The 144,179-nt window shown below is 42.0% G+C and overlaps 3 protein-coding genes across 5 annotated transcripts; 1 reads left to right on the top strand and 2 right to left on the bottom strand.

Moving 5' to 3' along the window:
* The first annotated feature begins 80,246 nt into the window (after positions 1-80,246).
* On the top strand, positions 80,247-84,125 carry CLDN14 (claudin 14). The gene is made up of 2 exons (XM_028725631.2): positions 80,247-81,061; positions 83,287-84,125. Exons 1-2 carry the CDS (start codon positions 80,358-80,360, stop codon positions 83,309-83,311), a joined length of 729 nt encoding a protein of 242 aa, XP_028581464.2. The 5' UTR covers positions 80,247-80,357; the 3' UTR covers positions 83,312-84,125.
* An 8,145-nt stretch (positions 84,126-92,270) lies between these two features.
* Positions 92,271-106,625, bottom strand: CHAF1B (chromatin assembly factor 1 subunit B). 2 transcript variants are annotated; one of them, XM_028727142.2, is made up of 14 exons: positions 106,506-106,625; positions 105,093-105,219; positions 103,817-103,949; positions 102,436-102,556; positions 101,763-101,866; positions 100,720-100,816; positions 100,267-100,351; positions 98,438-98,531; positions 96,891-96,960; positions 96,711-96,802; positions 95,792-95,948; positions 94,108-94,521; positions 93,565-93,659; positions 92,271-93,145 (listed from the first exon to the last, which is right to left on the bottom strand). In XM_028727142.2, exons 2-14 carry the CDS (start codon positions 105,216-105,218, stop codon positions 93,036-93,038), a joined length of 1,698 nt encoding a protein of 565 aa, XP_028582975.2. In that variant the 5' UTR covers position 105,219; positions 106,506-106,625; the 3' UTR covers positions 92,271-93,035. The 2 variants fall into 2 exon arrangements, with proteins under 2 accessions (XP_028582975.2, XP_028582976.2); XM_028727143.2 differs by lacking the exon at positions 106,506-106,625 and adding an exon at positions 105,535-105,601.
* Positions 106,626-109,806: 3,181 nt separating this feature from the next.
* Positions 109,807-143,648, bottom strand: MORC3 (MORC family CW-type zinc finger 3). Of its 2 annotated transcripts, XM_077927330.1 has the most exons (17): positions 143,362-143,648; positions 135,921-135,993; positions 134,848-134,980; positions 133,794-134,006; positions 130,154-130,303; positions 128,161-128,311; positions 127,423-127,554; positions 125,128-125,247; positions 123,595-123,692; positions 121,992-122,093; positions 121,777-121,899; positions 121,614-121,685; positions 121,022-121,064; positions 115,017-115,189; positions 114,029-114,872; positions 112,302-112,393; positions 109,807-110,755 (listed from the first exon to the last, which is right to left on the bottom strand). In XM_077927330.1, the coding sequence occupies exons 1-17, from the start codon at positions 143,401-143,403 to the stop codon at positions 110,605-110,607; spliced, it is 2,712 nt and encodes a 903-aa protein (XP_077783456.1). In that variant the 5' UTR covers positions 143,404-143,648; the 3' UTR covers positions 109,807-110,604. The 2 variants fall into 2 exon arrangements, with proteins under 2 accessions (XP_077783456.1, XP_028582973.2); XM_028727140.2 differs by lacking the exons at positions 130,154-130,303; positions 133,794-134,006 and having other exon boundaries at positions 143,362-143,645.
* Positions 143,649-144,179: the final 531 nt, after the last annotated feature.

The raw sequence follows: 144,179 nt of genomic DNA, 5'->3' as shown, positions 1-144,179 counted from the left end.
CGCCACTTGATAATAATTATTAGAGATCGGGGAGCCGGAGTAGACAAGCAGCTGCGCCGGAATCAGGGAACAAAACTCTGCTCATTTCTTCGCAATTTGTCAATTGCGGGCGGACTTGGAGATCCTTGCTCCGACGTCCCAAACGGAGGAGTTTATTCTTTCCTGCCTTACACAGTCGGACCCTGTATATTTCATCTGTAGCGCGAAATGCCCTGGAAACGTTTGCTTTCAAGGGATTTCCTTCCAAGTTAGGGAGGTGCACACGGCAGGGAAGGTCATCGTAGTGGTAAGTCCTGCTGACCTGAATTATTTGGAAGATGCAATAAGAGTTCTATTTGCTTTTAGGATGGAGGTGCGTTTGGTGAGGATCCTAACTAAAGATGTCGCCTGAGAAATAAATCCCATTGAGTTCAATGTGCTTGACTCTCTAGAAGTACAGTTTTCCTATTGCTCTTGGGTCCTTAACATAACTGCTTGGAGCGTGTTTGCTGCAATGGCTAAAGGGCCGGGAGCATAGGAGCCAACTCCTAGGGGCCGAGATCCCTTCGCTTCCTCCCCAATAAAATATTTGAGGGGGCTGCCACCCCCCAAAGTTGTTGGGATTCCTATTCAAATGCTGCGCGCGCCCACCGTCTTGAGATCGATTATGCGCGGCTTACCTGGTCCCCTCCCCCAATATTTTATTCAAGTTGGCACCCCTGGCTGAGAGTGATTTCAGCGGGTCCGAAGCTGCGATCTCTCACAGGTTTACTTAAAAGTCTAAGCAGCGCTGAATGCAAGGAAACTTGGGTAAATTTGTCCTAACGATGGTGCTCTCAGTTTTACAGTATGCGCTGGAATCCACGATGTTCACTTTCAAGCAGCTTTGAATGATCCTATGTGTTCTGATTTCAGTCCCCTTCATTTTAGTGGCACCTACTTCCAGGTTAGAGCAACCAGAACAACCCTTAAGAGCCTCTTGTCCCTCTGCGCACTTAACTTGGAGGCAGCCCCAATGGGCTTAAAGGTAAAGGTAAAGGTACCCCTGCCCGTACGGGCCAGTCTTGACAGACTCTGGGGTTGTGCGCCCATCTCACTCTATAGGCCGGGGGCCAGCGCTGTCCGGAGACACTTCCGGGTCACGTGGCCAGCATGACAAAGCTGCATCTGGCGAGCCAGAACCGCACACGGAAACGCCGTTTACCTTCCCGCTGGTAAGCGGTCCCTATTTATCTACTTGCACCCAGAGGTGCTTTCGAACTGCTAGGTTGGCAGGCGCTGGGACCGAGCAACGGGAGCGCACCCCGCCGCGGGGATTCGAACCGCCGACCTTTCGATCGGCAAGCCCTAGGCGCTGAGGCTTTAACCCACAGCGCCACCCGCGTCCCCTTCCCCCAATGGGCTTACTTCCGAGTAAACATACAATGGGTTGAAATGGCACCGTCCCTAAGCGATCCTCCTTGGGAACGTCCCATTGAACTCAGGGAGGCTGACTTCTGAGGAAACCGGAGCAGGAGCGGGCATTAAACGACCGTGGGGGTGCTTTGAAACTCGCCCCTTTATTTGTGGCTATTCCAGGCCAAAGGCAGCGAACTCCGCTGACTTGCATGAAGCCATCTCTCAGGAACATTTCGCTTTCTCTAAGAACTAGGCAGAGAATCGGGACCTTCGGTGGCGATTGCGATGTCCCCCACCCCAAGGGAGCCTGCTGGGAGGGTGACCTGAGATGGCAATTTTGCTTTGGAGCTGCTGCTTATTTATTATCTCCACCCCCCCCCCCGGGAAAACTGACTCCCGCCGCAGCGCGACAATATCAAGGGGCGGTGGAAGCGTGAGCCCCAGATGCCTGCCAGCTCTCCTGACCCGGGTAAGCTAAGATCTGACCTTCACATTAACACGTTAATAGAAGGGAAAAGCCGGCCCAATAGTTTTATGCGAAGAAACGCGGAGACTTTCAAAGTCCGGGGAGCCGGAGCCTGTTTACTTTTCCTCGACTCCTGGCTTTTCTTTCGCTTGGGAACCCATGTCTCCATGTAACAGAAACAATGTTTGGGCAAAGCCTGCACAAACAAGGAGAGGCCGGTTTACAAGGCTTAAGGAACCGGCTTTTGTGCTCCCTTTCCATTCTGAAAACGCTCTTTATACCACCCCCTTTTCTGCGCCCCTCTCCTCGCCCCCCCATCCGCCCCCCAGCTTCTCCCTTTTCCTGGGTCTTCCGCCACATCCCGACTTCAGGTCAGGATTCCTTCCCAGCTTTCTGCGATGAGAAAAGACAAGGATCTCCTTCAAGACACCAAAGCGATTACGGAAAGCGAAGCTAACCTAGAAAGCCAGGCAGCACTGATGGCAAAAGTGCCCTTTGGGGTTGCTGTGCACCTATAATATATACACACATCCCTCCCACCCCTTCAAATAATTCCGGGAAATGTAGTTTAAGGGAATTAGAGCATTTTGAGGGTGAGTTACGGTTTCCGGGATTCTTGGGTGCGTGCGTGTGGCGATGTGCTTTCAATGTATGGCTGCCTCAATCGACCACTTTTTGAGCCACTTTGATTTTAAAAATACAAGCTTGAAAAATGTGCGCATCTTCCCCTCCACTGAATTCAATAAGGGAATCAAGACCACGCTCCCATTTCTCCCGTTGGCTTGGAAGTCAGTCTAGCGGGCGAGGGAGACTGCGTGGGATCAGGCTGCCTTAGGGCTTAGCTGTGGCTGAATTGTGCCCTTTTGTAGTTATTCCGAGCCCACAATCCTGGATCGAAGCTGGGTTGTTTTTTTTTTAAAAAGCATTTCCCTCAGAATTAGTAGGAGATGGCACGCAGACTTTCTGGAAAGGAAAGGGGCCGCTGAGATCAACTAAACGCCGCTCGACTTAACTTTCCAATTATTGCGTCAGTATTTCCATCGCAGGACTTCGTGCGTTTCGGGTTGCGATGAGGAAGCAGGAAGGAAGAAAAAAACCCGGCCCAGATGGACAGCACCAGAAATTTCCCTGAGAGCATTTGTGCTAAACCAGCTGCTAGCGATGAGGCTGAAAGATTTGTTTTCAAACCCGAAGGTTGCAATGCTGTGGACAGCGTACGGCTTGGACCACCTTATCCTTTACAGATCATGAATGGTTTGGGGGAAGTTGGGATACCTTCACTGTGTTGGCATCAGATGTGTTTGTCAACAAATCATTCTGATTCCATTTTATTTTAAGGAAAGCTGACCAGAGCAAGTTATTTGTTGGCTGGAGAAGAAACCATGATGTGCTTATGCTCTGCAACCCTGTAGAAGCAGTTTTGTTCCAGGGAACCCAACAGTCCATCAATGGTGTGCAGATTCCACTGCTAACACTGGCAGATGGTGCCTGCCCTCTGCAGAAGCAGCTCATGAAACCATGTGGAGGCCACCTTGGTCACAGGTAGGCCATCTGCAACAGGACTCTCAAAATGCCACAGTTGCCTTGAGTGGGCCTTTGGCAGATTCAAGGCCAGGTCAAGGTGCTTCCCAGCCAGTAGCAGTGGAGAAAAAGGTGATGACGTGGTCCCAGCATTTTTTGTGCTGCATCACATTTGTGATATCAAAGGACACACATTACAGGATGGTGTGGACATTTCCGGCATGTTCTGCTGCCAGCATATAATGAGAACTAGCACAGGGATGCAAGAGAGGGCAGCATGCAACTTCCTATTTCCTTGCGAGAATTTTTGGACAATAACTGTTCTGTATTTGTTTTTATAAATGAAATTAACTTTTAAAAATAAAAAGTACCTTTTGGCAAACAAGATTAGCTACACATGAAAGTCATGCACAATGCATTCATTTGCACTAATTTGATTAAAAGCGCACATAAATCACAGAGCATAATGATAACAGCAGAAGGCTCCCAACTGACTGCCTACTTCCCTTCAGACCTAGGATGCCACAATTTATGCTTTCCAGCATTTAGAGAAAATCTTTTTATAAGCAAACTTTAAATGTAGTAGGAAGCAAAGGTTTTTTTGGAAAGTCTATTTCTTTGCCTCCAATCAAGCCTCAGAGGCACCAATGCATTTAGGAGAGCAAGAAGTCTATCCACAACTATATGCTAGTTTGTTTAATGTGGCCTCAGTGAGTGAAAGAGAAAAATAGAGGCTTGACTCTTTGCATGAGTCTCTGGGGAAATCCTTCACACATGTAACTAATTTGAAATCCATACTTCATAGGTAGATTACAGTTCAAATCTGGCAAGCTTTGCCCTCCCCGCCAACTCTTCCTTTGGCCAATATCAGGTCATGACTCCTGGGGCTGAGACAACAGGTGCGACCTCAATAATGCTCAGGAAATTGCCAATCAGTTTCAGGTAAGCAAACCATTCTTCCTTCCTACTGGGGCAACCTATCTCTGAACAGAATCGGGATGGAGTTGGAAGTGTAGCATTAATTGACTACTTCTTTTTATCTCACTTTTATTACACTGGGATAATAAGGAACTCCATAAAACTGTGTGATGCTTGACTAACCTTGCCTCACCTACGGTGGATATAACAGCCCAGTCATATACAGAGGCAGGCGTGTCTGCCTTCACCGATCTCTGTGGGCTTCAGCAGACCTGAATCTGCAGCACTTTCCAGCCAGGTGAAGAGAAATGTCAGAAGAAGGCAACGAGAGGGAGCAATGGCCATTTTGCATGCGACGGAAGTTGGAGCCAGAGCCGTCTTTTCCATAGGGCTTAGTGGTGCGTTGCGCCAGGGTGCCGGCCTCTCAGGGGCGCCCCAGTGAATGGGGGAGCTTTGCAGCTTTGCCGGCGGCCTCCCCTTTCCCTGAACGCCCTCCAGTTGTGCCCCACCAACCATATGGCTGGCGGGTGTGCAGCTTGCCTCCCAAGCCTCTGCGGGAGGAGAGCGATCCCTGCAAAGCCTTAGGATGGAAGCTGTGCCCCACCAACTATATGGCTGGTGGGCGTGCAACTTCCCTCCCAAGCCTCTGCGGGGATTGCTCTCCTGCAGTGGCATGGCGGAGAGTTGCCCCCCCCCAATGGCTGGCAGTGCGCAGTTTCATGCCTCCCCACTATCCGTGGTAATCTGGGGGCACTTGGCGGATATTTGCACCCCGGTGCCGCATCTGCTAAAGACGGCCCTGGTTGGAGTGCCATTTCAGAGCAATGCATTTTGTCTCAAAGACATCTAGCCATGTGACACTGACACAAAAGCTTACACTATGCAAAAGAATGAAAGATCATTACCCCCATGGGGGGCTGGGGGGCAGCTGCCCCCCTAAAACAAGTCAATATTTAAAAATACTCACGTCACAGAACCTGAAGCAATGTCGTCGGTGTTTTTATACATCTACTTTATCCCCAGGACCCTTCCTTCTCATACAGGCTCATGGGTGGTTAAAAAGTTCAACATATCTTGTCTCACGTAAGAAAAAAGCAATATAAGCAGATACAATTCACATATACATTTGACACATCAAAGATCTGCTGCACACGGACAGAAGGTTGATATTAAACCAAAGCACAGATTTGCAGTTGTGGGGTATTCCCCTAGTAGTGCCCTAAACATAAAGTTTCATTCCCACACTGCTAACAGTGCATCTGGCTTGTACTTGCTTTGGGGCTGTGACTGTGGATGTCAACCTGTTTAGTGTTGTCATTTAAAGATGTAATACAAGGCTTTAGAACTGCTTGCCAAGCGAGGCTTGACTAGCACTATCTTTTATGACATTCTGCTGGCCGACAAAGAGATTTTTATTTAAACAAGCCTTTCGCCCATAAACCGACACAGGTAATTTTGTGTGAGTTAGTTTGGTTTTAAATGATTATTTGTTTGATTGTATTGATGATTAGCTGCTTTGTTTCTTTTGTTTTGAATTATATTGTGGTTTTATTTTATTTGCATCCTTGCCAATAGGTGTAATGAGTGCTATTTGGTGGAAAGTGGGGATACAATGTAAGCAAATGATGATGATGATGGTGATGATATATGTCTATCGATATTAATGCTGTGTGTTAGTCACAGTATAGTCACTATACTATATACTCTTGAGAACAGTGCTTTGCAAGTCATGACAGCTGATCAGTGGTGTCTGTAAACCTGCTTTGGCCCAATCACATCTGATCTGCCATGCTGCCACTCACCTGATGCTATATATGACCTGAGTTGAAGGGCAGATGGCTTGGCCAGAGTGGTCTTTTGAGCAAAATGGGGAGGCTTCATTAGGCCCACAGTCTGGATATTTCCAACCCTGAGTGCGGTGAATCATGTTGGATACTTCTTTACAGCGATCTTTATTTTTCCTCTAAACTAAGTGACTTTTTGAATCTTCCTCTCCCCTAGCTTGCTTTGAGCAATAATGCAATTATATCCACAGGACTCCTACTAAAATACAGAAGACTAACTACCTGTACAGTGGCAGCCATACACAGTGGGTAATTTGATGGGGCCAAGGTCACACAAAGGGCCTTTCAGGGTCACAGTCTGTGGATTTACTGTTGTGTAGTTTTAAAGCTATATGCACATTACTAGCTTAAAACACAGCCAGGTCATTCTTTTGCTCAATTTGGATCAAAGATGGTTTGTGGGGGAATGCATCGAAACACAGTATTTCACAAGAAACAACAGGGCAGATGCAGGATAGATATGGATGGTGGCTAATGTTGTGCGTACACAACTTTCCAAATCGGCTGTGGGAATGCCCTGGACGATGAGTAATTGGGAGCATGTACACAGCCTTAGTTGCACTCAGCTATGTATGCCATTGTGGAATTCTTTGCTGTGTCGATAAAATTCAGCCTGCAAGATAATTTTCAAATGGCCAGTATAACTAGTTTGTAAAAGCCACCCTTTACTTGAGAAGCTGTAGGGAGCATAGATGAGAAATATTCTCCTGGCATGCTGCTTTGCCACATGAAGACTGGGTGCTCACTCACTCAAGACATGTAACATTTTTTTTATATTTGTTGGAGACTATTAAAGCCAGAGGCCAGAAAATGCTAGTTGTTAAATAAAGGGAACCTTTACCATGGACTAATCAGTTTATTTGCATTTCTATATGGAGTGTGATACCCATGTAGTCACGCCAGAACAGTTGTCAGCATTGATGAATTAATTCAAAAGTATGACTTAAAACACCCCAGCACCAGCTTATGTGCAAATAGCATACATATTCAGTGCTACACTCTCAGGCCAAAATCCATCAATTGATTCTAGTTTTATATTTCAGCGTTGAAATCAAACTCATACTATTTTGCTTGGGCCAAACTTGATTGTTTCGGTTAGGCCTGGTGCGTGATGAATATTCTGAAAGCATTACAAAATGGGACATTAATAATAATTATCATGAGCAAACATTAGCCCTGGCTTGTTCAGGATGCAATGCTACACACACACATTTTAGCGGGAGTAGATAGTTTAAAAGTTGAAAACCTTTCTTGGGAGAAGGGGAGGCAATATATTAATCACAGGGAGGAAATTTCTAGGCTGAAGAAATAGGAAAAACCTACTTTGAAAAAGCACACACTGGAGTATTTTTGTTCCATTTGTCTGAAAACCTTTGAACACTTTGAAAGTCAATGTAAGTATTCTTCTAAGTGCTGTTCAGTGACTTAAGCAAGCTTTTTTATTTTTGTTTCTTTTACTCTTACCTTGAATGCACACTGTGACTAATCTAGTGGGAATGAATAATAGATCTTTAAGGAATACAGAAGTTTTAATACAAACTTTTTCTTTCTCAATTTATGGCCGTCATGAGGCTTTATACAATGGTTGTCATAGGAACTCTGGAAGTCATTTAAATAAAGGCAAACTTCATGACTTCTTTATTCATGATTTAGAAATGATGGATTTAAACTGTTGTTGATACATGATCATAGCTTGATTTGCCATGTTTTCAAGAGCATTAATAAAGAATTAAATGCATGTCAGCCTTGGAACACCCTCTTAGAGGTTGCCCTAACATCCTGATTAAATGTTTTCAGTGTCTGTATCCAAAGCACGTTGTAAAACACCTTACAAAATCTGGGGTGTGTCACGTCTGATATTTTTATTTTGTGTCGCCTAGCTAATGCCCCCTGACGCTATCCTCTGCTGTATGTTTGTAATTTATTAGAAGTGGATCAGGGAAATTATGTATAGCCTTGGGTCAACGGGGGGTGGGTAGATGGGATGGGAGTGAGGTTGCCATCCCTATGATAGTAGGTAGAGGGTGATATGGAGGAGGGAGAAGGTATAGAGGGGAGGGAGAAGGGCTAGTTGTATCAAAGCCCTCTGCTTTGCCTGCTATATTTCAGAATCTGGGGCTGCCAGACAGCTGCCCTGTGACCTGTTTTTGTTGATAAATGCCAGAGGAACAGATTGGGATATTGTTAATGTACTCTTCACACTGTTGTGCTACAACCTCCCTAACCAAACTTGCAGGGGTAATTTTGGATGCTTTGTTGGACAGCCGTTTCCTGGTGGTGTTGCAGGACTTCAATATCCATGCTGAGGCTGCCTCAAACAGGCCAGCTTGGTGGTTCATGGTCTCTATGGGCAACCATGGGGCTGTTTCAGTATATCAGTGGTTCAACACACGTGGCAGGGCAGTCCCTAGACCTGGTCTTTGCAACAGGGTGGATTGGTAGTACTCCATTGACGTGTGTGTTTGGGGCTTGCTGCGAGTCCATTGGTGAGGTTTGGGCTGAATGTAGCTACTCCATTTGGGGGCGGAGGACTCGTTGAGATGGTCTGCCCTCAGAGACTGATAGACTCTGATGGATTCATGAATGCTCTGGGGAATTTGCTGGCTGACATGGTTGGTGCTCATATTGAGGGCCTTGTCTCATTGAGGAAAGGGGGAATGCTCAGAGCCATTGACACAACACCTCCTGAATGCCTTCACTGTTGCTGTGGAGTATATAGGTCACATTGGTATTCCAATGGCCTGTGTGTGATGAAACAGAGTGGGGAGATGGTGTAATTCTCAGTCTGAATGTGGTAGCGGTGGCAGAGAAAACTTATTTCACCACCACCACCACTGTGTCTGCAAGTAGCTGTCAAGCACAGCTTTTCCAAGTGGCCTGCTGTGATAACTTGGTGAGGCACTTCAGGGACAAAATCATTCAGCTTCAGAGTTGGCTGCTACAAGTTAGAGCAAGTCCAGTGTGGGGTTTCCGGTGTACTGTCTGTTCCATCTGTACTGGATTTGTCTCAGTTATTGGAGCCTGAGGCTTGTGGACAAGTTGCTTGAAGAAGTGCAGTTGACCACCAATCCCTTGACCCTTGCTTCTTATCTGACTGGGCTCAGGTCCAGTTGCCAGCATCTCCAGGTAGGGCTGGAAGAGACACTTTCCTGAAAGGGAAAGCTGACTGCCTGTCAGTGTCAACAATTGGGGCTGGATGGGCCAATAGTCTGAATCAGTATAAGGTACTTTCAGTCTTCCTATGGGATTGAAATGGAAACTTTTCTTTTCTTCTTTCCCAGTTTCTTGCATTTTCTTAAAATTGTACATTTTGTATGATTTATTAATAGGATATGTGATCCTATTAATAAATCATACAAAAATACAAATGGTACACATTCATTCGTAGTAGCCTGAGTACAAAGAATGTAAATAATCTCTCTCTCTCTCTCTCTCTCTCTCTCACACACACACACACACACACACACACACACACACACACGTACCCTGAGCCCTGTCTAGGCCATTTATGATTCAACAATTCAAAAAGAAAAAGAGAGAGAGAGACAGACAGACAGACAGAGAGAGAGAGAGAGAGAGAGAGAGAGAGAGAGAGAGAATTGTATGCAGTCATTTAATAAATTAAAAAAAACACACACAGCTTCCTAAGGGAGCACATTTTAGCTCTTGATCTAGAACAGTCTCACGTAAACAATGGTTCCATGGTGTTTACTGCATGCTATTATCTGTCTAAATACTGGGATTACTGTTTCCTTTTGTGTGGCAACTGGCTGGTGGTTCTCACTAATAGCCATTATTAGTAGCGGTGACACGTTAATTGAACTTTTCTGCTCCCATGTGTGTGGCACACTTCAAGGTCACACAGTGCACCGGAGTTTCATGTGTATTCAATTACTGTAGCATTATGAAAGAATGTAACCTGTCATACATTAAAAAATATCACTTGCTACTCTGCATGGGATAGATGGTAACCTAAACCAATCAGCTTCTCTGACATAGTTGGTCTCTTGGATGCTGTAAAAAATTAAGGGAGGAAGGAGGATAAAAAAGCCAAATATTCTTTCACAAAACAGGGATTGACAAGGCTGATCTTCCATAGATATTTTGTGTTCTCCTCCATTCCATGAGTAAAAATAGTAATCGCTTGCATCCACCGTAAGGCCTATACATTTAAACCAGCACCATACTGCTTTAAATAGTCATGGCTTCCCCAAAAGCATCCTGGGAAATGCAGCTCACAGAGCTACAATTCCTAGAGTTCTCTAGGAAGAGGAATTGATAATTAAAGTACTCTGATAATTTTATCTTTGTGAAGGGAATAGTGGCCTTGACAGTTTAAAGTGGTATGGTGCCTCTTTAAAATATAACAGTGCAGATGGGGCCATAATCATTAGGTAGAAGGGATTCCTGTTGAAATCAGTATGATTTCTAAGCAATGAGTTTATCATGCCAGGAACATGCCAGGCAGTGTTGGACAGCATGGCAAACGTTCTCAAATAGCATCCATAACTTCTATTATCCATCTACTTTCTATAGTAATAAGGTACCCCTGCCCGTACGGGCCAGTCTTGCCAGACTCTAGGGTTGTGCGCCCATCTCACTCTATAGGCCGGGGGCCAGCGCTGTCCGCAGACACTTCCGGGTCACGTGGCCAGCGTGACAAGCTGCATCTGGCGAGCCAGAGCCGCACACGGAACGCCGTTTACCTTCCCGCTAGTAAGCGGTCCCTATTTATCTACTTGCACCCGGGGGTGCTTTCGAACTGCTAGGTTGGCAGGCGCTGGGACCGAGCAACGGGAGCGCACCCCGCCGCGGGGATTCGAACCGCCGACCTTTCGATCGGCAAGTCCTAGGCACTGAGGCTTTAACCCACAGCGCCACCCGCGTCCCCTCTATAGTAATAGCTCAACCTAAAAAATGCCCCTACTGTAAAATGGGCTGCACTTGATAGTTCAATAAAAAGTTAGTACTGGGAGATCCAGCAGTTTATTGCTCTTTCCCCTGGGCTGCTTGACAGAGATGTTGTTTTTGGGAATGGAGTGTAATATCTGCTTCCTTCCGAGGTAGAAATGGCTGAGCAGAGTGTCCTATTCAAAATCAAGCCAGCCCTTAATCTCTTATGGAGTGCAGGGAGATATATTTTTCAGACTAGTGCTAGGAATGTCCCCATCTGAAACCCTGGAGAGCTGCTGGCAGTCAGTAGACAATGCTGAACTATGTAGTGTAAAGCTGATTCCTTTGTTCCTATATATAACAGTTTAGAATTAGCAACAGTGTGAGAATCAACATTCAATGCAAGTGAAATTCAAGTTGGGAACCATGCCTGTATTACCAGTATTTAAGAACTCCAACTGAACAAAGAATTTGCTCAGATGAGGTCCAAATATGTATAAATTGTCCATCATCACATACGAGGTTTAAGGCAGGGGCATATATCTGTTTTCCCCAGTATATTCTATAACATCTTAGGATGGGGATAAAATTGATTCAGTTCATATTTAAAGATGAACCTACCTAATTTGCACTTCCTGTAACAATATGCAATTCTGCAGCCATGTAATGTGTATAGAAATGCATAGTGTGCCTAAAAAGTATATATTATTGGGAATAACATAGAAAAATGTATTATATTGGGGAAATTTCTTTTTAAAATGTGTACAACAGGCAGAACTACATATAAATATGTGTATATTAGGAGAAATTTGCACAAAAATGCTGAATTCCCATGAATTCCCACTTTTAAAAAAAGTAAATTGATGTGGGAATGTGGAGAACTGAACTTCTGAAAAACGAGAAACTGAGAGAACCCAAAAATTACAGATTCACTCTTCCCTAGCCTTTAATAATTTAATAATGCACTGTGGACAATTAAACATGCCAAATTGGGTATCAAAGACGGCATTGAAGCCTAAATCAAATATTTGGAATCAAATGTAGCATTTTCATGGTTGCTTCTTAGGAATGTGAATGCCTTTTAAAAAAAAAGTCTATTGCTCCTTTTAATGTCATAAATATATACACAGCATCAGATCATGAATATAATTACATCATATAATGTTTGACAGAATCAGAGTTATTGCCTGCGTCTGAACTCAGTGTTGTCTCTATGTCTGATTTCCATAGTAAGTTCAAAATGTGTATCATGACCTTCTGAGATATATGCTAAATATATATACGATGCAGTTTATTTTTACATTCTGTACACAAAGACATACTGTTTTAATAGTCATTCAAAGCCGTCATTTGAAAGATCCATTATGTCTACGCTGTGAATAAGAATTAAGATTAATAATACAGAGAACGGAGTTAGACTTCAATGGGCTCTTTGACAAGACAGACTAAAGGCACTTTGACATTACAGTGTTTATTTCTCTTAGATGGTCAGTTATCACTAGATAGCGCGAATGATTATGGGGGCAATCCTATGGCAAGATTTGCCTGGGTGAGCACTTTAGGATGCAGCAGATCTCTGAATGAATGAACGAGCTTGGTTCAGCTGGGCTCAGCCTGTGTTAAGACCCCAACCCTGGCTTGGCTGAAGATATGTCAGTCAGGGCTCAGTCAGGTGAGCTGCAGCTCGCTAAGCTGAAGTCGGTATAAGTTCCCCAAAAGAGGTATTTTGGGAGTGTGGTTCGGAAGGACTGGGCAGAGGGGACAATCCTAACTCTGTTCAGCTCATTCACATGGCCTGGGGGAAAAGGCAGTGTAAGTTTTAAAGCAGGCACCCTCAAACTCGGCCCTCCAGATGTTTTGGGACTACAATTCCCATAATCCCTGACCCCTGGTCCTGTTAACTAGGGATGATGGGAGTTGTAGTCCCAAAACATCTGGAGGACTGTGTTTGGGGATGCCTGTTTTAAAGGCTTGTTTCCCTCTGATAGGCTTGGGCCTTGCTCCTGAATGGGGCTTGGATCTGGTACAACTTTACGCTGGCTTGCTTTATGATGGCTTCTTGTGTATAGGATTGTTCTCTAAATGTATACTTGATAGGAGCCGTACTTGGCAACACATGCTCCTTTGAGCTATACTGCAGCCCGATACTTTAAAGCACATGATAGCTGTTCAAAGGCAGTTCTTCAGATATGTTGCTGTTAGGGTTATAAGTCAGAAGTGAACCACAGACATTGTGGGAGCCACTCCAGATCTTTAGAAAACCATGGACCTTGAATGGCCCCAATGAACTTTATGGATTGTCTTCTTTCTTAACTCTACTCTCCTGTTGCTGTATCACTTTCGTTTCCCACCTGCACACCAGTTTATACAATTTTGTGCAACAGATCAGCCACATCTACAGTTCACAGACTCTATTCCTTAGTCTGCCCCTGCCTGTTCCCAGTATCATGACCTTGCCCTTTCTTGCTTATGCCACTGTGCCCGTATCTCTTCCTGTTTCCTCCTGTACACCTAGCTAACCTGTCTGAATTTGTTGCTGGCTGCATTGATGCCACGGTTTGGGAGAAGGCGGGATATACATTTTTAAAATAAAAGCTGTACGTATTCATATTCAAATACAACCAAGGTCACACTTAGAAGAACAGTTTAACTGGTTCCCTCTTCAGATGGATAGTGAACTGTCGACCAAAGGTGAAAAATGTAAAACAAAAGCAACACCCCACCCCGCAGAATAACCCCACATTCCATCAGTGATCTTTTTCACCATTTCCCTTTTTATATTTACTTTTGTTATTGGGGTAAATTGATATTCTGCAAGTGTAATGCAATTTACACCTTGAGATCCCTTGTCATTATTCAGCATTGTTTAGAAGGTGATTATTTTTGAACACTCCTCATCTGTTCTGGTCCAAAGATAACATAAAAATCAACCATTTTATTATTTTAGGGAGTAGCTGACATCAGGATCAATAAATCCTGACAGAAGCCATTTGCATTTTAATGAGTTACTCTCTATAACACTGTAAAGAAAATTTGACAAGTCATGGTCTCTGTGATTGCAGACATACTTTGCAACTACTGTAGACAAATATTTTAACCTGGGAAGCTGTCAATCACCCATCTCAAAAAAGGCTATGAAGCTCAGAAATTCATTGTCCCCCCAGCTATATGTTATCTGAGTATGTAAAAACATATAAAGATTCCATTCAAGATGCAAAGTTATAGATTTCATGTGTATTTTTCATTATGCTCAACTTACTAGGTTAGTAATATATGGCAAGGAGGTTTGTGATGGAAAGTCCTGTTTTATTGTATTGTCAGTTACATATGAATAAGAAGGACATCCCAAGATTTTTCCATTATCCTGGGATAGCACCCCCACCCCCTAAATTCAACCAATTTGCTTATATTCTCTAGGGCTGAAGCAAAGACTGAAATATCCTGAAAGGAGTGAAAAGCTCCTGTAAAAAAACATTCTTTCCATCTGAGAAAGATAAATTCTAAGCATGTTTACTGGGAAGCAGGATTGGCGGCACAGTGGGGTGATGCTGCAGAGTTACGCTGTTGACAGTGCTATCACTGGCACTTAGCAGGGATGGAAAGTAATCATGGCAAATGCTCCTGTAGCCCATTTAGTAGAGCTAGTATGGTGTAGTGGTATACAATGTTGGACTAGGACTGTGGAAAGATGGGTTCAACCTAGCCATGAAACTCATTTGATGACTTTGGGGCTAGTCACAGGGTTACCTTACAGGGTTGTTTTGAAGATAAAATACATAGGGGGAGGCCATATATACAGGGAGACTAAAAAGGTAATTAATAAATGCAGAAGTAAAAAATTAGAAGCCTTTCAAGCATGGAAGTGTTGGTTTTTTTACTATGAAAACCCTTGTATACAAATAGGCTGTCTTTGCATGTGGATTTCAGAACCATGAGAATGGTACCACTGGTTTTTGAATCAGGGCCATAAGGTTGAAATAGGTCACACAGTGTTTTGCTTTGTAATTGTACTGTGATATTCATGACCAAACATGTAGCATCTCGCATTATTTAGCTGATGCCTCTTATTGCAATTTTGGGCTGTTGGAAATTGTTAGAGATCTAGATGTTGACCTGAATAGAATCTGGATCTTGTTCAGAAGCTTTACAGCTTGGTGTCCTAATCTTAAACATCTGTCTGCAATGTCTCTCTAGAGCATAAAGTTACATTTCATGCTATAGAGCTTGCTCAACAGCTTGTATGATGACCCCATATTAATTAATTTCCTGAAAGTCATAAGGCAAGATTTAATTGAAATTCTCATCTAGGAAAAAATATGAAACTAATGTGTTGATTGCTATGCACAATGAGTACACATGTGTGTATTCTGTTGCATGTACAGGTGGTGATTTAAGTAAGGGTTTTGTGCTTTTCAGTAAATAGAAGTGCTTTAGAGGAAAATCACATTTTCTGTGTAGGAAAAGAGTAAATTGCAGTCCTTATTTATAATTTTTGGATATAGGGGTTATGTACCATTCTTAATACTAGCCTTCTGCATGCTGGGCAAACTTATACTGAATAACTATTAAGTTTCCACCCACCCTGCTAAACTGTTACAGTAATTTTAAAACTACATGGCGTGAGCAAACAGAAAGCATTTGATAAGGTAGAGTTGCTGTGGCTGCTAGATGGCCGCTGTAACTAATTTGAACTGCCTAGATTCTCTATCAATCAATTTGATTGTTATCCAAGCAATAATGGGTATGATTGGAAAGCCGAGAGATGAGCTGAGAGAATAACAACACAAGTGTCTTAGCTTTCTTCTGCTAGAACACAAAATTGTTAAAGGTCACCCCAATCTCTGTTGAGTGGTGCATGAGATTTCAGGGGTCTTGGCACTTAACCAGGGTTTGTGTTTCCTTTGGGAATGAGAAACAATTGACACTATAGTGTCTTTATGATATATGGCTTATTTACACATATATACAACCTGAGCCTACACATATATACAACCTGTGGAGGGGCTCACAGCAGCAGCAGCAGCCGCCGCCTAAAACATACCAGCTTATTCCACAGTAGAAGCATCAGCATCCTTTCTCTGCAGCCTCTCTTGTTCTGCAGGGCAACATCCCAGTTTAACTGTCACAGCACTCCACACCCCTTCCCTAAACCAAGCCCTCTTTATCCACAGAGGTAGGGAGGGCTCAATTCATTTGTATTCTAACACCTATATCCTTTGATGTTTTGAACTCGTAATGGGTAATACTCCCAGGCGGTCACCTCACAAGGAAGTTTGCCTGACTTCATTAACACTTGCTGAATTGGTTAGGATTACAGTGTCTAATACACAGCACAAGAAGTGTGCCTTCTTAACTAGCTTTCTTAGATTTGAACTCCTAGATAGTCTGACACATAGATTTAAAAACAAGTTTGATTAAACACTTCAAACTTTAATTAGATTCTGGCACTAGTCTGATCCAGAAATTAGGCTGTCTTGCATCTGCAGATTCATAACAATATCTTTGGAAGAGCAGGCAAGTGCTGGCTAAAAAGAAAGCAATGGAGAGAATTCAGTCTGTAGTCTACTTAACAAATCCACATGAAAGCATGAACATAGTCTAGAAAATACTCCATGTCTTTGTGTGTGTGGGGAACGGTTCAGTGGCTTCACTCCTCAAATTTCCACTTGGATATCAGTTTCCAGTTGGATATTTGAACCTTCAATTTCCTGTTAGACTTATCTTAGAATTGGTTAAAAAAATAAATATATATTTGCCCAGCCCATATGGCATCAGCTTTGTGCAGATTAGATAAGAGATAGGTATATGATATATTAAATGTCATGATGTTTATTTTGTGATTATTTTAAGAAAGCAATGAGTGTTGGTGTAGCTGAGACCGGATAGATGTGCCAGACTTATTCGCATATACATGATACTACTGGAAAACAAAATATATTTAGGAATGGATGATAATTATGCTACTTTGCATTTCACGATGTAAATGTGCTGTTGCTGTGTATTAAATCCCAGGACACTGACAGTGTATTAACACCCTTACATATAAACTGTTCCAAAGTCCCCATATACAGTGGTACCTCGGGTTACGAACTTAATTCGTTCCAGAGGTCCGTTCTTAACCTGAAACTGTTCTTAACCTGAGGTACGACTTTAGCTAATGGGGCCTCCCGTGGCCACCGCACGATTTCTGTTCTCATCCTGAGGTAAAGTTCTTAACCCAAGGTACTACTTCCGGGTTAGTGGAGTCTGTAACCTGAAGCGTCTATAACCTGAAGCGTCTGTAACCCGAGGTACCACTATATCTGTAACTAGCAGACCACTGTCATTATGAGTCCTCTTCTCTGTAATTAGATCTCTGTATATTAACCTTAAGGTATAGACGGTCTCTGGCCCGTTTTCACAAAAAATATCCCCATGCTGCCCAGGCCACTTCCTTACTGCTGGCCATCTTAACTGCAGATCCCAGTTTTTATAAATATACATTTTCTTGATCATTTCAAACCATCCAGAAACCACCACATCCTGTTTGTTTAAACCCAGATTGATATACCTGTAGCTTTCCAAGTTGGAAGGCAACACATGTTGGCTCAGCTTCAGGCAGGAATAACCCAGAGAAAGGTCAGCTTGCCATAGAAAGGCCTTTTATTCTGCTGGGCAGTTTAAAAATACAGCTTTTAGGGAAAGAGAGACTACAAAACATGCAAATCAGAATCCACACTCATTCTGAATTTCTCCACTTGCAGCAGGCGCCAGACATGACTGAGTGTTAACCTGTCTTTCATTCACCAAAGTGCAACAAATACTAATAATAATGTGAATGCTTCTTTTCTGATAATATAAAGTGTCTCTTCTCCATCTATAGAAGGGGTGAGGAACTGGATATAGCCAGTGGGCTAGAGCCTCATTTTCCCCATCCCACATGAACCAAGCTGCCCACCTGTCAATCAGCTGGCATTACAGTGATGTCAAGTGGCCCTGTTTTTTACCTACGTAAAACCAGCTGATTGTTGGGTTTAAACTCTGAAATTGTTGGTCTTAAACATCTTTTACACTGGTTCCTGACTACAGGTTGATTGCCACTGCCTTTCCAGATACTTAGGCTCAGGTACGCAAAAGAAGCAGGAGTATTTTAAATACAGTGGTACCTCGGGTTACATACGCTTCAGGTTACATGCGCTTCAGGTTACAGACTCCGCTAACCCAGAAATAGTGCTTCAGGTTAAGAACTTTGCTTCAGTATGAGAACAGAAATCATGCTCCGGCGGCGTGGCAGCAGCAGGAGGTCCCATTAGCTAAAGTGGTGCTTCAGATTAAGAACAGTTTCAGGTTAAGTACAGACCTCCGGAATGAATTAAGTACTTAACCCAAGGTACCACTGTACTCCTTTGTGCTTTAACACATGGACTGTCCGAAACCACTCCCCACCTTCCTAATGACACCCAGAAAATTTGGAAGGGCCGTGTAAATCCATTCAATGGATAGGATCCTAACAACGTGTCTGTAAACAGAAGGGCTCCTGCTATTCACAGATGGGATTGAGATCCAGTGTAGGACCTCTCTGGTGGATTGGGAATAGGCAATTTTTCCTGATTTCCCCTCCCCATTGCAGTTCCTTGTACTGGCTTTCATGTTGCTCCAGGTGGTCCCCCAGCCCATCAGAACAGATTTGGGCGGGAGGGATGTGTTGCAAAGGAAAGGGAAAGTCATTAGTTCCATTCTGCTGGTGGGAGCATCCAGTAAGTAGAACTCGGCTCTAGGTAAGCTTTTACTAGCAGAAACCTAGTTAGGATTCAAGCTAATACACCGTACCGAGTTGGCAGAGGGTCCAAGGGGACAGAGTTAACTGGGTGTAGGCCACAGCATCTGAATCTCTCAAACTAAATTCCAGAACATACTTAAGGAAGGCGAGGGGCAGGAGCAGGCCAGACCAAAACATCAGATCAGACATAAAAAGGAAATAAGGGGTGGGTATTTACAAATGTGGTGGGAGTGCCCTGTTACACAATCGTTTTGACAGAGTTTTTCCAAGAAATATCTGCTATAGTACTGCAAATATAACCTACAATCCTTAATTTTATTTTTTTAATTAGGGGAAGCCCAATTCGAAATTGCGCATCATTGGAGATACATCACACAATATTTTTTCAAAGCTGGGTGGGTCAAAGTTTGCGTGTTGGGTGGAGTGGAAAAGTTCATAAGCAACAACAGCAACAGATGCTTGAGGGGAGTCAAACTGAAAAGTGTGTTTGATGGGACATGGAACCCTCTCAGAACTTATGTGAGCCAGCAACAGAGTCTGATTCTTCCATCTGCCTCTCAGAAATCTATGTGGCTGGATGCTATTCCCATGCATTATTGCGTGTTTCAAACCATAGATGCTGAGACAAACATAAGAGGCTTATAAATTGCTATTAATTTTCACTGTGAATATGCAAAATTATTTCAGACTCTCTTGCTTTTGTTGTAATGCCAGGGTTTGTGGGTAGACACTCAGTCTGTGTTTTGATTTGGTGAGTGTACTATGTTTGCTTTAATATTTTGTTTGTGTCATTTCCCCCCCAAAATAAAAATCAATAAATACAGTCTTGCAAAATGAAAAAAAAAAAAAAGGAAATAAAAAGGAAATCACACTAGCTAAGTTACTGGGTCCCAGATTAGCTGTTAAAAGCTAAGAACAAGACACAATTCTTGTATAATCCATTTTTGGCATGTAGCATGAAATCCATTTTCGGCATGTAGTCTCAGCCTAGACAGCAAACAAGCCTTCATATGTCTCGCGGATCATCTGAGTTTTCTTTTTCTTTTTTAACTTTTTAAAGAAGCCATGGAACACTTCAATTTTGATTGGAACACTGGTGCTGGAGGGAGGAGTGTTTGCTAACTTTCTCCTGTCCCATTTCCCCCTTGTACCTGAAGCTAAATCTTAAGTGGATCCCTTAACAGTTGCTCTAATGTTAAAAGAAAAGAAAAAAAGTTGGGAAGAGCCATCAGAAATTGAAATGGGGTGGAAATCTGCACAGTTCACATATTCATCAGAGGTCAGGAATGGAAATCACACAAGCAATTATGACTGGCATTCACTATAGGTTTTTTAGCCTGCAGAATCTATGTAAATAATCACATTGTTTTTTATCTTTTGATGTAAATTAATTGTAGAACATTTGACATGGATGATTTCATTGAAATATGGTACCCCTTTATAAAATATTTGAATGCACACTCAGAAGACTGGCACCTACCAGCTACACACACAGACTTATGGCAAAACTTGACATACTAATTTTCTGTTCTATGGGGAGCAGGGTGGAACTGGGGGAAACTTAACGTTCTGTTCATATTTTGTTGAAAAGCAACCAATAAAAAAGAAATGAATCACGTAACTAATTACGTAAGTTTTGGCCATAGCAGATAGCACAATAAATAGTATAGGTTTTAGCAGAAGCTAAAGTGCAGCAGAATGGAAACAGAGCTGATTGTGATGAAACCAGAACAGGATGGAAACCACTGCCTTCCCTTACAACTCTATTCCTGGGTTGCATGGAGTTTCATGGAGTTTCTTAGTAGAAGCAAAGGCAGCGACCTCATGGAATAGGTGATTCTGAACAAAGCGTTTCAGCTATATATCAAATCAGACAAAGGACTTAGCACTGAATAATGTGGGAAAAGAACATGGAGACTTCTTAGCAGGGGCTCCATTGTAGGATGAAATGTGTGAACTCCCAGCAGAAAACAGTGACATGTGGACTCTATGGAAAACAGATGTGAATAAGAGCATAGCCCAGATTGATGTTGCTTTACTGTTTTTAAGCAGCGTAGCCGGCAATATGGGAACATGACAGCCAAGACAGAGTTTCTGTGTGGCAATGCAAAATAAAACCCATTTTTATATGTGACACATCATACTTCTGTATTTTACCACAATTGTTAAAACTGCAAGCTTTTCTGTGCTTCTGCATAAAATGTAATAGTGAAGAGTTGAGATTGACTTAAAAGAAGAATCTTAAATTAGGTATCTAGCATTTGAGACTAAGGATTTTATTTTTCACATTTTGTGTGTCAGGAGAAATTTTTCACTTTCAGCCATTTTCATTTAATTTTAAAGGACTCTGCAGTGCAAAGTAAAGTTTCTTGACCAGTATTTTAAGGCTTCCCCAGTCCTATCTTTATAAGGTGTTTAGTGTACAGAATGCTTAAAAACTCAGTTTCTGATCTCACAAGCAGCCCTGTGAGGTAGATTGTTTATTTGCCCATTTCACAGCCAAAGAGCTAAGGCTAAGTGAGAAGCAGTAGTATTTTTAATGCAGGCCTCTGCCATTCTAGCCTAATGGTGTAATCTAGAGATGAGAAACCTGTAGCTCTCCAGCTGTTGCTGGACTCCAGCTTCCATCAGCCCCAGGCAGGATGACTGATGCTCTGGAATGACGGGAGCTTTAATCCCTGGAGTGATTCTTTGAGCCCCTCTCTCACAATTTGTCTGTATGTGTGAAGCTTGTGAATGAAGGAAAGACATTTTAAATCAAAATAGATTCTCCATTCCTATTACAGACTGGGAAATGCCAAAAGCCTGTTTAGTGCGATGTGTCAAAGTCCCCTAAATATCCCCATGTGCTACACTTTTACCATATTTTATGTATTTATATATTTTAAACTTTATATTAACTCTCAAGAAGCAGCAGTAATTATTATAACAAATAATTAAATGCATACACATTATAAATACCTCCAATATACAGCTATTGATATTTTACCACATAGAGAAGCTATTACATGCACCAACATTTATGCCATATTTACTCTTCATATATTTGACTATAGGATTCCACTTATCTTTTTTTTTATTTAAAAAAACAGAACTCTTGTCTCTATAAACTACAGTAAGTTATATAATGTGTTGTTGCCGAAATGGCTTCTAAGCAGTTTACAGGTATATAAAGCTAGTTATGAAAATATGGCCATGCATAATTAAAATCTACAATAAAGCATTAAAATAAATATCCATAAATAAAATTTACAATAAACAAGGCCTTTAAAACTGCATAACAATTAAAGCAGTTTAAAAGGGCAGGTAAAACAATGAAAACAGGAGGTTTGGTCAGGAGATCAGGGGAATGCTTGTCTAAGCAGGTCTTAGATAGCACAGACAATATTCAGTATGAGGACATACCTGTTTAGCAGACAAGGCATTTATCCCTTTGATATGTGGGTGTATCAAACTATTTTCTCATTATTACCAATAGATGCACACCGACATTCTTGTATACACATGCTTAAAGAGCTTTAGCTTAACAATGTTGTTAGGAACGCTGGAACATTTTCTTTTCCCCCTAACTGCATTTTATTCCATCAGGTGCCCTTTTAAGTGGAGCAGAAGCTCAGAGAACACTCACAGCACATCAGAGCACACATAGGTAGATCTGCAGCCATTTATGCCAAGCAGTTTTCTTCTACTCACTGGAAACCTATGTTGGATTAGAGCTTAGCGCTAAAGACACTGGTTGTGCATAGCACAGGGCTTGACAAAGGCTTCTTTGAACAGTCCTATCAATCCATTGTGCAATGTATTTCACTCACACATTATGAAGTAAGGCTTCAGCAAATGTTCATTTCAGGAAGAAACCCTCTGAGAGGCATGGGAAGACTTTCTAATCTTTTAATACTGTGAAAATGAAGCCTGAAGCATAAGCCTCCAATAGCAAACACTGGTGCTTTCCAGTTATTCCCTTTAAAGTAGCCAACTATATTTAGACATAAATAATTTGTGTGTGTGCGCGCGTGCATGCAGACACCCAATTTAAGTATAAAGTGGGTGCAATCTAGAGAAAATCAGGCACACCTAAACCCCATTGAAAGCAATCAGGCATAGGCACTTAGCTGATTTCAATGGGACTTTGGCGTGAAAAGCAGTTTTGGCATAGATTTGCTATATCTGGCTATTAAATTGACTTCAGACGACTGAGCTGATCTCTAGCAACAAGAGTGCAATCAATGCTGAAGCTTCTTTCATTTGTGAGGCAACACTGGGTTTTTTTGCAAGTGCTGTTTCCACTCATATATTGTATGGAGTAAAGCTGCACATTGCCTTTGTTTGTGACAGCGGTGTACCATCATTTGGGGTAAAAGTGTTCTTGTTGAGAGGGTAAGATCCCCCCACCCCCCACTATTTCTGGAGATTCAGAGTACCAATTTATGATGGAAGTTCAGTCATTGAGAGGAAATAGAGGATAAAACTTCAATCCCACAGATTCGTTCCTACTCCAACCAGGAGGCATGATAGGAAGGTGAGGGAAGAGTTACCCTGAACACTTCCTGCCAAAACAGTGTACCCCGCAAGTATCCTGGAAAAAACAGAATATCCCGTTTTCTTGTGCAAGAGCATGGCAGCCATTTTGATCTCACAAGATTGCACGCCAAGATCTCACCCCTGAGCACAGTGGGGCTGTAATCCTGCGCAGAGCCCCAAAATGTGCGTTTTGGGGTGAGCATGGGCCAAGAAAATTGTGTGTTTGGGGCTTTATGATCTTGAAATGGTTGCATGACTCGCACAGAAGCATTGGTGGGAAGATGTGTGTCCCAGTTTTGGGACTCAAGAGGTTGGAGGGAATGAAATGGTATGATCAAGAACAATTCCAAAGTTTCCCCACCATCACACTTCCACTATGGTAGTTCCTTTCAGAAAGAGTTTAACTTAAGTCCAAAGCGATGGTAGTTTTGCTTAATATCAGGATAATTCAGAATGGTAATTTCCACCATGCTGAGCATGCAGTCATTTTGCTGAAACTTTCTGAAACACACTCATATATTTAATATCAAGCAAGAGAGATCAACAAGAGGCATAGTTTACATTCATAAGGACACTGTTACAGGTACACACAGGCTAGGTTTTCTTAGTAAATACTCTTTCTGGCTTCTGCAGAGATTTTGTTTGCCTTTCAAAACAGCCAAGCCTCAGGATTTATTCATGCAGCAATTAGTATGCTGATCATGGCCAGGATGCTTCAGTCTTTATTGGCTATATGTGCGGCTGAAAGTTTGTGTTTTATTAAACCCGAGACTCCTGCATTTTGCTGTTTAGTGTGTGTTACAAAATGAGGATCAGCTCTGAATGTAACCTAATCCACATGTTGGCCTGTTTGCTTCACTGACTTACAGAAATATCTCAGGTAGCAAGTATTTTTCTTACAACTCCCGTTATAAAGGGACACACAATGTTTGCATTATGTGTTCGTTTTCTATTGGGAATGGGAAACAAACTAAAATTATATAGTGGGTTCTACTTTTACCAGAAATGCCACTATATAGTCTTAAATGCTATTAAAGGCCATTTATATCACATTGTATTTCAGTGTGCAAAACTTTCCCCTTTCCCCCCACCCTTTTTGCAGTACAGCGAAACAGCAGCAAGCAGCTGGATTCCTCTGAGAAAGATGATGGGACAAACTATTAATATGGATAAAGTTTTTCTTAGGAATAAATATGTATGAAATTGTCCTTGGGTTCCTTGGTTGGAAAATGCAGCTGCTCAGCCGTGAACAAAGACACACAGCGTGTTGATTTCAAAAAAAATTATATCCCACACTTTCAGGGGCAATCAGTGTTTGTGGGATGGCATACAGAAAGAATAGAAATACAATATTACAACAACAACAACTACTACTACTACATCAAAAACCCAGAAAAACAAAAAGAAACCAATCGACATTTAAAACAACAACACACAGCACAGTGTGAATGATAAAAGATCATTACAGAAAACTTGCAACAGTTTAAGTGGGTTAAAAGGCTGGGGAAAATAAAATGAAACACAGAAACATAGGAAGCTGGTTTATATGGAGCCAGACCATTGGTCCATCTAATATAGCGTTGTCAACACTGACTGGCAGCAGCTCTCACAGGCTTCAGTCTATCCAAGCCCTACCTGCAGAAACTGGAGACTGAAAACTTTCTGCATGCAAGGCAGAAGCTCTACTGCTAAGCTAGTCCCCCCCCCCCCCCAAAGATTTGGTATATGGCATTTTCTTGTGTGTTTCTCAACTAATAAATAACAACAACAACAACAGCAACAACAAATTATTTTATTTATACCCTGCCCATCAACAACAACAACAACAACAACAAATTATTTTATTTATACCCTGCCCATCTGGCTGGGTTTCCCCAGCCACTCTGGATAGCACCCAACATAATATTAAAAACACGATAAAACATCAAACATAAAAAACTTCCCTAAACAGGATTGCCTTCAGATGTCTTCAAAAAGTCAGATAGTTGTTTATTTCCTTGACATCTGATGGGAGGGCATTCCACAGGGCAGGCACCACCACCGAGAAGGCCCTCTGCCTGGTTCCCTGTAACCTCACTTCTCACAGTGAGGGGACCACCAGAAGGCCCTCGACGCTGGACGTCAGTGTCCGGGCTGAACAATGGGGTTGGAGATGCTCCTTCAGGTATACTGGGCCGAGGCCATTTCAGGCTTTAAAGGTCAGCACCAACACTTTGAATTGTGCTTGGAAACGTACTGGGAGCCAATGTAAGTCTTTCAGGACTGGTGTTATATATTGTTGGAGCAGTGCCCTGGGAGGGGGTGTAGGGTGGCCATGAAGCTGCCTGATACCATTGGTGCATCTAGCTCAATATTGTCTGCACTGACTGGTAGTGGCTCCCCAGAGTTGTAGATAGGAGCCATCCTAGCTCTATCTGGAGATGTCAGCGACCAAACCTGGAATTTTCTGGATGTAAAGCAGATACTGTAAAGCTATGGCCCTTCTCCAGCTAAAGGAAGAAATGTGGAATTTCAGTTGCCAGGTAAAGTCATTGGATAATCCTCACTCAGGCTATTGGGTAGAGGATTCCATTCCTTACGATAATTTTTTACAGAATTCTGATGGGTTTCTGTTGGAACAGATGGAACTTCCTCAAACAAGGAAGTTCTTAGGTGTCTTGCGAGGATCAAACTCCTCCAGGTCCACCTATATCCACTGCTAGTCATTGTGGCAGAACAAAAAACAATGTAGTTCAAATCAGTGTACTCTGTAACGACATTTTTGCCATTCTTTCATGAAATCCAACCTGTCTTGGTAGCAACAGCTACTAACATTTTAAGAAGCAGTATTTTAAAACAAGACTCCTCTTTTTCCCCTCCCTGATGTGTTTTCTTCCACTAAAGTAAATTTAGTATGACCAACTTGGTAGGTGCTGCAATGCACACCATCTGTTCAAACATAGTCAGGAGGGGGAAACCTGCATTTAAAATAATAATTAAAAGACCCTGGCATTATTAAACAGTAAGACATGCTTGCCGAAGCAAGCAGGGCCATTGTTAGAGAGTTTCCTTTAAACAAATAAAGGGTTTTGTTGCAGTGTGCCTGAATAGCTGGAATCACATTTATTCTGTTATCCCACTAATGTACCTGTTTTTGTAATGCTTCTATAGAGGCCAAATCGGCAGCAAACTTTTGCATTTTGCTTTTGGTGGCATTTGTCTAAAAATAACAATTCTCCACCCTTCTTGGTTAGCTTAGACATTTTAAACTGCTGTCTTGATTTATCTCTCATCAACCTTTATATATCCTAATCTTTGGATGGGGGTGTGTTCTGGATTTCAAAGTGAGGACTGTTGAGTCAAAAAAGCAAAGCCACAGAATTCAATTCACTGTTTGCATTAAATAAGTTTTAAAGAGGCTTCTATATTTTTTATGTTTTTAGCTATTCTCTTCCTGTATTTTCTTTTTTTGGTAGTTGGGTTGCACTCTTCCCTTGATGGAGTGAACAACACACATTGTAGCACTTAGCAAAACTAAGGTCTGGTCTGCACAGAGGGTTCCTGTGAACAATTGGTTAAATGCCTTGGCACTCAGAGACTGGAAAGCAAGCAAAACCCATTTCAGTCAACCAAATCCATTCAAGAGGAATGTGGTAGGTCAGGATTGCACTAGTTAGATTCACTTCCAACCTTTACATATTGATTGGCTCTTTTGCACAGAGCAACATAAATAGAAGCTGTATGCATGGTCACCAGGGACACGGGTGGCGCTGTGGGTTAAACCACAGAACCTAGGACTTGCCGATCAGAAGGTTGGCAGTTCGAATCCCCGCAACGGGGTGAACTCCTGTTGCTCGGTCCCTGCTCCTGCCAACCTAGCAGTTCGAAAGCACACCAAAGTGCAAGTAGATAAATAGGTACCGCTCTGGCGGGAAGGTAAATGGTGTTTCCGTGTGCTGCTCCAGTTTCGCCAGAAGCGGCTTAGTCATGCTGGCCACATGACCCGGAAGCTGTACGCTGGCTCCCTCGGCCAATAAAGCGAGATGAGCGCCGCAACCCCAGAGCTGGTCACGACTGGACCTAATGGTCAGGGTTCCCTTTACCTTTATGCATGGTCACCAATCTTTCTAGACCTCTGGATACATTTGGATTTTTGAGTGAGTGCTGAACACCATGGGCACCACCCTCTCTGGTCACTTCCCTCCCCACCCCTCAGCCCCCAGGCAAGAGACAGAAAGAGAGAAAGTGCATCTGCACAGACTTCCCCAAGGGATTTGGGTAAAAGTGGGATCCAATAGAACGGACCTGAGCAGTGAAAAGCACACAGAGCTGCAAGAAGAAACAGGAAATAGCTGTATATACTTAATCAAGGGAGAAAATGTAACAGCTCTCATCACTTCATGACGAAGGGGACAGTGTGGGGAGGGGCTCAGAGAACTTGTGGATGGACACAGGAAGACCTCAAGGGTGCCACACACTAGTGATCCCCAATGTAGGCTCATGATGTGCAACCTGCTTCCTTGTTTCTGCAGATAGCACAGAGAAAATCAAGGTGTGCACTGCTTGTGTTATTTATTTTATTATTTGTACTTCAGCGAAAGGTCCCATGGTGGGTTACAAAAATATCACAATGAAAATAAATATAATGTACACTTGAAATCATAAAATAAAACCACCAATAGTGTAATAACAAGAATACAGGAGGAGGAGGGAAGACTTCCGTGACTCAGCCGAAGACCTGGATGTAAAGATGTGTTTTGACCAATGGTCCAAAAGCAAACAGTACAAGATGGTGCAAGATGCCCCACAAATGGAGGATAACTCCACCACCAGTGGACACCATAGGGAAGGCCCTCTCAAGTGCTGCTGCTCTTTGACCCACGCTACCCTCAAGATGGCTGAGCAGATTGCGCCCAGAGGGAGAGGTTAGCATAGCATAGCATAGCACTGTAGAGTTGGAAGGGACCCTGAGGAACATGTTAAGTGAACATGTGGTGACAACTGCATTGGTTAAGTGAACATGTGGTGACAACTGCATTGAGGAGTAGGAGGACCCACTCAGGGTATGTTACCCAACAGCTCTCCAGAATCCGGAGCCAGCCCTGGTAGAAGGATTGTGCAGAGGCTCAGGTGGATGTGTGGAAGGTGAGGGAGGAGGCACAGGGACAGTCCTTTATATGTTTAGGTACCCACAGATTTGTTCAATTGAGAAGGCCTAATGTCTCTGAAATTTACTACTAGCTGTCTGCAGAGCAGCAGTGGGAAGGCCAATCAAAGGGACAGGGTCTTAAATGGTAAGATCTCATTTCAGGAAAGCACTTTAGCACTCTGCTTAACTCTGAGCACTTCTGTAAGTGCCTTGCTGAAAGGGGAAGGAATTAAGGAGGTGGCAAGACGCTATGGTGAATGAAAGCCTGAAACATTTCATTTTTCAAAACATGATAATCAAAGCTTGAAATACATGAAGCAGTGCCAAATATGATATTATTGTTTGTGCAATTATGCTGAAAAATACGAGTTCATAGGGAAAGTATTTATGAACCCAAAACTCTTTCTTGATTTCAACATCAAAGCTAGTGGGGCCTAAGAAGAATTAAAGCAGGCAGGATTTTTTTACCATGATGAATTTGGCCCAGTCTTGGCTTCAGCAAACTGAAACCACCCACTATATGCTGCAATTCCAATGAAAACTAAGGCAAAATGATTTTGGAATTTGAAGGAAAAATATAAGAAGCAACCAGTAAGACCTAGAAGGAATGACAGGCTCTTCAGCTTGTTAAAATATATTTCCCCCCAATATTACTGAATTGCATTTCCACAGAAAAGTAACAAAGTGATAAACAAAAAGGTGACATATAATATAGAAAATAAACAATAAAATATCCACTTCAAGATTCTAAAATCCTAAGGATACCCACAACTTATAGATTAAACACAAGCTAAGCCTACAACATACATAGGGGTTAAATTCCAGGGACTGTATCTAAAGCCAAAATCATGTATAGTCAAAATACACTGGATTCAATGGCAGGTGGGATTGCTAAAGTCTTTCCCCCCAGACGCCTGCTGGCTTTCCGCACCTTTTTATTATTATTATTATTTGTTACACATGTAAAGCTGAATGCACACAAGTTAAATGCACGCAAGTTGCAGGTTTGCTGTATATGTGCTCCAGTATTTTGCAGGATGAATGCACTCTGGGAAATTTAGGTTTGTGAATGAAAGCACCCTGCCACCATAATACAGTAAATCCGCTTTTAAAAAGTGGTTAGGAAAGTGTGGAATGAACAAATGATCAATGAGAAGTCATATAAACACCCTTATTAAAGACCAAATATAGCTAACCTCTGCCTAAGTTTTGTGCATGAATGCACAATAAATAGGTTCTCTGGAGAAGCTTGTAGTTATGTCATACCTTGATGGATGTCCTTGGAGAGGGAATAACATAATGCCATCACCCCAGGAAAAGCTTTTCAGTGGTGAACTTTCCTCAGAAGTGGCACTTGCTCTTGTTCATCATCACTGTCATCACCACTGCCACCACCTGGCTTTAGTTAAAGATGAGTCAGCGTTAGAAACTGAGATACGGAAGCTAGGAGCTAAATGGCGCCTAGGTTATGGGCACAACAACAGAATGTCTGGGCGCACTTTTTTAGAACAAGAATGAAAATGAATGAACTGCTGCTAAAATCTTATGGTCATTTTCCACATGGTCTAGTCCTCATCTGAAGACTTAAAAAAACAAAGCTATGCTTCCCCTGCCCACCCCTCTAATATTCTTAAGAGGGTCCCTTCTGCAGTCTTTAGAGAGTGGTTGGAAGTGGGGAGGCAGAAAAAGGTCCTCTTTTCCTTCCACTCTGCAGGCAAGCCCTGGATTCTCCCTACAACCCATTCCTCCATATAAATATACCGTATCTTTTTGGCACCACAACACATATTAAAAGCCTATAGAACTAATGGTAGAGACATCCACCTTGAGTGTCCAGTTCACAAACCTAAGATTTAAGGGTCCTTCAATGATCCCACTCAAAATTTGCTTTGATTTGTGAGAGTCTGAGGTAGATAACACTTTAACATGCACTACTCAAGCCATCATAACTAACATGCTAGTATATTTCAAATTAGAGGGACGTGGGTGGCGCTGTGGTCTAAACTACAGAGCCAAGGACTTGCAAATAGGAAGGTCGGCGGTTCGAATCCCCGCGACAGGGTGAGCTCCCGTTGTTTGGTCCCAGATCCCGCCCACCTAGCAGTTCGAAAGCACGTCAAAGTGCAAGTAGATAAATAGGTACTGCTCTGGCAGGAAGGTAAACGGTGTTTCTGTACACAGCTCTGGTTCACCAGAAGCGGCTTAGTCATGCTGGCCACATGACCCAGAAGCTGTCTGTGGACAAATGCCGGCTCCCTCGGTCTATAGAGCGAGATGAGCACACAACTCCAGAGTTGTCTGCGACTGGACCTAACGGTCAGGGGTACCTTTACCTTTAGCTATATTTCAAATTAAAAGCACATCATACATTAAAAGTACATTAAACAAGGCAACTAAAACCTAAACAAGACACGCTGGGTTTAAAAGAAAAGAAAGTTTTCAGGTCCCCAATCCATGCACATTTCACTTGAGAGGAAGTCCCACTGAACTTGGTTGGGATTTACTTTAGAGTAACAGTGGCAATTTCAATCTGAAATCTTAGGTGCAGTATTGCACCCAGAGCTCAGAAACTGCTTGCGTTTATGAAATTTGCTGTCACAAAACGTGCCTAGAACAATGGGAGTTTCGAAGGCTGAGGCCAGTATATCTTTGTGTGGAACTCCACTGTGTGGGACAAAACTCAGTGGCCCCAGATTTTATCTTTGACATCGGCAGGTAGGGCTGGGAAATTTTCTGGCCTGAAATCCTGGAGAGCTGCTGACCATTGTTGTTGAGCTATCTGAACCAGTGACCTGACTCTGTAGTAGTAGTAGTAGTAATAATAATAATAATAATAATAATAATAATAATAATAATAATAATAATTTATTTGCTTGCTGCCCCCCCCCCCCCCGGCTATGCCTGTGCTGGAGAGTCACCTGTAACCAGTTGCACCATCCAACAGATTTTGGGGAAATGCTAGAAATGGGACCAGTTTTTCTAAAGTCAGTTGATTCAAGTGGACTTTGGATGAGTCCCACATGTAATAGCTCAAACGTATAGAGGAGGCTATGGGATGCGGGTGGTGCTGTGGGTTAAACCACAGAGCCTAGGACTTGCCGATCAGAAGGTCGGTGGTTCGAATCCCTGCAACGGGGTGAGCTCCCGTTCCTTAGCCCCTGCTCCTGCCAACCTAGCAGTTCGAAAGCATGTCAAAGTGCAAGTAGATTAATAGGTACCACTCCGGCGGGGAGGTAAAAATGGTGTTTCCGCACGCTGCTCTGGTTCACCAGAAGCGGCTTAGTCCTGCTGGCCACATGACCCGGAAGCTGTACGCCGGCTCCCTCGGCCGATAAAGCGAGATGAGTGCCGCAACCCCAGAGTCGGTCACGACTGGACCTAATGGTCAGGGGTCCCTTTACCTTTATAGAGGAGGCTATACGGCTTTTCATAAGAAGAAGAATTTGTAGGGGGTCATTTGAGAAGCAAGAAGAAAGGGAAAACACTTATTCACTTCCTTAGTCTCTAGTTTTTCTCTTTCCTACATTTAGTTTGTCCCCCGACCTGAAAGCCATGAACACAGAACTATGTGTATGTGTAAATAAATACCACGGAGAGAGAATGAATGGATGCACTATCTTACAAACTTTGTCTGTTGATTCCCATTAACGTTGTTGCTGCACATAGTCTGTTGGGAGTAGTGAAAAGATGCTAATAGTCACCAGCCATTTGATAAAGCAGTAAACAACTGTTATGCTCCAAAGCGCCAGACTTGCAATCCGGTGTGTGCTGAGGCCCTTCAATTCTTATGGGGCTTGTAAGCAGTCAGCTGTTTGCAGGATTGCAGCCAATGGAAGTTCAAATATTGAATGTATTGGCTCCAGCAGACTTATTCATGAATGATCAGGGCAGCAGGGTAGCTAGCCTGTGCTATTTTTGATTCTTGTTATCTAAGTTCAGTTTCTGTACCTATAGGCCAATCTGAAAGTTTCACGAGGAAGAAACGAAGATTTAAAACCAGGAGCGAGCCCCTGCAGGATATTGAATTGTATCTCACGAACCTTGAAGCTGCGCTCGTTTTATTGATTTATTTTCTCATTTCCAAATGAAATGTACTATCCTGCCTCTTCTCCAAGGAGGAAGAGAAAGAAAGGAAAGACTATAAAGAAGGAGAGAGCTACTAAGAAAAACACAAAAAGCAGCCACAGCTATTGCAGTAACTAGATAGGAGGATTAGATGCTACATTCTCAGACATTTGGCAGTGCAGTGGCTCTCATGGCAAGAAACTTTTAAATTTAAACCAAGAACCTTTTATTCAGAAAGCTAATTTCTTTTGTCTGCCATGCCTAGGAAGTTTTGCAGACCCGAATTTTCACAGGATTCCACTTTGGTCTTAAGAAGATTTCACCTACAAGTGGCTCTTCTTTTCTGCTAGATCCAAACAAGACCCTCCGTTTTCTATGAAGATTAATTTAGATTTTCTCTTGCAGAGGCATACATCCCTCCGCCGCATGATCCTTGTCCTTTTGAAAACTAGGTAAAGTCTGTAAAGAGGCAGCTGCGTCCCAACCTCTTTGAACAGTGTCTCTTATATATGAGGAGAATGGCTAATCTGTCCTGCAAACACTAGTGGAGACTTGTAATCAGCGGAGAAGGAGGCTGCGCTGGGAATGAATATATCAAGTTACCACAGGCTGCGGCCTTCAGAGATGGGTTTTGCTCTATACTGGTTGTCTTTTAAATTTGGACCATATCTAAAACCAGACCACTTTCTTATTACAAGTTGCTTTGTTGACTTGCATTAATTAGACTTTCCCCTTCAACAAAAAGACACAATAGTTGGTGAGTTATAATGGTTGTGGCAGTTTCCCCTCTCCTCCTTGCTGAGGGACACATATATGAAATGGCCATTTCCTGCCATTTCTGATAACACAGAGGCCTACTTTGAGCCAGGGTCAGGGAACAGGGAGTGCAGATTGGTAAGTATGCTACAAGAGCATGCGCACCAATATGTCTGGGGTGGTAAAGATAACATGAGATATATTTAAAATGTCAGATTTTTTTGAGTGGTCACTGTGCAACTCTCTTAATGTCAGTTGTAAATTCTGGGTTTTGTGATGTGACAGAAGCAAAAACTCAATTTATCTATTTGTTGAGGCTTTGAGTAATCTGGGATAAGATAGGGGGAATTACCACTACCAAGTTAACCCACCAAATACTGTATATGAAATGACTACTGTATTAGCTTTCATAACACAGAGGCCTGCTTTTGGGGACATTGTCCCCCTATAAGAAAAAACAATAGCATTAGCATTCCAATTCTCTGATCCTTTCAATTTTTATTTTTATTTTTAAAAAATTGAAGTCATCACACAAACGAAATACATTGCACAAATGGAATGGCCTCTGCTCACACAATGAAGCTTCTTCTTCCTCTCTTTTCCCCATGCACCCCCAACACAATCCTTCTGAGGGGGAAGGAAGCACCTGGGGGAGCAGAATCATATATTCACCTTGGGTTCTGAGCCTGCAACTTCCCTCACACATGTAGAGAATTTCCACGTTAACAAATGTTTGAACTGGCCAGTGGCCCTAATATTACACACTGAACCCAAAAATACACATACTTGGAAATAAGCTCCATTGAATCCATGGGCCAGGCTTCTTTATAAATGTGTATACAGTCATACCTTGGTTTTCGAAGAGCCTACTTCTCGAACATTTTGGCTCCCGAACGATCGAAACCCAGAAATGACTGTTCCGGTTTTCAAACGTTCTTTTGGAAGCCAAACGTCCGACGGGGCTTCTGCAGTTTCTGATTGGCTGCAGGAGCTTCCTGCAGCCAATCAGAAGCCACATGTTGGTTTTCGAACGCTTTGGAAGTTGAACAGACTTCCAAAACAGATTCCATTTGACTGTACTTGAAATATTGTTGTGCATCACTGTTGTCCCTGTGAGAACTGAGTGTTTGCTGTACACAGGGCAAAACCAGCAAAAGTCTGGTTATCTCTTGTGGAAACTTGACTGCCACTACCAAGCTCTCCAATAAGCTTCTAAAGAACACAGTTTGAAACCTGGTGAAGTACTATGGAGAAGAAAGTGGGCAATGAAATGTAGAGGAAGGCCATAGCTCAGTGATAGAGTGCATGCTTTGAATGCCTGAGTGTCCAGGTTCAATCACCACCATTTCTTGGTAGAGCTGGGAGGGATTCCTTTCTGAAACCTTGGAAAGTCACTGCCACTCACTGAAGACAATACTGACCCAGATGGACCAACATATGGCAGCTTAAGAACATAACAAGAAACCTTAGCCTGGAATGATCTTTGCAGATTTTCTTGGGAAACTGAAATGGAGAAAGTTTACAGCAAGGGGGGGGGGGGAGGTTGCAGTTGATTTCCTGTATTTCAAAAATGAGGGTAAACTAAATAAGTAAATGCATGCACACATGATTTGCCAATTAACTGAAGGTGGCTGAGTCTATCAAGGAAGGATTCAGTCAACTGAAAGGCTGGAGAAAAAGAACAGTACATATTGACTTTCTCTCTATTTTGTGAAGGAAGGAAACACATGGCAAAATTAATGAGCAAAAAATGTGTCTCTTCAAAATATTCCTGAGAGGCAAGGATAGTTTGCCAGCATTTTATGTGCAGAAACTCAGGGCATGATCACCAGTAAGTTCACCTGTGCAAGTCTCGTTAAAATGAAAAGATGTTCCTCAAGGGCATGGAGAACTTCCCAGCCAACTGTGGCCTTGGGGAACACTATATTTATTATTATTATTATTATTATTATTATTATTATTATTATTATTATTAATTGAATTTATATACCACCCTATATTATAGACACTAGGGACTTCAATCCTGCAAATTTTATGTATGTTCACTGAGTTCATACCCATTGACAGAAACATAATATAATTCATATTAATTCTGCCCCTCCCCCATTTATTTGTTCATCGGATTTGGTCCAAGGAGATCTATTTGCCCGGAGTTTCAGGAAATGTGTTAAACTAAGGTCTCCCGATGACTCACTTCAATCACAAGTCCACCTTTCAACGTAAGGGAGGTGAAGCAAACTTATTTTGAGGGTGGGGGGAAATGCTGAGTTTTGGTGGCCTTGAAAGACATGTCTGGCACAACACAACTTTCAAATATGAGATGAGGTGAATTAGTGGTCTAAAATACTTGTATGGGTTTAGGGTGGAGTATTCCAAAGGGCTCAGATTCCAGCTGAGTTGAATTAGTACTTTATCCTTTTAAGGAAAGAATCCAATAAAAATTGCTGATGGAAGCCAAGTTCCCATCTGCTCTACCTGGACATTATGGATCTCCTGAGAGCTTTTATAAAATGCTATGGAGTCTCTAATCAAAACAAGCCCCTCCCCAAAGCTGGGCTGCGTTCCAACAGTTCACCTAAATGTTGCCGTCCATTGTCAGAAAAGTTCCACTATGCATTATGAAGTTAAAACATGCTGCTCAAGAGGAAGATTGCACTGCAAGCATCATCTCATAACTCAGCAGTGCTTTGTATTATTTGACTGACATGTCAATTAAGTCATGTATATTTTTTTGGGGGGGGGGGTTGAAACTGGGGATGGTTCAGCATAATTTCTGAACTTGAGCAAAAGTAGAGCTGGACTGACCTACGCAAACCATTGCTGAATTGATATTCCTTGAATTGCATTCAATGGGGCATTGCAACTACCAACTTTTGTCTCTGACTTAGATATAAGAGTTGAACACCAGAACAGTGCACCTATGGATTCAAATTGAGGTTGAACCTTCCACACATGTTTATTCAAGAAATGTGTGCATATGCGAACCATTATGGGCTATTATCTTGTGTAGCACACAGGAAAGAGAGAAACATTAGCACAAAGGGTCTGGCGTGGCAACCAACACTGCTATTTGCCACCAAGTGTATACTTGTCAGGTATACATAGCAGGCAATCCTGGCTCTCTGAAGAGTATACTTGTGTCATATATGCGTGTTTGCCAACAGGAGTTTGTTACAGTGACATTGTATATGTACAATTTTAAATCTCTTGTGTGCACTTAAAGTGCAATGTGTGAATGGCACAAGGTTGTTCATAAAGTAGAACTTTGAGTGCTTACTTACTCCATTGAGCCACTCCTGTGCACCCATGAAGCAGTAGTTCATAAAGTACAAGTGTTGGTGGTACAAAATGGTTGCGCTAATGCTGTTTCTCTTTCTCCTTGTGCTCTGCTTCTTGGGAAAGGACTGTGGTATGGAGACTGGGGAAGTTGATGCTATGTCAAAACAACTGTGATTGAATCTATGGAACGGGTGGCACTGTGTTCTCAGGATGAGAATGGCTTGGGAGGCACACCTGCCCTGCTATGAGCAGGTAGGTTCCAAAGGATAGAGAGGGAGAGATGTGCCCTTTCTGCTCAATTGTTGCTTGCATGGTCTCTGGCATCTTTGGAAGGGTGGCTGTGCTTCAGTTTGGGGAAATTAGAATTAGGCAGCTTAGCCTTTAAATGCAGACCAAATTGAATTCATCCCCATCCCTAAGTTTATGTACAATTGCGTATAAATTACACATACAGTTAGAAATGACAAAACTATGTATTTCCCCCCTCCAAATTTTATGTACCGTATTTTGTGCTCTATAAGACTCACTTTTTCCCTCCTAAAAAGTAAGGGGAAATGTGTGTGCGTCTTATGGAGCGAATGCAGGCTGCGCAGCTATCCCAGAAGCCAGAACAGCAAGAGGGTTTGCTGCTTTCACTGTGCAGTGATCCCTCTTGCTGTTCTGGCTTCTGGGATTCAGAATATTTTTTTTCTTGTTTTCCTCCTCCAAAAACGAGGTGCGTCTTATGGTCTGGTGCGTCTTATTTAGTGAAAAATACGGTATGTTTGTATTAATTTGTGTATTTTACCTTGTATCCCGTGAAAACTAAAGAAAAGACTAAGCGTAGGTGGGCAAAGATTTTCCCTATCTAGGTTATTCCATTAATGGGTCCAATTTAGGCACTTAAATAGAAAGAAGGTTCAATACACGGTAAATGTCTTAGCCCCTAGTGGGTAGACCCTCATTTTGAAGTCAATAGGGCACCACTGAGAGGCAGGGATTTTTCAGCATAGAAGGGAAAGCGAGGAGCTGCTAATTTCCATAGTGCTGTGCTTAGCCATTCTTCGCTACCACACGTGGGTTTTAATATGGATATCTCAGTAAATAAAGCAAGGTCTGCAAGTCCTTTTTATATTTGGTTTGCCTTGCTGCAACATCTCAAATGTGAAAGTTCTAGAGAATGCTCTGTCAGGTTGCGGCTTACTTTGGCTAGATTTAGCTTTAAGAATGTAAATCCCCCTTTGCCCTTAATGTCACTCAGCCACGCTCTCTGCTCTGGAATTGCTAGAAGTATATGTAATGTAATTAAGCCAAGGATCATTTCATTTAAGGAGAAAATCTCATTTCTTCGAGACATAAAGCTCTAAGCAAATAGAAACCGCCATGATAGCATCACAAACCGTGTCTCCAAAGTGTCAGCAAAGTGTCTCCATGCTGAAATGAATAGTTCTGAAATACAGGCAGAGATAAGAGTGTTTAAGAATATCCATATAGATAGTATTTAAGAAACAATAGTGAACATGCATAGCTGATCAGTGGCAGTGCATGCAGTGGGGCTAAAGTTCTCATGCAGAGTAGCACGGGCCTCCTATGAGCCACATTGAACCTCTTGCCTCAGTTGGCAGACTGGGAGGGGTGGCAGACTGAGTCACCGACAACTGACCAGCCTGCCATGCCACACAAGTCACTGATGACCAGGCAATGAAATGCCACTGGTGGGCTCGCTTTTTCTTCGGACTGAAGTTCAGCTGCTTCTATGTTTCAAAAAAGAGATAAAACAAATGAGCAAAGGGGATTTTCTGCCTGGTCAGGGTTACTCCATGGTCACCAGCACTTGGCTGGGTCTGCAGATGGAACTCTGGACCAGGCAGGCTGAGGGCACCTCCATATCCCCACTATTTAGCGCAAGCCAGAGGTGTGGGAAGCCAGTTCTGATGCAACACTTTAAATGGGTATTCCTCTATGGGAATCATTCCCAAAGTCCTCCCATGTAGGAAAATCTTACAAGTGTAGAGGCCTTACAAGCTGAGGTAGGTGGTAGTGGTAGGCCTTGCCTCTGCCTCACATGGAGAAATGGCTTGGGCTGGCACACAGAATCCTGAAATCTTTCAAAGTTCATTTTTGAAATGGGTGTTCAAAGAAATTAAAATGTGATCATTACAGGCACACACACACCCCATTTACACATGTTCAATTCATGCGGGACTCTGCATATGCACAGCTCCAGAAACCCAGGGCTCCAGAAACCTGGAAGTGGGGGGAGAGACCTGATGAGCCTACGCAAAGGTCTCCTCGCAAGCTGGAGGCACAGTGGGGCTTTGCTGAGGCTCCTGGCTAACAGCTGACACACAGGAAAGTGCTTGCTGCTGCTGCACTTTCCCGCATGTCAGCTGTTAGCTGGGAAGCCCCGCTTCAGTTTTGGCTTGCATGAGCCAGAAGGGCAGCAGGTCTTCTTGACCTGCTCAGCTGATGCACGGGGAAAAAGCTTCTCCGCACACCAGCTGTGCAAGACCCGCCGCCTCTCTGACTTGCGTGAGCCGGAGGGAAAGCAGAGAGTCCTTGACTAGCTCAGTTGATGCACAGGGCCTTGTTGAGCTGACAGGCAACTCCCCATTTTATGCAATTCTACTGGTGAGGGGGGGTTGGGTTGGAAAGTAACCCTTGTGTAAATGAGGAGTTGCCCGTATCTGGACAAGAATAACAGTGAAAGAGCCATAGATCAGTGGTAGGACATCTGTTTTTCATGCAGAACGTCCCTGGCTCATCTACAGGTAAGGCTGGGAGAGATAACCTTGCCTGAAGTCCTGGAGAGCCTTTGCCACACAATGTGGACAAGGCAGCTTCCTATGTTCCTATTATGTATCAGCGCGACAAATTAAACACTTCTAAATCTAATTTCCCCTAAAAACTTTCTCTCCAGCAGCACCCGCAGCTGGGAATGTGTATGTGTTGGAAACTACATTAGGCAACATAAATTATTTCAGTAGGTCTACTCTTGAGTATGCCTAGCACTGGACATCACCTTTAGCTGGAGAATTTGTTTGGGAATTGCTCCCCTCCCCACACAGAAAAATTAATTACAGTTCTTGACAGGTCACAGCTGCAGATGTCTCTGAAACATCCGTGTGGGAAGCCAGTTCTGATGCAACACTTTAAATGGGTATTCCTCTATGGGAATCATTCCCAAAGTCCTCCCATGTAGGAAAATCTTACAACTGTAGAGGCCTTACAAGTGCACTTAGGTCATTTTTACATGTGAGGTTTAAATTGGCTCTTATTGGGAATGAAAAACCTGCACTGGCTGCCATTTACATTCTGTTTCCCCTCGGAGAACTGTCTTGTGTTAACAGAATTCACGTGAGACACGAAAAGTGTGAGAGAAGCTCAAAATTGCACTTCTTAGGGTCTCACAGGAAAATGGCCTCTGACTCCAAGGGCCTGTTCTGCAGCAAGGGCTCTCAGCCTCCTTATCTCCTGTAAACCCAACCAGTGCTGTGCCCAGATGCTGCCAATTTCTGCTGCTTATGTCAATGGCTTGGGGAAGAAGTTTCAACAGTTCCTGCTCAGTACAGTCTTACACCACCTTAGCACAGTCCTTTTGCAATAGCACCCATTAGGGAATATGGTATCTGCCCTAAGTTTTGAAGCTCCTGGCTAGAAAATATAGACCTGCCTTTCTTTTCCAGTGGGATCGCTGAAGAAACATAGAGTGGATCTACACACAGAAACAGCCCCCCCAAAAAATAAGTCAGAAATTAGATTGTTATAACAAAATTTAAAAACTCTCTATGGAAAAATGCATATTAAAAAATCCTGCTCACCTGGTCACAGTCTTCCCTGCTATGATGCGTACTACATTTATGTTTAGATGAAAGTAATGATTCATAAATTTGCAGTGTGGCCCTCAGGCTGAAGAGGCTTTCTACAGCTTTCCCCCAGAATATATATGTTTAGGATCAGGGTGATGGCCTTGTAATCTCTTCCTACCTTTGTCACTTTTTAATCTCTGCAGAAAATACCAGCATATTTCCTGTAATCCAAGCCTGAAACACTTGTGTTGTCATTGTCTGCTTTGCTCTTTCTAATGGTATTTCTGCATCTCTATCATCTATCTATCTATCATCTATCTATCATCTATCTATCATCTATCTATCTATCTATCTATCTATCTATCTATCTATCTATCTATCTATCTATCATCTATCATCTATATCTATCTATCATCTATCTATCTATCTATCTATCATCTATCTATCTATCTATCTATCTATCTATCTATCTATCTATCATCTATCTATCATCTATCTATCTATCTATCTATATCTATCTATCATCTATCTATCTATCTATCTATCTATCTATCTATCTATCTATCTATCTATCTATCTATCATCTATCTATCTATCTATCTATCTATCTATCTATCTATCTATCATCTATCTATCTATCATCTATCTATCTATCATCTATCTATCTATCTATCATCTATCTATCTATCTATCTATCTATCTATCTATCTATCTATCTATCTATCTATATCTATCATCCATCTCCAATGCTAAACACATTTATCTGCAAATCACATTGATTTCACAGGATATTACTTTACAGTAAACATGCTTAGGAATGTGTACCATAGCAATGCCCTTCCATTTAGTTCCCCAAATCTCCAGATCTTCCCTCTTCTCTCCAGCTACATTGATAACGGGGATTCTCTCCTGCTTTGAATTCTGCTTTGCCCACGTTTTTCCTCACAGAGTCCACACAAAAACATGATTACAGCAACCATTTTCATGCTTTGATGAAAGGGCTGAGTGTGTGTCGCTCCAGTACATATGGGTGGGTTGGTCTACCTGAAATGGATACAAAAGCAGCTGTTTCCCTGACTTTCTGAAGTCGATACCTTCCGACTTGATCTCCCTGCTTTGCATTCACTGCAAGCGCCAGATGGTCCCTGGGTCATGTGAACAAATTCCGGGTTAAACCCAGCTCAGGGTCTTATTCCATCAGATAGGATCTTTGTATAACAAGTCTTGCTTGGGGATCCTGGTCGTTCAGCTGGATGCTTTGAGTGCCATAGAGAGATGTGGAGAGGGAGAATGTGTGATCCTGCTTTGATGCATAAAAAGGGGAGGAAAAGATCTAACGCTAATACGTTTAGTCTAACGTTGCATCACTGGCAGCCTAACACGAGACTTATTCACTCAGAATTAAGGCTGCGATCCTAACTCCACTTACACTGGAATAAGTCTTATTGAATTAAATGGGATTTACTTCTGAGTTGACATGGTTAGGATGGCAGCCTAGTATCACCGCTTGCAGCAGGAATATTTACAATTGCAACCTCTCTTATTAGTTGGATTTCTCACGTCACAATCAGACCTTTCATTCCTGCTTCACATGAGTAGCACTTGGCTCCAAGTATGGGTGGCTCCTAGGCAAAATGCCATCTGATAAGCCACCTCCATGGGTAGGCCAGGTGAACTTAGCAGGCAGCAGGGGACAACAATTGCTCCCAGCAGCTGGATTTAGGACTGCCTGTGGGTAAAACCTCAGTGCCTTGGGCTTGCCGACCGCATGGTTGGCGGTTCGAATCCCAGTGGCGGGGTGAGCTCCCGTCTTTCGGTCCCAGCTCCTGCCCACCTAGCAGTTCGAAAGCACCCCTAAGTGCAAGTAGATAAATAGGTACTGCTTTACCGGGAAAGTAAACAGCGTTTCCGTGTGCTGCGCTGGTGCCGGCTCGCCAGAGCGGCTTCGTCACGCTGGCCACGTGACCCGGAAGTGTCTCCGGACAGCGCTGGCCCCCGGCCTCTTAAATGAGATGGGCACACAACCCTAGAGTCGGACACGACTGGCCCGTATGGGCAGGGGTACCTTTACCTTTACCTTTCTCCATATGAACCTACCCAGACCCTGAGATCACCTTCTGAGGCCTTCTTTGTGTGCCTCCTCCATGGGAGGTCCAGAGGGTGGCAACATAAGAATGGATCTTTTCTGCAGTCACTCCCCATTTGTGGAATTGGTTTGTCTTTGTTATTCTTTTTAGTATGTATTTTGTGTTTTCATATTTTATGTTGTGAACCACCCTGAGCTCTATGGGTACAGGGCAGTATACAAATTTAATATACAAACAAAATTTTAACATCTCAGAACACCTGAAGCAACGCTATGTCAGGAGCATTGTGGTGGTCATAGCCAGCCATCTAACACTGCTTAGAGCCCCAGACCAGAAAATAATTTAAAGGCAGGGGCTTGGGAAAACAAAGGTGGTGGACCCTGCTGGAATGTTGGGGCCCTGACAGGTACCTGAGAATGCCAGGTGCTGATGCCAAGAGCAACTGGCCATAATTTTTTTTATCAGAAATTTGTAATTGTTGGCATTTCGACGCCTGTCATCTATCATTCTAGAAATACTGGGAAAAAAATAATTCTAACATTTTAATTAATCCTAGAAGGAAAATTGGAAGAATGAATTCTTTTTTGTATATATCATTTACTCTTTTTCTAAAGCTTGCTTCTGTATGACTAAAAAAATATATATAAACCCAAAGACAAGTGTAGTGGCACACACAGTTCTGACATTTTCTGCTTCTAACGCTAAAGAATGGCAGCATTACTATTAAGTAGTATTCACCAAAATTCATACAAGGGAAACCAAAATGCTTGTTTACAAAGCTATTGTATTACCAACGTTACTATATGCTTGTGAAACATGGACCACTTATAAACGCCATCTTCAACTCCTTGAAAGATTCCATCAATGGTGTCTCCAAAATTTTTTACACATTACTTGGGAAGACAGGCGAACTAATATCAGTGTACCGGAAGAAGCAAAGATCACCAGTGTTGAAGCAATGATTCTTCAACATCAACTTTGTTGGACTGGTCATGTTGTGTGGATGCCTGATGATCATCTTCCAAAGCAACTACAGTGGTACCTCGGGTTACAGACACTTCAGGTTATAGACTCCGCTAACCCAGAAATAGTACCTCGGGTTAAGAACTTTGCTTCAGGATGAGAACAGAAATCGTGCTCTGGTGGCGCAGCGGCAGCAGGAGGCCCCATTAGCTAAAGTGGTACCTCAGGTTAAGAACAGTTTCAGGTTAAGAATGGACCTCTGGAACAAATTAAGTTCTTACCCCGAAGTACCACTGTACTCTATTCCGAACTTAAAAATGGAAAGTGTAATGCTGGTGGTCAACAAAAGAGGTTTAAAGACTGTCTCAAGGCAAATCTACAAAAATGTAGTATAAACACTGACAACTGGGAAACACTGGCCTTTGAAGACACTCAAACTCAGAACGCACGTGAGAAACATGGTAAGAGGAAGGCATGCTTGGCAAATCCACACCGTGATCAACTCCCACCTGGAAACCAATGTCCCCACTGTGGAAGGACGTGTGGATCCAGAATTGGCCTCCACAGTCACTTACGGACTCACTGTTAAAACCGTGTTTATGGAAGACAATCTTACTCGGCTATGAGTGATTGTCAAAGAAGAGGAAGAAGAAGATAATAGTGAAAGACAGTAGTAAACACGGGTCTGTAGAGATATCTAAAAACAGGCAATGATTGATTCATGTAAGCTATGCTTGTATAATATACAAAGCTGCATTTCTGTTGTGTTTTATTGAAGTGACTACAAAACTAAGGAAGTTTTTTTTAAAAAAAAACCAGACCTAAATCTGGGTGTAAATTTTCTATGATTCATGAACTTAGGTTAAATGATTCAAAATATGTGACTACATATAAATCACCAGACACTGATATTTTGAGGCACATTCCTCTGCATCCATTAATCTGGTCTAGGCAGCACTTGAAAATCTTTACATTGTCCCAGAAGGGAGTTTCTATACTGAGACTTTATGCCTTAGAGAATTTCAGTAAGAGGATGAAGCTGCTATATTTTCCAAAAAGCCCTCTCTTTTATCATACACCCTCTTCTATTGAAATGGAATAGATTTTATCTCTGTATCTTTGTGTGTCTAGTTTTCTCTATTATAGTAGAATGGCTATTCTAAATGTCCTTGTTTTTTTCTGAAGTAGAGTTATTGTAGTTGATGAAATCCAGGGCTACAATGGAAACAAACTATGCTCTGGAAAATGTAGTTCCTGCATCTTTAATATTCTCTATTTCCTTTTGTCCTAACCTTCACACTCCCAGGAGCTTAATAGCTCTTAGTCAGCTTGTTGGTTCCAGTATCCCCCTTCTTCCCGATGGCAGACATATGTCTTCCTACTTTCACTGCCGACATACGTAAGACCCTCTCATTTATAATCTGCTCAGAAAGGTTGCCGAGGCCAGGCCAAACATGAGTTCTCAAATTAAAGTGTTTTTTCTTTTTTTAAAAAGGTTATACAAAGCTTTTGCGTAAGCTCATCTAGATTTCAAAGATCTGGCTGCATGAAAGTGAGAATATAAAAACACTTTGTGCACGTTGCTGCATATCGTACACATTTGGAAAAGATCAAGTCAGGACTATCTAAATCATTCAATAAAACCGACAACATAAAATTGGCAATAAATGGTAATGGTCGAGGGCTTGTGCAGAAAGGCTGAAATCCCAGCTATGCTCTGAAAATAAAAGTTTGGTCACATTACTTTCTTTTCTGTGTGACTTTACTAGCCACTGGAGTGAAAGTGTCCTGTTTCACTGGAACTCCACAAAAGGAGCTTGGCACCAGTCTCAAAGGAGGAGTGATTTGCCATGCTTTAATTTTGTTTTATGATTTTGGGGGGTATACTGTATTAATCTCCCAAGTCACTAAGTCCATGGTTAAATAAAATAAGTTTTCTGGTGTAGATATAGCTCCTTTTAAAAAAATGGGATTAAGTTATTTAATAAGTTATTTAAACTCACTAAGTCATTAAAGGATCTTTGAGCCAAATACAGTTTACTAATTCAGTTAAGCATAATGTAAATAAAACATGAAGACTTGTGATACAAAATTATTTTCATAGTGTTATTAAAGAAGTGTCACTTTGATTCAACAGAACGGTGTGGAGAGAGGAGTCTCAACAATTATGTGTGTATCGTGGCACAATGCAGCCAATGTAACAAGGGTTTCAAAACCACATGCTTAAATCTCTCTCTTGAGATCAGTGGGACTTAACAACTGTTGAATTTTGGCAGGTTGGTGCCCAGCATGTAAAAGAGAGAGAGAGAGAGAGAGAGAGAGAGAGAGAGAGAGAGAGAGAATTTCTATATAGCAAATAAATACAATGAAGCATTATTAGCTGCCTGACTGCAACACTAATAGGACAGGTCAAGAAATCAAAAACTTTTTGGTCACCCATAAACACATTAACTTGGAGGTAAATCCCACTGAGTTCAATGGAACTTACTTCCTGGTAGAGAGGATTAACAATATTGCAAATACATTTTATAGAAAGCAGTGGGGGAATTCTGAGTAAACATGCTTGAAATCATTCAAAAGTCTCATTTTCATGCAGTTAGGACTGTGAAATCTAGATGAATTTACACAAATGCCTTGTATAATGGCTGCTTACCTGGAACTCTGGTGGTTTACGGCTTGGCACAGCCATGGCCTGATCGGGGAGCCATAGCTTTCGGTCAGGCCCACCAATTTCCTATATATTTAGGCCATTATCAGTCTCGCTACTCAGGTCAGCACTGGATTCCCCATCTACCCTCCCTGTTTCAGATGAGGCACTGGTTTGGCTCTTTAGCCTATTGGGTGTCAGGGGTTCAGGAAGGGGCAACTCTGTCTGGGAGTCCACAGGGGGCCAGATGAGCCATAGCACCCTTCCAAATGGTAGAATCACCCCGATTTGATATAAGTCATAGGGCAACCCTCAATCCTGGGACTATCCAGCCTTTTGATCAACCCAGCAGGTGGGCTGGCTGATGCTGGATACAAAACCAATGCCTTCTTACATCTGTGATCAATAAAAGTTGTGGCCTATTTTAACCCAATACTGATGTTCTGTGTTGTGTTCCTTTCCTTGACCTGCCTCCATGCATGGTGGCGCATTCCTTTCATCTGGGTCTGCAACTTTTTAACTTTAACTTAAGAAGTTATGTTTAGCTTAGAGCTACCATTCCAGGTTATAAGTACTCCACTGGCAAGCAACACCATCTTTACAGAATAAGAGAATTGGAAAGGGCCATGAACATCATCACATTCTATCACCTGCCACAGGTAAAAGCATCCTTTTTTCTTTTAAAGCCAGTTAGTGATAGAATGGACAGCATGGAAACGAATGCAGTGCTAGTGCTACCACAAAGTTATTCATATACCACAATGTTGTGCACTGCTGTGCGCTCCAGGTTGAGAGCAGCAATCAGTTTCTTTGCTAGGGCCCAACTCTGTAATGTGGAAACAAAAATTACCTTGGAACATGTGCAGAATGGAATTTTCTCCTCCTAATACTCTGCTTTCTCTTACAGATTGCAAAGATCATCCTAAGTGAGTGCACTCACACCTCATCATGGATTTTGTTCTTCTCCAACTCTGTGGCCCCTTTCTCAGTATTTTTCTTCCCCCCACCGAGGGCAATATGATGGAGATCAGGATTACAAAGAGAGTTGAAATGCTCACTCCTTAAGTGTGTGCAATTGTTCACAAGTTCTCTAGATATATTGCCTTCCCAAGCAGCCAATGGCCAGAACCAACAGCACAATATTATGGATAGCTACTCTATAGTAGGAAGAATTTCACTCAGTTTACATTTAAAGGAGAATCTACCTAGTTCACATGTTCTGAAACAGTCTGAGAACGGAAAGGCAGCCATCCTTCAAAATTTGTACTTTGAATTTTGCAGTGCAGTCCTACAAGTAATGCATCCAAAAATTGCACACACTGTATTAAAGTGTCCATAAAATTAGTGCAAATAACATACAAAAATGCATTATACTTGGAGAAATTGCTTTGCAAAAATGTTTTCATCTCTGTTATCTTTGTGTGTATTGCATAGGCAGGTGGAAAATATCTGAAGACAATGATACATGAAGAACAATTGAAGGGGCTGTGTGAGAGCTATGAGGAATGAGGAAGAGAACACGAAGAAGAACATGGCTTAGAAAGACACGTTCTGTCTTCTGTCATGTAGGATTACAGTGCAGTCCTATTCATGTACCTGCAGAAATAAGCATCACTGAGTTCAGTGAGGCTTACTCCTAAGTAAGTGCATATTTTAGGATTGCAGTCTGAATGTTTAATGCAGGGGTAGGAAGCTTGTGGACCTTCTGATGTTATTGGACTACAGCTCTCACCATACTGGCCCTTCACCATGTTGGCTGGGGCTGATGGGTGCTGGAGTCCAACAGCTTTTGGAGGACACCAGGTCCCCCAATTCTGTTGTGATGTGTGAGGTATTTCTCTGTGAGACAAGTCAGGGCCAGCTGTAAATTTCAGTTATTTCCTTGCTTAAAGGAAGGTAAACAGCTGCCTCACACATTATGGACTTCTCACATGGAAAATATTTCTGCTTAGGAAATAATGGAAAACCCACCTGTAGTTTATAATGTGTGCTCATACGACATGTGGTTTTCCTCACTGTGTGTATAGGCAACAAGAAACCTGTGTGTGTAGTATCATCACACATTACAATCTAATTTTGGGTTTCCCACAATTTCCTGCAAAACGTGTGTTGCATCTGGTCCATCTGTAATATTAATATATAAATTGTGTAGATTTTCAATGAAACGTATGGGAGTCAGAACCCTTTCTTTCTTCCAGTCCTAAAGGCAACTTCACAAAGCGCACAGTGGCAAAACAAAAAGAGGGTGGTATCAACTAAGTTTTGCTCAGGATAGAGTAAATCAAAATTAATGAACATGACTAAGGTAGTCCCATTGATTTCAGTGAGTCTTCTCAATAAAACTTAGTTGAATACCCCTCATAGACTAGTTAGGAGTAGCCTTCCTGACCCATATTATATGTGCATTTGCAAACAGGAAAGTGCTTCAACTGGCCGGCTATACCAAGTGAGAGTAACTGATGGGTCTCAAACCCTCATTGAGTTAGGAACTTCCCCAGCTTGTGAAGACAGAATCCAGTGGTTTGAGCAGATGAGATCAATAGTGGGTTCAACGGTCAATAAGGTGGTTTCTGCATGTGCTGTAGAGGGAAATGAGGAGCAGATGGGGCTCATCAACCTGGAAAGTTAGCCCATTTAGGAGAAGGAAAACTCTAATCCTAAACCTTCAGGTGTAAACCCTGAGGAAAAATCCATTATCGTGGCCTGTGACACATATTTGGTAGAAGAAAAGGCCCGGGATTAAACCCTACACAAATCTGAAGTGGAGTCTCTAAAATGGTTGGATTGTGTCTTGTATGCCTCCTTCTAGAAATTCCTGCAGCAACGCTGGTGCCAAATGTATTGCTCTGCTTTCCTTTGGACACATCAGTGAGACTGAGAGGGGGGTCTTGTCATTTGGGAAGCCCAGGACCCCCATACACATTGCCCAGGCTTCCATCCCAGAGAGGTCACTTTGGTGCTACTAATGCAGGAAAAACAACGCGGGAAGCAGCAGTTACGAGTTACCGGTCTTTGCATCAGGCACTGTGATTCTCCAGCAATTTGATTTCAGCCCTGGATGCTCACTCTATTGTCTCTTGAGACAGATGGATGCCAACAATTGTAAACAGGGAAAATCTAATAAACCAACAAACAAAAACATTGGCTCTAAATTCTGATTTTTTTATTCTCTTTCTCATAGGATAAGCTATTGGTTTCTGTCTCCCTCTTTTAATTATCAGTGTCCCACTCAGAGTAGCACAGGGCCCCAAATAAATGCATTTTAACAGTTCCTAGTAGACAGCAAAACAGGAACTAGAACACACATAAGTCATTTTATTGCAATCTTAAAACTGTAATCTTGCGGTCCTCCTTGGAATACCTTATTGCTAGGCAAAACCAAACTCACTGCTACTCTCCATTCTTTTTCATTATGTGGAAATGTATCTTTCTTTCTTTTTTAGTACATGCTTCAGAATTACCTTCTAGTTTTCTTCCATTTGGCACAGATCATAAAGTTGCTTATAGGGAGCCTCATGAGTCTGTGCCAACTCTGAAAAATATAATCAGTTGCAAATGTTTTGGGGTGGATGACTGATGAATGTAGTAACTTTATCACTTCTTCCATTTTTTACCATTAGCAAACTTTAGAAATTCCAAGGAAGGCTACGTTCTCTGTCTTAGAATATTTTTTTTGAAAATGATTAAACCAGCTGCTAGTTGTCTGTTCCAAGTGATATATACAGTAGTAGCATTGAACTTTTTTATGAATTGCCACAATCCAAGATGTTTGCAAAATGTCTATTGTTTCCTCAACCTGTCTTGCAAATACCTGTCTTTTACTCCATACCCAAATACCAATCTCCTCTGTTCCTTCCCACGGTCTCCCCCACACCATATTGTGGACAACATGCATCTGTGATGGCAATGAACATACATTTTTATTACACGTCTTTTACATCATCCCATACTGTTACTAATTATATATTGCAGTAACTAATGCAGGTCAACTAACATGCAAATATTTCCCTGAAGACTTGTTCATAATTATGTATAGGACAATTTTGTATTATTTCTTTCTCTACTGTTTGCATTATATCCTGCCCACAGCATTTAATAAAGCTGTGATTTTCCTTAACAGTTATATCATTTCTCCCAATTAGAATGTCATCTAATACGTGGCAATGCAGGCAATGTAAGTCACACACAGAAGGGTTGAAGGGGACAATTCGGAATGTGCAGTTTTGGGAGACATGAATTAATTAAACCAACATAGCTGATATATGCAGTGCATTGATGAAGCAAGAAGTTTGGTTTCTGAATTTAGAGCATGAGAACCTAAGAGCCTGCTGGATCAGGCCAAAGTTCCATCCAATCAGGCATTCCATTTTCACAGTGACCAACCAGACGCCCATGAGAAGCCCTAAAGTCCAATAGCAACATCTCATGATCCCCAGCAACAGGCATTCAAAGGGAAACTGCTGTAGTCTTTCATATACTTACAGGAATAAGTTCAACTGGGCTTATTTCTTAAAAAAAAACCTGCACAGGATCAGGCTGTGTGTCTAGTTTGGTTGTCATGTGTAATATATTTCTCAATAGAGCTCTGGGTGTTTTCTTTTTTTTTAGTAATCATAAGGAAGAAAGAAGCTATTAAAAGCAGTTTGAGTCATTTATGAGAGAACTAGCTGTTTATGCTGTTTAAAGAAAACTTACATTTCTTTTGATGGCATTGAGGCTGGGCTTTCCTCATCATTCATATTTCAACACCATATACATCTTTCTCGTTTTATGACACTTTAAGCTCATGTTGCCAAGTTAGCCGAGTCTGATTTGGACAGTTACCCAATACAGAAATTTAAGTAGCATGTATTGAAACATCGACTCTCCATTTCAACTGGCTCAGACGGCATATAAATACATTCTGGGCTCAATAAAGAATACAGGGAGGGCTTTTTGCCATCTAAGTGGATTGTGAACTTACATGTTTTCTATACATTATTACAATTTACTGTGCATTGGACCAATGGGGACCTACTGCTTGCTCGGCTTTGGGCTACTGTGCAGAGCTATGTGGTAGAAATATGTGGTATATCTATACTCCTGAAATGCAAATATTGCCTGCATATTCTCAGTACCCAGAGAATCACATAGTCCTGTCACAAGCATCTAGCTCATATCAGAGGGCGGGATCATTTGGATAATTGAGGGCTTGGGTTTGCCAAAGGACAAGCGTAAGTCATGGATTATGACATCCTTTGCCAAACTGGCACCCTCCAGGTGTCAGGGACAACAACTTCCATCAGCCTCAGCAGTACAGGCTGCAGAAGATGGGAGTTGTTCTCCAAAACATCTGGAGGGCACCAGGTTGGGAAAGGCTAGATTATGACATTCATTTCTTCAGCTGGGTATCAACATACCAAATAAGAGCAGCAATAATAAATCAGCAAGTAGACACCAAGTTATTTTGAACACTGTTCTGGGATCCCCTGGAGTGAAAATTGGTTTAAAAGTGAAATTCATCCATCCGTCAATCAATTGATTACAAAAATTAGAGCAAATAAAACATGTGCCTTCAGTGAACAATATTGTTTTTATCTGCCACCTAAAATGAAAAAGAGAGGAAATCTGCCTTCTTTCGCAACGACTATGGTGTAGTCCGTGCTGGATAGTATGACTTCATATCATTCCTAAAGTTGAATTCTAAGGCATTGCAGGAGTAATGCTTCTCCCACCCCGGTTGTGTTCAAGCTAAATGGGTGGGATTGGGGGGAAATCTTGTTGAAATGTTAAGCAACTGCCTAATGGGTGGGCTCCCGCTGATAACTAACGCTAATAAAACACAGTTTGAAAGTGTGGACATACATGAACATGCCAGGTGTCCCGTTAGACTCAGTAGCACCTCTAATATTACACGGATACCAAAGTACTTATGCAAGACCTGCCACCAGGCCACCGTCAGAGGACTTGACCAGAGATCTCTAAAGCAGAGGAGCCTTCCCAGCTTGACCTGTTGGGCTTAATGGACTCTTTTACATGGGGTTCAGAGCCAGGATTGTGGAATAAAAACCTCTTAATCTTACATGAATTACCTAACCCCCTCTTAAAAAACTACTCAGGACATTAGAGAATGAAAAGAAAGGTGTCTGTGCCATGTTATAAAAACTCCCTTAATAAGTAGGACCGTGTTGAATGTTTTTTGGATTTATTAAAACAATTTACGAAATAAAATATATTCCTGCCCACATGATTAATGTGACTTGCCAGCTCCTTCCTGCTCAAGTTATTTATATTCAATGCAAGGGAGGAGGGGGAAAGCATTTCTCTCCCTCCCCCCCCCTTTCCTTTCCCCTCTTCTTGCCAAAGCAGACCTTTTATGAATGCAATGAACAAGCAGAAAAGAGGGTTTGGTTTTTAGTTGGAAGATGCCTTGCTATCAAAACAAGCTGATGCATTCAGGCTGCAATGTTTTATTGCTCTCTTTATAGTTTCAGTAATTGTTCAGGTCCTGACTGGGATTTTAAGTCCTGTCCAGGCTATGACCTATACGTCTTGTCTCCACACACTGCCAGCTTGTTTCATAGCGCATCACCCGACAATTATATATTTGTTGTTGTTGTTTAGTCGTTTAGTCGTGTCCGACTCTTTGTGACCCCATGGACCAGAGCACACCAAGCGCTCCTGTCTTCCACTGTCTCCCGCAGTTTGGTCAGACTCATGTTTGTAGCTTCGAGAACACTGTCCAACCATCTCGTCCTCTGTCGTCCCCTCTTCCTTGTGCCCTCCATCTTTCCCAACATCAGGGTCTTTTCCAGGGAGTCTTCTCTTCTCATGAGGTGGCCAAAGTATTGGAGCCTCATCTTCACGATCTGTCCTTCCAGTGAGCACTATATATAGCTAGTTTCAAATATCTCCCATAATGGAACATTCAAAAGTGTGATCCTTCACCTGCAGTCTGGATGTGGTACAGTCCATTCTACCACTTGAGGAATCTGTCTGTCTGTCCACCCACCCACCCATGCATTTCTTTAACAAATAAAGTAAGAGTTTGTCCCCTAGTGGCAGCCAAAAAGCAGATAAACAAGAAGTGTTCTTACCAAGTAATTTATTTGCTATGCACAGAGAGAGACGAAGCAATGCAGTCTCCCTAAGATAATGGTGTTGCTCCAAGTATGCGTCTCTCCTATTCTATGTCATCCCTGTGTCGGCCGATCTGAGCTTTCTGCCTCTGAGCTTTCTGTTCTACTACTCTCAATGCCTGCCTAGTCCTGGGAGGAGTGTGTGCGCTCAGGAATGCTTTCCCAAGACACTGAGTCTGTCAGCTGTCTCTCCCCCCGTGCTTCTTCTTCCTGCTGTTCTTCTCCCAGTATTTCCCAGCTTTTCCCCTCTGCAGCCTCTGAACTATGGCCTTCTGCAAACCACTGTTCTAAATCTATACTGTCCACCTGTTCTCGGGAAGGTTCGGGAGGAGGGGGAAGCATCCCCACCAGTCCTCCTCAGTCCAGCCCCTGACAGAGTTGCACTAAGCACAAGAGTATGTGTTGAATAGATACTTAAAAATATTGCTCAGGTGAAGTTAATCAATAGTGAACCATTTCTATCTAGGTGAGCAAATCAAAGGAAAATATTTGAACTACTGCAAAGGGCATCTACCCATGGTCTTTCATAGACAACCCAAGAAGAACATCTTGAGGACTATAGTGGCATATAGAAGCTGAAACTCCTGGGTCTTATATATAGTAATAGATCACACCTATATTTTCATTTCTCTCTGCTTTTCTAGTATCTCTATTTCAACTGCTTAATGTGGACACCAGTAGCTGTTTTGGTTGCGGATGTTTTGCTGATCGCACCAGCAACTTTGCCCCATCAGCCCAAAACCTTTGGACCATATTCATTTCTTCTGGTCAAGAAGGAACTCAGTAGAAAGTTACTTCAAGAGCGGTAGTTTCAAATGGACTTCACTAATACATAGGAAATGTGAAATGTCATTATGAGGCTGGTGGGCCATCTGGTAAAAGCTCCTGTATGAGCAGTGCAGATGAACAACACTGAAATACTAAAGAAACATCATCTAAAGCCATTTAGGCCCTCTGGAGACCTATCATTCATACATGGTGGTAAGGTAATAATAAAGTCCAATTATTTGGGCAACAACCAAACAGGTCCCTTAAAATTATCTCATTTACAGTGAATCCAAAGTTAAGGTGTTGTTTTTTTTTATGTCCATCATTCATTCCAGGTAACAAAACAAAATAAACTAATCAATCTCTGAGGAACCAGCCATAAATCAAAAAGCCATGGTGAGAAGTTGGCAATTTTTCATGTATTCCAAAAGTAATATTTTAAAGCTGACATGCTGACAGGGTGGTCCAGGCCAAGACAGTTATTGCATTTGTGACGAACAACCAACTTTTTCTTTCCATATTGCAATTTACTCATCATTTCACTTGCAAGAATGTCCATAGTTGTTTCATTTCTGGTTGCCACCACTGGTTTTATTTCATAACTTATAGACGGAACAGCCTGGTTTTATTTAGTGAGTAACAGCTGAGTGGTTGTCAGCCTCATTAAAAGTGTACTGTTTCAATCGCTATTACAGGTGGAAGAGAGGCTGCCAACTCACTTACGCTGAGCCATTCCAGCCTTCACAATATCGAAAAGCCATGCCTCTTCTAAAGGGAGCATAATTACATAAGAAGAGCCTGCTGGATCAGGCTGGTGGCCCATCTAGTCCAGCATCCTATTCTCATAATGGCCTATCAGATATCTGTGGGAAATTCTCAAGCAAGATGCGAGCACAAGAGCACTCTTCCCTCCTGTGGTCTCCAGCAACTGGTATTTGGCATCATTACTGCCTTCAGCTATAGAGCCACAGCATAACCCTCATGACCAGGCATGGGCAAACTCGGCCCTCCAGATGTTTTGAGACTACAATTCCCATCATCCCTGACCACTGGGATGATGGTAATTGTAGTTAGCTAGGAATGATGGGAGTTGTAGTCCCAAAACATCTGGAGGGCCAAGTTTTCCTATGCCTGCTCAGGACTAAAAACCATTGATAGGCTTGTCCTCCACGAATTGGACATGCTCTCAATTGGCTCAAAAACACTTACATCTTGCACCAGGTCTTGGGCACCACTCAAGATCAAGTCCACAGTTGCTGCCCCTCTGGTCTGTTGTTCTAGGGAACAGTCATTTAGGTTATCTAGAAATTGTACCACTTTGTTGTGACTGGAACACATATGTAACCGGTCTATGTGAGGGTAGTTGAAGCCACCCATTACTACAACATTTTCTCTTTTGGGTGCTTCCCTAATTTCATTCTTCATCTAGATCTCCCTGAACATTTTGATCAGGAGCCCAATATCACCACCCACATTGATTCTGCAAGGGGGTCTGCCCTTTCAGGGATTTCTAGCCTCCTGGACTCCGTGCTGTCTGACCCAAGACAATTTCCTCCCTGAGGAAAAGGACAAGATGGTGTATTGTTATTATCCCCCGTACCCTATTCCATACGCAGCCACTGACTGGGCTGGCAGGTGAATCTTACTTCAACACTAGTGATGGGACTCCCATGTTGGGATGGACCACAACACTAGCTAATAAAGTATAAGTGCATGTCACTGCAGTTGGTCTTCTCATCTTCTGACATGGCTCTGCTCCAAATTCAACCCTATGAGATTTGGTAAGTCACTGCTAGGAGCAAGGCCTGTTCAGTAGTGGCTCCAGGGTTGTGAGGCTCTCTACCAGAGAGTGGCTGGGGAAACCCAGCCAGACAGGCAAGGTATAAACAAAATTATTATCATCATCACCTTCACCATCACCATCATCATCATCCTTACAGTCTTTATCCTGCTAAGTTTCTGAACATTTCCCCACTTTTAGTTCATCTTTGGAGATTCTCTACTTTCTTTTCTAGCTCCTATATGGATTTTGTGTTGTTTCTTGCTGTATCCCCCCATTTATTGTTATTTGGTTTATTTAGAATTAGATTATAAGCTTATACATATTTTTTCTAGTTCATGAACAGCTTTTCAAATTAATATAAAACAGGGCATTCAAATGTTTCGAAACAAACAAGCAACTATGATCCAAGCTTGAAAATAATTGATGGCATAAGCAGCATTTGGTTCAGAAAACAAGAGAACATTACATGCTGGAGAAAATCGTATTGTGAACCAGGTAATTATGGAATCTATTGGTATGAAGTTCTTACTTAAAAATTAATATTATGCAGTTCAGGAAATATGTTTTCTGATTTAAGCAGACTGGCATTGGAAAGCATATGTCCAGTCCTCACTAAATCAATGCTAAAGATAGAAATTCTGAGTTATAATTATCATGACAATGTGGGATGCTTCTGTCTGGCAAGAGATGTTTCTGCTCTCTGACTAAATTGATGTTTTCTACATATATGTTTCCAAAATGATGCCAGCAGGCTTTGACTCTAGCCTTGAAAACTGGAGGTAGCCATTACTGGATAAAGACTGCATGGCTATGAAGGTTACGCATTTGTACAAGAACGCACAAGGCACTTCAGTGCAAGAGAGCAGTATTGGGTGATCATTTAGATATGGAACATAACATGCAGCTCAGTATTACAGTTACACCCATTAAGATGTTGGTGGTGTTTGTTTTTTTACTGTAAATAAATGGAACTATTTCTGGCTGCCTCTTGCAGCAAATTAAGCAGAACCTTGTAGCCTAAGTCACAGACAAGGTGAGCTACAGTATTTGGATTTTAGCCCATCTGATGCCATGGATGTCAACCAAATCGGGTTAAGTCCATATACTTTAGCATAACTGAGTTGTGAAACTGGCTGTAAGTGTTCAAGCACATAAGGAGAGACTAGCTATGCTATTCCTAGGAGACCAGGGCTCCTCTGTTTCCCACCTCTTCCAGCCTTCACTATTGGTGGTCTTCTGAATATTCTACAGATGTTTCTCCTGTTCTCCTTGTCCTTGCATGTTTTCCCCCTTCTTCAAGTGCTTATTAAGAGCAGCTGTTTCCATGTGTGCACCTCCTGCCTCACTGCCCTCTAGTGAAACATGTTGTGTTGTGTTATAGTTTGATTCCCAGGGGAGGCGGGGGAGACACCACACATCCAACTCACATTTAACGTATTTTAAATCTGTTTTATCGCATGAATTAAGAATGTGTGAACAAGTTTAGAAATATGTTCAGGATGCGTGAATCAGATCCAATTCTATTCTTGGTTTCCTGATGCCCTGAACAGAATGTACATTCAATCATGGAATAATTTGATTATTTTCTGTACTTTGTCTGAAGTTTTGGTTACCCCGATAATCAACACCAGAAATTTCTAAAATGAGAAACAGGCATGCGCAAAACAGACACCCAGAAATATATTTTCAATTGATAGTTGTACCAAGCAGAAAAGGAATACACACACCAACACACACCTTTTCTTTTCTGTCTTTATAGCTATCTGGAACACAAAGATGTGTTACAGTTCAAACTAAACAGACTTCTATATAAAAGAAGAATATATAACACAATATTAAAATATACACAGTATATTGCCAGTTGCTGGCGCTCCACAGTGGGAGATCACTCATGTCCTGCTTTGGCCTTCCCATTGGCATTGTGAGAATAGACTGGTGGACAAGATGGAACAGGATGATTCTTCTTATGTACATAAAGGTAAAGGTAAAGGTACCCCTGCCCGTACCGGCCAGTCTTGACAGACTCTGGGGTTGTGCGCCCATCTCACTCAAGAGGCCGGGGGCCAGCGCTGTCCGGAGACACTTCCGGGTCACGTGGCCAGCGTGACATCGCTGCTCTGGCGAGCCAGAGCCGCACACGGAAACGCCGTTTACCTTCCCGCTAGTAAGCGGTCCCTATTTATCTACTTGCACCCGGGGGTGCTTTCGAACTGCTAGGTTGGCAGGCGCTGGGACCGAGCAGCGGGAGCACACCCCGCCGCGGGGATTCGAACCGCCGACCTTTCGATCGGCAAGCCCTAGGCGCTGAGGCTTTTACCCACAGCGCCACCCGCGTCCCTTCTTATGTACATAGCAATCGCCAAATGCCTGTTGGGGAAAAATGTTTTAGTTGCTTTCCTCAATATATATACTGAAGGCACTAGGCTGACCTCATTAAGGGGAGACTTCCATATTTGTAGTATCATAGGAAAAAGCTCAGGGTGCACCCATAGGCTCAAGGAAGAGACTCTGAAGCAAGCTTTTGCCTGGTGATATAAACAGGGAAAGGGAGAAAGTTTGTAGGGACTCAAAGACTTCTTAATAAATTTATTTTAACCAGGTCTTCAAACAAAGCAGCACTGAACTTTCAGATGGCCACAATTATGCACAGATTGACTCAGGGCTTTCTGTAGCAGGAGACATGCAAGATTACAAACACACAGCAAAATGGTAAAAAGGTAGATGACGAGTGGGGCAAATTGATGAACGTTATAGGAAATAATCCATCATGCCCATTTAATTCCTGATTGCCACCTTGTTTCCTGTTTTGCTGCTTGAATACAGCTGGGACAATTTGCAATGGAATGCTAATGGTCAAATACACATCCAGTTGGGGATGTGCTAAAGTTACTGTGTGGGCCTGGGCACACATTATTCTAATCATTTGGCCTGGGTGATTTCTCGCTCTCTTTATATTATGAGAGATGTCGACTATTGTTATCCATGATTGCATCTTCCTAACTCTAATAACTGTTTAGAGATAGATTTCCAAAGCATTGCAACCACCTAAATGTAAGCACAGGAGTCAACTTTTGTATAGCAACTAAGGGAATAATCTAAGCAGCACACAGACTGTCAAATGCATGAGGTCTTGTTTTGCTTGCTAGGATTGGTTTGCTTGAGAGAGCCACCACAAACTTCATACTTTTTGAATCTCTTCTATTTCTTGGGCAAATGCCACTCTTTTATTCTTCTTGCAACCTTGTGAAAAGATTCTCCTAGACACAGCTGATCAAGTGTGAAACATTATATTACTGTTTATGTGTAAATGGAGGATGTCCAAATTTCATTCTGACCTTCATTTTTGTCAAAAGCTAGCGTCAGCTTTCACAGTGGGGTAGCTATCAGTTTGCTGTCAAAATGACAGACTTTGACCAAAGGTCAGGCTTGACAGGTCTGTTGTGCTGGGCGGGTGGGGAGTGGATTTAGTAATTTTCACCATGTTAAACCCATATTTGTAAAGGTCAGAAGAAATGAAAATTTGCCCTGGCTCAGGGAAACAGCCGTTTGCATATGATGGATAGGCCTATTCAGGTCTGTGCTACAGTTTTATACATGTTGTAATTGACAGTACCAAAAGTGTGCTGGACATGGAGTTATCCTCACAAGTAAAAAATGTGATGCATATAAGCAATGGCCTCAGTCTTGTAATCAGATATTCGCAATTGAATATTTTTACAGATGTAGTGCCTTTCCACGACAGATCACAACACAAAGCAGATTCTTGGAGTGGAGATTGTTTCAAAGACTTTGGCTGCCCTGCCATTGGTACAGGGAAGGTATTTCCTACTGCACAGACGCATGTGAGGCCCTCCATTCACCGCAACCCAGTGCCAATATCAGCAAGTTTAGGGTTGAAGATTCAGTTGTGAATTTTAAAGCAGACCCACAGATAGTGAAAGTGGCTGAATTAATGAATTTCCCTATTGTTAACATGTAAACCAAATTCGGGTGAATTGCATCAGAACTCTGTTATAGGAATCCTTCAGACCTTAAAGTGTATTTTGGATATCTGTCAATCACAGAGAGACAGATTAGAAATTTATTCAGCAGTGGCTTTCATTGTAAGGCCAAGCCATGAACGAACATATTCCATATTCTGATCTAAAAGAAATTACTTTCCAAAGGAATTGTAAGAAAGTGAGAGCCCAGCTTAATATTTTCTTCTAATCATATATAAACTTTGATGTTTCTGAATCTAATTATTCTCAGTCTGAAATGATACAACAGGCTGGTTCAGGATCATCTCATAATTATCATTCTGTCTAATAATTAACTTGGGTGTCTGTGTGTCAACCAGTCTGAGAGCAAAATGATTTTGCCTGAAAATAAGGTAGCAGTTTCTATATACTTGGGAGATTCCTTAGGTAGACAAAGGTTTGTAAGTCTGGTGTATATGAGGACATAGGCTTAGCAGTGGTAAAGAGTATGGACCAGGTAGAATCAGTCCAGGAGGATTCCATTGAAAGGTCTGGTGGGCTTTTCAAACCTGAATTGCTCCTGAAATAGAAGGGAAATCTAGAAGTCACAAGCAGGAAGTGACTAAAGGCAGAAGCCTATATTAGGTTTTGATGCCATTTTCCTCCTTAGTTGCCACCTAGCAGCCAGGGTGCAGTTCTCCATGCTTGATTTTAAATACTTACATTTCTACCCTTCAGTTTTCCAAACTAGCTGGTGTTGGATTAACTTCCGCAAGGTTATGTAGCCTGTTTTATTCCATCTGTGTGTTCTGCTTCTCCTTTACCTGTTATTTGTGATGTGATTACAGCTGGGAATCAACCCAATAAATCCAATAGAGGTATGCAGCTTGTTTCTATATGAGCTCCCTTCTCCGAAATTAACACCCCTTTGTTCACTCGCTGTTTAGAGAGAATCCAGACATTGCCAAATAACTGAAGTCCAGTGTTTTCTGTCTTCTTTCGGGTTTTATTTTGTTGCAGTAAAATAAAGTATCCAGCGGAAATAGGTAAAACACACTCAGCAGTCTATACATTTAATTAAAAGTTTCCTATTTGCATATTATGGCTTCTGAGTAATCTCTTATAATGCATGGATGTCTACACAGAAGTAAATCCAAAATGCCTATGTAAATAGATAGAGGCTTGCAGCCTTAATTGTTCCTTTATTCGTTATTAAATAAAGTGTTCTGCCTTTTGTTCCAAAGGGGCCCTTAATTTCCCCCATGGCAATTTTTTCAGGAGACACATGAGTTACTCGTTTCCTCTCATTTTCATCTTAAATATTGAAATATTGCCATTTTGATAACATGAAAATGTAAAATAAGGTAAGGAAACCAGTGAGGTAAGGAAACCATTAAAACCCCACAGTGGGAACAGAAACCAACATTGGAAGCAATTAAGATAAACTTTTCATGGGGCATTTAAGACAGTGTTTCCCAAACGTTTTTGGGCAACGGCACACCTGTTTACCGGAAAAAAATCTCGCGGCACACCACCATTAAAGCCCCGCCCCCGTGACGTCATTCGGGGAGCCGGCGGCCCGGGCCTGAGCTGGAAGGAGAGGCGGTGCTTTTCGGCACAAGGCAATCGGCCTGGAATTGTTTCCCGCGCGCTGCGAAAGGGAACAGCTGCGGTCGCGCGAACCCTCCGGCGCTGGGAGGGGAAAGGGCGGAGTCGCAGAGCACCAGCTGGCCGAGCGGTTGCGCGCAGCGTTGCGCTTTTGGAGAGCGTGCGGCTGCTGCTAGGGGATCCGGGGACGTGAGCAGGCCTGGCCCGACCCGGGTTGAAGGAGGACAAGCCGGCAGCGCGCCAAGTGAGTTCGGTTGCGCACGACGGCCCCCGCTCCCCCCACCCCCGCCGGATCCTCGCCGCCGCCGCCTCTCGCCCGCCTCCCTCCCACGGCACACCACCCGATGTCTCACGGCACAGTAGTGTGCCGCGGAACACCGGTTGGGAAACACTGATTTAAGAGACTATTTGTTGCCAATCTCAGCCACAATCAGCAGGAAGCAAGAAAATACTGTAGGGAGGACTTGAAAACAGGAAAAAATAATTAAAGGCACATTAATGCTGGAAATTACTTTTGCTGAATGGAACATACCATACTTGTGGGGAAACATTATAGGAGAGTCTTGGCTTTGCAGGATAATATAGGCTGGGCTACAGTAAGTGCCGAATAGTACTTTCTTGTTAATTCTGCTTCCAGATAATTAGAGAAAAGCAATGCCTCAGCAGCACTAGAAGGTTTTAGCATACAACCACCAGCCACCATGCCATTGTTGATCCCAACCATAAATGATTGGTAGCCTTTCCAAGGCAAGATGTACTGCTAGTATAATACGCTGTGTTTACAGCTATGTAACAGGATGGTTATACTTTGTTTTGAATGATCTGCTACAGACCTTAATGGTATTTTTTCAGTAAAATGAGTGCTATTTTTCTAGAAAATGAGGTGCTGGAACTCCCCCTGAACACCTCCCTTGTTCTCTTAGAATGGCAATGGCGCCCACCTGAGAGGTGCCGGAACTGAGTTCTGGTGAGTTCCTGCTGAAAAAAAGCCCTGAGTAAAGCTTATTAACTATAAAGCAAACTGTTTGAGTTGTTTGTTTGAACTAAACTGTACCAAATATATCAGTTTACTGGAAGGATGGGGAACCTGGGGCACTGCAGACTCTAACTTCTGTCAGCCTCAGCTGTTAGGCCAAGAGCCAGAGATGATGGGAATTGTCATCCAGTGGCATTTGAAGGAGCAGAGGTTCCCCATCCCTGCTTTATGGTGTATGTGCGGAATTCAATAAGGTATTCAATAAAGTTTGCAATAAGGGATCAGAACCATAAGTAGTGCTATTTACAGTGACAGTGCCTCTGGACATATTAAGTTCTTATTTCCTCCCCACTTGCTGGTCTTAGCCTGGATTGTGAGGAAACCTCCCAAGCAGAGAGTGGGACTTCTAAGTAGATTTGAGTCCCACCACCTCTCATTTTAGAAATCAAGCGACTATTTCTAAACTTCTTCCCTTTTGCCTCTTTAGCAAGAGCAGCAATTTTTAGCTCTTTGCATCTCCAGAACACTTTCTGACAGGCAGTAGAATGAATCATAGCTATTCCATAGAGGGGAACACCATGGCTGCAGAATAGGCAAGTTCAAGAGGACAACTTTTTAATATAAGGGGCACTACACCCCACAGGTAATTGAGCTAATATCACAGTGGCATCTAGTGGGCATGAGAAGAATTGCTCAAACCTAAAAAAAAATTCAATATGATTTTTTAAATAAGATATCCAGAAATAATCTGATTTGCTGTCTCATTTCCCCACCAGCAAGAACCATGAAATCAACAAAAGGATGGAATTCCCCACACAGTACATAGCTAAACATGTATGTTTATTATTCTCAACCAAATGGAAGCCAAGTCAATGAGAGAATGTACTTTAAAAGCAGTTCATTGTGATTTATACCCACGGCATTAAATATAGATGTATATGGGATATGAAGTTCTTGTTGACTGCGTACATCCATGGAGATCATGTGTTCCACTACAAATGTAGATATTTTGATTTGTTCTTAAAAAAATAACAATCATAAATAAATTAAACAGATCTGAATATTAAGAGGGCACTGTTGACCTTCAATTTTTTGTTTGCCTTGTTCACAGCAGCAGACTTTGTTGATGATCTACAAAGTCAGCAGAAAATGCGATATGGTCCAGTTTTTAAGAAGAAAAGGAGACTTCTTTAAGCACAGATTCCCTAAAAGTATTTCAAATAAGTTGCTATGTGCCCTTTGCACCTGGAGAGGAGTTGTGAAGAATAAGAGTCCTAACCCAACAGGATGGGGTGTGTGAATATTAATTTAATCTATGCCTGTTAATATTGAATACTAACTTTCTCTGAGAGGAATTAGAAACTGCAATGAGAAAGATTGCATTCTTCAATGCTTTTTTTGATTTGAAAACCCTTCTCATGTGTTCATTGAGGTGAGTGACCAAAACACATCTTTTCTGACAGAGCCAAGAAAGATTCCTTGCCACAAGCCCGAGTTTCCTATCTTTGTGGATCCTTCATCCTGGCAACTAGGATATCATCATGCTGTCAACTGGATTTGCAGACAAAACTGACCACAGGATCACTGTAGTGTAAATGGAGTACAGTCTTATATAAAGGTAGGCCACTTCCCCTATTGTGAATGTGTTTTGCAGCATTTACTATCTCACAAGCATGTGATAAAATGCTGATAAAATTTCCCCATTGACCAAAGTATGTATGCTGGGAAAAGGTAACATCAATGGCTATTAGTCACATGGCACCTTCATGCTGAAAAGCAACATGCTACAGAGTACCTGCTATTGAAGAGCAATATTATGCAGTTCCCAGACACAACAATGGGAAGAGGCTGGACTAGATGGATTTTTGCTAAGTTCTTAATAACCCTCCAACCAAATCACCACTTTGAGGAAAGGTATCTGGATTGCTCACCCAGTCTATAAAATTATCATATTGAAATGTGCTTGCCAACCAGGAGGTCTGTAGTTTATTTGCATCTTGGTTGCTGACATGCTGTGATTCTGTCCAAGGCTCAGTGTTCACTATCAGTATTGGCATCTGGTTTCACTCAAGACAGGACCTTCTCTGTGGTAGCACCAAAACTGTGGAACTCTTTTCCTAGAGAAGTTTGTCTTGCTCCAGCCCTACTAGTTCTTAGGCTCAAAGACAAGGCTCAAAGACATTTTTAGGTATCCTTGCTGTTTTAAATCAGTAAGGAATTCCTGCTCTTAATTTTATTAATTCTGTTGCCTTCTGCTGCCTTTACTAATGTTGTGTTTTGATCTAATCCATGGGTAGGCAAACTAAGGCCTAGGGGCCGAATCCGGCCCAATCGCCTTCTAAATCCAGCCTGCGGACAGTCCAGGAATCAGCATGTTTTTACATGAGTAGAATGTGTCCTTTTATTTAAAATGCATCTCTGGGTTATTTGTGGGGCATAGGAATTCGTTCATTTCCCCTATCCCCCACCCCAAAAAATAGTCCGGCCCCCTGCTGTTGTGATTATGGGTTTGGTTTCTCTTGAACTATTGTTTGCTGATATGGAGATTTGTTTTTTCTTTGTCAAAAGGCAGGATACAAATATTTGATTAATTGTTTGATCGATAAGTTGTAATGATGCATGATAAGACAACAGATGGACTCAAGTTTCTAGCCCTATAGAGATTCAGTTCCACCACTCAATTAGACTCACATGAGGGAAGGAATGAGGGGATACCGCTTCCTCTGTCACATCTACTACAGCAAGCTTAACAACAACAACAACAACAACAACAACAACATTATTTATTTGTCACCCATCTGACTGGGTTTCCCCAGACCCTCTGGGTGGCTTCCACCAAAATATAAAAACCACAATAAAACATTAAACATTAAAAACTGCCCTATACAAGGCTGCCTTCAGATGTCTTTTAAAAATCATATAGATGTTTATCTGTTTGACATCTGTTGGGGGGTGTTCCACAGGGCAGGCACCACTACCGAGAAGGCCCTCTTTGCCTGGTTCCTGTAACCTCACTTTTTGCAATTAGGGAACTGCCAGAAGGCCCTTGGAGCCAGATCTCAGTGTCTGGACAAAGGCCATTTAGGGTTTTAAAGGTCAGCACCAGCACTTTGAATTGTGCTCGGAAATGTACTGGGAGCCATTGTAGATCCTTTAGGACCAGGGCAGAGCATAGAGAAAAAGGGGTGTGTGCATGTGGCAGGCTTACTAACGTAACAGGGATGTGCTGGAGGAGGCAGAGGGCAGCAATTCCTCCTCATTGCATAAGAAGAATGCTTGAACAGGGCTGCTGCTCACACAGCTATCCCTGACTTGTGTTTGATGATGTGTTCCACTCAGATTTTAAAAAAACCTTCTCCTTCCTCTTGAGGCATTTGCTCTGCCCCCCTCTCCCCACAAAGGTAGTTTCTGTTTCAGGCAAACCAAGGCAATGCAAGGACCTTTGTTTCCCTCTCTGTTTAAGTTTATGCTGCAATCCCTTTTTTATTTCTGTGGAAACAGAATAATGTAATGACAGAAGTTTGGGTAGCAGATTGCTTTTGTGGTGTGTGTGTGTGGGAATAAGCACTACATCTGTAATTGCGGCTGGATTCTTTTCAATCTTACTGTGCTCTGCCTCCCTTCCCTACTTCCACCCTTTCCGTTTCATTTGCTTCCCAAAATTCCACCACCCCCTCTGAATAATTTGGTATAAGCCAAAACAATATGTAGTGTAATAAAAAGAGTATGCGCTGAATGGCATGTTGTACAGATGGGCTTCATCAGGTTTCAGAGTTATTAACGTAATGAAAGGAGAGTAACGCTGCAAACATGAATTTACTTTTTAGAAACATTGCAATATGAATTTTACGAAGCAAATTTAAGTCAGTTCAAAATGTCAGATTTGTATTAGTTACATTTAAAATTAGTGAGGATGTGACATTTCATTTGTGCCAGCTGCGGGACTCTAGGATTTTGACAGAAGCCATATTACCCTGGTGGAATGTCAGATACATAACAGATACTTCAGTGTTTCATTCTGCCAGCAGAGCTGCTCCAGCCGTGAAGTTCCACCAGTGGAACAGCTAAAATGGGGTAGAGCATACTTGTGATGTATCCTATGGTCCTCCAGAACATGTTTGCCATTGCTGTTAGAGAACAGAACGTTCTTAACTTTCATATTTTCCCCATTGCCAACTCCAGTTGAGTAATATCCATGCCAAATTCTATTCATCTTTCCAGTTTGTCTAGAAGGTATCTTAAAGTGCCTTCTTCTCCTTAAAAAAACAACCACCAAAGGTGAGGTTTTATCCACTTTATATCAATATCTAAACAGAATTCCAGTTTATTCCTTAAAAGCCCATCCAGACCATCACAGCCCAAGCCACATGACAACATTATTAGTTTAATAGGCCTTTAGATTTGTTTTGTAAGATAAATTCATAAATTTCTTTTCTTTCAGTTATATTTGGAATACTCTTCTAGTTTCAGCTAATGGAGTTTTATTTGCTTTGCTTCTGATGAAATAGTCACGGGTCACAGTGTTTTCTATAACAGAAGTGTGAGATAAACAGCATGGTATGCATTCAAAACATCAATGCATTTTGCAATGTATATGAAATGTATACCATACAAGGAGGTGGGGTGGGTGTGTTTGAAAAATAAAAAATATATCTTGTGCTTTGAATTCAAGCTTCCAGATTCATATGCTGTTGAATGAAATCTAATGAAATCCGAAAGTGTCACAGAATGTACTGAGGTTTGCAATGGTAATGGAAAGCAAAATAAACATGATGTAGATTTTGGCATCTCCTATTCTTTGTGGTTTTCTCCTTAAAATCATGTCCTACTTTTTCTTCAGTATATGTGACACTCTTATACTAAATAGAATCAATGTGTAGTGCTCTGAACTGGTCAGTTTCAGTAGATGGATGTTTCAGATTGTGCTACTAACAAGCCCCTAACATGGAAGATAATTTTTGATTTTGTGGGAATGGGATGGCTTTCGTACTAAGAAGAAGGGTAGTGACCAGTTTTGGGGGAAACACAAAGGCATTCTCACGGACAATCTGATATACAACTTACAGAAAACTTGATCCTTTTATTGTACCTTGAATCCCAGGATTGAGCAGCTGTTGTGATCTTCACAGGATAGGATAGGCATGAGGATGCATAAAACAGAAAGGGTTAGGGATTAGATAATTTTAGGTCCCAAAAAGTATTTAACAATCCTTGGTAACTCCTGGGAAACACTGATTGATTCTTTTGCATGTTTCACATTCCCATTAAATGATTTCATACCCTTATTTCCCTTAATCGCATCCGTGGGTCTGAGAAGCTTTATGCTTTGTGAAACCTGTTGGCACACTGATAGGTTGTATTTCTCATGTGGCTGTATGCGAAAAGTTGATACAGTTGTTGTAACCCCTTGGAGCCAGCTAGTCTAGAGCTTCCAGCATCTGTACTTGGCTGTGCCAGGGTACCTCCAGAGGGCTAATAGCTGTGGCAATACAAGCTTTAGTCCCGTTTCATAAAAATGGGATATGTATGACATGGGGCTTTCCCTGCTAATTTAATGAGCAGCAGCAAGGTTCTTGGAAGATCCATTTACTGTGTAAAAATCATAATGCCAAACTGTAATACCAGGAGACAACCGGGGTAATGCACAAAGCACTCCTGCTGGGCATTCTCTGTTCTTTTCAATTGAGCTCGTACGGGGCTTCCACACAAGCAATGTTTAATAGAAGCTGCACAGGGCCAGTGAACGGTGGACTGCACCCAACATGGGGTTGAAGGCTACACACCTGTCAGCCAATGGCAGGATTAGAGGTCAATTCAGACATGCAACAGAAGGAAACAGAGGGAAATGGAGACAGAGGACACCAGGTCTTGGTGTCAACGGCTCAGTCTGCTGGGCAGAATATCTTACCTCCTCCCAATGTCTCTTTATTGCGGACCACACATCCCATCCTTTCATGTGATGCTGAGAGACATGCAGAACTTTTAAAAATTCAGAAGGGAAAAAGGAACTCTTATTTTCTGCCACTTTGGCAAAGTGAGGCAAAACAATCTTCCTTTTAGCTGACCTTCATATTCCATCTTACATGGGCATCAAGTTCCTCCTTTCAGGAACTGCCAATGCCATGGGCCTCTCCAGTCAGCCAACAGCAACTGGAAGGTGGAATATTTTCAATGACCGGGGCAGGGGAGAATTTGTTTTGATTGTTCACAAGACAGGAAACAAACAAAAAGGCCAGTCCAGCCAGTTCAGGGCAGGTGCTCCATGGAACAGTTTGGGAGGAAGAAGACAATGAAGACCACTACTTCCATTTCATACTTCACGAAGACAGGAGGAAATGGCCTAGAATCTTGGATTCCCTTTCCAAAAAAACAAAACAGCTTTGAGTAAGGTCCTGTGTAAGTGCAAACTGTTTGCAAAAATGAAATGTGCTCCTAGGATTGGCACTTTTCTTACCACTAACCTTTAATAATCCCCACCACATCACTGGAGCAAGAAAGAAAGGAAAACAGTGATGCAGAACGCAGGGTGTGTTGCTATTGGCTTGGTCTGCTGGGCTTGGTATATCAGTAGCTCCCCAAAAGGTCTCTCCTTTGCAGATATTTACAGAAGCATCCATAGCAGTCAACTGGACTGCACTTAAATGAATGAAAAATAAACGTATGAAACCATATTTTTCCCATTCTGTGGAACACAGTAAAAGTGTCTCCTGTTCCTTTCAGCACCTAAACTAGATACATTCATCAGCTCATGAAAAGGCATTGGCATATGGTTTGAGGAGACACGCATTCAAAGGAAATGGGCCTATGTTACCCAATACTTTCCAAATTAAATAAATACCCCTGTCACTGTATATATTTTTTGAAGGCCAAGGTGGAAGCAGTATGAATAATTTTTCTCATGTACTGCACTAAGCCCTTTGGAAGACCCCCTGCTTTCACCAGGGCCAGTTCTTTTTATAGCACCAAACACTTCCTTTTATTTAATACGGAATCCTTTAAAATGTTATTGGCTTCCCATAGCAACCGTCTCCATTTGTGTCTGCACAGGTGATTTAATAGAGTTAACAAATTTGCTTAGAGGGGAAGGATTGTGTGTCATTTAAGTTTAACAAATGATTACAGGATATGCAGGTTTAGCGCTTGATGGGTTTCTTCAGCTGCAGTTGTACTGAAGGGATGGGAAAATTCCTCAGCACTGAGGGCTGCTTTGTCAGAGTGGCTTGTTCTTCTATGCATACATCTATTAGCATAATTGGGAAGTGTGACCATTAACATACTGGGAATTGTTGTGACAAGGCCCCTCTCATTAGCTAACTCTTCACCAAGCTGCAGTCAAATTTTGGATCCTAAGCTTTTAGTAAACACTGGATTTCTGTCTTAAAGTTTCCTACAGAAACATAAGGACTAGAAATTTACCTTATAAAACAATGGAAGCAAAATGGTAGACCACATGACACCAAGTTCTCAGGTTCGACATCCCCAGGTTGGGATGGGAACAGACTTACCTGAAGTCCTGAAGAGATGTTGCCAATAAGTGCAGACATTACTGAACTACAGTGGGCCAAAGTCTGGGTCAGTATACATGGCAACTTTCTGTGTTGCAGGGCAAAACTGCTTCTTATCTGGTCTTGGTCCACTTCCTAGTTGCAGTGATAAGATGGACAATATGGTCCAAGGGAAGAATTTAGCACTGATAATAACAAACTGTCCGGTGATATATTAAAGCAGTGCTTTTTTTCTGGGGGGATGCAGGGGGACGCACACCCCTAAACATTTTGTGAATCTTTGTACTTTTGTCCATTTACTGTATTTTCCTACCCTGATTTGAACTATAAAATGGTGATTTTCTTGAGTCAGAATGAGAGTACTCCTAAACATTTTTAAAGGGGGGGAAAGCACTGTATTAAAGTCTGTATTGCACTGTAAGAATTAGTAGGGGATGAAAATTTACACCACAATAACTTATTAGTCACTGTGGTGTAAACCACTGAGCCTTGGGCTGCTGATCGGTAGGTCGGTGGTTCGAATCCCCGCGACGGGGTGAGCTCCCGTTGCTCAGTCCCAGCTCCTGCCAACCTAGCAGTTTGAAAGCACATCAAGTGCAAGTAGATAAATAGGTACCGCTCCTGCGGGAAGGTAAACGGCGTTTCCGTGTGCTGCTCTGGTTTCGCCAGAAGCGTCTTAGTCATGCTGGCCACATGACCCAGAAAAACTGTCTGAGGACAAACGTCGGGTCCCTTGGCCTGTAAGGTGAATGAGCGCCGCAATCCCAGAGTAGTTAGCGACTGGACTTAACTGTCAGGGGTCCTTTACCTTTACCTTTTTTTAAAGGTAGGATGAGACTCTGTTGTTTCATGACAGTACCAATGAAAATTAGAAGTTCCACTCTCACCAATGGCATCTATTAGAACTGCCTGCTTGAGTTAAGTGCATACCCACATGGGTAATACCTTAGCAGAGAAATGGGCCACTCAGGGGCAGGTAGAAAAAATAAATCCACTTGCAGGTCCTAACTTGACCTAGAGTGGCCTACTGAGGTTAACATTTAACAAGCATCCAGCCAACAGCAATTCTCCTTTACAAACATCCTAGCATGGTTTGTATTTTTCCTTGGCTGGGCAAATTCTCTCTCTCACACACACACACTTTCCTGTCAGGCTGTCTTTACAGTCACTGGTTATTTCTACTCCTATTCAGACCCAGGAGAATGAAACACAGACTGTGATTAGGTTTAATTAGACACCTGTTTAAATCCCATATGTACTAACGGTAGAATAAATCCAATTGCCTCTCAAGCTCAAATGTCTATGAAGGTACTCTGGGGTGGGGTATGGAGAACCTAGCCTAGGCCCCAATCCAGGAAAACAGTTAATATAACATACTATACTTTAAGCGTATGAGTAGTCCAAGTGATGTCATTGTGAAAGTGAAGTACATAGTTAAGTGCTTTCCTGGATCAGGGCCATAATACATAACAGCTAAGTCACTGGACTTTAGGGTAAGTATCCTGTGAAAACAAAAAGCCAGGACACCATTACTCCTGGCATTAAGAAACCTATTTGTGAGGGACTTTTTTCTTCTCCTCGTGCATGTATAATTCACTGATTTGACTGTCAGGCAAAACAAACCTCAGTATTAAATAAAAAGCATTAGCAAATGCTAAAGGTAACGTCATGGTTGTAGCAGCAAGCCCTCATAAAAGTCAGGAAATTTAGAAAGGTAAGGTTTCTCCCCCAAATGTTAGTTCTGCAGGGCTGAGAGGGCCCAAGCTCACCAGCTGCACTATTGAACTCAGGGCCAGCCTGCATGTTACTTTATCCTTGTGGGTTAAGGATAGAAACTCTCCATGTAATTAGGAGCACCCGTGTGGCTAAGTGCAAGAGACGTTACAGCCAGGGCACACAGAGTTTCCATGCAGAAGCAGATTCCCAAGGGGGATAATGTAATACGCAGACGAGCAGCTCTTAAATCCTAATCCTAACTGTTTTACTGGGAAGCAAATCCCACTGTATTCAGTGAGGGTTTACAAACAGGTAAGAGCACATAGGACTGAACCATTTTGGCTCAGTCCTCTGCATGTTTACCTGTGATGGAAGTCCAGCTGTGACCTACAGTCCTCCATCCCTGCTAGTAGGTGTAGAGAGGACTGAAGCCTTTGCGTCTAAACCACGGTTTTAGTTATTTAATGTAAGCGGTTCATAAGAAAGAATGGGGTAATTATGAGTGTAAACGCAAACAAAGCTTAATAAACTTAAAGCCTACAGAATCACAAAAGCAGCATAAAACAATTAGCAAGATTAAAATGTATCCAAAAAGCTTGAGAAAATAAAATAAAAAGGTCTTTGGTGCAAAATATATATGGTAGTATATCCTAACTGGAGGGCCAAATACCTTTTTCATATAAAGACCCTGACTCTTGACAATACCAGGGATGGTCAAACTGTAGATTATGACCCTGATATCGGGATGGTGATGATGATAATTTATTAACATTAAATAAACATGGGTGGGGGGAGTAAGAGAAATAACTTAGGGCATTTACACCACACTTAATACATTATATTAAAAGTATACCTACTTCTGTATAAATGCTTGATGTTCTTATACAACTGACAACATCTATTAATGCTCTGCTGATTCCCCCCCCCCCCATTTTAAACGGCTGTAAATAATTGCCATAAACATCTGCAAAGATTTCCACTGAAAACAGTGGCAGCATTAAGATAAAATCAACAGTGCAGTTATTGTTTGAGGGATGTAAAACTGAAGAATGGACAAAATGGTCTTAGTAAAATATGCAGGGAGAGAAGATAAATAAAATGAACCAAGGAAGGAGAGGGAGGGAAGTCGCTGGAAATTTAATGATATGTTAAATGTCTGTTTTGTTTCTAGAATTGAAAATTCAATAAAAAATTCCAAAAAACCAAACAAAAAACATCTGCATAGATTTCTCCTCCCTAGACATCTAAAATGCTATCACTGTAATTTGGCACAAAAAGATTGTATCCGGAAATGTTCCAAAGCCATTTTAAAAAAGGTGGCTTGTTACTGTTTTTCCAGTTCTTGCTATAATCATTATGACTACCTCTAAAATATTTCCTATTGTATTTCTCTTTTATTTATTTATTTACCACTTGATTGTAAGAAAAACCTTAAAGTGGTTTACAAAAAGAAGAAAACAAGAAAATTATTGGTGAAAACAACAAAAACAATGATTTAAAACATTCAAAATTTTAAAACCAACACATCAGCATATTTCCTTTATTACACATCTCCTAGAGACCTTTTAGAGAACAGCTTTTTTCTTTAATTGACAACAGATAACTGGTTATGTTTCATACAGTTCATATTTCAATTATCCTCAGGATTTTATATTCCCACCATAGGTATGGAGGATGCTTTTTACTAGCGCACAACAGAGGCCATTGCTATAGATACGCTGTCCCTCTTTACACAAATCAAATATAGAGCAGCATGCAATGAGAGAAAAAGCCCCTCAAAATATACACATGGTTGTCCTTAGTACCTAGTGGGAGATTCCTTCAGTTCTGAGAAATAAAAATGACTTCCCAACATTTTGTTGCCCAGGGAAAGAAATATTAGCATAGGCCATCAAAATCCTGTGATTCTGACACACACATGAGACTTTGAGGCTGATGCAGTCCCCACATCTGCAGAGATTCCAGAGGCAGCAGCAATTAAGCACATGCCATGTCTAAAGTCTGCAAGCTGTCTTGTTGGTTTTATTTGCAAATCAGGGAAATCCAAAAGTGGTCAAACTGATTTCAGTGGAACTATGCTGGAGTAAATGGTTGCAACACTGCTATCATTGATCCCTTTAGCTGCTTTTGAAAAACATATTCATCACTTGAATTCATCAATGATGTTAGAAATTATTTCAAAAACTTGATATCACAATAAGGGGCAGTGAAGAAATTGCAGTAGATCATCATTTTCACATTCAATTTTAAATGTTGCCTTGTTTGGTACACACACACACACACACACACACACACACAAGGCGGATATATACTTGAACCTGCCCTCTGAAAAGAGGTGAGTAATTGAATTTAAAACCACAAAACTCACATCAAATCAGTACATGATGTTTGTTAGTGTATCTGACATGTTTGGCTAGTGAATGTTCACTCAGTTTTTTATTTTATTTTTTTAGTTTGGGGGAAATAGAAACGTTTGTGGTGAAGAAACCCCTATAGCTTTCCTTTCTGCCAAACCAACTCCGCTTTAAAAGAAAGAAAAAGTTCTCTGCTCAAATTAAAAAGACAGAGCTGTTTCATAAAATGTTTAACGTACAGAGTGATGCTTCTGAGCCAGATGTATGTCTTTCTCGAATCGGCATGCTGTGGTTTTGCTTACCATGAAAAACTTAAAATAGGCAGTGTTTAGATAAGGCAGACGTCAGGAGCAGTGTTGTCTCACTATTGTAAAAACGTCGCTCCTTATAAACGAGCTGTATTGCTGCCTGATGGGATTTTTCCTGGCTGGCTTTTGAAAAACCTAAACTAGATTGAATCATCACAGCTGGCTCTAAAATATCAAGAATTAAATAAGTATTTTATGAGCATTATAAGAGCGTGAAAGTTTTAAGTAGTTAAATAATGGCAGCGCTTGGCAAGTGTTACGGGAAAGATGAATGAATTTGGGACGGGTGGTATTAACGTCTATTCTGTCTTTGCAGAGAAAGATAAATGCAAATGGCAAACAATATGGGACTGAAATGTAACAAAAAGCTGATTTCAATATAACTTATTTCCCTCCATGGAGGGAAGCAGAGACATAGCACAACTGAAAGCATTTGGCTGTTAGGCAGCCACAAGAACAGCACTGAATGAATTAAGGTGGCAATGAGAAACCTCTACAGCTTGCCACTGGTGGGTTATGTAAGCCCTGGGGGATAATGGGAGGCTGCAAGAATGCCAGTAAGAAAGTTCAGATAATATGACACAAGAGCTTAAAGGTGTTTCACTTCCATGACATTAAAACTGCCCTGCGCCTTGAATATGCATTTAACGATGCTCTTGCCATTAAGATGCACACATTATCGTATTAACAGTGCTATGAAACTTACATACAAAGTAGTTTACATGGACATATAGTTAAACTACAAGCTTGATTGCAGTGTAATAGTATTGCTGTTGATGTATGGAATGGCATTAAGCCCGTAAGTGTAGTTTTCTTCTTCTTTTTTAAGCTTCTTGTCTCTAGAATCTGTCACTAAAAATATAGCCGTCAGGTGCCTGGAAGTAGTAAAGGATTTGCCTGTCTTGATTCTATCATTCAGGCTCCAGTGTTCAATCAGGCTTACAGTCACCAGATTTTCTGAACAAGTATCAGACACACAGATTTGGGCAGCCCATGTTTGTCTCAAAGCCCAGTGGTTCTGGAGAGGCCACTTGGAGCTAGCCAGCTGCTCTTCCTCACCAAGGAGAAAGAAGAGGAAGCTAAGAGGATGGCCAAGCGGGCAATTTAAATAGTTTGGGTAGAAGAGGGAAATTCAGCTGAAATCCTCTTTCCCTTTTTACACTTAGCCACCCAGTCAGGGAGCAGGAATAACCAGTAGTGCCAGACAGGGCTGACAAGCATCCCAGTACAGAGATTGATGCCAGTAACTGGGTGTGTGTGTGTGTGTGTGTGTGTGGATAGAGTGGTGCCGAGGTTTCAGATTCAATCCCCATGATCTGCAGAATCCCTTTGAACTCTATGAAAATGGGCTTCTTCTTAGCTATGAATTGAAAGCCTGCCTGACGTTCATAATCTTTTAGGAACAACATGGCTACGATGGTTATTATGAATTATTTGGATCTTGAACTGAGTAAAATGCTGCTCAAAATGTTTATATTCGTATTCTAGTACTCTTGAAGAAAAATTCAACAAAACCAACCACCTCATCCAGAGTGTTATTCATCACTTCGCCGTGCCCAGCTTAAATGCTTTATTTAAAGTATGGAAACCTTCAAACATTCTGATGACTTTCAAAACAGCTTACTTAAAATATTTGTGTGACTGTGGAAAAGGAATGGAAGTAATCCCAGAATTCACTAAGCAGCCTTTCAGCCTTTCCATATCACAATACTGTATCTCTTATTATTATTAATAGTTTTCAGTGGAACATTAACAGTATAAAATTCTTAACATGAATTACCATAAGCACTTTGTTACCCCACTAGCATTTCAATATAAATGCATCACATAACCAACAAACAACCCCTGAATCAAATAACCACAGATCTTGGTACATTTAGCAAAAAACATTATTGCAAACATCAGCAGACCTTCTGTTAAATAGAAAGGACAGAGGGAAGAAAAACAAGGACAGTTAAGTTATTACGCAAGTAAGGCCCAGTCTGATGGATAGGATATTCTAAAACTGGCAGCAATGTTGCCTTAAATGTTGTCGTTTTATCTCTCTCTCTATAACATTTTTTCCATTAGGGAAATAATCTTGTTAGCTACATTTCAGAGTCAAGTGAGAATATGGATTTATGAGCTTGTCATACAATACAATTGGCAACTTGGTTGCCTGTATAGGACTAGAAGCCATTCAGTCCTATACAGGCAACCAAGTTGCCAATGAGATTTTCACAAGTTTTTTTTTAAACAAAATAGTCAAATGGTAGTGGGTAAAAATACATTTTAAAACAGGAAGAAATCCCATACGTGGGATGTTCTAACCAAGAAGGCCCTATCTTTGACTGCCACCCAGTTGTCACTTGGAAATGGACTGGAAGCCAGCTGAGTGAAATATGATACAATATCAGGACATTAATTTAAGATTTTGCATGCATTTTTACATCATTGAGTTATCTCATCTCTTCATAGATATAATAATGTGCCTGGAATGGTTTCTTGCTGACACTGGTTTGGTGAGTGTTTTCTTTTCTTTCTTTTTTTAAGGTCAAATCACCAAAAACTGAATTCCTGCTAGCCAACAGAATGGATATACAGATGAAGAAATGGTTTTAGATACCTTTGCGATGCAAGCTTTTAGACATTCCCCCCTGTGCATGCTATGCATTTTTGTTGTGATCAATCACTTAACAGATTATGACACTCTGAATTGTACATGAGATAATCAATTTTGTTATTACCTATGGAATGAAGAAATAAATTGTTTTCCCATCTATCAGTTTCTTATGGCATGTAGATTCGCTCACTGTTAACATGCCTTTATTGCCTTGTGTCTTTAGCCACAGATGCCGTTGGACAGCACTAATTCAGGCAGCCATGTTGGGAACAAGGTGGCTGGAATGAAATGGTACAGATGGCAATGCTTTTACAAGTCTTTGATGCTCTTTGAGATACATGTGTTAATTTACAGTTGTTAAGCAGAAGGTGAAAAGCCGTCCCCATAGCAGTTAAAGCCATTCTTAACGCCAGTAGCAGCTGGCAGGGACTGTAAGGAAGGGACTGTGGAAAACATGACGTCAAACAAGTGAGGCTAATTAACACCAGTTTCCCAAATTAGAAAGTCTGCAATAGCTAGAATTTAAAAATAACACCTTAATGATTTCTAAAAATAGCAGCTGACTTGCCATTGAGTATCATGACCTCCATTAAACTTGGAGCCTGTTTCCTGTGACTAATGGCGTAAATCGCATTTACCTTTTATATTCTATTCTCTTTGGGATTAGCACTGAAGCTTAAGGCCTGACCTTGAAAGGCCTTCTCATAAAGACCTAAGATGAGCTCTCAAATTGTACACAACGCATGGTGCATACAGGTATGCATACAGGTATGACAGGATGTTTAATTAACTGAGAGAAATCAAAACCAGGAGTGTACCAAGGATGGGTCTCTGTACATGAATAAAAGGTCCAGGAAAGAAATTGGAGCACCAATGAACTGAAATTAAAAGGCAAAGAGGATGATTTGGCCGATAAGACTCTGGATTAGGACACAAAAAGAAAACCTCGAGTCTTCTTTAGGCTTCTTGCACAAATTCAGGTAAGGAGGCTAATTTCCCAAAGGTTACTTTCCCCATCGATTAAACGGAGTTAATAATACTGATCTTATAGGGAAGATTCTCCTATATAATTTATATTTCTATTTGTTCATTTGTTTTATATTTCTCTGAGTCCACCAGGGTTTTTTTAATGGATACCCTAGACAAAGAGCATATAGATGGAGCTGGCACAAAGAATGAGAACCAATGGTAGATATAATATAAAATATATAAAGGCAGTAAATGTAATGCCCATAAGCCTTAGGTGCAACATTAGGTGCAGCTAAACCCTATTGATTTCAAAAGGACTTAAAAGTGCCCAACTGTGCTCTTGAATGCCTTTGTTGTGTAGACAGAGATGTTTGCAAATATTTCTATCATAGGACAGGGAAGCTCCTGAGCTGAATACAGTGGAACCAAAAGCAGAGTGCACCAAATTAGAATGTTCTTCTGGCAATTCTAAACACACACACACACACACACACACACACGTGCAAATATCAGTATAACATACATGCAGATGTTATTGTGCTGCAGTTAAAGAAAGTATGCTATACTGAAAGAAAAACCATCAACGAGCAATTTTAGTTCACATGTACAAGAGTCATCATATCTAGTGATGACTGTATTCTACCTTGACACTTCCATTTTATTCATGGAACATGACTATTAAGTGTCTTATTTAACATTTGTTGCGAGTGACCGAGAAAGCAAAATGTGTGATGCAAGATTATTCTACCTGATATCCTGCAGCACTATTCAATGATGCCATCCAATAGGACAGGCATAGGCAAACTTGGCCCTCCAGATGTTTTGGGACTACAACTCCCATCATCCCTAGCTAACAGGACGAGTGGTCAGGGATGATGGGAGTTGTAGACCCAAAACATGTGGAGGGCTGAGTTTGTCTATGCCTGCAATAGGATATTGGATTTGGCCATTGGAGATCTGGATTCTACCTGTCTTGTGCAGTGTAAGTTTATGGTGTATTAAGCCTTATGAATGAAATATAATTCTAAATTTAATTTGCAATGTACAGCAATCTATAATAGAGATTATGGATGGCATCAAACAAAGTAATTCTGTTAGTGCAAGAATTTTCATTCACTTAGCAGAACTTCCCTTTCTTCGCTTCTCTCCGCACCTTCCCAAAATTTGATCCAGAGGGTTGGGGTGGAAACTCAGAACAGATTTAGGGGGTGTACATAATTATATAACAAAATCTATAATAGAGAGTTTATTAAAAACTATCCTCCTTAAATGAACAGTCATGAAACAGGCCCAAACAAGCACCAAACTTTAAAGGCATCCAGAACAACATCAACAACATCAAAAAACCTAGACCTGTTTGACTGTAATTTGGTATACTTTATCCATTCTGGAGAGGCTGCTATGTCTGCACATTTCATCTACTCCTGTAAATAGGTGGGAACATTGATGTTTCTAAAAAAATGTCAATAGCAAATGGGGCAGGGAACATTGTCTTTTTTCTTGTGGACTTGGCCTCAGACCCCAGTCCAGCTCAGACAGCTGTTTTCTGAAGTGTTGAATCGGGGTCTGAACTGAATCATCTGGTTGGTGCACAGATCTATTATTTTGCTTCTTTTCCCCTTGGATCCTATTTGGATTTTGACTCAACAGTTACTTCATGTTTTAACTTTCAGAGTTTTTGATCACACTCTCTTTCTCTCACACAGCTTTTGCAGGCAGCTTGCAAATGAACCATTAGCAGAGATCACTGAAACTAAGATTTACACAGGTGGAAGGGCCTCTATTTCTTTCATGGTGTTTCAGCTTGAATTTATTATAGGATGTTTTCTATAACTGTGAAGGTACCACCTCTCAGAAGCTGCATGATACACATCTGGTTTCACATGCTGTCATCTAGATTAAAGCCATAACCGGAGTCTCCATGGGGGCTAATGAAAATTATTCCCCTTCAGGTTCCTTTATTAAAACAACACCATCTCAAGAAATAGTGGGAAGTGGGAAAGGGAACTGTAATCCACTGTGCTTTACCCTCTTCTAGAAGCCTTTTTTTTTTTTTTAATTCACTTTAGTTGCTTTTCAGTTTGAGCAAACACAGCATCATTGTTTTTGTAATCCTGCTATGACCTTTTGGAAATGTTTTTATCCTGCAAAGTAGCTTTTAGGCTCCTGCTTCATAAATCTTTTCTCCCTCTGTTCCATAGGAATTTGAGAGCGTTCTAATCTTGCTGTTGTTGTTGTTTAAAGGAAATAGGTCTTTTAGAAAGCCTGTTAAGAAGACAAAATGTTTCTTTTAAAGTATTTTTCAGTGTTATATCTTATATGGGTGCACACACACACACACACACACACACACACACACACAGTGTTATTCCTCATGGAGCAGGCAGGGCAGGTGTAAATAACAAGAAGCAATTACTTTCCCACCGTTTTCACAGAGCGCATTAAAGTGGGTTAAATATGCTAATAATCACACTAACTGCCTCTGGAATGCACCTTACTGGTCACTGGAGTAATGCACTCGTATAATGTTTAACTTCTTGTTCCGCAATTACTTCTTTATTAGGCATCCAGAAGGTGTCAAAGCAAACCTGCCATATATCTCCCGGGAGAGGCTGTGCTTTCAGAAGGAGCCCCAACCAAGATACTGCACCGAGTGGCATAACCAGGACAAACATTAACATGGCCAGCATGGCTATTCAGTTACTGGGCTTCTTCCTGAGTCTTCTCGGTCTTGCTGGGACAATAACTGCGACCATCCTGCCTCACTGGTGGAGAACGGCCCACGTGGGGACCAACATCATCACGGCTGTAGCGTACATGAAGGGTCTCTGGATGGAATGCGTTTGGCACAGCACTGGCATCTATCAGTGCCAGCTTCACCACTCTCCGCTGGCTTTGCCTCGTGACCTCCAAGCAGCCCGTGCCATGATGGTGATTTCCTGTGTTCTTTCCACCTTGGCTTGCGTGGTTGCTGTTTTTGGCATGGAGTGCACCCGGTGCGTCAAAGGGTCCTCTGCCAAAAACGTGTTTGCTGTCTTGGGCGGAGTCCTCTTCATACTGGCGGGGCTCGTGTGCCTCGTCCCTGTTTCTTGGTCAACCAATGATGTGGTAACTGATTTCTACAACCCAATGCTGCCCCATGGGATGAAGTATGAGATCGGGCAAGCCCTTTACCTTGGCTTTGTTTGTGCTTCGTTGAGTATCATTGGTGGAACCATCCTCTGCGTTTCATGTCAACGTACTGGGAACGATTTGACCTACCGCTCGCAGCCGAGGAGTACAAGGGCAGCTCCAGCCTACAGACCCCCAGTGGCCTACAAGGCAAACCACACCTCATCACTAACTTCTGCTTCTCACAGTGGTTACAGGTTAAATGACTATGTGTAAGTTCTCTGGGATCTACTTTTATAATCTCAGTATGTGGGGTGTTTTCAAGGTGGTGTTATTAATGTACAGTCATTTTCATACAATGTTTACCTCTGCTTTGCTGTTCATGTAAAGAATATGTGTAATTTTTTTTAAAAAAAAATGCTTTGAAACTTCCAATTAAAAATTACGGACATTTATATTCTAGAGCATGTAACTTTCTTTATCAGTAGAATCATGGTCAGTATATGAACTTCTGCTGTATAGAGCTCTGTTTCCATTAAGGTAAAGGTAAATTACCTTTAGGTAATTACCATTAGGTCCAGTCGTGACCGACTCTGGGGTTGAGACACTCATCTCACTTTATTGGCCGAGGGAGCTGGCGTACAGCTTCCGGGTCATGTGGCCAGCATGACTAAGCCGCTTCTGGCAAACCAGAGCAGCGCACGGAAATGCCGTTTATCTTCCCGCCGGAGCGGTACCTATTTATTTACTTGCACTTTGACGTGCTTTCGAACTGCTAGGTTGGCAGGAGCAGGGACCAAGCAATGGGACCTCACCCCGTTGTGAGGATTCGAACCGTCGGCCTTCTGATCAGCAAGTCCTAGGCTCTGTGGTTTAACCCACAGTGCCACCCGCGTCCCTCTGTTTCCATTACCTGCTTCAAAAGAAAAGACCCCACACACATTTACATACAAATAAGAAGAAATAATAATACACAGTCTGAATATAGCATATCCCATAATAATAATTAGTATTATAATAGTTTACTAGTTACTTTTTGTACAAATCTCACAAATTTGTACAAATTCTAAAACAGTCTATATATACCTGAAGGAGTATCTCCACCGCTGTCGTTCAGCCCAGACACTGAGATCTAGCTCCGAGGGGCTTCTGGTGGTTCCCTCACTACGAGAAGTGAGGTTACAGGGCACCAGGCAGAGGGCCTTCTTCGTAGTGGCACCCAACTTGTAAAACACCCTCCTATCAGAAGGAAAACAGATAAACATCTATTTAGAAGACATCTGAAGGCAGCCCTGTATAGGGAAGTTTTTAATGTTTAATGTTTTATGGTGTTGCTGGAAGCCGCCCAGAATGGCTGGGACAACCCAGTCAGATGGGTGGCATATAAGCAATAAAATTATTATTATTGAGGAGAAATTGAGGCATGTGAGCCAAAGAAGCCAAATATGGCCCTCAGGATTCTCCCCAGGCCACAACTTTCCCAAGCCACATCCCTCACTAATCCCACTTTTTAAAAAATAACTTTATTAAAGATTTTCTTTGTTTACAAAAGCACATGCATTGTCTCTTTCTTCAGGTTGTGTTTTCTACGGATCAGTTACATTTGTTGTGAGACATTGGGTTGGGAAGAAAAGGGGTGGGTGGGAGAGAGGGGGTGGGGTAGTAAAGCTTATGTTTTACTTAGTATGTTTTAGGCTGGCTGGTAGAGGCATCTTGCTAGTTTCCCAGTAGCTGTGCTAGTTTCTCGGCAGGTGAGTTGCTGTTACTTACCAGGATGGGGAGGGGCAAAGTGGTGGTGGGAGTCTGTGCAGTGCAAATGCACCAATGAAGCCAATCTGGATGTTCCTGCCGCGGCATTCATACATTGCTGACCTCCCCATCAACCTCACCCCTCCTGGTAAGCAACAGGGACCCAGCTGCCGGGAAGCTAGGGTAGCTGCTCTGCCCTGCCTAGTGAGCCCTTTCTATTGGCAGGAATCTGCCCTTGAACTCTGATGATAAGCATCTTCATTGCCTGAATCGAGGATAGAAGGGGATGTGTGTGGAGAAACTAGCCTACTGAACAATAGTAAAATTCTGGTTTATTGAATCTGTCCACTTAAAATAGAAGGTTGCTCAGAGGAGAATGTGGTCCTCTGGCTTAAAAGGCTCGCCAGTCCTGTTCCAAATGGTTAAAAATAAATCTGATAAATGGGGCTCAAGTTAGAGAATTCTAGACTCTGGACAGTCTTCCAGTGGGTTTCTTTAGATGGCAATATTGTTTAGCTGACTTAAACATGTGTCATATCCGTCCTGCTGCATTTGGAAGCCTTCCTGCTCATTCTACTGAGTGGGGCCCCCTGGACATCAGCCCCAGAGTCCTGCCCTGATGGTGTCTCTATGTGTAAATGACGTCCTTCTTTCTCTCTCTTCTGTAAGCCCTATTTAATGAGCTAATGTGACCACCAGAAGATTCATTTACTCATACATTTAATGGGGTGCTTTTTTTCTTTTGCAGAGCCATTGGAAAAATTGGTGCCTGATCATTTACTGCAATATTGTCCTGTGATTTGATTCCATAGATGCTGCCACACTACTGGGCATAAGGCTGCTTGATGTTAGTATGAAAGCACAGGTGATGGTTGGTGGTGAGACCCAGACAGGGAACTTCCTTCCAGGCAGGACAAAGAATTGCTAACATGTGATCTATCAGTTTCGGTTTCTCTTGCTTTCTAATATGTCGAGTCTTCAGTTTGGTTCTCTACATTTCCACAAGTAGATAAATAGGGACCGCTTACCAGCGGGAAGGTAAACGGCGTTCCGTGTGCTGCGCTGGCTCGCCAGATGCAGCTTGTCACGCTGGCCACGTGACCCGGAAGTGTCTGCGGACAGCGCTGGCTCCCGGCCTCTAGAGTGAGATGAGCGCACAACCCTAGAGTCTGGCAAGACTGGCCCGTACGGGCAGGGGTACCTTTACCTTTTACCTTTATTAAGGCAATATGGATACTCATATTTGAAGAGAATATGAGATTCAAGGCAGGGCTGTATGCTATTAGAAACATCATATCTAACTTAGTTTACCTTTCTTCACTTACCTTCCCAAAGATATAAGGCACTGTGGCTGAACGTATAAAGTTTAATTCTGAACTGGTGAAAAGTCACAATATCTCTCATCAAGTTTATTGTGAATCCTGTATTCGCATTGTGTGCCTTTTTCTTTCTTCAATTTTTTTATCATCTAATTGATCAATAGTGCATTAAAGCTCAGTTAAACTGGTTTGGCAGTTCCTGTCAATTTCATTCATTATCTCCCAGACTTTTATTTAGTTCCGGAAAAGGCAAGTCTGCAAGAATAACTCTGCAGTTTACACACACCATAACTTTACAGTTCCTTTTATCAGCTGAATATTGCCACAGGAAGCACTTCATTTTGTCTCAATGTACCATGTGAGTTTACAAACATTGAAAGTAGAGTCCATTACCACTGCTGTTGGAAAGACGATATGTTTTGTGGTCATGTGGTCAAAGGGAAACAACGTTAAAGACTTCCATCACTCAGGAGGATGTTCCATTTATAAAATAATAATAATAATAATAATAATAATAATAATAATAATAATAATAATAATTTATTATTTATACCCTGCCCATCTGGCTGGGTTTCCCCAGCCACTCTGGGCGGCTTCCAACTGAATATTAAAAACAGTACAGCATCAAACATTAAAAACTTCCTTAAACAGGGCTGCCTTCAGATGTCTTTTAAAGATAGGATAGCTGCTTATTTCCTTCACATCTGAAGGGAGGGTGTTCCACAGGGTGGCTGCCACCACTGAGAAGGCCCTCTGTCTGGTTTTCTGTAACCTCACTTCTCGCAATGAGGGAACCGCCAGAAGGCCCTCGGCGCTGGATCTCAGTGTCCGGCCTGAACGATGGAGGTGGAGACACTCCTTATACTACCTGTTCATGCTTTCTGTACATAGGAGTGATGAACCTAGAGCCCAACAATATCTAGAGGGCTACCACTGGCATCATCCTGGAATACAGACCATTCTATCTGGGGTTGATGGGAGTTAAACTGCAACATCTGTCCCAATTTTTTTCTACAAAGTGGATTTTATTCATGAAAACTATGTAATATAGAAACTCAAGAGTTCTCCTCAGCGCTCCTTTAGAGACAGGAAGTGGTTCTTCTCTCTAGGGTGAAAAGAGGCACTCTGAGAAAGTGTGGGAGAGCTTTACTTCACCATTAAGGTGTAATGGGAAGTTTCCAGTTTTGACACACAGAGTTAACTTCAGCTGCTTTTGGTAGATTGCAGGTTTAAAAGTTACATTGCCCAGCTATTTTTCTCTGTGTTTTTTAAGTGAAAAGAAAATTCATAATTTAAGGAACATGATTGCCAGTACCAATGGGCCATATGCTGGAAACACTATAACTAATACTATATATTTCAAATGTAGCTGTAACGAATTATTAGCATAATAAATACACACATGGACGTAGCTGATGAAATCCTAGGGGTGGAAGAATGCTTTCGTAAATGTGGCCCACTTGTAAAAACATTCGCTCACACAGTGAGTGTCAGTATTGAGCAGTGAGGAAAAGTATCAGGTAATCCACTAAAGGTGAACCAAAAAATTTGACATGAAATTAACTGTGAGGCAGCCCAGATCAATGAAGTGGGAAAGATACTTTTTTGTAGTGAGACTACACAGATCCAGGTGACGAAATCCCAATGAGAAGATTTGCACTTCAGGTGTTTTTTTTTTAATTATTATTATTATTATTATTATTATTATTATTATACTGTTGGGCTTAATTGTACTAATAATTTACAACAGGTCAATGTTTAACTGAAGCAGATTCATCTGCTCTTTAGCATATGCACTGAAACAGATGAAAATATAGCTGTGATAGGAACTAGTGCTAGTTCCCCTAAACACATACAGAGTGCAGATGCTCTCCAAGATCTTGTGCATCATGCATCAGAGAGAAAGTCTTGCAGGCCAGTTCCTTTGCTTTCTGCATCCCCAAGGGCAACAACAGTGGCTCAAGACCTGGTGTCATATATACAATTCATGATGCACCATTTCTGTAGGGTTGGGATGGCCCAGCCCCTAACAGACCTCATGTTTCATTGAGTGATGATGGCCCTCTCTCAGAATTTTGGTTTAGTTATGTAGCAAGTGCTGAATTTGGAGTTACAGATACTCCCACCCATTGCTGAGGCTGAAAATCTATAATTACTTACCAGGGGTTATGGTAAGTCCCACTATGGGAGTTCACTGCATTTTTAGTAAGTTATTTACACTGATATGTATATGCGCTTTTATGCACACTTTCTCTAAATGTAATGCATTTTTGTAACACCTTTTTTTTAAAAAAAACTGCATTGCAAAACTTGGAAAAGGATATCTGCATTTCAGTCTGTATATTTTTTTCAGGAAGTAAACATCTGGTAGACTCTGAATTTCTCCCCTCCCCCTTTCTATAGAAGTGCAGGGGCATACCTAGGCATTGGTCAGTGGCCCCCTCCCCTGAAGGCACAGTCCCAGGGGGGGTGCAAAAATCATGCCTCTGCACTCTGGCTTGGAGTGGCTAGAAGCCTGCCCATCTGTGTGGTCAGACAGACCAATGGAGGAGAAGGAGAAGCAGAGCAGACCCGATCCTGGTGGCTGCAGAGGAAGTCACTGGTGGCGGGGCATAAAAGGTGACACAAAGCAAACTTTTTCAGTTTCTGGTCCATGGTCTTTCCTGGCTTCAGAGGTGCCAATGCATCTCCTTGCCAGCGGCGCAAGGGACTGAAGGGGCAGGTTGTGGGTGCCGATACATCTCCCTGCCAAGAGCTCTAGGTATGCCTCGGTTGAAGTTCAGCACTCTCCTATTCATGTCTACTTGTAATGAAGTCCTACTGTGTGACTGAGATCTAATACATCATTAACAATCCATCTGGAAAAATATATTTGGAAAGTCCTAGTAATGCTTGCAAAAGCGTTTGTTGTGCATGACAGTGGCACATTCTCCACAAAAAAAGCTGTTTGCAACGCTTGCTAACTTGCTTGGAGAAGCAAGCAGTGCATATGGCGATGAGGCTGCTGCATGGACCTGCTAGCACTGATAAAGGAATGCAAAGGAAAGGCCGAAGTTTAGTGTTACATACGGGGAATTGTAAAGCTGAGTAAAGTAATGGACAGTGAGTGAGCATTATGTAATGCAGTGGTGAGGAACCTGTGTCCCTCCAGATGTTTTTGGATTCCAATTTCCATCAGCCCCACACAGAATGGTCAATGTTCGGGAGATGGAATTTAACAACATCTGGAGGGTCACAGGTTCCTTATGTAATGCACGTTGGTTAGGATAACATGCTTCTACATATTTGGCTTGACGGTTGCACTTATTTACATTACGGAGTGAAAGGAGGCATGTCATTTCCTGCCATTTATCTCACCTATTAAAACAGCCAGGGAATGCCACCGTCTAACAATGGGTTTGCCAAGTCCAAACATGGGGATCCTACTGGCCACTTTAAGAGCTCAGAAGCAGCCTGCTGCCCAGCAGTCCTGAGACGTTAAATCTCACAACAGAGCACATGCAGTAACATTTCAACATGACAAGAAGGTGGAAGTGCCTGTATATAAAATCTCTCTCTCTCTCTCTCTCTCTCTCTCTCTCTCATTCCTGGACTTGCTAGTTTGGGCTGCATAACAAGGTGAAACTATTCCCAAGTTATGCTGGTAAATTTCTAATAAAACTTGATAGTAAGAAAATACAGTAGACGTAAAATAAGCCATGATGAAAGGAACAGATATTTCAAATGCCTCTGGGTTAATAGAAGTTTTGTTTCTTAGTGAGCTTGCTTGTCACTCATCAGATATTGAAAAATCTGAATGTGGAAAATTCCCCCTACAGAAGTTAAGCTATGCCTGGAGGCAGATGGTATTTGATATTTTATGATGTCAAAGGCTCTCTGCTGGAAAGCATTCTGAAATACCAGACAATGCACCATTGGAAACCTCTGTGTATCTCCCTCCTGCCACTTTTTTGTTTGTTGATTCGAAACACACACACACATTGTGGTGCAATCCTCTGCATGGGTAATCAAAAGTAATCTCAATTGTCTTCCATGGAGCTTCCTCCTAGGTAAATATATGTAGGGTTGCAATCTATAATTAAGTACTTTGGTAATGATAATAAACGTAAAAGGTAGGTAGAGGACCGCTGGACGGTTAAGTCCAGTCAAATAAATCTGCTCAATGGACTGTTTTGAGGTTAAATTAGATATAGATTAACTACTACCCCAAACCTTAAAAAAAAAAAAAAAGCCCTAGGACATTCAGGGTACAGTGGTACCTCAGGTTAAGAACTTAATTCGTTCTGAAGGTCCGTTCTTAACCTGAAACTGTTCTTAACCTGAAGCACCACTTTAGCTAATGGGGCATCCTGCTGCCGCTGCGTGATTTCTGTTCTCATCCTGAAGCAAAGTTCTTAACCCGAGGTATTATTTCAGGGTTAGCGGAGTCTGTATCATGAAGCGTATGTAACCTGAAGCATATGTAACCCGAGGTACCACTGTATTTTGATTCATCTGCGTGTTTAGTTCTATACAGTCATGGGAAACAGAAAGGGGAGCAAGCAGAGATGAGATCGCTCTGTGCCCCTTGCCTTCGCCCTATCTGAAGGCAACTACCTGAAGCAGGGAGCCTTTTGTATAGTCAGAGCTCCCTGTGTGTTGTAGAACCACAGTTCTAAAATGTGTTGGGAGCCTCCATGGATACAGAAGGCTTCCTCTTCAGATAGCCGCCTACTATGTGTTGGAAAGTGATGATGGGATGGAGCTATTGCACTCATTCCTTACTCCCTGTGTTTACATTTCCCTATTGCTAACAGCTGCATGGGGCTCTGGTAATCAATGACTGTAAATATTTATTATTAGGATCATTGCATTTGGTACGCAAAAGGTAATATTCACCACGTAATGTATGACTGTAAATATACATTGATTTATTTAAGGAGCGTTGCCTTTCTGTCCCAGAAAGGTTATTTCTCCAGAAGGTGAGCTAAATTATCTGGGTTTTGTTTCTAATCAAATCAATTTATTCCAAGTAGCTGTGAACATTAACAGTAGGTTAATCACCGATTAACCAGTAGGTTAATTGCAGAATCTCACAGAAGTGCAGCTGATGGCTCCTGCCCTACTTCAGCACAGCAGGCAGACAATCTGAATGGAGTATTAACTACCTGCTGTGCTTGGCTGGCCTCTTTTTCTTAAAATAAATAACCCTATGAAAAAGTCATTAACAGAATATTTGGGCTTGCTGTAGAAAGAAAATTAAAAGTATCAAAGTAACGTCAAAATTTTAACAGCCTTCCTTATTGCAGAGGAACAGGCATCCCACAGCTGTTCATATTGCCTGGTGTGCTTTAGCCAACTATAATTGCAGCCCAACATTTCCTCCTTAAAAGTGTTCCTTGCCCAAGAGCCGAGCCAAGTACATTTTGGACAAGCCTAGGGTGTTAAAAATATGAATGTGCTCTTATTGGAGCAAACCTGCATGTTTCATATTAAATGTGCTCATTGAGAAAATAATCCTGCAGAGTTTGTCAAGATGATAATTACTTTGGCAAAAAAAAGAGAAGGCCACCTTGCCTGGCCTTCATCAAAAATGGACTCCATTTACCAGAGTTTAATGGAGAGGCCTTGCTTGAAATGGACTGTGATGCATAAACCTTGCTGGTTCCTATTTTTAATATTTATGGTTCAACTGCCTGGCAAATTATCTGGTTCCCTCAAGGGGCCCCCTTTGCACAGGGCCTACATCAGTCTACAAAGGAATAATGGTTCCACTCCTCTGTGCCTGCCATTGTAGAAGGCCTGAAAGATCAGGTTTGATTTCTATTTTTATTTCACAGTTGTGTTTTTTTTAGACATAGGGGCTTCTAGATATGTTCATAGAATCATAGAATTGTAGTGTTGGAAAGGACTCTCAGGGTCATCCGGTCCAACTCCCTGCAATGTAGGAAATTCAGCTCAAGCATCCAAGACAGATGGACATCCAGCCTCTGCTTAAAAACCTCCAAGGAAGGAGAACCCACAACCTCCTAAGGGATGTTCTTTCCAACACACTTCAGAAATTGGGAAGGGATGGGGGAGGGGAGTGGGGTTTATTGATTTGTTTGTTTTGTTCTTATTATGTACTTTGTGTTTTTATCATGTATTTTTATGTTGTGAAGAGATCTGTGGACAAAGGTATACAAATTTAATACTACTACTACTACTAATAATATAAATAATATAATATAGCATTACCAAAATGTGGATCATGGATTGATCACCATCACCACCTCCTTCTCTAGGCTTAAGTATAGCAGATCTGTTCACACCCTAAAGGCAAAGAGTGACTGCAGAAGATAGTTGGTTCTTAGAGATGTTTTGCAAATGTAGACATCTGAGGGAAAATATATCATGTGAATTGGCAATACAGTGGTACCTCGGGTTAAGTACTTAATTCGTTCCGGAGGTCCGTTCTTAACCTGAAACTGTCCTTAACCTGAAGCACCACTTTAGCTAATGGGGCCTCCTGCTGCTGCTGCCGCCACGCCGCCGGAGCCCGATTTCTGTTCTTAACCTGAAGCACTATTTCTGGGTTAGTGGAGTGTGTAACCTGAAGCATATGTAACCCGAAGTACCACTGTACACATATTACACTGACATGTGTGAAATCCATCAAAGGGGGAAATGCCTTTGAGTATAACATGAACTGGCTCAAGTCACATGTATTCCCAGATTTCCCTGGCCATGCCTACATAAAATAAACCATTGCTTCATTGTTTTCTGAAAGTTTCCAACATGCATTTGGTTTGGCAGCAACCTTGTGGGGCACAACCCTAAAAAAAAAGCGCAGCCTTTCAGTTACTGAGGAAACAAACACTATAAATCTAACTACAGAGCAATTGTGTATTAAAAACATTTCTAAGCACAGTGGAACAAAGCAATTGTGAAATGTTTGAACAACTGTGAATTGTACATTTCTGACTTTAAGGCCTCTTTTAAGAAGTAAAACAGTGCAAAGATAAAAAAATAAAATGTCCATTTTGCTGGCCCACTTGAAATTGCAGACATGTTGGCTACAATATATATATATATATATATATATATATATATATATATATATATATATATATTGTAGTCACCCCCAAAGTAGCATGTAGTCATAGTCTTGCATTAGATAAGCTTTCTAGTTTGGTACAGCTAGGATGCAACTTAGAACTACAGTAGTTGGTGGCAACATTCAGCTCCTAAAACCGTATTCCTGTTAAACAGTGACACCCAGTGGCCAGATGCTATTTACACACCCACTTTTCTCTGCATTCTGCAAACATGTTGTCTGTTTTTGATTAAGGAATGCCATGGTATTTTTTAAATGCACATTGTACAAAGAGACCTGCTTGTACATTTTATTATACATGGACAAACTGAAATAGCTAATGCCATAATGGGAAAAAAAATCATAACAGCAGCTTTGTCCATTTGTTGTGGTTCAGTAAAGTCAAAGGAAAAGGAAGAGAGCACTGGCAGATTCCCCTGCAGCTGAACCAGCCCTGACTTGAGGGGGACTGATGTTACTTTTTGCAATGTTATACTGATCTATTAAGTACTCCATATTCTAGCCACTTGCATGCTTTAGGACAGGAATGTGCAAGCCTGGAACTAAAGGAAATAAATGATGTCAAGATAAAGAAATCAGCAAGGCACAATGTTCTCTTGGGAGCGGTAAATTACTAAATAAATTACCGTAATTCTGTTTCTATACAACATTGGGTTTTTAATTGTAAGCTTCATGTTTTATTTAATGCTTACTATAAGATCATTTGAGAACTAACTGTTCAACAGCAGCCATTGAGATTCAACTACAGTGTACCTTGGAAGTCAAACGGAATCCATTCCGGAAATCCGTTAGTCTAACATTCAGAAACCAAGGCACAGCTCCTGCAGCCAATCAGAAGCCACATCGGGATGTTCGGGTTCCAAAGAACATTTGAAAACCGGAACAATCACTTCCGGGTTTGCGGTGCTTGGGAGCCAAAATGTTCAACTCGCAAGGCGTTCGACTTTTGAGATACAACTGTACATGTAGCTTGAGCGAACCTTAGTGTTCATGTGAAACAGGACTCAGGCTGAAGCCATATACAGATTTACATGAAAACAAGTTGCTTTAAGCTTGCATGATTTCCTTCCACATAAACATGTACAGCATTTCACCACAGCGGTAGTTTTAGAATTTGATCAGTTTGCAAGAACAAAAATAGTCTATCACCCTTAATCTTTTAAAGTTAGTCTAACCATCTACTTCAGACTGTAGCAGAATCCATTTGCATCTACTGCAAACATTTCCATTAACAGATACTTAAATAAAACTAAATACATTCCGTCCCCCCATGTATGATTTCTCACTCTGACTAGGAATGAATGAAACCAAATTCCAGAGAAAACATGGACAGGAAAGTTAATATGAATGTTCAACTTTTTATTCCAAGCACTGCATCATATTGCTATTCTTAGCAAGCATAAAAGCACTCACAAACGACAAAAACCTTTCAAGAATTTTTATCATTGGAACCCCTCTTTCAAGTTTTTTTAAGCACTCTTAAGTAGAAAGGAAGTGTAACCATCTGTAATGTTTGCATGACATATTAAAACCCCATGAGACTTTTAAATTAACTTTGCCTGCGTTTTATGTAGAGAAAAGTAGCAGTTTTAGATTCTAAACTTTGTTTTCAAACCAGTTTATATAAGTGCCCATTGAAGACTTGCCTTAAAACTCTGGCACCTTGCCATTTGCACGTAGCTGAAAAAGCTTGGATTTTCTAATTTTGCATTTAATTGGTACAGGAAGATAACATAACATGAAGGAATGAATGAATGAATGAATGAATGAAGGCAGAATGAATTAGTTTCACAACATTCTGAGGGACTGCATGGAGCAAGTTAGTTTGTGAAGCAGACACCCTTTATTTCAAGCAGCCTTTGTCTGCCAGATACAGACTTCCAGGACATCTTAGTGCGTAAAGGACTACTGAAATATTACACATTTGCAACCAGGTGAGATTTCCATACCTGCAGACTCTAAAGAGCCTACTGCACAGTCAACTTTTTGCTTAGAATGCTTGGAGTCCATTTCACATGATGTGGATTTTGCAAGTATTCTTTGGACAACTCTTGCATTCTGCAGGCAAGGTATTCATTGAAGTTCAGCACTTTAGTAGTGCCTTTACATTTTATTTTCATTTTCAGTTAATTCAGAGATGGAAGTTTCATCAGATTTAAGACGCTTAGGAGGTGGTGGATTTTGCAAAGGGTCTTCAGGTGGTGATGGCCTCTCTGAAATAATTAAGAAAATCATTATTATTAAGTTTCAGGTTTTCAGAATGTTAAAACTACTGGGACAAGAAGACAGTGGGTAAGATTCAACATAGTGTATGTTTGGTGCCCACTTGCACTATGCTGCTTCTCCTTCCTATCCGGAGTGTTTGGGGGACACTTGGGGCAGGTTTTGGGAGTGGGGTGAAGACAAACATGAAGTCCCGTTGTGCACGTGGATTTCTGCTGCGCAAGCAGGCAAACATTGCCGTTTCACAGTAATATCACACATTCTCCCCAATTGATGAAAATGGGCAGGGTACATTTACTGTGCCGCCCATGCCAACCCCCAGTGCAATCATGAATTGTGGAGGCAAATACAGTTAAAGCAACACTCATTCGACACTTTTTGAAAAGCTATCAGCAGTAAGATATTTTACCATGTTGAACGGTTTCCGTGGAAGCAGTTGTAGAGATGGGATCGGAAGGCGATGAGTCTTGAGTGTCTGCATTTAGAGGGATTAAGGCAACTCTCCTAAAAGCAATTAAATATTTAAAAACTGAGAACGCTTGACATCTTGACACCCTTACACACATGCAGAGTTTTCCAGACTCCCACTTTCCTCATGCTATGTCACTAACTGTCTTTCTCTGGCTCCTTCCAACCCTCCTTTCCCTTGACTCCATGGCTAGAGCTCAGTCCCGTTAAGAGAGTCTACACTTAAATCGGTTTACCCATCTCTGCATTTCTTCCTTTGACTTTTCCGTGTGTCTGTTTAAGATTGTAAGACTCCTGGGATAGGGACCTCTCATAATTGTTCTTTATAAAGCACCATGTACATAGATGGTACTACAAATATAATGAAGTCTGAGCAGAAGCTTCATTGAGGACCAGGCAATGCTTCCTGGCACTACATCTGCCAGAATGTCCTTTGCAAGGCTGTTTCATACCTACCAGAAGAGCCTGGTTGCATTAAGCTCACCTTGGTGCCTTGCTCCATGCTTGTAAGGTATTAAGGGTAACCCTCCTGGGTTGGTTTGCTTTTGAGCTTGATGGCTGCATAGGTTTCTTCTCTTCCAAAGAGGGCACCGGGGGTTTTCTGACAGCAATAGGTGTTGAGGGCAACTCTTTGCTGTTTATCGGAGTCTTGCATTGCACAGCTGGGCTGTTTGGATCCATGGTCTTATTGGGAGGAGTGCCATCCACTGGTTTTGGAACTGGGGAGATAACACTGGACGACTGGCCCTTTTTCATTTTTTTCTCAGCTGTGCTGGGGGTCCCGGCACTTACAGCTGGCTTCTCTTTCAGTGGTATTCCAAGCTCATCTTCTTCAAAAGTCACAAAAGAACAATATCCATCCGTAGAAGAAATAGCAAGAAAGGATCCATCACTAGACCTGGTGTTTGTTTAGGGAATTAAAAAGAAGTTTAAGTGCCTCAGTTGCATTTCAGTAATGGAAATATGAACATAAAGCATGTCTGGAGTGTAAATAACTTACATTTGACTTTGTGGAAGCCCTGCTCTGGCTACCCCCACCAACAACATGGGATGGGCAGCTAACAGAGCTTTTTGGGAAGTGGTACCCCTGTTATGGAACAGCCTTACAGTGGGGGTTTGCCCAACACCCTCTTTGAGGCCTTTTCAGGGACAGGTGAAGACTTTCAAATTGAGAACCACTGTCCTAAGTCTTATGGTCCACTCCTTAGTTTTGACACTTGCATTTTAATTGTTTTTTGTTTTCAGTTGTTTTATTTGTATCTTGATTATTTAGCATGGTATTTTAAATGTTGTATTTGTTTTGTGAACTGCCTAGAGAACTTATGATATGGATTAGCCATATAAATCTGGTAGATAAAAGAAAAACAAATATGTGAATATAAATGCAGTGCATGAGCTGGAGCCAGAGTTCACTGATCTCACCCATAGCAGTTTTGGTTATGAAAATGAGACATTTTGGAGCTTCAGGTAATCACAGAGGTTATTGTCGCCAAGGCTCATGCCATAAATGACAAATCCCCAAATGCTACAAGCAGTCTGAAGTCCTGGGTTTGTATGAAAGGAAACAATTACCTATATGGAAAGGAAACAATTTCCTGTTGTTAAAGTTTAGATGGGCCATGCTACTGCTGAACAAAGGAACAGTGCCGAAAGTTATTTTAGTGACCATGCCCAGAATAATGAGAAATAGAAGGCTTGCAGTAACATTTAAAATTAAGTTCACCATAGTTACATGACTTACTATACACAGGAAAGTTCAGATGTGTGAAAAAGTAATATTTTCTGTTTTACAGTAACATTCTGCCTTACTAAAGTTAAATCAATGCTCTGACAAGACTCCACATTTGTTGCTCCTCTGGAAGAAAAATATTTACAAGGTGCTTGGTGGTGCTGAGAATGCAAGCTAAGATTAAAGAATCTTTACCATGTGATCAGTATATCAAAAATATTCAAGTCAGTTGTGACAAGCAATCACAAGTGTCCTGCATGCTCTGAAGGAAGGCAGAAGGCCAGGGACTGCAGGCCAGGAAGCACATATGCCATCAACTCCCAGTTTGCATTAATGGACTCTTCAGTCTTTATTTTTGTATGTTTTAGTTTTTTAATTGTATATTGCCTTGGGTGCAGAAAGGCAGCATATAAATCTAATAAATAAACAAATTACCTACCACGAAATGTCACTAATAGTATGGTAATGTATATTAGATACATAACCAAAAGGAAAGGATTGCTCTGTGTCATAGAAGAGCACAGAATCTTCTGAAGCAACAGCAAAAACCATCCGATAGGGTAGATTTATCAGACCAGTCTTCTTGGAAGCGTCTTCTAAAATGTGAAGAGAGTTTCAAATTAAATACCATTTGCCATTTTAGACCCTCAGCCTTCCACAACCATATCCTCTCCTGCAATTTAGGAGGATGAAGGACAATGAGGACCTCTCTCTTTAATTCTACTGTAGCAATGGAAAATAAGAATGTTGCTTTTTAACAATGCGTTCCGCACATATGTAAGAATATTTACAACACATTCCCAAATGAGTGCTACACAGCACTGATAAAACACACATTTAAAAGATGCCTGCAGTTAATGTTCCTTGCACTTTCAGAATGGAGCACATGGGTTGGGAGAAAAGATCTGGCCCCTAGCTGCTCTTATGCATACTTTTGGAAAAGTAATTGTTCAACATTTTCCGAAAGTTGAAACAACTGCTAGAAGTGAATAACTTTTCTAACTCTTAAGGTTTAATTTGCAACCAAGGCACTGTTAAGAAAACAGTATGTTGCGGTGATATGGACAAGGTGCAAAGGTTCTATCCTCGTGCAATTCAGTTTGAGGGACTGGTATCTTTTATTAGGACATTCACCTGTTAACATATACTAAAATGTTATTATCCTGTACAAAAATATTCTAACAGCATGTAAAAAATAAATTGAATCCTTACAAGAATAAGCAAACAGCATTTGTGATACAATGCAACCCCAAATAACCATTAGAAAGCTAAGATGTTGAACAGTATACCCTTTAACACAGCCAGATTTAATATATTTCAAAATATCTACAATATATTCTCGAAAGGATTTACAATACCTTTGTTAAGTGCAGACCTGAGCTCAAAGTAGACGGGGCAGCAACGAACAGCTAAGGTTGCCTTTCCGGGACAAGGTAAATGAGCTATAGGCCTAATAAGAAGAGGATTTTTTTTTTAGGAAAGGGCATTTGCCATATGAGTTTAAAGTATGAATGAATATACATCCAGTAAGACCTTACCTTTTCAGATTTTTTCTGGAAAAAACGTAAGTAGTGTTTGTTACATTTTCTCCTGATTCCACACAGCCTGCTGAGAAAGTTAAAGTAGTGCCATCATGTTAGTTTTGCACATAATCTTTAAGGCTATTGCTTAACTAAAAAATCCCCAAACACTAACATAAACCAAACTTTAGGTTCTCTCCTATTGTTACTAAGCTTTCCAACAACTCACAGTGTGACTTCAACCTACAGGAATGCAGTTAGGGGCTCAGTATTAATGCCAAATGTGTGTTGCATATCAACTTGTAATCAATTTGCATTTTTTCTTTGGCTGCAAACGTACATGGTCTGTCTCCCCAAGTTTCTAGGGAGTAAGTACAGTGTACATTTTGAAGTATTCATCTTCTGCTTACACTCAGCCTACATTTCTAATGCAAAATCAGTAACAGGACAGTGCGTACTTGCACACAGACTTGTATGCAAACAGTATTAAATATGTGGGATATGTTAGTTAAATGTGGGTCACTAATGAAGCTGATTTCAGAGTGCTATTTGTATTGGCACCATCAAGGGGGCCTGGCCTAATTTTGGACATGGTACTCTCATCACAATACTGCAAAATTAGGAATGCCTCAAGTCAAATGAAACTGTCATCTTATAGAGGGCAATCTTGCAAAAATATTTGAAAAAATACAAGCAGCTCGTTTCGAAATGTTAGAAATGGAGCATAAGGTGGAAAAAGGAATGCAAACGATGAAAGCTGCAGTGAGACTTGCTTCTGAACAAATAGTCACTTTCATTTTATATTACATTTCTGTAAACATTAAACTCAGTGTTTCATAACAAAGACATAATAAATACAAATACACCACTACATTGTTATCTATAGCATCGTCCTATCAAATATAACTGATATCAGCTTCATAAGATACATAATAAAAAGCAGCTCAATATCAGAATAACTCTGTTACTCTTTTCCTATTGGTAAGACACATCATTTAGGAGAGGCACCCCCAAACTCGGCCCTCCAGCTGTTTTTGGACTACAACTCCCATCATCTCTAGCTAACAGGACCAGTGGTCAGGGATGATGGGAATTGTAGCAAGCGGTGAATGGAGACTTAAACAGTAGGGGAATGTGGCATTGGTACAAACATATGACAGGCTGTAATATGGATACCTGAAGAAAGAAGGGAAAACATCCAGCTGCACATACTGAATTACTTTTCCTTTAGTTCATTCCTAGTGTTTTCAAGGCAGAAATATTTTATTGGGTTGAAAAGCTTGCCACCATTTTTGGTTTATTATTTTTATAGGGGGTATTTGATTTAAATCCATTGATTTCAACTGATCTATTCCAAGTGTGACTAATGCTGGCCATCATCTTTATTTATTATTATTTTATTTATACCGTAATGGAAATATTACAAAATTCCTGGAGGTGAGAGAAGGCACGTGTTTGGTAATAAATTCTAATACACACAAGCGGTTTTTCACCAAATGCTGAAAACACCACACGCCATTCTTTGCTGCAGGGCTGGATGAAGGAAATGAAATATCTGTACTTACCAGGAACAAGAAGCAGAGAGCCATCAGGTGTAAAAGTAAGCCTCCGAAAGAATGACTTCATGCTGTCATCATGAAACATTCGATAGCTTTTTACCTGAAGAATTTGACAACAATTAAACTTAACAACAGCTACTTACTCCCAGTTACTGTACAACTAAGAGCATGCATCCACTCTGTGTCCTTTTAATGGAAAGGCTAGAGCACTCTACAGCTAAGGAGTGTCTCCCTATTTCCTTTAGATACAGTGGTACCTCAGGTTAAGAACTTAATTCATTCCGGAGGTCCGTTCTTAACCTGAAACTGTTCTTAACCTGAAGCACCACTTTAGCTAATGGGGCCTCCTGCTGCCGCTGCGCCGCCGGAGCCTGATTTCTGTTCTCATCCTGAAGCAAAGTTCTTAACCTGAAGCACTATTTCTGGGTTAGCGGAGTCTGTAACCTGAAGCGTATGTAACCTGAAGCATATGTAACCCGAGGTACCACTGTACAGTGGAACCTCAGTTTTTGAATGTCTCGGCTGGAAACATTTCAGCAGCCAAACGCCGAAAACCCGGAAGTGAGTACTTCTGCTTTCGAATGCGCCTCGGAAGTTGAACAGCTTCCAAGGCGCGTTTCTCATTTTTCTCAATGGAATTTGCCAATAGCCCTTTGATCCGTGGTTTTCGAACGTTTCAGAAGTTGAATGGTTTTCCGGAACAGATTACGTTCGAAAACCGAGGTTCCACTGTACATCCATTCAGTTTTTATAGATGTATCCAATAGTCACACTGAACCACTTCACAGAGTTCAAGGGATTGTGATTCTATAAATACTCCCATGTGCCTTGGAACTATAATGGTGAAAATGAAGTACACTTTATTTGCATAGCCATGGAAAACTAACTAAGGCTTACATTTACGTAATCCTGATCTAGATTCATTTATTAGTAAGGGCTGCTTCACACATTACAGTTTTCCAACATGAAGCTATCCTTGTGTAGAAAGCGGTTCACCACAATGTGAGAAGTGTTGGTGCAAAAGGCTTTTCATGTACAAGTACAGTGGTACCTCGGGTTACATACACTTCGGGTTACATACGCTTCAGGTTACAGACTCCGCTAACCCACAAATCGTGCTTCAGGTTAAGAACTTTGCTTCAGGATGAGAACAGAAATTGTGCTCTGGTGGCGCGGCAACAGCAGGAGGCCCCATTAGCTAAAGTGGTGCGTTAGGTTAAGAACAGTTTCAGGTTAGGAACGGACCTCCGGAACGAATTAAGTACTTAACCCGAGGTACCACTGTATACTGATATTCTCTCTCTCTCTCTCTCTAGGTTTGAAGCAACCCTGAAAGATGTACCATAGATTTCCCTTCATTAATAAATACCTGTCCTGCACCTTCCTTTGAGTAATGTTTTGGGGTGGGGAGGAATGAAGGAACAATAGTTGGATGGGTCAGAATAAGAAAGGAAGTGCAACAGAAATAGTTCATATTTGCAGCATGCAAAGAGGAATAGGATCAATGTTTGCCTTCTCACTTCCTCTCCCTTTCCAGTTTGCAGGCGGAGAGAAGGGTTAAGAAAACAGAATGAAGTACAGACAGACAGAATTTGCCCTGTTGTTCTGGTATTTGTATTTCCAGTGATAAGATAATGTTTATACCAACAACTTCTTTACAGGTTGTAAACCACTTTGAGGTTTTCTGCAATCAAGTAGCATATAAATTTTAGGAAGTAATAAAATAAAAATAAATAATAACTTCTTTAGACGTGTAACCAGAGAGGAGATTCCCTCAACCCACCAAGAATTATGTTTTGAAACATCAGTTGTTTAAAAAAACAAAAAATTCTGACCTCTCCTTCAGATCCTCTGCCCGACGGCATTTTGGTAACGTTAAATGCCACTCTCTTAGTCTGCGTATTATATACTCTCAAAACCCTACATAAAAAGGAAAGCTGTTAATTACAAACAAAACACCCACCCTCTTTTATGTTGTGTATGATGATGATGATAATATATATATAATAGATATATATAATAGATTATATATATATATATATATATATATATATATATATATATATGGTAGCAAGAAGACGACACTATAGCACTGGTCTTATTCTGAACAGTGGAAACAAGGCGATCCTACAGGACTAAGGGAAATAGGCATTTTAAAGCAACCAAATTCATTCCATTCAGGAAAGCTAGCATTTAAATAATGAACTATTCTAAACATTATAGGAAACAAAATATAAAAAGTAAAAGACATCAATGGAAATTTCTCTTCCCCAGCATTAATGACTTACCTATCACAGCTAAGAGTTGCAATATACTGTCCTGCAGGGTCCCAGGTTACTCCTTGAACGTAACTTTTGTGTTCATTAAAAATAGAAACCTTTTGCCCTGGAAGTAATATTAACAGTGAATTGCTTTTTAAACGAGATGTCATATGATAACTAATGCATGAGCCCAAATGTAGAAACTCAAAATTATGGCTACCTCTGAAATATTGTTTGCTTGGAAAACTGACACACACACACACACAAATCAGAATAGACACTGATCTAATTTTAAAAGACTTTTAATAGGCCGTATTCCTTCCTCATAACAAGGCATTCCACCTACAAATCTGTTTGAACCCCACAGTTTTACAAAAACAGCATTATTTTCTATCCAGTAGACAACTACCATGGTCATTATTTATCAACATGCTTAATCTTTATTGTGCTTATCCTAAAAGCCAACCTTCAAGTAGACAACCCTAAAGTAGTGTGAGGCCATAGACCTGTTGAAGGCCACAGAGAATACAATAGCGCTGGATTACCTTAATAATGAATCAAACCATTCTTTTCATACCGGACAGGAATGTTAATAGCAGTTTGCCAAGATTTTCAGAGCATATTTCCCAGGTAAAGGTAAAGGGACCCCTGACTGTTAGGTCCAGTCGTGAATGACTCTGGGGTTGCAGCGCTCATCTCGCTTTACTGGCCAACAGAGCCAGCGTACAGCTTCCGGGTCATGTGGCCAGCAGGACTAAGCTGCTTCTGGCGAACCAGAGCAGCACACGGAAAGGCAGTTTACCTTCCTGCCGAAGCAGTACCTATTTATCTACTTGCACTTTGACGTGCTTTCAAACTGCTAGCTTGGCAGGAGCAGGGACTGAGCAACGGGAGCTCACCCTGTCGCGGGGATTCGAACCGCCGACCTTCTGATCGGCAAGCCCTAGGCTCTGTGGTTTAGATCACAGCGCCACCCGCGTCCCAGGTACAGCAGTCCTAAAGTCTAAAACTCTGGGAAAAACTCAAGAAGAAAGGATAGGTTTACATAAAAACAAAATCATAGCAATTACCTTTACTGACATCCCACATTATAGCTGTGTTGTCAACTGATGCAGATGCCATGAAGTTTCCATCAGGGGTCCAGCAAATATCATACACATCTTCCAAATGACCTCTGGAATTAAGCACATACACAGAGGGCAACGAAGTTATGGGCAACATACACTCACTTTTCTTTTACCCCCATATTGCATGGAGGGTGACATAAAATGATGCATGTCCCATTTCCCATCTTCTCCCAGCATTGCACTTCACAGCAGCAAACTCTGTTCAGGAGGGTCCACCAACCCTCAGTGGGTGAGAGACAGAGGAAGGAGCAGAAGGGCAAGCAGAAGTGAAGAAACAGACACAGAAACTGGTAATCTTAATACATCTCTATCATCTATCTCTTTCATTCATTCATTTTCCATAAACTTACCAAACAGTTATGAATTAGAAACACAGAAAAGAAAAAGAACTATATAAGATACAAGTATGCTGACTCCATGTATTTTTTTATTTTTGGGTTACTTTTTGGAATCTAGAAAGTCCTGAAGATAAACCACAAAGCTATAACTCCTAAGAATTAAAGGTTGCAGCTATAATAAACTATTTTTTAAAAAATGATGTGTGACATCGCCAGCAGCTGCTATTAAAACTGAATAGATCACTCAGTGAAACTTAACCAAAAGCAACAAATCTTACCTTAAAGTTTTAATTACTGTCCAGTTCTCCTTGTTTAGTTGGTTATCATCATCACCATCCTGAAATACTGTTGGCTCTTGCTCTTTGTTATCATTCAACTTCCACAACAAAATCGCAGCATCTGTGAAAATTAATCTCAATGAGAACATTTTTCACAACTTCATTCTCCCCGTCATTTTATCACGACAGTGCAGTATTATATAGTACACACTAGTAGCCGTGATTAGGCTGCAAACCTGGGAGTAAGCTCCAATGAACACAACAGGGGTTACTTCTGAGTAGATATGCTTGGATTTCACTGGACAATATACAAAACATTTGTTTTTGTGTTCATTAATTAATTAATTAATTAATGATCAGGTCTTCACCCTACCTGTCCTCCCAAAGAAGCCTAAGGTGCCAAGCATCAAAGTGGTAGAACAAGGTTATTAAATTTTTAAAAATGTATTCAAAACATTTAAAAACATCTGAAAATGTACAAAAGCATAAGGACATTTTTACCCCAAGTAGCAGAGCTAAAAAAAATTATAGCCAAATATTTTTGTGCTTCTGGACAAGGTGTTTGGTCTAAGATTGGGTAAACTGCCATTTCACACGAGTGAGTCAACTTATTATTGTTGTTGTTTTTTTTCATTTCAGTGAAATAGTTTTGAGGATTTCAGTGTAATAATCACTGTGTTTCACCTGCCCAGTCTTCAAAACATTTTACATAATAGATGATTATATTTTTGGGAAAACTATGCACAACATTGTCAAAGAGGTTATAAATAATGTGGACAGTCTAAAATCTGATGAAAGTCATTTAAAAACTGAGCAAGATTTTTTTTGAGCTATACTGGAACAGATCAAAAACATGCAAGAATGTTTAAGAGGAGGTTGTGAATATTTAGTTTATTGGTGTGTGTAGTGTTGTATTGTTTGAAGAGGACCTGGGAGAGCAGGGTTCAAACTCCCTTGAGTCAGTCATCGTCTCTTAGCCTGACCTACTTCACAGGGTGGTTGTGAGGATAAAATGGGGAGAGAACTATGAACACCAGCTTGAGCTCATTGGAAGAAAGGTGGGATACAAATGTAATAAGACTTTTAAAAATTTCAACAATGTAAAGGATTTAATTTGTATTACTGTAATATCCATTCTGTCTATATGATTCAGAACATTTGTTCTGTTAATGAAAACAGTATTTTTCTTTTTAAAAAATTTATAAGGTTCAGAATATCCACTTATCCATCTAATTTTGTGTTAATGGGTTATCTGAGGTGCTATTGTATGTGGTCCTTTGTAAAGGAATATATAGTATTAAATTAGATACATTATATTATTAATACAAATTACAAAATAATCAATTAAATGGGAAGAGTTCAGTATTGATTTAATACATACCATCTCCACCAGATGCTAGAATCTCACCATTGGGAGCAAAACGCACAACATTCACAGCTTTGGTATGTCGAGCTAAATTGGACAAGAATTCCACAATTGCTTTCCCCTCTGGTCCCTTTTCTACTTTCCATATCTAGTTATGAAATATTATAGTCAGAGACAGTAAACGATCATATCCCAAAACCTCATGAAATTTCATGAACATGAATTTCACTGATTTTTGAGAGACATACATACTCATCATAAAAGAGAACATAAATGTCAAGATAACTAAAAAGATACTTAACTTTTGACAACTCATTTTATAATACAAACAGTCCTCTTTCAAACCCAAACCTCATATATAATGTCCATTGATACATTTATAGTGATCTCATATAATTTAGCTACAATTATTTTCATACCTGTAAAATTAAACACAACATACTACAAAAAAACTTTATAATATTTATTTTTCATTCATTCATTCATTCATTCATTCATTCATTCATTTTCTATACCACCCTTCATTCAAAGATCACAGGACAGTTTACAATATAAACACACAAAAATGCATACCATAATAACAAACAAAAACAATACTCTCTCTCTCCTCCCCCATTTCAAAGGCCATAGATTGTTTAATTAGCCAATTTAGTTACCATATTTTTCGCTCTATAAGACGCACCAGACCACAAGACGCACCTAGTTTTTGGAGGAGAAAAACAAGAAAAAAAAATATTCTGAATCTCAGAAGCCAGAACAGCAAGAGGGATCGCTGCGCAGTGAAAGCAGCAATCCCTCTTGCTGTTCAGGCTTCTGGGATAGCTGTGCAGCCTGCATTCGCTCCATAAGACGCACACACATTTCCCCTTACTTTTTAGGAGGGAAAAAGTGAGTCTTATAGAGCAAAAAATACGGTACTCAAAAAGCTTTGCCGGACAGCACAATAAGGATGCAATGGAGGCAGCAAAGTGTGGTTTCCTTGCTGCCTTCATGGCTACTACTTAGGCTCACTGATGAGCCCTCACCATCTCCTCTCCCTCAATTAAAACAAACAAACAACAAAACTCCCACACAAATTTTTAAAAAAGTTAAAGTTAAAACAATTGTAGCATTAGCTCTGTCTCTGCGTTGTAGCCAGGAGATGTAGATCAAGATTTGTTTACAGAAATAAGGAGTTACTCTTCTCTTGCTGCCTGCCCACGACAAACATAAATGTTTCTCTCTTGCTACAAACATTTGTACAAATATAGAAGATTTAGCAGTATCCCATAGATTAATGTTTGTGACTCACACGAACCGCAGTGTCCACTCCAGCAGAAGCCAATCTATTGATTTTTCCGTCAGTGCCATGTTGAAAGTCTAAGCTGTACACTGGTTCTTTATTGTGCCATGCAATTTCACAAGTGAATACTTTCATCCTTTTCAAAGCAAACACAGACATTTTGACTTTCACAGCAATGAAACTCAAAAGTGATGCACTGTTCCATGTGATAATGAACTGAGCAGTTTTCACAGGCACCGGAATACAATTTTTCATAGTAGTAATATATGATCTTATCTTATATTGTTTAATTCAGTTGTAAGTTATTGTAGCACGTTGCACAAGATGCATTTTAAAAAATACAGTGATTATAGACATGGATTGTCACTCCTGTTTTTTCCTTCCCATATGTATATATACTATTAAGGCAGTTGCTCTCCCCAGGGAGGCTCACCTGGTGCCTGTTACATACCTTTAGGTGCTGGGCAAAATCATTCCTCTTCGCCCAGGCCTTTGGCTAATTGAACAAACATTGGCCTTTTAAACTGGAGGTGGGGTGGGTGGGTGGCATTGTTTTTGCTTGTTCTTGTGCTTGTTATGTATCCCTGTGTTTTTATATTGTAAACTGCCCTCTGATGCCCTTTGGTATAGAAATTTAAATAATAATAATAGCTGGAAAAGTAAAGAAAATATAGTGGGACAAAGAAAATAACTACTTCCCATGGAGCTTCACTGATGAGCAGCAAAACAAGTTATTTGCTTCCAAAGGCATTAAGTTTGTGTGTATGTTAACGAGAGCACTCCTTACTGCTAATGGGTTAAGCATCAAAGCTCCTTCTGTGAGAGTGGAGATTAATAATAATATTAATGCCAGCACTTTCCCAATGATGTACTTCAAAGCAGATTGCAAACATCATCTGGTCTCAATACATTATAATCCTGGAAGGCAGGCAAGTGCATGTCTCATAGACTGTTGCTGCGGGCAGCAGGGCTGGTTGATGACCCACAGCCTTGCTAGAACTGCCCTCACCTTCTCATGGCTGGGCTGATTTCAGCCCATTCTCTTAACCTCCACACTAGCACGTCCTGGACCACATAACTCAATGGCATCCACCTCCCCCTGCAGTGTAGGCACCCTCCCCTGACCCATAACGCCAGGTGACGTTGCATCACCTGCGCAGACACCTTGACATGCACGCCCGTGTTTATGATATACCGCAGGGAAGGCGGTGAGCATCACTCAAGGGACCTGGAGGACCCTAGTTATCGCCCTGCACGCCAAACGCCTTTGCTTCCGTAGAAACTCTCGGCGGGGGGCGGCGGAGGGAGGGAAGCAGATGGTTCCCCCTCGGAAGCAGGAGGAGAGAGGGGCCCCGCTGCCCGTTTCTGGACAGCTTCCACCCAAGAGTCTCCCCTCCCCCTCCTGGCTCTTTCCCCGCGTACCTGCAAGAAGGAGCGGGAGAGCCACCCCGGACTGCGCGGGCAGAAAGTTCGGCAGGAACTCAAACCCCGGTTCCCGGTTCCCGCGCTCGCGCCTGCGCAGTCGAGGCTCCGGAAGGAGGAGCCGGGGGGGAAAAGGCGCCACCTCTGAGGAAAGCGCCGCCCCCGCTTCTCCCTTACGGCTCCTTTCCTTGCTTGCTCCCCGCCCGTTGTTTCTTGTTCCCTTTTGGCAGGGGCTTTGCAGGATTGCAAGAGGGTTTTTGTCCGGGAAAAGCCTCTTTGCTCTCATTTAAAGTGCTCATTTAAATTTAAAGTCTCATTTAAAGTGTGCATGCACAGGAAAGCTCATACCAGTAACAAACTTAGTTGGTCTCCAAGGTGTTGCCGGAAGGAATTTTTAAATTTTGTTTCGACTACGGCAGACCAACACGGCTACCTACCTGTAACTTAAAGTGCTGCTGTGATTGGCAAAAGGGTTCCTTGGAGCGACAGTCGCTCTCTTAAAAGATAGGGCGAAACATAGGTCGCAAAGCGAGTTAGGTAACTATGCGCTGCGTCTCCATCTCAGCTTAAGACAACTAGAAGAGATCCTAAAAATCTTTACCTGTTCAAAGCTTAAGTCTGGCGAAAGCTGCAATGCTTTTAGACGGGGCAATTCGAATAATATCTACTCTTTATTATTGATGTAACCCCCCAACATGTATTTTCTATAGTTTTTATCTCTTGTCTTCAGTTCGTTTTATTTTTATTGCTATGGCTAGTGGCTGAGGCAAATAAAGATTTTTTCTGATTGTCTGGCAATGGGCGTGGCCAAGGGGGGAGGGAATTGCAGCTGCCCCCCAATCAATAAAAATCAACAAGAATACATAGCTAAGGTTCTGTCCCCCCCAACAAAAGGCCTGCCCCCCCAACAAAAATCCTGGCTACGTCCATGAGTCTGACCACCAACAAGGATCTCACAATGCTTATCCCTACCTATTAGCCCAAGCACATATATCTGAATGGAATGTCATAGTTCAGACTTTGGTCACTGAATAGGGAGTTTTATTGGGCTGCTCCACATCTTGAGCGCCACTTTCAGATGACCTGTTCATTGTGCGTGCATCCCAATTTGTTTGCAGGTAGATCGAGACATAAGCTATATACAGAAAACTTATTCTGATTTGATTACAAGTAGATGGAAGCTGTACACTGGCTCCCTCAGCCAATAAAGCGAGATGAGCACCACAACCCCCGAGTCGGTCGCGACTGGACCTAATGGTCAGGGGTCCCTTTACCTTTAGATAACTCAAAACTGATGTTATGCCCCCTCTCACTGCATCTCTCTGTCACTATACTTCTTGCTAGGGGTGCCAACCTGAATAAAATATTGGGGGAGGGGAAGAAACCCCACCCCACATAACCAGTCACAAGATGCCCCTCACACACACTATTTGAATGGCAATGGACGAAGGAATTGAGGGGATGCTCATCAAATTTGCAGATGACAGCAAACTAGGAGGGTAGCTAATGCCACCAAAGACTGAATTGGGATTCAAAATGCCGAAAGATTGGAGAAATGGGCCGAAACCAACAAAATGAATTTCAGCAGGGACAAATGTAAGGTTCTGCACTTAGGAAGGAAGAACCAGCTGCACAAATATAAGATGGGGGACACCTGGCTTACTAGCAGCACATGTGAAAAGGATCCAGGTGTCTTAGTGGGCCACAAGCATAACATGAGTCAACAGTGTGATGCAGCAGCATAAAAAGCTAATGCTATTCTAGGCTGCATCAACAGAAGTACAGTATAGTGTCCAGATCAAGGGAAGTTATAGTACCACACTGTTCTTCCTTGGTCAAACTGCACCTGGAGTACTGTGTCCAATTCTGGGTACCCCAATGTAAGAAGGATGTTGACAAGCTGGAATGTGCGCAGATGAGAGCAACCAAGATGATCACGGGTCTGGAAACCAAGCCTTGTGAGGAATGGTTGAAGGAGCTGCATATGATTAACGTGGAGGACACTGATGGGCGTGCATGGAGCACCACTGAGAAGATAGGTTTGCAGTTCCAGAACTGAGCTAACATGTCCTTTGGTGCAAAAATCCACTTCTGATTATCCCCTCCAAATATTTTTGTTTGCTTGACCAGCCTAATTGAGAAACTTTTTCATTAATATATGGAAAAGCTTGCTGATCAACTGTAAATCACCCAGAGATGTACCAGTAAATCTCATTCTATCATCTAGCAGCCCTGATGTAATGGATGGGGAGGCATAGGAAGTTAACTTGTAATGACAGCTCCTCATTATTTCTCTCTGGTGGGGCAGTTTTCAACTTGTCAAGAACTGTAACCCTTCCCCACCCCAACTTAACAGAGTTTACAGTGAGAAAGATAAGAGACTTCTCCTCCTCCATCTGTCCAAAGCCCGCTGTTAGACTTGCCTCTATTGTAGTCTAAGCAATAGCCAACTCCCATCCCCCAAACTAGATCACCCTCAACAATAGATCAGTTGGTAGAGCATGAGACTCCTAATCTCAGGGTTGTGGGTTTGAGGCCCATTTTGGGGCAGATTCCTGAATTGCAGGGGGTTGGACTAGATGACCCTTGTGGTCCCTTCCAAGTCTACAATTCTATAATTTAAAATCAAAGGAACTGAGAGTCCTAAAGACCTCTCTTAGGAATCAAAGAAAAGGACATATAATGCGTAAGTATAGTTTTCACACATACACTTTTAAATCAGATGCATCTATCAGAAAGGAATTGGATGTGAGTTTGACATCAGTCTAAACACCCAGGTTTCCACATGCAGTTTGGCTAGAAGGCTAAAATTCATGCGAATTGAACTGCTCCACATGCCTAAGAGAACATGAGTCCCTCAGGGCTAGCCCTACAATCTATAGACCGAATGCTGTTGAAATATCAGTTGAGTTTCATCTTAAGTTCTTGACAAGGTGCAAGGGTCTGCTATCCCATGAGGTAAAGCCACAAGTCCTGACATTTAAACACAAATTACTGGATTGCACCTCAAGTTAACCTGCTGGATTAGGGAGATAAGTATTTAGTTTGCTAAGATGAGAAACAAGTACACAATTTTAAGTACTTATGTGGGAGTAAGGCCCAATGAATTTAGTAGGACTTACCAATGAGAAGGCATGATTAGGACTGTGCTGTAAATGCTCATAATTAGAAGGAAACAAAAAGGCAGGTGTTTTTTTAATAGGGAACCATTTGCCCAGATACAGAATTCTTCTTGTCACTCAGAACACCATGATGCCCCCCCCACACACATTTAGTACAAAATATACATCTTTTGATTAACTTCATGGAAATAAAAAATTATTTACATTTATTCACTTTTCTTCAAAGTATTAATGTACAGTATAAATTTACATAATATTCTCCATAGAGTCACATTTTTTTTCAACCCAGACTGTACAATATATTCAGAGAATAATGAAAAACAAATACATAATTAAAGAAAAAAGTATGTAAAAATTGCTCCTTAGAACCATATGGCCATATTTTGAAAAACTGTTATCTTTTAATTAAACAAAACAGTATAATTTGAAAGAACTTGTTTGCAATACCCTTAACTAGCATATACACTATAAGGTTGAAATATCAATAACCACTCATTGGAAAAATGTTGATTTCAAGAAAATGAAAAAGGTACATGGTATGGTAATTTTTGACAACTTTATCAAAATTAAGAACATGAGTTGATATTTGTTTTAGAAACATACTGTGACATAACAATTGTTTTACAATACTTTTATTCAGCTTATAATACATGTATCAAAGTTTAGAAATACTCACAGGCCTCTATAAAATACTAGTAATTTGGGGGAAATGCTACTTGCCAGTAGCTTACCTTCTGGGGCTAATAGCTGTTGCAGGGGAAGGGTGATTTTTGTCACAAACCACAGTATGGAAGGAAAATGTTACCCTCACCCCTACCCCCAGAAGCTGCAGTTCCAATAAAAAGCAGCCCCCTTTGCAGCAGAAGCCTAAAAGGAAACCGGATCAGTTTTCATGTGTAGTATGGCACTAAAATGAAAAGTCTTTACAGGTTGGAAACGTGACAATAAGGTATGTTGAGACTGCAGGGGAAACAAAATTAAGTAGTGCTTTCACGCAATTGCTCCAGAACTTGCCCTAGAATTTCATCGACTATGCCAATGTCAGGATTGATTTGCTGCACATTAAGTTCAGGCATTATTGTTCCTAGTAACTGTCCCACGTTAACTCGCAGGGATCGCAGCTTCACACTAAGAAAGAGAAGATTGAGAACATCAGTTAAAATTACAGGTATGGTGAAGATAAGTTCAGTACTTTAAATCAGGGCTCAGCAAACTTTTTCAGCAGGGGGCCGGTCCACTCAGACCGGACTATATATATATAATTTTTTTTTGGGGGGGGGAATGAATGAATTCCTATGCCCCACAAATAACCCAGAGATGCATTTTAAATAAAAGGACACATTCTACTCATGTAAAAACACACTGATTCCCGGAGTGTCCGCGGGCTGCATTTAGAAGGTGACTGGGCTGGATCTGGCCCCCAGGCCTTAGTTTGCCTACCCATGCTTTAAATCATCATTTGCTCAACTGTTCATTCATTCCTTTCCCATTTCTATCGTTATTTTATAGTCTGTTACGAATTTGACATACACTGTTTTGAAGAATACATTAAACGACACTTTAAACCAATTAAACTGAAATGTTACACAGAATAGAGATGTTATATTGAAGCTCACCTTGTCTGTTAATTTTGTTTATTTAACATAGAAAGCATCTGAAAATAAGTTTCACCAGAAATGGTAAACACTATTTATGTAAAACTGTTTTTTGGTATTGTATAGATCCTTCTCCTACATACTTGCTACAGCTACAAACAACAAGAAAAGGTTCATATGATTGCACCAGCAATCACATGCTACACTAGGACATTCATTCATTCAAAAGTAGGATTATTATCATGCTTCACCATTAAAACCTTTAAGTGGTTTACGTGGCATGTAGTATTTGGGTGGAATGAATTAGGTTGTTTAGATCCGTGGTTTGGATGGTGTAGCACGATACAGTGGTACCTTGGTTTGCAACCGTTTTGGATTACAACCATTTTGGATTACAACCACGTCAACCCCTGAAGTGTGTGTCCCTTTTTTTGGATTACAACCCATTTTGGGAGGATTACAATCCATTTGTTTTGGAGGCCCCATTGGCGAAAGCGCGCCTTGGGTTACAACCTGTTTTGGTTTACAACCAGATCTCCACAACGGATTATGGCTGTAAACCAAGGTATCACTGTATAAACAGCATTATGGAGAAGCCTGAGTTTCCTTTGAACAGGGATAGCCAATGCACAACCTTGCCCCAAATGTTCTCATCATTTTTGACCACTGGCCACGGTGGCTGTGGCTGATGGGAGTCCAACAACATCTGGATGGCACCACATGGGCCAGTCCTGTCTAAGAAGATTGCCATCAGTTCCTCAAAGAGAAGTAAAGTAAAAGAGCTTCCTCACAATTATCTTATTCCTCAGCATGGCACAGCAATATGAGAATGTTGGGTGTGTTCTAGGTTGCAGTCTTCACTGACATGGCAAGGTGGGTGACGAAACCCAAAACCTGGTAAATGCCCTGCTTGAACTGAGTGTGTGCGTCATGCTTAGGAATTCTCTGCAATATGGATTCTTGGTAGACATTCATGTGCAAAGGTTTCCTGAAGGTAGGTTTGAAAATAGATGAAAGTGTACGTTTAGAGCCTTTCCATGCTTTTTCATGCACAAATCGGGCTTCTTAGGAATATATACCTTTCTCCATTAGTTTTTAACTCTGCAAGTTCTGCTTTCAGCTGCTCACATTGAACGCCTAGCTGAGTTTTTTCCATTTCCAGTAGTTCAATCTGAAATCAATAATAATAATAATAATAATAATTTATTATTTGTACCCCTCCCATCTGACTGGGTTTCCCCAGCCACTCTGGGCGGCTTCCAACAAAGATGAAAGATACACTAAAATGTCACATATTAAAAACTTCCCTGAACAGGGCTGCCTTCAGATGTCTTCTGAATGTCAGGTAGATGTTTATCGCTTTGACATCTGATGGGAGGGCGTTCCACAGGGCGGGCGCCACTACCGAGAAGGCCCTCTGCCTGGTTCCCTGTAACTTGGCCTCTGGCAGTGAGGGAACCACCAGAAGGCCCTCGGAGCTGGACCTCAGTGTCCGGGCAGAATGATGGGGGAGGAGACGCTCCTTCAGATATACTGGACCGAGGCCGTTTAGGGCTTTAAAGGTCAGCACCAACACTTTGAATTGTGCTCGGAAACGTACTGGGAGCCAATGTAGGTCTTTCAAGACCGGTGTTATATGGTCTCGGCAGCCGCTCCCAGTCACCAGTCTAGCTGCCACATTCTGGATTAGTTGTAGTTTCCGGGTCACCTTCAAAGGTAGCCCCACGTAGAGCGCATTGCAGTAGTCCAAGCGGGAGATAATCAGAGCATGTACCACTCTGGCGAGACAGTCTGCAGGCAGATAGGGTCTCAGCCTACGTACCAGATGGAGCTGGTAAACAGCTGCCCTGGATACAGATTTGACCTGTGCCTCCATGGACAACTGTGAGTCCAAAATGAGTCCCAGGCTGCGCACCTGGTCCTTCAGGGGCACAGTTACCCCATTCAGGACCAGGGAATCCTCCACACCTGCTCGCCTCCTGTCCCCCCAAAACAGTACTTCTGTCTTGTCAGGATTCAACCTCAATCTGTTAGCCGCCATCCATCCTCCAACTACTTCCAGACACTCACACAGGACCTTCACCGCCTTCACTGGTTCTGATTTAAAAGAGAGGTAGAGCTGGGTGTCATCCGCATACTGATGAACACCCAGCCCAAACCTCCTGATGATCTCTCCCAGTGGCTGCATGTAAATGTTGAAAAGCATGGGGGAGAGGACAGAACCCTGTGGCACCCCACAAGTGAGAGCCCAGGGGTCTGAACACTCATCCCCCACCACCATCAAAGCTTTATATACCTGCATTTTTGAAAATGAAAAACAAAAGTGAAATACTTGTTACAGTATACAGTAGTACCTTGGTTCCTGAATGGCTTGGCTGCTGAACAAGTCGGCTCCTGAACGCCGCAAACCCGGAAGTGAGTGTTCCGGTTTGCAAATGTTTTTCGGAAGCCTGATATGTCTGATTTACTTACAATATTTTGGTTTGCACAAATCTGAACTAAACACTATTTTTCTATAGTAGGTCTTCTCTTTCCACCAAATCTGGCTACCTCAAGTCAAAGGATGTTCTCACTGGCTAATTTCTCAGTTCCAAAGAACTTTCGTTTTTATTTAAGTCTCACTGATTTCAAAGGCACTTGAATTCTGTAGGAAATGCATGCTCTAATTCTGAAAGACCCTTTTATATACATTCCATTAAAATTAAGTTAAGGTAATGGATTTAAGGTTAAGTGTGAGACTGAAACCCAAAACAAGTAAATCTAAATATCAACCCAGCCTTTCTATGTACTGAATTATGAAACTTACCTCATTTTTATATTGGTCTCTTTCAATGCTGCAATTGTCCAGCTGTCTGAAAACATCACCCAGTTGCACAGCCATGTCATCTGCTTCACTTTTATTCTCAATGTTTTTACATTTACTACATTCAGATTTTAAGTTCTGCAGAGTATCACACTGTTGTTTCAGTGTTCTCATCTCTTTCAATGCCTGTTCATACAGAATGAATATCTCTTCTTTACTTTTTTCTTTAACTTTTTTGAGTTCTGCATCTGATATTATACTTTTTGTTTCTGTGGACTGAGGACATATTCCCTTTTGCACATGCTTGCCATTTGTATCCATTATTTTTTGCTTTAACAGTGTTAATTCTTTAACCAATGTCTCACATTGCTGTTGATATTTTTCTTTTTCACTGTTGGATGAAAGCAGTTGAAGGCTTAATTCATTTATCTTAATGTCTGCATTCACAACATCAGCCTCCGAAACATGAAGATGTTCTGTAAGTGTTATTTCATGTTCTGATCTGGACAGCTGATTATGTGCATTGCCCTCAGCTTCTTCCTTTTTTACTACAAGTTCCTCTGTTTCAGTTTGTGTTGCTGCAGTTCCTTTTGAACCATTTGTTTCTGAACAAGCATCTCTGTTCATAGAAATTTCTCCCTCAATATTACTGAAATCAACATCAGCCCCACCTTCAACTTTTACTATTGTGATGTCACATTCCAGAGCGTCAGGTTTTGGAGTACTGTTCTCTTCCAAAATGATAACATCATCATCGTCTTGCTTCTTTTTCTCAAATGCTTGGCTAGTCACTTTTGTGATCTTAAAAGGTAGTGGTGCATCAGCATCAGAAAGTTTTCGTTTAAGGCTAAAGAAACAAAAGCAAAGTAACAGAAATCATATTAGCAGTTTTTTCCATAAAAGGCTAAGCTCCAGAAAATGTTAATTTAAAAAAACAGCACAAGCAAATGGGGAAAGTAGGTGGAAATATTCTTGCATTTTATTTACTGACCTATTTTCAGGATCAGAATGAGGAGAAGATACCGATGTGCTGTTTGATTTGTTTTGAGGTCTCGTAAGCGACACGTTTGAAGCTTCTGCATGAAACATTGGAATAGTTTCACTCAATAATGGAGGTGCACTGGACAAGGCAGCCGTTGTTTGTAAATACATTTCGTTATAAATCTGTAGAAACGGCATTATGTCATTACAATTAGAGAAGAAAACATCATTCACTTCCATCACTGCGACTTTTTCCTTGAACTCTCTGCAGTCACCACAAAATGACAACATATATGGCTGGATGGGCTGCGGGAAAAGCCTTGGCAGCTCAGTTACAGGTTTTAGCCATATCGCTCTACCTCAAAATTTGACTAGTGAGTAAATTAGATTGAAGCAGAATATGTAAACAGTCATCAAATATACTTACACACAGAAACAGGAAGATTCAGGACACATAAAAGGAAGTGCAGTGGTACCTCGGGTTACATACGCTTCAGGTTACATACGCTTCAGGTTACAGACTCCGCTAACCCAGAAATAGTACCTCGGGTTAAATACTTTGCTTCAGGGTGAGATCAGAAATCATGCTCCGGCGGCGCAGCAGCAGGAGGAGGCCCCATTAGCTAAAGTGGTGCTTCAGGTTAAGAACAGTTTCAGGAAATCAGGCTAAAATCTGATACCCAACCAGCACTATGGTGGCACCAGAGCGTACCAGCACTCACATCCCCACCCCAACACACCAACAATGTTGCTCATAATACTGGCAACACTGCTTACAAACCTTATACCTGACAGCGACGTTACAAAGTCACTTCACACTGTCTCGCTGATCACCCCCTATCGCAGACAACAGGGGGGACGGCCTGTCCTTGAACACGGCCTTCCACACCAGCTGAGACCTAGGACCAACTGGCTAAATGCCAGATGGCCCAAAATACCCCAAACAAACACCTATATGACTACATATAGGAAACTCCCTACAACTTACCCCCTACTCTTTAACCCAAATCTCACTCTAATCCTACTAGCCCCCCATCCACCACACCCTAGGTCAGCGCAACCCCACTGGTTCTTTAAACAACACGAAGAGAGAGACACAAGACAACCCGAACGGGTTGGCATGGAATCGCCCCACATAATAGATAAACAAAATGGCTAACCTAAAAGCAATTACATTAAACGTGAGGGGGCTGGGAAACCCCATCAAAAGAAAACGCATCACCTCATACATAAACACCATGAAACCACACATCACCTTCCTACAAGAAATACACAATCCACCCAAAGGCAGCAAACTCCTGAGCGACCCCCGCTTTAGTCAACAGTGGGTCGCACAAGGCTCAGGGAAAGCCCGTGGTGTAGCCATAATACTCAGTAGGGACCTGAACTTCACTGCCACAACAGTCCTCAAGGACAAAAAAGGCAGATTCATTTTCGCTAAAGGGACACTAGATGGCAAAATCAAACTGACAATCGGCTCCATATATGCCCCAAACACGAAACAACTAGAATTCTTCCAGAAAACACTAAACAAATTCCTCTCCTTCTCTGAAGGGGAAGCAATCCTAGGAGGGGACCTCAATCTAAATATGAAAGGTATATCCCTGAAAGATATCCACCCCACAACCCCATGGGCAACCTTCCTCCGAAGGAAACCCCCAACAACCAGGAACTCTTACAAGTTACTAAAAATGCTAAAAAACAGGGGTCTCTATGACATTTGGGGTGAGCAAAACCCGGGAGACATCAGCCATACATTCCAATCGGGACGCCATGATACAGTGTCCAGACTGGACAGCATTCTACTCACACAGGGTCTGATTCCCTCAGTAGAATCAACAAACATAGGTAACATTAAAATCACAGATCACGCCCCAGTAGAAGTCACTGTTAAAATAGGAGAAGGAACACAAACCACCCCATCCTGGTCCTTCAGTCCCATCCTAACTACAAACAAACAAATTAGAGAGAGTCTCACAAAAACCCTCCAAAACTACTTCAAAGAAAACGATGTAAACAATACAACAACCCCCCTCCTATGGGACGCAATGAAAGCGGTCACCAGAGGAGCTTGCATAAAAGAGAAAACATTCCTTAAAAAACAAACCTCCTCAAAAATTAGCAAAATAGAACAAGACATCACAGCCCTCTCATCACGCTACAAACAAACAGGATCTAAAAAACTCCTCAAACTTATAGAACAGAAAAGGAGAGAACTAGACTCCTTAGAAATCAACAAAACAATGATCAACATTCTATACTCTAAACAACGTTTCTATGAATATGGAGGGAAAAACTCCAGAATACTAGCAAATAGATGTAGGAAAAAAGCACTCAAAACAAGAATACACTGCATCACCAAAAAAGACGGCAACATAACATTCTCCCCCAAAGAAATAATTTCAGAATTTGCAGAATTTTACTCCAACCTATACACCTCCCATAACCCACCAGAGAGGGAAATCAAAAAATTTCTAGCAGGACTGACCATGCCTACCCTAACTGATGAGGAACAGGAATTCATGGATAGCCCTATCACCCCAGAGGAAATAGATGCGGTCCTCAAAAACTTGAAACCACACAAAGCCCCAGGCCCAGACGGCTTCACAGCAGAATTCTATAAGAAATTCAAAGAACCCTTGATGCCCTACATGACCCGCCTATTCAACGACATCATAAAAGGAGGCCCCATCCCCAAAACCTGGACCCACTCCAAAATAGTCTCCATCCCAAAACCACTAAAAGACAGCCTCAAAGTAGAATCATACCGCCCAATCTCATTAATAAACCAAGACTACAAGATATTCACATCAATCTTGGCCAACCGCCTAAAAATCTTCCTACACAAGTTAATAGCCCCAGACCAGACTGGCTTTGTCCCTGGCCGCAATATAACAGACCCCATCAGGAAACTACTGAACCTGATCGAACACAGCAAGGCAACCAAACTCCCATTGACAATTATGTCCCTAGACATACTCAAAGCCTTTGATTGCTTGGAGTGGAAATACATATTAGCAGTACTAACTAACATGAAATTTGGCCCCAACTTCCTACAAATCCTCAAACAAATATACTCCCAAGCCTCAGCAAAATGCAGAACTAACAATATGGATTCTAACACTATAGCTATCCAAAGAGGCACGAAACAAGGATGCCCACTGTCTCCCTTCTTATTTATCCTGGCTCTGGAACCCCTAGCAATCCGCATCCGAGCAGCCACAGACATCAAGGGAGTGGAAATAAAAGGCAGGACCTATAAATTAGGGCTCTTTGCAGATGACCTAATGGTCACAACACCAGACCCCATAAGCACAGCAACCTCCCTAATCAGAGAACTCAACGCATTTGCAATGGTGTCGGGCCTACAGGTAAATTTCACAAAGTCAGAAGCTACGTGCTTCAACACCCCTCCTCACACCCAAAAAGAACTCACGAAGGTCACCAAAATAAAACTTTGCCACACCAAGTTCAGATACCTAGGGGTACAAATAACCAGAAACCTCAATAAATTATACCTCCACAACTACAAGCCCCTGTGGCGACAAATTAACAAAGACCTAAAGAGATGGAATAACATGAACCTCACTCTCTCAGACAAAATAGCCATGATCAAAATGATCACACTCCCAAAACTAACCTACCTATTCCAAACCCTCCCAATCTGGATCCCCTCAACCCAACTTCACAGTTGGCAGAGAAAACTACACTCTCTCATCTTCTCACATAAAAAACCAAGAATAAGCCCCAAATACCTGCACCTCCCCACCTCAGAAGGAGGATGGGGAATCCCCAACATAGAAGCATATTACAACGCCAACCAAATACGCCATATAATCCCATATATACTAGAAGATGAGACAAAACAATGGGTACACCTAGAGAAGGACACAATTGAAAACACCTGCACCACAACATACCCACTCCTCCCAAACAAACTAAAGAAAATTCCCACAACACTTAACAGGTACACACAGACCATGCTCAAAGCATGGAAAACACAAATAGGCAAACTATCCCCAACCCCATCCCCACTAATCCCCCTGGCATACCACCCATTATTCCACCATGCAGCACAAAACCTCCAGATAAAAACCTGGCGAACCAAAGGCTTGTATCGCCTAATAGACTTTTATAAAAATAACAAACCCTTGTCAACACAAGAAATACAAGACAAACTAGAAGACACCCAAATGCCCTGGTTAACACAACACCAACTACATGCCCTCTTAAACAACCCAACAGTAAAATCAGCAGCAACTAGGCCCCTGACAACCTTCGAAAACCTCCTCCTAACAACAAAGGGAAACGGTAAAGGGATGGTATCCGCAATATACAAAATACTACTCCAAAATCTCGCAAATCCCCTAGACGCAATCAAAAATCAATGGGAGAATGACATAGGCTATGAGATAAACCCCACTCAATGGACCAGAATGTGGTCTAAACCCCCCTTTAAATCCATATCAACGAAAAGAAAAGAACTCACACTGAAACTCACCTACAGGTGGTACCTAACACCAAGGAAACTAGCGCTAATACACCCAGGAACCTCACCAAAATGCTGGAGAGGGTGCACCTCCACAGGCACATACTTCCACATGTGGTGGGAGTGTCCCAAAATCCAACTATTCTGGACAACAGCCATACAAGAAATTTGTAAAATAACTAAGCAAGTAATAGACACCACCCCAGAATTGGCCCTACTAAACATCTTCCAAGACAACAATGCCCATTTACACCACAAAGAACTCATAACCCACCTGCTCTCAGCAGCCAGAAACACCATAACCAGACACTGGAGAGACCTGTCAGGAGTAAGCATGGACCAATGGTATCAAATAGTATGGGAAACAGCCCTACTAGAAAAATTAACTAATAAACTGAAACTGACACGGGGACAAACAGAAGAAGATGCCTTCACCCCGGTATGGCTCCCCTTTATCACACACACAGCCCAACAGGACAATGACAATAATCCACCAACAGCATACAAATCAGTATGGCTAACCTGATCCAAAACACCCACCCACCTCACTCACACACGAAAACAAAGATCACCACAGCCAATCACAAGCAAACAATCACACCCTAGGCCAACCCCAACCTCTCTCACCACCAAAGGAACACAAGTGAACAACACAAGCACGCTGACACCAAACTCTACACACATTAAACATAATAGAAACACCGCCACCCAATCCCACCCTTATCCATCTTCCCTCTCTCCACCCCCCTTTCTCTTTTCTCTCCTTTTTTTATTTTTATTTTTATTTCCTTCTCCCCCTAATGCCTCAACAAATGAAACGGATTTGTAAAAATGTTACATGGGGAAAAATATATATGAGGCACTACACTTCTGTAAAACAAGAAAATCCTTAATAAAATATTTAAAAAAAAAAAAAAAGAACAGTTTCAGGTTAGGAACGGACCTCCAGAACGAATTAAGTACTTAACCCGAGGTACCACTGTCCTTTTTTTTTTTTTACACGCAGCACATAGTTAAACTACAAAACTCCCACAGAAGGCAGTGCTGGCCACCAATCTAGATGGCATTGATCACAATCAATCATATTCCACTGCTGTAACCTCTTTCCATGGTTCAAGTGTTACGATTATTCAGCATCCTCAAAGTGGAGAAGATATGGAGATTGATGACAGCAGCATTTGTATCCAGCAGTGGAGCCAGGAAATAGTGAATTGCCTCCTCAACTATTACACTACTCTTTCTGCAATTGGTAAAGTGGCAAGTGACCCACCTTTGCCAACTGTCAATCCATGGTACACTGATCATGATCCTGCCTTCACCCCTAGGAAAGTTTATATCCTTGGCTAAATTCTGACCTGGAGAGAATGTATATTCAAGACACACAAAAATGGAGGAAGAAGCTAAAGTATCCTTTGCTGCTTTTCATGCAAAAAATGAACCTGGTACAGTATAGGGAAACTTGCATGTAATTTAGCATTGCTTCCACAAAGAAAGAAAGAAACATGTCAAGATAATCAGTCACCTACCTGCTGGCTAAGCTCCATCCTTTTCTTAAATTTCTCCCTGTCTCTGCATTGAGAAGAAAAAGTATCATGGTTTATGCTCAGTATATATATGCTATCTAATATTAAGTTGTTGTTTAACATGACCTTTTGCATCAATAACTTATGTTGTAGCCCTCCTGTATTGAAATGGGTTCGTGTGTCTTGCTGTTGGTGGTTTGAGCCCATCAAGCGACAGCTGTGGGCAGCATCCCTGCATTGTAGGGGGCTGGACTAGATGACCCTCAAGGTCCCTTCCAACTCCACAATTCTATGATTCTATGTAGCTCACTATAACTTCTAATGGTGAGAGCACACAACCATTTGTGAAAAGGACAAAGTTCACTTTTGTATTGTCAAATGAAGGTATGTTTTGGACTAGTGAATTCTTTTGTGGATTTCTTGACTTAAACAAATAACAAAAACGTATTCGAAACATAATGGGTTTGCTAGAAGGAAGCATATTACCCATTTAAAACTCTACAGAATAAACTTCCTAGTGCCTGTCTTCAAAATTGTTTGATGGAACACATAAAAAAGCCAACATTTCAACTTCCTGTTTTTATTTAATGCTCACCTTTTCTTAAACTTTTTCTCATATGGAATTAACAAATCATCATCTTCAGGTTCTTCATCCACATTGCAATTTCTAATTTTAAGAAAGGAATATAGATATTTTTAATCCAGCTAGCAAATGCAATCTGAGAAAAAACGAATTGCCGAATTTCTCCCTATTTTACCTGAACTGAGGATCAGGGTTGTATGAACAATACCACTTCTCTGGCAATTTATCCATTCCATCTGGAAGCTTCCTCCATTTTAGACATGAATCACACTGAACCCAGGTTTGATCAGGGCGCTTCCTGTAACAGAGTGTGCGGCATTGAAACTAAGCAAATATAATTTAAACCAAGCACAGAGTATGACTGAGTTTTATGTTTTTAGAAAAACTTACTGGGAATCTTCAACCATCTCTTCTTGAGGATAATCCAGTTTCTTTGCTTGCATCTCATTCCAGTAATCATTTAGCTTCTCACCAAGTGCTTGCATTGTACGCCTAATAAGCAAGAAACACAAAGTTGTGTCTCAACAAAACACATTCTGTATAATATGAAACATACATTGACAGTTGCTACAGAAAGCAAGTACTACTGGGAAAGAACAGTGAGCAGAAATATCACTTATGCATTTAAGGAAAACATACTAGAAATGTGCTAACGCGTAATCTATTTATTCCTTCCAAATCGTGAACTCCTAACAAGTTACAGTAGGATTCTGCATTTGGTTCAGATTCCAGACATGTCTACTAATGGTAGAGATAGTGGTGCCCCGCAAGTCGAATGCCTCGCAAGACGAAAAACTCGCTAGATGAAAGGGTTTTCCGTTTTTTGAGCCGTTCCGCAAGACGAATTTCCCTATGGGCTTGCTTCGCAAGACGAAACGTCTTGCGAGTTCTTGCGAGTTTGTTTCCTTTTTCTTTAAGCCGCTAAGCCGTTAATAGCCGCTAAGCCGTTAATAGCCGCTAATAGCCGTGCTTCGCAAGAAGAAAAAACCGCAAGACGAAGAGACTCGCGGAACGGATTAATTTCGTCTTGCGAGGCACCACTGTAAAGGGAAAGCAGTGAATTGCTTATTTTAAAAATGCTTTTAAATTCCTCCCTTTAGGATATAGGTGTGTAAATAATGCTAAAAACAAGAAATGGAGCCAAAGGGTGAGCTATAGGCAAGTTGTGTGATACAATGAGACGGCTCTAGTGCTCCTAACTGCAGAGTGAATGCTACAGAGACAATGTGTATTTCTCTACCCAAGGAGGTAGAGTAGGTAAAGTGGTAATGACATCACTGTTGGGAGAGCAGCTCTGTATGCATGAGCAGAAGGGACTTCCACAAGCCTTAGGGCTCATGTGCTTGACTCACATGGCCAGGAGAACCTAAGTGACAGAAGAGCTTAGTTTGACCATTAACTTGTCATTACATATGGACCTGAAACTCTGGTGGTGATCGTTGCTGCTGTTATTATTATTACTTATTGTATGAAAACCTTCCCATAGGGCAGGCTTCCTTAAACTCGGCCCTCCGGATGTTCTTGACCTACAACTCCCATGATCCCTAGCTAGCAGGACCAGTGGTCAGGGATGATGGGAATTGTAGTCTCAAAACATCTGGAGATGCCTGCCATAAGGCATCTCAAAGTGATTCCCAATACAGATTGGAAACAAACTCTGGTTTACTGGTTAGTTTAACAAGCCAAACTGTGGCTTGTTTAGAAATGTACTGCTAAGCCATGGTCTAGTGTTACATGCAGACTGGAAATTTAGCTATGGCTACCCACTGGGATGGCTTTGAAAGGAGTTTAGAGCTATTCATGGAATATAAGGCGACCAATTGCTACTAGCCGCAATGGTGGTGTTCTATCCCTAGTATCTCAAAGGAAGTAAGCATCTCAACAGCAGATTCCTGGGAATCACAAGTGCTATTGCATCCAGCCCCTGCTTGTGGGCTTCCTACTGCCATTTGTTTGGCTACTGTGAAAAGAGGATCCTGGAATACGTTCTTACCTGTATTCGTCAGTATAATCAAAATCTTGTTTGTTATGGGTTGGCTTTAGGAAGTTGCATTCGATAATCCCAACTACACCTACTCCCATGTTGTTTGCCTGCAAAGGGGTGGTGGTGGGGTGGGGGAAGCATATAGACAAGGAAGATATACCAATGTTTTCACCAAGAACACAAATTTCCAGTATTTTAAACAAAGATTTATACAAGTATACAAGTCCCATCACAAAAGATGCCAGAACAGGGATTATTCCAAGTTCAATTGCTTGGATAAAGAACTTCTTGAAAATGAAGTTTATTGTTTTAACTCCTAAGCAAGCCTCTGCTACCCCTTTAGAATTTCTACTTAAGAGTAAATGGGAGGTTGAGAAGCGACTTAGAATTTGGAGCTAGGTATTGGGATAGATTGGTGTCAGAATGCTCAGACTTATTAGTGAGAGTTGGGAATGGCAACATTCAACATGAAGCAGTTAATCAGAACACAGTGGATACACATACAGTTTAAGCATCACAGTGCTTTCAGTGACAGTAGTTCTTTTGGGGGGGTGTTATTAGGTTGTTCTTGTTTTTACTTTGATTATGTATTTTGCATTTTTATATTGTAATTTTATCCTGTGAACCGCCCTGAGACCTGCGGGCATAGGGCAGTATATCAATTCAAAAAATAACAACAACAGTTACTTGCAGAGGGGGGGAAATGGCTGGAAAGAAAAATGTGCAGTAAAGAAGGATGAAATGTTAATTATTGTCTGCACAAAAGAATTCTTGGCCTTGTGTTTTAGATGTCAAAAACAGCACTTGGCTGCCCCCAGAATGTAAGACTTTACTAAATGAGCTGCTGCGATGTCACTGAATGTTTACAACTTGTTTCTCAGAGAATGACAAGGATTTTCAAAAATTTGCAGGAAACCATTTTGATTAAAAGACAGATTTTTGTTGGTTTAGAAACCTTTTATAATGTTTTAAATATTGAGGGGGGGGGTTCTCCATTTTTTAAAAAAGAATAGTAATTTAAAGAATAGCTATCTTAAAATTAATCTGACTACAAGCATGTTAAACCTACATGTTAAACCTACATGCAGGTGTAAACAAAACTCCTGAAACAATGGCTCTATGTCGAACACACCGAGTTAAAAGGCTGCCCCTTTTTGCAGTTTGCGAAAGATTGGGGGCAGTTAGCTACTTTGTGTTTCTTGGAAGGGGGTGAGACTGGGGCAAGGCAAGAATTAGGCAGTATAAAGAAAGGAGTAGAAGTGAAACAGAACATGGAGTAGAGTAATCACTCTGTTTAGTCATAAATTTAAATATTTTAATGTAGAGATTGAGCAGATCAATTTCTATGCATCCTTGTTTAGTAAATACGTTAACATACCAATGGATAATTTAAAATGCTGATTTAAATGGCAGTGCTTTAAATTCAGTCCACCACGCTTTGAAAATATACAAAAATGGAATTTTACATCAACAAGACTAACTATAACAAGTTTCAATTAAAAGTGTGGAAAGATGAACTATTGCTATATGAACTTCTCTCACCTTTTGCTGGTAGCCTACTCTTTCATACGCCTTGATTAGTCTGTTTCTGTGGTACATCATCATTCCATAGTGATCTTTATTTCGACAGTTGAATCCAAAAGTAATTCTTACAGTTTTGGGCTTATTTGTGTAAGTTAGGGAAAATATCAAATTATGGTTCTTTTCATACTGAATGTTCATTCTAAACTGAAGGGAAGCTTTGCTTCTGCACATGACTGTGGCATGATGGGAAACTTTGCTTCTAAGCTTTGCTTCTGCACATGATGCTACACAAACCGTTCTAATACTAAGACATTCCCTCATCATCCCAGAATGTTCAGTTCACATTGAGTTCATGAAAACATTATATTCTGACCTGTTCTTAATGCATAGTTGACCACATCTATTGGAATGTAATTGTTTAAGTCTTGCTACATCAATCACTAGTTATAATTAGGAGGTTTTCATACCTGTCTAGTTCTGTGCTCCCTTTCCCAGCCTTTAATATATTGGTGATTAATGCCTATATGTAACCTTTGCTTTGTACTTGTGTTAACCAATCAGCAACCAGCACATACGTGGCAATGCTGTAATATTCAATAAAAGAGACTCCTCGAGACTTGCTCGAGAGGTGCCTCCCACATGACACTTGCTACTCATCTGTCGTTTATTTCAACCCAACATAAACAGAGCTGTCTAAAAAGATAATTCCACTAGCCCCCAAGAATGTGAAAGAGTATTAACCATTAATACAAGTCACAGTACAAAATATAATAATCATTTTGTATATAGTAAAATAAATATATTGTATTTCAAAATAGATAGGTTTTTCTCTGAAAAAAACTCCATGATTATACCGGAGAAAACTCAGAACTTTCAAATTAAACTACAAATTAAAGGAAAGTTAGTTAGATAAAGCCTTTAATAAAGGGAATTATAATTTGTGAAGAAATATCTTTACAACTTTTTTTCCTGTTTTAGGAACAGTAGCAATTTCTGATAATTTACTGATTATCTTACTTACTAAATGGACCCAAAGCCAGCGAGTTTAGCCAAATGGAGTAAAACGAAATTTAGGAATAAAAAACTATGCTTGCATAACACTGCTCCAATCCTAAAGTTGGTGACAAACCTAAGACCAATTTATTTCATTTAAAACTTAATATTCTATCCTATGGATCAGTTGCTTGTATTCTTCAATACAGTTCTGGAACAACTGAGCTTACTTCTGTACGCATATTGATATTAAAATAAAAAGGGATGGTTATAATTTTGTTCACTGACTAGCAAACTTTCACATTCTAACCAGTGACCATAACCATTAAAAAAAAAAAAGAAGAACTGCAACTATTTAGCAACTGCTTTCCTTTGCTGGCTGCCACTAACATAGGACTCTTGGTCACTCAAATTCCAGCAGTCCTACTACTTTTGTTGATGGACTCGCCTCTAGCCTTTCCAGTTCTGTGCCCCATTCTGTGGGTTAGATTGGACATTATCCTTGTTCGTTTTTACTATATATCACCTTGGGACAACTGTATAGAAGGCACTACTAGAGCTGAGTGGTAATCCTTTGCTTTTTGAATAAAAGGTAAAGGTACCCCTGCCCGTACGGGCCAGTCTTGACAGACTCTAGGGTTGTGCGCCCATCTCACTCAAGAGGCCGGGGGCCAGCGCTGTCCGGAGACACTTCCGGGTCACGTGGCCAGCGTGACATCGCTGCTCTGGCGAGCCAGAGCCGCACACGGAAACGCCGTTTACCTTCCCGCTAGTAAGCGGTCCCTATTTATCTACTTGCACCCGGGGGTGCTTTCGAACTGCTAGGTTGGCAGGCGCTGGGACCGAGCAACGGGAGCGCACCCCGCCACGGGGATTCGAACCGCCGACCTTTCGATCGGCAAGCCCTAGGCGCTGAGGCTTTTACCCACAGCGCCACCCGCATCCCCCTGCTTTTTGAATACCTCCCCCCCCCAATTCATGTTATTGGCTGTATACCATAGCCACTGCCAAAGCAACGAGAGTGATGAGGTGATACACTACTATTGGGTCTTTCTAAAGAAGAGAGATATGCATGTACAATGCAGCCCATCACCTTGGATTTTTTTCACCTATGAAGCAATAGCAGGTAAGCCTAAATGAGAATGTTTCTGCAACATATCACAAATTACGACAAAGCTTCTTGCTTAAAATCATGCTTAAAATCTGAGCTGATAGTGGAACCAAGTGGGGAAAGAAGTGAAGAGAAGAGTCAAAGGTTTCACATGCACTAGGCCAGCCGTTCTTGGTCAGTCTGCAGCAGCCCACAGTAATAAAGGATACAGCCAGAAACTTCGGCCTGTAAACATCTCGCTCTATGTGAGCAAGGCTTTTGGAGACTAGTTGCGTTTGTACTTTCTGTCCTCTTATAATTATTTGCATCCTTGGTTTTAAATATAAAATACTGCAATAAGCCTGAAAAGGAAAGGAAAGTACATGGTTAATTTTTCGTACATTTTGCAATTTAAAAGAAAACAAGTAACACGTTTTCAGCATACAGCTTGTAAAATATGTAAATTGGAGTTCTATCCAAATTTTGCAAATTTAAGTCAAATGATATTAAGTAAGCAATCAGAACTCACATGGCACTTTCAACATGTGTCCAGATTATACATAATGTTAAGCACTGGATTCTGCATGTGTGGGACAGAACAGCGAGACACTGGCAGATACAGTGATTAGTAAGGTGTCTGTTAAGGAGAAAATTATTCAGTCCCCCTTCTGCAAAACCACCAGCATCAGAGAGAGTCCATCACAGTATATTTGTAGACTATTTCAGCCGGGAAGAATGCCCATTTGCACAGTGCAATTTCATTTCATCATCTTTGGCTAGAAGTCTTATAACTTAGTGAAATGGAATAAATGAACTTTTAAGATAAGCATATTTTAACAGTGATTTTTTTTTTTTTAGGGTCCAATGCAAAAAGAACAGCTGTGATGATTCTGCATAGAATACCACGTACAGACATAGTGGAGAATAACATTACAACCAATAGGAAAAAAATGAATAGTAAGCATTACCCGTAAGGAATAATCACTTTCAGGAACAATCTGATCTTGTCTCTCTTGTTTTTTATACCCTCTTCTCCCTGTTACTTCATCTAAATCAGCAGGAATCCTAATATCGTATTTATCTGTATCGAAATCAAATTCTGTTTGTTCGTTTTTCTCTCTGTGGAAGGACATTTAAAGAAACGTGAATTTAAACAATACTATATATAAATACAGCAATAGCAGCCCTCAGTAATCAGCACCATTTAAAGTATTATTAAACATTTCTCTGAAGTTGTAGCTTAACATTTCTGGAGGGTACATCATTATCTCTCCTTGATTTAGGGTATGCTGCTACATTTTAACTACCAGTACGTACTTCTAACTAAACAGGGAAATTCAACCATAGCATCTGGACTCTGTTAGCAATGCTATAGCCATCTTAAAAACATAAAATACGTTTCTGTATTTTTGTATTTCTGAAGCCAACTGACGATTCCCAGGTAAGATCCTCCCTCTATTGTGTGGGCAGGTAGTCAACTGACTGAGGTAGGCGGAGACCTCCAGGTATCCTACCTGGGGGGAGACAAAGCCAAGCCTGTGCTAATGGTGCCGCATAGGGTCCAGGGGCTGCCCGCAACCACACAAATGACGCCCCCCATTTAATGTGGGGAGCGGTCATTTTTACTCTACAGAGTTTCCTGACAAAAGCAGATCAGGCTAGTCAACTTAGCAGAGAGCCCAATTTGTTATTTTATATGCTTATTTTATGCCTCTCATACACAACTGAGAACTCTGTCTATTGGGTGTTGATAGAATATTAATTATCCTGAAATCAAAGTGGAACTAAATCTCTGTTAACTTAAGTCTTTGTCCTCTGAAAGGTATGGCCAAAACAGTCAATTGACTTGACGGCAAGGAGAAATAGCATAATGGACAAAACCTTTTAGCGCTGTATACTTGCATATGCCAAGAATGCTATGGAAGAAACCTGGGTGTTTGTCCTTTAACCATTTGCATTCTGGGATATTCAGTTGCCAGCAATGAAATGGGAGACTATTTAGCATCTTCCAACTATTCCAACTACGTATATATAGTTGGTAAAGCATGCTACCCTTTATCCTTGGCTTCTATTCTGTAGGAATATGGCCCGTTTTTCTTTCACTAAATAGTGTTGAATTTCACTTTGCAAATATTATTTCATTCATTCTGCTTTTTCCTCCTCCATTGTATTGTTGAAATTTTTAATTGTTAAAAATAAAATATTGAATTTGCCTTATGCTTTATATTGCTTGAGGGACACGTCTCATACTCTAATATCTTAGGAAACAGGGGAAATGCAAAGCCTAGTGTTCCTTAGATTTCACCATTGTTAGATACTCCTTGAAAAGTGGCAATAGCTGGAAATGATCCTAAACGATTTCCCCTTTAGCATGGGAAGAATACATAGCTCTCTGGTCCCATGGTGAATGAAAATATGGAAAGGAAAGCTTTAATTTCTGCTGGTGAAAACAGCATGCATGGTAGAGAAGTTGTGCACATTTTTCACTAGAGAGAGCCATTTCCCTATTCACAATATACCTGCAATTTGGGGGAAATATAATGTAAAAGGTGGCCATTTCATGGTCTGCAATTATAAAATTTGTTTCAAGGGAACATATTTTAGATGTTTGAAGCAAAGTTAATTTCCATGTTCACTTTACTACGCTAAAAGCACATGGTGAAACTTCCCCCAAGACTCAGAGGGACCTGTGTTAAGTGATTCTTGGGAAACATTTTTCATGGGAGTTGAGTTCATCCCAGATTGCTTGATTCATCCATGATTAACATTAGAATTTGAAGTAAGGTAGATGGGGTGAAGTAAATAAAATGTGTCCTAAAAGAAATATAAACAATAAAGCAGTAACATGTAATGCTTTGTTTACCACAGCTTAATCCTTATGAATTTTGTGCAACCGTATCAAATCAGCACACATCAATGCTGCATTACCAGCTCGACTATTAACAATGGATTTTCTCTCACCTTCGAAGGTTCCAAATAATTATTCTTGTTCCTTTTTTCCCTATAATAGCATCAAGCTCTGCAAGCAGCTCCTCTTCAGTAGGAAACAGAGAGTGTTGCAGGATAGCCTTCAAGCTGGCTGCTGATTTCTCACGTTTCATTAATTCCCGTATATTATATTAAGGAGTTGGCATATTTAAGAACTGTTAAACCTTGCTCAGATAGCTTATAGCCTTTTCCATCTAAATCTCTCCTGAATGAATAAACTGATGAGCATTTATTGTGCGGCTGTCACTTAAAAGTCCACCCCATAACTATTTTATTGTTTCAATCAAATTAACAGCTGGTCAACTTAGGTCTGTGACCACACGGCAACTTTAACATTACCATGTTCCTGAAGTAGTCTGGAAATCTTGGCTCACCACCAGACCCTCCAGAGGTCCCTAGCTCTACAAGAGACTATATACAACCACAATGAAATATTTAAAACTGTGATCCTATGGTAATCGGTTATGTGCAATTATGTTGTTACAAACCATAATGCATATAATTAAATGGAACACATCTATTGTCAGCTTAGTCTTTTAACCTGCCTTTCATACTGCATGCTCCTATTTAATATCCAAATCAGGAAAACTGTAGAATACAGTCATACCTCGGGTTACAAAGCTGCAGGCTGTGCGTTTTCGGGTTACTGACCGTGCCGAACCCAGAATTACTCGAACAGGTTACTTCTGGGTTTCAGTGCTCGCACATGTGCAGAAGTGCAAATTAACGTCACACGCATGCGCAGAATCGAATCACACCAGTGTGCAGACACGGCGCTTCAGGCTGTGAACGCTGTGGGTTGCGAACGTGCCTCCCGGACAGATCACGTTCACAACCCAAGGTATGACTGTACTTTTCTAGTTCCAGCCTAGGAAAAAACTCTCATTTTCTGCTGCTGCCGTTTACTTCCTTTCAACCTTACAATTTTATGTCATAAATTTATATGCTGCCCTTCAATGTAATTTCCCCCTGGCAGCTTACAATAAAAAATACTAAAGAGACCTGCAACAAAATGTTGCAGCGAGGAGTGCCCTGTTGATTTTACAGCCAGCTATGCTCTCCTTAGCATACTCCATTCCATTCCATCTCCCACAACAGCCACTGAGCAGCCGGTGGAAACTGAGCATGCTAAATCATCATTGGCCTCTCTCTTTTTGGAGGGGTGGGACACTTTTTTCTATAGTGGTATCTCGGTTCTCGAACTTAAACTGTTCCAAGAGTCCTTTCGACTCCCAAAACCATTCAAAAACCAAGATGTGGCTTCCAATTGAGTGCAGAAGCAGAGTCGGATGTTCGGCTTCTGAAAAACGTTCACAAACCAAAACACTTACTTCTGGGTTTGTGGCGTTTGGGAGCCAATTTGTTTGGCAACTAAGCCGTTCGGGAACCATGGTTTGACTGCACTTCTGAGTTCTGTTTTATTATACAGTGGTACCCCGCAAGACGGAAAACCCGCTAGACGAAAGGGTTTTCCGTTTTGGAGGCGCTTCGCAAAACGAATTTCCCTATGGGCTTGCTTCGCAAGACGAAAGCCCATAGGGAAATCTCCGGGACAGCGGGGAAGCGCAGCGCGTCTTCCCCACTGTCCTCGGACCTCCTCCGAAGCCTGGCCGGGTGGGGCGGGGCGGAGAGACCTCCTCCCGCCGCCAGGCTTCGGAAGGCTGCTCCGAAGCCGGGGGGGTGGGGCGGAGGGAAATAAAGGGGGGGGGAATTATTCCCCCACCGCCAGGCGTGGGGCTGGGGCAGGGGAAGCCCGAGCTTCCCCCTCCCCCAGAACGGGACCCAGAGCCATTCCGAAGCTGCGCGCAGCTTTGGCATTGCTCTGGGAGCTTGCGGGGCTGGGGGAGGAGGAAGCCCTCCGCCAGCCTCCAAACCATGTCGGGAGACAGCGGGATGGCGCGCTGCGCCTCTCCCGTTGTCCCCCGAGTTTGCGGGGCTGGCGACGGGGAGGAGCAGGCTTCTCCCCCCCGCCAGCCTTCTAGCCAAGTCGGGGGACAACGGGAATGGCGCGCTGCTCCTCTCCCGCTGTCTCTCGAGTTTGCGGGGCTGGCGACGGGGAGGAGCAGGCTTCTCCCCCCCCGCCAGCCTTCTAGCCAATTCGGGGGACAGCGGGATGGTGCGCTGCGCCTCTCCCGCTGTCTCCCGAGTTTGCGGGGCTGGCGACGGGAGGAGCAGGCTTCTCCCCCCGCCAGCCTTCTAGCCAAGTCGGGGGACAGCGGGAAGGACGCGCTGCGCCTCTCCCGTTGTCCCCCGAGTTTGCGGGGCTGGCGACGGGGAGGATCAGGCTTCTCCCCCCCGCCAGCCTTCTAGCCAAGTCGGGGGACAGCGGGAAGGGCGCGCTGCGCCTCTCCCGTTGTCCCCCGAGTTTGCGGGGCTGGCGACGGGGAGGAGCAGGCTTCTCCCCCCCCCCCGCCAGCCTTCTAGCCAAGTCGGGGGACAGCGGGAATGGCGCGCTGCGTTTCTCCGCTGTCCCGGACGGCTTTCAAAAGCATGCCTTCAAAAGCCGTCCGGGACAGCGGAGAAACGCACTGCCTTTCTCCGCTCTCCCGGGAAGGCAGGCAGGGGGGAGCAAAGACTTTTGCCCCCTGCCAGCCTTCAGAAGAGGTCCAGGACCTCTTCTGAAGGCTGGCGGGGGGCAAAAGTCTTTGTCCCCCCTGCCTGCCTTCCCAGGGGCTTTTAAATCGCCCCGGACAGGGAAAAGTCCTCCGCTGTCCCGGGCGATTTTAAAATGCCGCCCGCCAGCATTTTAAGATCGCCCCGGACAGCGGAGAAGTCCTCCGCTGTCCCGGGGTTTTTTAAAATGCTGGGGGTGGGAAGAAAAGCCCTTGTCCCCCTCCCCCAGCCTTCAGAAGAGGTCGGGGGACAGACTGTCCCCGGACCTGGTCTGAAGGCGGTTTCCATAGGAACGCATTAATTGATTTTCAATGCATTCCTATGGGAAACCGTGCATCGCAAGACGAAAAACTCGCAAGACGAAGAGACTTGCGGAACGAATTAATTTCGTCTTGCGAGGCACCACTGTATATAAACATGTGTCTTTAGAAGAGGCTGCAGTGATTGTTGGGCTGTGATAGGTGTAAATCACCTGACATCATTATGTCAGGTGACCAAGAGGTGGGTGATCAGGTCCACCTGTCAAAGCTGCCGTGCAGTGAGTGGTGGTGGATTAGGATAAGGTCCACTAGTCAGATCCAGTTTGCCACCTGTGATATATACGTTTAGAGGTAGAACAATAAAATCATAGAACAAAAAATAAAGCCTAGTAACATAAAACTAGTTAACATTAATCTCTTCAAGAGTTAAAAGTCTGAGAATAGACATAGCTATTCATCTAGGACCGAGGAGACATTAGCATAGACCCCAAGCCAAGCTTCTGTGGTGAGAGACTTAAATTCTATTGGAATACAGTACTGGTATACAACTACTGCCCAGTATATAAGAAGTAATGTTTCCTGCTTGGCAGGGGGTTGGACTCGATGGCCCTTGTGGTCTCTTCCAACTCTATGATTCTATGATTCTATGATTCTAATGCTGGAATAAGAGATCATCTTGAGAAACAGATATCCCAGATACAATCTATCACTTGGGCTTCAAAATCATGGAAAGGATATGTTTCTTGTTGAATGATATAATGGGAACAACTACATGTTCTGCCTTCGTAACTTCCAAGAAGGTTTGTGACAACATGCCCACGCTCATGATTTCTCCATTCTTGGTGAAAACAATTGCATCTTTCCCAAGGCGCATCGATCCTGATTTAAATCCATTTCCATACAATCCAACTGGAACACGGCCGTTCAATGCAACTTTGTCGCTGAAGCCAAAGCTGAAACACATGAGTTTGAAAAGATGGAAGAGGGGGAAGTGCTTATCATAGTGCCGTGCTGCTTATGAGATTTGATTTAAATCAGCGGTTTCAACTACCCAAATCTGCAGTGGAGTTAAAATAAACCAGCTGCTGTTCCTAAACAGTATTCTTCTTTCAGCTTCAAACATAATGTAACACTTTATTCCTGGCTAATTCATATTTTGAGAAATACATTGTGATAATCATGATGCAGAAAAAAATGGTATCTGCTAGTGCACGTTACTTGTGATGTAGACAATCTACCAGATTGTATTGGGTGTTAGGGGTGGGGTGGGGGACACACTGTGCTCTTTCTAGAGTAGTTTGCTCACCTTTGAGTTCCCACCCTGCTTTTGGCTCTCACCTGTGGTTCCTACAAGCTGTCAGCATGTGAAAGCGACCACACCCTGGTAACAGCTTTGACTGGCCAGTTAAACCAGGTGATGGTAGCCGATGGGTCTCAAACCCTTGTTGAGTTATAGCTCCAGCAGATTGAGGAAACAGACCAACACAGATAGTCAGCAGCACATATACATGGCATTTCTACTTACACAAAGAGCACCCTGGATCAAGGCCACTGCATTTGCACCTGTCTCATTGTAAAATACACTTTAGACCATACAGAAGCGCCGGTATTAGTTTTTCATGGGCACATAATCACATAATTGTGAATCATTTATGTTGTCTAAACTGAAGTACAGTTAATATTTCTCCACAACAATAAATTTGGTGTCCTAAAAATGCAACTTTCTTACATTATACTTTTACGAGCATGCAATCAAAAGCCAGAGACTGCACACACCACTAAAACTTTACCCACCTCAACATCTTATGCAACTTGTCTGCATTCATACCATTTCCATTGTCCATAAATGTTAAGCATGTGTTCTCATTTATAACAGTTTTGTCAATCCACATCTGTTTTGCATTCACATCAGGATCGTAGGCATTATCTGAGAATAAAGAGTGGTGCAAAAATTAAGAACAAGAGTAATCTTCAATAATAAAAACAGAACCACCCTGCTGGATCAGACCAGAGGTCTTATCTAGTCCAGCACCTCATTTCTCACAGTGGTCAACCAAATGCCTAAGGGGAAGTCCACAGGCAGGACTATATCATTTATTTCTGTCTTTTATTACTATTTATTGAATTTATATACCACCCTATACCTGCAGGTCTCAGGGCAGTTCACAGAATAAAATCAAAATATAAAACCACAAAATAAAACAACAACCCAATAATGCCCCCCCCGGCAACCCCCCCCCCACATTTTTAAAGGGCACAGGATGTCAATCAAATCAACCAAAGGCCTGGTTAAAAAAGAATGCTTTTGCCTGGTGCCTAAAGGTGTATAATGAAGGCGCCAAGCGAACTTCCCTGGGGAGAGCATTCCACAGATGAGGAGACACTGCAGAGAAGGCCCGTTCTCACGTTGCCACCCTCCGGACCTCTCAAGGGGGAGGCACACGAAGAAGGGCCTCAGAAGATGATCTCAGGGTCTGGATAGATTCATATGGAAAGAGGCAGTCCAACCTGGTCTCTGAATTCTGCACTAGCTGTAGTTTCTGAACCATCTTCAGAGGCAGCCCTCCTACGCATTGCAGTAATGTAACCTTAAGGTTACCAGAGCATAGACAACAGTAGTTAGGCTATCCCTGTCCAGATAGGGGCGTAGATGGACCACCGGCCAAAGCTTTTTATTAGGGTCTTACAGCACAACCTACTCAGAAGTAATCCCCACTGAGTTTTATGGAGTTTGCTCCCAGGTAAGTGGTAATGGATTGCAGCTTTAGTTTGTTAAAGATGTAACAACCAGTTAGAAATAACTGCTCCCGTGTAATACATAAAACAAGTATGGCTTAGCCTGCAAAAATACAATGTTGTTCACATACCTATAAGTTCAGCTGCAGCACTGAAAGGCCAGGTGTGACTGGTAGAGTTTGTGTGCAAAAATTTTGGACATAGCTGAAACAACAGAAAGTGTACACGTTAAAATCAAAATAATTAAACTTCTAGGTACATACATCTGCAATGTACATACAGATGGAGTGTTGCAATGCAAAGCAGTTACGAAGTTTTACTTTAGATAAACCATCACAAATATACACCATCTGCAAAATTCATAAAAAAGCACTGTAAGAACGAAATAAAACATGGTACGCAGAAAGGTGCAATGCCTCATTGACTCAGAAGTATATTGAGTTCCTGACCTAAAAACTTTACACACCATGGGGTTCAGCCGGGGATTGGTTTCTATTTAAATAATAATAATTCTGAAGGTTTTAACAAATTGAGCACTAAAATCCAAACACGTTTATAAAAAGATAATAAAAAGCAATATCAAAAAAGAAGAATAAAGAGGAAAAAAATATAAAATAGAATACTTATGATCTTTACAAAACACAATTATATAAAAAGAGGAAAAATAACAAAAAGAATAGAAAAATAGATGAAAAGAACTCCTACCTCCCTATCTGACAATTATCTGAAACAACAATTATTCAAAGTCAGGAGTCAGCAACCTAAGGCCCATGGGCTGGAAGTGGCCGTTTGGCTGGCCCATGAGCCGCCCCCAAACTGAGTCACGCGCTGTGCTAAACCGGCGCAGCGCGGCACGGGGACTTGCTTCCACAGCGCCGAAAATTGCATCTGTGCAGACACCAAAAATCATGGGTGCGCATGATCCAGCCCACGAAGGGATCTCTGCAGGACCGATCCGGCCCAGGCAATATAAGCCTTGCCGAGTTTCCGGTTGATCGTGCACGCCATCACAGTTGGGGGAAACTGCTCCAGCGCAGCAGACCCCCAAGAAAAACCTCAAATCGAGCATTTTGAGGACGTGGGATCCAGCAGGTGTCAAAAAGCGGGCTCCCCCCTCCCGCCAAGCTCTGTTTTTGAGCTCTGAGAGTGAGGGGGTCATAGCTGCGATGCATCGTACAAAACGCTTACTTTGATTATACGAAGCTGCGAGACTGTGAGGCATCAGCGGTCAATTCTTCCAACATTAAAAGCATTCATTGACTTTATTGTGAGTACCTTCTACATTTGGATTAAAATTTGGAGCTACTCTATCCCATTTTTCTATAAATTTTTGATTTGAATTGCCTCTCAGGCTATTTGTCAGCTGCGCCATCTCAGCGAATTCTTGTAGCTTATATTGCCAGTCCGTTATTGTCGGGACAACTTCTTCCTTCCACCCCTTTGCCACCACAGTCCAAGCTGCAGCCACTGCATATAAGAATACAGTGGTGCCCCGCAAGACAAATGCCTCGCAAGACGGAAAACCCACTAGACGAAAGGGTTTTCCGTTTTGGAGGTGCTTCGCAAAACGAATTTCTTATGGGCTTGCTTCGCAAGACGAAAATGTCTTGCGAGTTCCTGCAGGGTTTTTTTTCCCTCCCCCCCATTTTCCCAAGCCGCTAATCAGCTGATCCGCTAACCCGCTAAAGAGCTGATCCGCTAAGCCGATAAAGAGCTGATCCGCTAAGCTGCTTATCAGCTGGTCCGCTAAGCCGCTTAACACCTGATCCGCTAAGCCACTTATCAGCTGATCGCTAAGCCGCTTAACAGCTGATCGCTAAGCCGCTTATCAGCTGATCCGCTAAGCCGCTAATCAGCTGATCCACTAAGCCGCTAAACCGCTTATCCGCTAAGCCGCTAATAGCGCTAATCCACTAATGGGCTTGCTTCGCAAGACGAAAAAACCGCAAGACGAAGAGACTCGCGGAACGGATTCTTTTCGTCTTGCGAGGCACCACTGTACCTCTCTAAAGGTATTCAAGATGTCCCTGCCAGCAATGCTTAACAGAAATGCCTTGGGTCTTTTTAAAAAGGTTATTCCAAACATTTTTTAAATTCCTCATAAATTAAACCCCATAACACTTTGATCTTCCTACATGTTCACATGTGATACATATTGCCATTACTCTCACCACACCTCCAACAAATATTCACTAAATTTTTATACATCTTAGATAATCTTGAGAGGGTCAGGTACCATCTGTGTTGTATCTTTAACATATTTTCTTTGACGTTATCACATGCCGTAAATTTCATATTTGTTCTCCAAAGATCTTCCCATTCGGCCATCATTATTGGAGGTCCAATATCCTGTGCCCATCTTATCATTGTTGCCTTAACCTCCTCCTCCTTGAGCCGACCCCTGTTCAAAGTGTTTAACATGTGCACTCTAAATCAGTTTCCCCCCCTCTGCAGGATGTAACTTTTCCCAAATTTCCCCCCCCCCAAGTCCAGCTTTAAATTCTTGGTCATCCAGACAGCCAATATGACTCTTCTAATGTCCTTCTAGTAATCCAAACAGATATTTCTCCAGTTTCTATATAAAAGCTCTTACAAAGTTCTTTTAAAGAGTTTCAGCAATCTCAGCCAAGTCACAGTCCAAAATTATTGCCAAATTGATATTCATCCAGTCTTCCTTCCTTGCGGTTCCTTTTCCTCCCCCTTAGATTCTCCCAGTCTTCATCATTTTGATTCACTGGGGAAGAGGAGACGTGTTTCTTATTTCCTCTGCCTGATCTGGCATCCCCTCCAAATCGCTTTCCTCATAAGAGACCATAGCTTGAGTTGTATTGCAATTACCTGAACTGCCAACATCACCATCTGTAGGTTGTTCATTTTTCTACGAAGTGAATTTCCCCACCACCTCAACAGAACCTTTCAGCCCTTCCACTGGTGAATGGTTTCTAAATGCACAAGTGGGTCCCCACAACCTTTTTTGCAGAGAAGGTGGGACACAGAGAACATTTTCCTTCCTTCTCCAAACTGTACCTTCCTCTCATGGTTTGCTTGGTTCACATGTAATGTGAAGCCAGCCTCTGATTTCTTTCCTACCTGGCCTACAGCAGGAAGGAGAACAGCAGGGAATTTCTAGTAGAAACTGTGTTTATGGAATACAATCTTACTCAGCTATGAGTGATCGCCAAAGAAGAGGAGGAAGAAGAAGAAGAAGAAGAAGAAGCAGCAGCTGAGAATCAAGGGGAAGTGGCATCAGTATTCAAGTCAAAGAACTGGTTGCCAGATGTGAAATATATTGACTTTTCCCCAGCTCTCCAGGGCATTTCAGGACATAAACTTTTGCAAAACAATCTCATTTGTTGGGGGATGCCCCTTGGGAGAAACACCAGTGTTAGAAACTTGGATATACCAGCTAGGCACCAAATGGCTCCTTAAACCAAGATTACAGTCGCCAAAACGAAACGTCTAGTTGCAACTGGAGCCCCCAAAGGTTTCTGTCTCCTTGGCCTTTGTGTCCTTCTCCCAATGTCCAGTAAAGGTCATAAAGGCTAAGAGTGAAACATCTGGGACAATACAGCTTGCTGACAATAAGTTTTAGAGAACAGGATTTTGATAGGGTGGCTCCTCATCCCTCATTCTCCTCTCTAAGTGGTTTTCTGAGAATATTAGTTGCTGACTAGGAGATCACAACCTCTGCATGAATGACTCCAGAGTGCAAACATGGAAGCAGCAGCAACATGTTCTTACTAAAATCAGTTGAAAATCCACCAAGAATTGTGAAAGAAAATCCAAGACCAGACAAAGATTCACTAAAACAATACATCTCTTATGAGACATTCTATGTGTTCCCCATCAAAAGCAATATTCTGGAAAGGGCATAATATTACTTTGTTCATCCTCCTCAGCTGTAGCTACATGCATCTGTCTTCCACCTGATGCATCATCACAGTGCAAACACAATAAAAGTGTTCTTGCCACTCCCTTTAGACTGGTTATTTAAGCCGGAAACAAAGGAAGTGAAAGGATATTAGAGTTGCCCCTCAGGCTTACCAGATTTTTCGCTCTATAGGACGCACCGGACCATAGGGGGGGGGAGAACAGGGGAAAAAATTCTCCCCCTCTCTGCTCAGCGCCCCTTCAGCGAAGCGGCAGGAGAAATGGAGCCCCTTCCATTTCTCCTCCTGCTTCATTGAAAGGGCGCTGGGCAGAGAGGGAAAACTGTGCAGCGCCTCTCCAGCGAAGCGAAGCCTGGAAAGCAAGAGGGATCGGTGTGCACCGACCCCTCCCGCTCTCCAGGCGGCTATCCGCAAGCCTTCTGAGCGCAGCGAGAACTCCCGCTGCTCTCCGAAGGCTTGCGGATAGCTGCCTGGAGCCCCCGGAGCGCAGCGGCAGTTCGCACTGTGCTCCGGGTGCTTCGGACGGCTATCCACAAGCCTTCGGAGCGCTGCGCTCTGAAGGCTTGCGGATAGCTGCCTGAAACCCCCAGAGCGGCAGTTCTCGCTGCGCTCCGGGGGCTTCAGGCTTCTCCTTTTTAGCTGCGGGGCTGGGGCAGGGGAAGCCCGAGCTTCCCCCGACCCCAACCCCCAGAACAGGTTGGGGAGCGGTGGTCCCTTCTCCCTCCTGGGGAAAAGCCCGCAAGAGCCACTCAAAGCTTGTGTGCGGCTCTTGGGGGCTTTTCCTGCCTGCCTCCCCCCTGCATTCGCTCCATAGGACGCACAGACTTTCCCCCTTAGTTTTTAAGAGGGAAAAAGAGTATCCTATGGAGCGAAAAATACAGTAATTTGATAGGAAACCCAGCCCCTGCAGGCAGGTTGGGCTTCACAGTGTAGCAGCATGTAGGTCATATTGTGTCAAAGACTGAGTGAGCTCCAAGCAGTCTTTGCTATGCTTCTGTCCAATTTGAACAATAAGCTTGCATCTATAGTCAGCTGTTATTATCTCCCCAAATCACTCTGGGAGAAATTCATTGTAGCTCTAAGGAGATTGTTCTGTCAGTGCAAGCATTTTAGCTTACCAGTGTGCTGCTCTGGGGGTTCCCTGACCTGTTCTGAGCCCATTTCAGGGGCTCAACTAGGCACACAGTAGACTTAAGTCACTCCTGGCTGCTACAGCAAAAGCAATACTCCCACCCACTCATCCACAGATAAAAATTAAACTGAAACACTCTCACCCCTCTCCCTAGCCCAGAGGTCAGCCATGCCAACCCAAGAATTTTATCTCCCTCCACTCAGATGCCTTGACTCAAGGCCAGGGGCAAGTGCATTTTCCAGGGATGATGTGGCAACTCATCTCTTGCAAGGAGATGAGCAGCAAATGGAAAGCAGGGAGAAAGGACAGAAGTTTTCCTACACTGCAGTCCCAGCTGCTGCACCTCTCCTGCTGTTGACCAGGGTCCTGAAAAGCTGAAAACCACCCATTCTGGCAAACTAAGAAATTATGCATAAGAGCCAATATCTTTCTAGCTGTTGCCATATTTTGTGTGTATAGCTGTAACGTAATAAAAATTTACCAGTGGTTTTAACTTGCTTAGATCACTGCCTGGTAGTTGGAAGGTAGCTCCAGAACCAGATCCCTGCTGAAAGGTGCTGAGGGCATGAACTGTCTCACAAAAAAATCCTACAACTGAGGGGGAAAATCACATGGTGTCTATGGCACACAGTGTATTTCATCAGTTGAAGCTTATATACCAGTTATGGTCCCTTGCAGACAGAAACAGTGTGGCCATAACTTTGGTACCACTTACATAGCTTTACTTTTGCTTAGAGTTATTCACAGTAACCTCCAGATAGATATTGAAATGCACTAGATATAGAGCTACCTTTGAAAACTCTCCTGAAACTCTAGGACATGGGTAGGCAAACTAAGGCCCGGGGGCCAGATCCATCCCAATCGCCTTCTAAATCCAGCCTGCGGACGGTCCGGGAATCAGCGTGTTTTTACATGAGTAGAATGTGTTATTTTATTTAAAATGCATCTCTGGGTTATTTGTGGGGCATAGGAATTTGTTCATTTCCCACCCACCCCCCAAAAATATAGTCCAGCCCCCCACAAGGTCTGAGGGACAGTGGACCGGCCCCCTGCTGAAAAAGTTTGCTGACCCCTGCTCTATGACTTGGTAGTCCAAACTATAGATCAGGCTTCCTCAACCTTGGTCCGCCAGATGTTTTTGACCTACAACTCCCATGAACCCTAGCTAGTAGGACCAGTGGTCAGGGATGATGGGAATTGTAGTCTCAAAACATCTGGAGGGCCGAGGTTGAGGAAGCCTGCTATAGACAGACTAACTAGGACCTGCCAGCAAGGAACACTAACTATAGACAGACTAACTAGGACCTGCCAGCAAGGAACACTAACTATAGACAGACTAACTAGGACCTGCCAGCAAGGAACACTAACTATAGACAGACTAACTAGGACCTGCCAGCAAGGAACACTAACTATAGACAGACTAACTAGGACCTGCCAGCAAGGAACACTAACTATAGACAGACTAACTAGGACCTGCCAGCAAGGAACACCTGCTACTGGGACCAGTTCAGTGTGCTGGTACAAACATATAAGGCCCCAAACAGCTCAGGGCCAAGTTATTTGAAAGACCACCTTACCCCTTAAATACCCAGTAGATCGCTGTGGTTTGTGAGAGCGTTTCTCCTGCAAGTTCCAAATATCTCAGAAACGTACTCCACAATAACTCAGAGCAGAGATTTTATGTGGCCAGCCTTGTTCTGTGAAATAGCATTCCTATCAAGATGCACACAGTGTGTCTACCGAGACGAGTTGCTGTGCTCACTAGACCTGGGTATCTTCACCACAGCCAGAGCATACATTATTGCCATTTGTCAGGCAAAAGCAACACTACTCAAATCCTGCCTCTGCTGACTCCTCCCCTCGAATTGCTGGAAAGCGAAAGCTAAAAATCACCCCTCCCGCGCTTCCTTCTTTCAGACTCACACGAGCACCGTATTGTGTGCGCCCCCCTTCTCACGCAGAACCTCGCCCCCACGAGGGCACAAAAGGAGCAAGCAGTATTTACAACGCGCGTGGCGACATTTCAGAGGTGTCTGGAGCCTGCAGCATTGCAAAAAGATCGCTAAATCTAGATAAGAGAGCCAAACTCCTCTGCCTTTAGGGAGATGCACGGGAAAGAGAATTTGCCTCTCCCGCAAGGATGGGATTAGCCCACCAGCGGCTGCCTCTTATTTTATTTTATTTTGCACAATTTTTTGCACAAGAGGCAACTTGGAAGGGCAGAAAGGGGTTTCCCTAAAGAGAAGCCTCGGAGCCCTTCAGCTCCGCGCTGCTGAGAGAGCAAAAGGGACAGGAACCGGGGGGGGGGGGGGGAGGGAGGAGGAGGTTCCCGCAGCCCAGGAAAACCGCACATTTAACTTCGCAGAGAGGATTTGCAACCGGGCGCCCCGAGAGCGCGAAAGGCAAGAACTCGAACATCTCCACCCGCGGCGGGTAAAGCGCCTACGGGACGACGCCCCAAACCTCGCCTCTGCCTCGCAAGCCCCATAAACGCAACCTGTCGCGGCACCCTGCGGAAAAAGCCGCCGCCACCTCCCCGCCCGCTCTCACCGCACTCAGAGGAATCCCGTTCTCCTTTAGGACCGACGCCATCTTAGCTCCTCCAGTACAAAAGCCGCTGCCGCAAAGAAGCTTCCTTTTTCCCAGGCCCCTCTTCTTCAGCGCAAGTTATTTCCGGGGAGGAGACTGGGCGGAGCTGGAAAAAAAATATAAATCACATTTTCCCTTCGCTTTCCCTTGGCGGCTGGCGCTGTTGTTGATTTGGCTCAGCCGGCGATGAAACGTCACGGAGGGCCGGCCGCCGTTTGCATGGCCTTTCGGTTCCACTGTTTACGTCTTCGGCTTCCCTGCTCTGCATGTGTGTATGCAGATGCAGAGAGCGGGGAGTTCAAGTTGAAGGCATGATGCAGCGACAGTTTTTCGTAGCGCTCAGGGTGGGCTACTTCTCTGGAACGCAACCCGTGTAAAAGAGAGATTCAAGATAAGGGTGGGAGGCTAAATAGAAAGTATCGCCTTCCGTATTTATTTAGAGAGATTTACAAGCTTCAAGAGCTCTCGAAGCGATCAATGTACGCAAACTAGGCAGGGCCGGATTTAGGTTTGATGAGGCCCTAAGCTACTGAAGGTAATGGGGCCCTTTATATGTCCAGCTACCCTTTGTCAACAACAGATTGTCGCTGCTTTTTTGTGCTGAATACACAGTATGCTATATGGTAATTTATGGACCTAATAGGTATCTAAAGCCATTTGCACGTAACAAAATATGTATTTTATCATAGTAATTGTTGAACTGAAATACAATTAAGAAGAAGTATATTAATCGAGAAATATGATTAAGAAGAAGTAAATTAATAGTGAAATAATTATTA

Source organism: Podarcis muralis, chromosome 4, assembly GCF_964188315.1.
Source record: "Podarcis muralis chromosome 4, rPodMur119.hap1.1, whole genome shotgun sequence".
In the NCBI taxonomy this organism is placed as follows: Eukaryota; Metazoa; Chordata; class Lepidosauria; order Squamata; family Lacertidae; genus Podarcis; species Podarcis muralis.
The sequence above is the reverse complement of the archived record's forward strand: the minus strand, read 5'-3'. Positions and strand labels throughout refer to the sequence as shown.

What these genes read in the sequence shown, in the direction of transcription:
- CLDN14 (XM_028725631.2), top strand. Translation starts at nt 80,358, where the DNA reads ATGGCCAGCATGGCTATTCAGTTACTGGGCTTCTTCCTGAGTCTTCTC. An exon ending in TACAGGTTAAATGACTATGT is followed by an intron (nt 81,062 to 83,286) that starts GTAAGTTCTCTG and finishes TTTCTTTTGCAG; the next exon opens with AGCCATTGGAAAAATTGGTG.
- CHAF1B (XM_028727142.2), bottom strand. Translation starts at nt 105,218, where the DNA reads ATGAAAGTATTCACTTGTGAAATTGCATGGCACAATAAAGAACCAGTG. An exon ending in TCCAGAAAAAATCTGAAAAG is followed by an intron (nt 96,803 to 96,890) that starts GTAAGGTCTTAC and finishes TCTTCTTATTAG; the next exon opens with GCCTATAGCTCATTTACCTT. An exon ending in CACGGAAACCGTTCAACATG is followed by an intron (nt 93,146 to 93,564) that starts GTAAAATATCTT and finishes TAATTATTTCAG; the next exon opens with AGAGGCCATCACCACCTGAA.
- MORC3 (XM_077927330.1), bottom strand. Translation starts at nt 143,403, where the DNA reads ATGGCGTCGGTCCTAAAGGAGAACGGGATTCCTCTGAGTGCG. An exon ending in TGCTGCAGCTGAACTTATAG is followed by an intron (nt 134,981 to 135,920) that starts GTATGTGAACAA and finishes CTTTATTCTCAG; the next exon opens with ATAATGCCTACGATCCTGAT. An exon ending in AAAGTGATTATTCCTTACGG is followed by an intron (nt 127,555 to 128,160) that starts GTAATGCTTACT and finishes TTTCCTTTTCAG; the next exon opens with GCTTATTGCAGTATTTTATA.